Genomic DNA, 139,424 nt, shown 5'->3' with positions numbered 1-139,424 from the left:
AGTATAGACTACTTGCACATGAATTAGTACATTAGACTCTAAATAGTTGTTCCATACACTGCTACTAGCTGGCCAGCCAGTGTAAGCGCAAGACAGTATGGCTACCAGACAGACAACCATGCTGAGTACTTTGAGAATATCTTACATCAATTAATATCTAAGGATTCATATCATTGTTTAAAAAAAAAGTTAAAAGAAAAAAAAGTACAGCATTGATTTTACATTGGAAGGAAATTGTGATGAATTATCTGTCCACTGAAACAGGCATCATACATTGCTGGCTATAGATCAACTAAAATTCACACTGTTAGTCAGATTTTTATTATTCGTTGTATTTGTTGCTTTTGTTCTTGAAAATGCATCAACAGCAGTAGTTATTTCAGCATTAACTGATTAAGGTTATCAGACTGTCATTTTTTTGTTGAAAAAATATTTTGTGTAGATTAAATCTATCTATCCTTGTGTACATCAAACTTTCCACCACAAAAAGTGACAATTCATGGAAGTAGGGAGTCATAATAAGAATGATATTTTATTTTGATTAAAGACTGAAAAATACCCTGCAAGTCTTGTTTAAGTAAACCATATTCATCTTTTTTCTTTCTTTTAAAGATGATCAAATGTTAGCATGTCAAAATATGTTAAAAAAAAACTGATAGTCTCCTTGCGAAAAAACCATAACATTAATAAATGTTTTTTTTTTGTGCAGATGCCCCTGTCAATGTGAAGATTGAGTACAAGTCAGATATAAAGGAAGGAGAAACTGTAAATCTGACCTGCACTGGTGATGCTAACCCTCCTGTCAACAGCTATGAGTGGCATAATGAAAACAATGGGAAGCACTGTCAGGGAAATCTCTGCATACTGCCAAATGTCTCCCGACACACAGGACCCATGTATTGTATTGCCATCAATGAAGAGGGACAAGCCAAATCAAGCCCTGTGCAGCTTAATGTGTTATGTAAGTAAACAGACATAATGACAAAGACATTGGCATTAATAATAATTATAAATAAATAAATGGCTAGCTCAATGCAGCCTTCTGGAATAACTGTCCTTGTCCTTGCAGATGTCCCTGAGATTAAAACTGAGTCTTTGTGCTCCTTAGAGCACAAAGACTCTACACTCATAAAATGTGAGTGTATTGTGGACTCCAAGCCTTCAAGTGAGGTCCGTTTTTTACTTGCTGACAAAGTTCTGCTGGGTGCCAAAGAAGAGAAAAATGGTTATTTTACCATCAGTGTCCCGGTGGCAGAATTGCAGTCCTCTACGTTTGTGCAGTGTGTGGCCAACAACACTCAAGGCAGAGCCAATCTCACCCTACGTTTACCTACTGACGGTATGAACAAAAATTAAAGAACGCAAAACAGAGGCACCTCTAAAATCTACATAGAGACACAATGAAAGCATCGTGTGATTTCTGTTTGAACAGGAATGATGCTGATTATTTTCATCTCCACTGGAGCAGGCATGATTGTAGTGATACTTTTGGTAGCAGTGGGGATTGTTATAAAATGGTAAGTGAAAAATACATCTGTCAACTGGGGGTAAGGAAAAAGTAATTGTCTCTTTTTAGTGACATTAAAGAACAGTCAAACCTTAATACAAAAGAATGATTTAAAAAAAAAACAAATTGCTTGTAAATGCAAAATATCATAATAAGCATATATGTGCATTTAAGTCATGAATACAGAGAAGAACAGTATGGGGGTGTCGAGATGGGGACTCGAGTCTAGGACTTGAACTCGAGTTGTATTTATCACATTTCCAGTGACTTGAAACTCAACTTGGACTCGCACTCAAAAGACTTTAGTGTTAACTGGGATTCTTGATTTAAGACTCATGAACAATCTTATATTATTAATTTTCTTCCCTCATGATTTCCTCCCTGTATGATCTTCTGTCTGCTGTCACTTCCCCAGACTTAACACTGACGTAACGTTACACAGATGCATAATCAATCAATCAATCAATCAATCAATCAATCAATCAATCAATCAATCAATCAATCAATATTTGTATTGCACGTTCATGCAGGACTGCAGCAAAATGTTCTTCACATAATAAAAAAACTACTTTTCTTTGCATCTTAAAAACACCAGTGGTCACAACCGAAGTTTATCACAGAAACAAATCAAATCACAAACAAACCTAAACTTTTTCTCTTGCACACACACACACACACACACACACAGATTAAATGGACAGACTGGTTCCACAACAACGACCTTAAAACACACTTGGAGAGGTTAGTGTATGTAAAGTGCAAGCTTCATTTTAGTGTGAAGTGACACCTGCAATGGCAAGATATCACAGTTAGCATCTTTTTTAGCAACAAGCTTAGTGCCACAGCTGTGTAAATGTTATCTTGTTACTGCCTTTGTACTACAATAATCTTCAGAATAATGTGTTCAGAAGAAGAATGAGACATTTACTGAACGCATTTTTGAATTCATGAAGTCACATGAACTGACCTTTAACTTTGATATATTGTAGGTATATCATATATTTTGTACAACTGTACAAATGTTGTTGTATGACATAAAGCTGAAGGTATTCTTTTATGAATTTCTAAACTTTAAAGATAATGTTAGATCATCTACAGGGCCCACATCATACTAAGAGAATAGTGGAGCTCAATGCTAGCTTCTATGCTTAACCATGATGAACAGTTTGCATTACCAGGGTTTTTGTGAAAAGTTCAGTCTTGATCGGTATTCACATTTATCCTGCCAGCAGGAGGAAGTCAGCAGATACGCAAGAACTAAATAGCACCAAGATGACAGAAAGAGCTCTGGAGCTTCCTCGCTATGAAACAACAACTAGGTTTGAGAGAATCACCTCACTTTGGAATAAACAAAACTTTCTTCATGGCTGAAAATGATTGGAGATAAATTATGTTTTCTGTCTGCCTTTTGTTCTCAGGAAAGAGATGTCTGATGATGATCCTTGTTCTGGAATTTACGCCAATGTTGATCCCTATGACAACGTAAGGATAATTTTTTTTCCTCTGGCTTTGGATGCAAACATTAAAGAAGACAGTGAGTTCATCTTGTTTTCTCTGCAGGGTGATTGGGATGATGCTATATACGGCAATGTGTAGGACGTGGAAGACCATCTGCAGTCCCTCTGTGGGTTTTCTGTGTTTGTAAGGGCAGTTTTAATGAATCCTTGTATTTTCAAATATATCAGTAAAACATTTTTTCTTATCCTGTAAATGACATTTGCTTCATCTTATAAAATGTTGTTCATGCCCAATTCTATCTTTATTGTACACATTTGTTTGTAGCTGTTATTCTTTTGAACAGTATTCAATGGAAAAATGACCATTATACTATTACAATCTTTAATCTGGATATATGTTTGTCATTGTTTGTTATATAGTATCGCCAAGTTACAACAAATAATACAAAACTTGCACTGCCTTTTGAATTTTCTTTTTTTTAAGATTGTGTTATCATCAAGACAATTTTTTTAATACTTCAAAACTTTTAGAGTAAAACTTTAAAACTATATCTAAATATTAATATATATGTATTTATGAATAAAGTCTTAGATTTCCTGTAGGAGCCATATGTTGGGTTATTTATTTCCCACTTGAAGTATGTGTGCACTTAAGCAGTGACACCACCGGTGGTTGTGAGTGGCACTGTGGGTGTGTTGAGGTTATTAATGAGTGTGCTCACCTGTGTTAGTTTGGTGCCTGGAGCATGGAGACAGGGTGAGCTTGAGCTGAAACTTTCTATTAACCATCATTGTATAATATTAACATCACTTAAATGCATTATTTTCATACAACCTTATGCATCCTGAAGCTCATTAAACAAAGTAGTGTATGCTTCTTGAGATTGAGATATGGATGTAAAACAATAAAGCATTATGACATGTGCACTTTTAGCCTGACGCGTTTTTGATAAAACCTCAAGTATCAGCCTGTCGCAGCGTTTTAAGGTTAAGATTAAAGTTGGTGACCCGCAATATTTCCCATCGGTGGTCTTATTTTCTTAGCAGTTAGTGATAGAAGTGTAACTGAAACTGTGTGGGTGTTTAAGTCAGAAGTGAAAAACCCCACGGACATGTGTGCTTTAAAGTGTGTTCACCGAAAACTGACAGGAAGACAAAGAGAAGCAGAAAACCACATTTGGCTAAATTTAGCTAAACTTTGGGTAAATATCAGACCTCAACGATTCAGCATGTCACCGAACTATAAAGCCCCCTACTTGTATAAGTTTCATGTTTATTGTGCACTCCCTATTTATATAAATTATTTTAAAATCTACAAACTCCCATAACCATTCCACACAGAGTATCACAAACTGTATCCTCAAACAGAACTAAAGGATAGGAAATGTTTAGAAAAAGAATAGACAATGCCAACACTTTAGCAGCAATTTGTGTAAAGTTCTGTGACAACATCTTTCCACTTTCCTGTTAAGCAAATGTGAGGATACTGAACTTTGTGTGAACCATTTGTTTATAGTTAGACGTGGAAAAAGTACTGCATGCATCAGAAGTTACCAGAAGTCACTAGAATTGTGAAAAATGTTCAAAACAGGATGTTAAAGGTGGATCAATGTCCAACACAGGGTGCTTAGGGGAGTTTTGTGTAATTAAAAAATAGGGCGGGCGGGCGGACGGACGGGCGGGCGGACGGATAGATCCACCCTAATTTTTGGCAGAAAAAAAGAAAAACAAATTCCCCAAGTGTTTATGTTGTGACATGCAATTTGTAAGAAGAGAAGGGACTATGGTAGTAATTCGCCAGGTTAAATTTGCCTTGATATTCTATTTTTTAATAAAACAAGCTGTAAATAGCAAGGAGACAGTAGTCCTATACCCATGCACCCAGAAATAGAAGGGGGTGCACAGTCTGTCAGACAATAAATCAGACCCTGTTGGTCCCAGCATTATTTACTTTTAGGAGTACAGTCAGACCATGTAATACCATCTAAATATTACTGTTAGACAATTTTATTTTCATTTTTTAAAAATCTATATCAACAAGCTTGTAGATGCTGCTGATCAGTTTTCATGGTAAGAAACGGTGTGAATCTACAGTGAACCTACGCCATCTACAGGTGACTGGCTGTCACTACGCTCCTTGAGGGGAGGTGCGTTTCTTGGCAGGGGTGCACACCGAAAAAAGCAAGCCCCCCTCTACTAGGTTTTTGTTATACTTTTAGTTAGCGGTGCTGTTTCCGGTTGCTTTTTGTTTGTTTTGCAGTCAGTACAGTCAGCTAGGTTTTCATTTGTGTTGGTTTGAATGTTAATTAGACTAGCTGTTGTCCATTCTGTTTTATTAGTTTTTTTGTTAGTAGCACGCTGGCGGCCATCTTGCCTCAGTCAGCTCACTCATAACATTGTTTTAATGGTGCATGTACTTTATAAATAACCATAACTTGCTTTTAAAGTGATTTTTTGGGGGTTAAGTTTGTTATAAACACCAGAGATGTAGCTCTGATTTGCATACTTATTTATGAATAATGACGATGAATAATTATAGCCACAGATTCTAGAGCTTTAACCATGGACTTTCATTAAAAGAAAACAGATAGGTTTAATGAAAATACACACGCTCAAGGTACTTATGTTAAATCAATATTTAGACAACTAAAACTCAACATACAGAATGACTTGGTAATGTGTGTGTGTGTCATCTCTCGACCCAGAAATTCCCTTCTTTCTCCTCATCTTCCTGTGTAATTATACTGTCAAACACACACACCCATAAACAACACACGTCCCACTGATCAGCAGTATGCAGATGACAGCTACTCAGCACCTCCTCCGTTCCCCTCTCCTACTCAGACTCTCAGGTATTTTTTAACTCACTTTTATTGGAATTATCTTGGTTTGTTCCTGCAGCAGCAAAAGAAAGACTAAAACAATAAACATGATCTGCAAAGGTTTATGAAATTTGTCACAGTAGACACAAACAACAGTAGATTTAAGTGTACCACACCCAGCTACTTCTTTATATATTCTGTAACTTTTCCCAAAAATGGGTTTTCTAGTTTTCATTCCTAAAGTAAATGCAGAAATATTACTGTTTAGCCTTTGTTCTCCATCTTTCATGCAGCTTATAAGGCCACTTCATAATGATCTGCCGCATGTGAGATGAAACATTCAGCACCTCCAAGTACTGCAGCTCAGTCACTGCATTACAGCATCCACGTAAGAACAAGGCTAAGTCCTGCAGTGCTTGTCATCCTCTGATTTTATAACTGGCCAGGCAAAAACCTTGTCCATGTATGCAGTGGCAATGTTATGTTCATTTCCAAAATGCTCAAATAAAAGTCCTTTAGCTCTCTGGTAACCCTGCTGTGGTGGCATGTGCATACAGCTCCTCACCAGTTCCCTTGGCTGCCCTCTGGTGTATTGTTCCAAAAAATATAAACAATCCAGATAGCTGTTAGTTTTTTCCTCCACACAGTGCTGAAATGCTGTCGTTAAAGAAATGCACTGCAACGGATCACCAGCAAACACTGGGATATCACGCTGAGGCAAAGTGGATGCTAACTGCTTGTAACGGGAAGAGCGTGTTGTGGTACGGGAATTAGCTCAGTTAGCCGGATAAAGCTGCCACAAAGTTGACAAACTCACAGCGACACTGGTACTGAAGATTCCACAGTGCGTGCTCTTTAATAAAAGGACATTCGTCAACCATATAAAGCCCGGTTGGACGGCTACTGTCTCATTATACATAAATGAAACAGCGCCACACAACACGTCCGTCACAACAAATGGGAAAAAGAAAGGAAAAGAGCCGAGCTCCCTAAAATGTCCGTCTGCAGTCCAAGCGTTCGCAAGACGATCTCCTGTCTTCTCGAAGTATCTTGATGACGTCATCATTAGAAGACGACCAAGAGAAGTCTTAAAGGGCCATTCCACAATTACAACTGTTACATGCTGCTGCACAAGCATTGATGTCACTTCGTTCTGCTTTTGCATGATGGTGCAGAATATGGGGCGCCAAGTGTAAAAATTCAGTATAAAAGTTGTAGCTGACACATTTTCACTATTTATCTCACTTTTCTCACATTTAGCACATTTTTCTTACATTTTCCTACATTTAACATAACTTTTAACCACATGTATAATGGTCAAATAGAACATCTAAATCTAAATTTTAAATCTAAATCTAAATGCTATATGTTAAATCTAAATGTTATATGTTATATCTAAATGTTAAATCTAAATCTAAATGTTTAAATCTAAATCTAAATCTAAATGTTATATGTTAAATCTAAATGTTTAAATCTAAATCTAAATGTTATATGTTATATCTAAATGTTAAATCTAAATCTAAATGTTTAAATCTAAATCTAAATGTTATATGTTAAATCTAAATGTTTAAATCTAAATCTAAATGTTATATGTTATATCTAAATGTTAAATCTTATATCTAAATGTTAAATCTTATATCTAAATGTTAAATCTTATATCTAAATGTTAAATGTTAAATCTAAATGTTTCGAATATATCCTAATTAACCCCGCCCCTTTTAACCTCAACCAATACGCTAGTAGGGAAACACTCGCTTGCACGCACACACACACAAACACAGGTCTTTACTGTGAATGTCTTTCTGCATTTACGAGCTGCACTTCAAAATACACTTCCAACCAACCTCTCACACCATTAATGGTAAGATGCATATATTTATTTTTAACTTTCTAAACAACATTTTGCGGACTTTTACTGTTAGCTAGCTACTTAGCTGTAGCTAACGTCCAGGGCAAATTTATCGCTATCACTGCCATCACGTCACAAAGAAAAGTGAAGTGAACCAAGAATGCATTTCCTAATCCTTAACTGAGTAAATGTTGTAATGTCCAAAGTTTGTGTGTGTATTATTTAAAAGTACTCAGTCCATTAAGAGAAATCTTTTTTTTTTCTCTTTTTCAGTAGGCTCCTCTGCCATCTATCCCTTGACGAAATGGGGCTTCATCAGGCTACTTGAGCCAAAGTCAAAGTCAAAACATATAAAAACAAGATGCTTGCCTTTTTCTCCAGAAGCATCAGTCTTTGTCATACCCAGACCAGAGGGGTATTGCACGAAACCAAGATAAGGGATTACGCCGGGATATGTTGGTTATCCTGGCTGAATTTAGCCCTAAGTCGGTTGCATGAAAGCAGCTCAAACTAATCCCGGCCAAGTTACTGTGGTGATTTATCCGCTGCAGCTAGCCTGCTCCAGACCAGGCTAACTGCTCAGGCTAAGATTAACCCTAGCGAGTCACCTGCATGTCCAACGTCAATTCTATGAGGAATTAATGTGTTTTACAGCATGTCCATGGTCTTCCTAAGTATGGCGCGTCATTTTAATTATCCAGTATTAAAATATTACATATACAGTCACTGTACATTTAATCGAAATCTGTTCGTAATCGCAACAGCCTTTTTATATGGATTCGAGTTGTAGTATTATTATTCTATTCTATTCTACAGTCCTTTAGCAGACGCTTTTATCCAAAGCAACTTACATTTGAGAGTAAGAACAACACAAGCATGGATTCAAACAAGATGGGACGTCATAATTAAGTGTTAGTCAGACCGCTTTTGAGTCCAGTTAGACTCAGGTGCTGTCGTGTAGTGCTAGTGCAGTGCATATAATTTTTTTTTTTTTTTAGTCATTTTATTTAAATACAGGATCACGATTTCATCACACAATATCAACTTGGTCATAAGTGCATGATTTCATCAGGCCAAGTGTTATATTGCTATGCTAATGAAGACTGCTCGTCAAATTGCTGTCAGAGGTTTTATAAATATGTGTTTTATTGCATTAATTGAGATTACAAAACACAGCGGATGAGGTTACAAAGGTGTATTCAAAGAAATCCGTGACGAGGGCAATGTAGAATATTCAGGTCCAACTCCCCTTCACCTGTTCCCTGTTCATAATGGCTTGCCCTTTTTCGGAGGATGTGCTGGACGAGGAAGCCCGCATCCTCAGAAGAGCATTCAGACGTGAACGAGTCTTCAGGGACAGCTCACATCCCCTGGCCTTTGGAGATGACTATGTCATTGAGAGATACAGATTTTCGGTTACTGGATTTCCAGGTCCAGTTTTCTGAGTGTCCGGCGTTTAATCTCAAGATCCAGCTCCATTCCTTGGCGCTTGCTCTTTTTGAGTCAGCTTTTAACATCTGCCAGCTCCATCTCTCTCTCCAGGTGCCCTGAATAAAGCGTTCTGACAGTTTGTGAAGTCTGTAAAGGAAATGTCAATTAGCACAGCAGGATTTGTGCATAACGTAGATGTACTTTAGCCAATACTCACAATGTTACCAGGCCGCTTAGGAGACTGTGCAGCATCCGGGTCCTGCTACACATTTTCTATTAGCACCACATCACTGACTTCATATCCTTCATGGAATAAATGAGCAGGCCAATCCCATAAAATTGACATGCCTCAAGCCTTTTGGACTCCACTGACACAGTCTCCTCATCTGCAGACGTGCATTCTGCAGCTGCAGATGTGCCTTCCCCCTGCCGTATACATGCAGCGAGAGGACTCGGATTAAGATTTCACAGAACATACCAAGCCTGTGATTTCGAGACACTGTACTAACCGGATCATCTTCTGGTGGCTCCAAAAGTGTAATTGTGTTCCCAGACACTGCAAGGTTATCCAAAGTCAGACACTATATTATATTTGATTGTGTTCCATGTGCAGTAGAATTGCAGTACGTGATGTACCTTGTATGAAGAGTCAGTTATTGTCCCTCCCTGGATCCCCTCCATCACTGGCCTCCCTTTATTTAAATGGAGTGCCAGTTCCTCTGCTGGAGTCACATCCTGGCTTGGTGGGCCGCCCCCTGTGCCAGTTCTATAGGCCTTTTTTTTAACTGCTACAATCATACAGACATTGAACATGTCAGCAGACACCTCATCTATTCACCTCATTTGTTCACGGTTATCTACTTTGGAGTCACTTACCAGCCTGCAAAATGTTCTTATATTTAATTTTTTCTTGCTGCCAGGTCCTTTTATGGCCAGACAGCTTTGTCCTTTATGAAGGACAGAAAGATAAAATAGATAAAAACGTTACATGAGGAAAATAGATTAAATGACACATTGTGGATAATTGTTTGCACCTAATCATACTCTACATTTCCTGAGTAACATGCACCTGCTTGTCACTCTTAAAGTATACAACAGTTAGTGGATTTGAAAAGTAACTCCTTTAATTGTAGCCTAATTATGACAGTTCCAGTGGAGCACTGTTTATTAATTGTACAGTTTTTGACTACTTACGCATTGAGCCGGTCGGCTATTGTCTGCCAGGCTCTCTCGCGTTCTTTACTTATGGCATTGGTATTGCCTTTTTTCCTTATAATATCCTTAACTTCGTCAGAGAACTCCGTCAGGAGCTGTTGTTCAGCGGCCGTGACGTAGGACGCGCGACTTTTATCCATTTCCCCATCTGTGATTCTGTGAGCGATCGCGAGGTCTGCTTCAGTATGCCGTCCACACGCACTTATCCCAACTATCTTCACCTGGCTTAACATAGCCGCACCTTCTCATCCTGGCTCAGCAAACGTGCAACCAATTAAGCCAGGATAGGCCGGGCAAGCTAGGTCAAGCTGGGCTTGCTTAATTATCCTGGATTTCTTTATTCTGGTTTCGTGCAATACCCCTCTGGACCCAACAATAAAGAGAAATAATGGCTCCTACAGTCTTCATCATTATCGCCACCATCACCACGATCACTGTCAATGTTATGCAATAGCCTAATATTAAAAAAGATAAAGAGAAAACTTCCTATCATAATTAAAAGCTATGGCAAATAATATAAAAAAATTGGACTTAATTCCAAACAAATGAAAGTTTGGAGCAGACTTCAGGTTTTCTAGAAGTATTTTGAGATATTGGGAGCATAAAACCTAAACGCAGATTCAACTTGTTTATTTTGTATCTTTCATTTAGGAAAGACCTCTATTTCTCATATAAATACCTCCCTATCCTACTTTATGATCAGAAAATCTCCCAGCTAGTTATTAAAGAACAATCTATGTCACAAAGATTCCATTAAGTTTAATTAATAACAACAACAATGACAAAAACCCATTTACTGCTGACCATTAAACCTTGCTACATTAGAAAAAAGAAACCAAGTTTAAAGTCTAGTAGTATAAAAAATTATCTAAAAAATTCTATGCTGTGGACGAAATTGTGAATTTCCAAGTTTTTCAGTGAGTGTCCTCTAAAGTGTTAACTCTAGACGCAGATGATCTTAAACATATTGATTACTCAGATGGCGTCAGCAGATCTGATATATATTTTGGACAAAAGACATTTTGTGCCTTGTAAACAAGAACGCCTTTCAGTTGTTTCCAGTTTGTATCTTTACCACTAGATGTCCTTTGTCCAACATGCTGCTCCATCAAAACTTTAAAATATTAGTTTTCCTGGTTGAAGTGGAGTTTAGATAAAGTTCTAAGAGATCATTTGAAAGAAATGTATTATAAAATGCATTGTCACATTGGAATATGCACACACCACCAGGGAAAAAGGCAACTCAAGATAATTTGCATTTATAGTGACGTTGACATATTAATCACTTTTACTGTTTACAGATGTATCACATGACTTAGTCAAGTCATAAATATAAGTCGCTTTGGATAAAAGCATCTGCTAAATGACTATAGAATAGAATAGAATAAATTCACTTGACTCTTAGAAGGTAGTTTATTAGTCATACAACGCTGCAAATTTGCAAGACAACTGGAGCAGAGTTCCTAAACTGGTACATCATTGTTCTTGATGGTGCAGAAGGTTTTGTAAACAGTGAGAAACTCCCCAATTCAATATGTAAAATACTTGCATGACAAACAGGGCAGATGAACTGAACACTCAAAATTAGTGTGGATGTGCTGCTTGTTGCTTCTCACACCAGAAGATGGCAGTAGAGGTGAGGCTCTGGGCTCTGTCTCCTCCAGCAACGATGACAGTGATGGTGGACGTTCTCTGCCAGATCCCTTGTGACAGCAAAGTGTCTGCTGCCTCTGTCCTTAAAATGATCTATCACACACAGTGTTGTGTTTTGTCTGTGGACTGAATGTGTGTGTGTGTGTGTGTGTGTGTGTGTGTGTGTGTGTGTGTGTGTGTGTGTGTGTGTGTGTGTGTGTGTGTGGGAGAGAGAGAGAAACAGAGAGAGAGAAGCTTTAATAAGATGTCAGTAGTCAAATCTCAAATTCATTTATCATGAAAGAAAACTAAGTTTTAAGATCAATGAAAAATACAACTACTTTCATCTTAAGGTGGCTCTACCTCAACTGATTTCGCATACTCTGAAAAAAAGACATCAATGATGTCATTAATAAATCTCTTCACTTTTTTTCTCTTTTAGATATTTTGTGTTGTGAGTAACCAACCAACACCACATGGGAAGCTGGTCTATGCAGACAAGCACACATACTGACTAGATTTAAATCATGTTAAAAATGTAAGTTTCTCCCTCTAATGCAGTGTTTCTCCAGAATAAGGCCAGGAAGGAAGATTTCTGTCCAAGAAATCTGATGAACATGCACATGGTGGTGGATAAACTAATGGCCCATTCTCACCTCAAATACAAAGGTACAAAACCTACAAAAGTCTTCAAATTTCCGTGTTGTTAAGGGTAAATTATGTGTAATGTAAAACTGAGTTTAAGTAATGAGAGTTTTATGATTCAGAATCAGTTGTGCATAGATTTTATCTTAAAATGTGATCATATTTTAAAAAACACTGAAATTCTACTTAAATGCAATTTATTTTGATAAATAATAGAAAAATGACTCCTGTCTTCTGGTTGCGTTTGCAGCACAAGTCAGCAAACCCAGTCTCTTAATTGGGATTGAGTGGATAAAAGTGATCTTTGGCCTTTAACAAGTAACTTGCAAGTAACAAGTTTAATTTTTTTCCATTCACATAAAAATATGACGCTTGCTTCACCAAAAGAGAGAGCAGAGAAGTTCTGAAATGATTTATTTGCTGGAATTGAGTGTTGCAAGACCAAAGAGTTTGGTTGAGCAACTCTATTAACAATGTACTTAACCCAACACAATGACGAAGGCTACGGCAGTCAGGTCATGTGGTATAATCCCATAATGTATTGTTGACATGGCCATGAGGATGGCCTGAACAAAGCAGGTTGTTGAGAAACTGCTGATGAAACACAACCCTTTCTCTATTGTATAAGGTTGAAATTAATATTTTTGCAATGTTTAGGGTCAGGAACATACCCACTCTTCTCTCTGCTTCCGGGGTACAGGGGACACCCCTCCTTCTCCACTATGGTCTCAAAACTGCGCAGCCAGATACTTGCCATGCCCCACTGTCAGCTGTCACACACCATCCTCACTGAGAAAAACTGGTAAACTTCTCATTCTCATTTGATTTGTGCATTTTCCACTTAGGAGAAAAAAAAAAAAAAACAAATAAAAATTCTGCTGCAAGCTTAGTTTTCACAGAGTTTGTAAGTAATGATTGATCCATGTCTGTATGAATGATCATTGAATGATCATTTATTTAATATACAGTAGTGTTAGCCATTATAAATATGATATATATGTTCATTTAAAAAAAAAAAAAAGCCAGACTAATGGATTAACAGTTAATAAATAAAGGTTGTTCAGGGAAAATGTTTATTTTTAATATATAGCTTAACTTTAACTTTAAAAGTTACATTAAGTTCTTAATGTATTTAGTTTATATTTTCATGGAAAAATTCATTGTTGCTCCACACAAACAGATCTGCTTTAGTTACCAATGCTACTGTCGCGTTGTAGATGATACAGTATCTCTTTAACTAAGTTAAGTGTAATAACTAAGTTGTGTGCATATGGTATTTTGCTATATATTTTCCTCCTGTATGTTAAATAGGAATGCATGTTATTACAGCTTTATGGAGCCTAATTAACAGCAGTTTATATGCAATAATGTTGTACAATAATCAATGTGTTCATTGGTAATAAAGCATTTCAAGCTTTAATTATAACTAATTGCTTTTTTGATCACTCCTTTACTAAAAACACTGGCACAAAATAAAAAAAACACCACTGCTGTGGGTTCCCTGCCCCACGGGAGTCAGGCCGTGGTGGTTGTGGCCCTCAGGCGCTGTGGTTGGCGTCGCTTATTTTCACTTCTGAAAGTTATCAACCCTAGCCAGCAGAAACCTAGACTTATCCCAAACACACATGTGAACGTTACACTTCTTTACTGCAATAATTTATCAATCATTGTTACATACCAGTACAATATATCATGACTTAGGGTATCACATCTACGCAAAAACTTTGTTCATGGCATGAAGGGGTAAGACCCCCAAAACTTTTTTTGCTTAGGGCCCACTGAAGTCTAGAGCTGGCTCTGGAAAGAGGAGAGGAGGAGGAGGTGCTGCTAGGGAGGAGACAGACGTTACACCGAGTCCTTTGGTGCTGCAGGCAGGTACTATCAGGTACTATCAGGTACTATCAGAGGGATAAAATGTAGAGTTGGTGGATCCTCTGTGTAGCAGTATCACTGGTTTTTGGGGCAGTGATTCTGCCTGTTGCTACATTTAAGTTTGTGTTGATGTTTAAACTGTTTAAATATTATTTAAAACTGCCTTGTCCCCTTTTGCTTTCCATGTTCCATGCACCAGTAACTGACTAATAATCACCTAAATTTGATACCTAATTAACTTATATTTCGCTGATTCCCTGTGCATCTCTATTCACTATCACAGTTTTAGCTTCTCTCTTTACTCTTGCATTACTTTTTCACACATACTTGTTCACTTATTTGGTAACACTCATTGATATTTATTCATGTTACAGATGCTCTACATTTATGTTCTGTAGCTAATTTAGCCATTACTGTAATTTTTTTTATTATTGTTATTTGTTTAGGAGCAGCAGGCAGGAACACGGACATCCGTCAGTTTGTCATTTTTCCTTCCCCAAGGTTAGTTTCATTATGCACACTGAAACTGATTTATTTACTTTATTGCCTTGCCCTATTGTTTTATGTCATCAAAAAGTTTGTTTTTTTAAAGGTTTCACTTGTTTTCTTGTGCTGTCAGTGCCAGTCTCACCAATAGGTCAAGAGAGTTTTTAGTTAAACCAAGATGTTACTCAGTGAGACATTTCATTATACGTTCAAAGCAAAGCAAGTTTATTATGAATCTATTGAAATAGTCACTGAGTTTAAATATCTTGGTGTCACTTCTGATTCAAATCTTAACCGCACTGAACATTTCTTATTGGTCAAATACTCCCCTCATTTAATTTCAGCTTTTCTGTCAAAGTCTTCTTAGGATCATTCTTCTTCATGGGTTATTGTGCAGAACTTCATAGGTTGTTGGATTCATTTAATTTGAATCAGATGTGTTGGAGTAGGGACACATTGAAAACCTGCAGGACAGTGGGACTCGAGGACTGAATTTGGACACCCACTGGGGGAGCTTTCAGTGAGCTGTTTAGATCTGCTGAGGAACAGAACAGACAAACTCCCAGTTAAGCCACTAAAATGTTAAAGAGGAATTTATATTTAGTTATAATTAGCCTTTTACTCAAGCACCTGACACACACATACACACACGCAAAAGTCTTATTACTTTCAAATAAGTATTTAATTTTATGCAAATAACAGCAGACAGAATTTTTATATATATAAAAAAAATCAACACAAAATATGAATTTTGGGATTTAATAATGGCTTAACATAGGAGGTTACTTCTGTGAAAAGATATAACAAGGGATTGTCACATATTAATCATTTTAAGCATAACTGTAGGCTAACCCTTGGTAGTATAGCACAGGTATTATTTTTTGCCTTGTTATTATCTTTGAATGAAGGCAGCTGATCACAAGTGATTGCGAGCATGATAACAGTAGACTTGTTGTTTGTGTTGATCATAAACTTTGTCTGAAACTTTCTGATATGTTTTATAGACATTTAAATCTGCAGTATTCATAAAGTCGTCACCGTCATCAAGGTCCTGCAAGAAATAAAGATAATTATCAAAATGGTTATTGGACCGGTATGAGATTCCATAGAATAAATCACTGACAAATTATTATACCCCTCTGTAACTGCAGGACTTTGGCTGTCTAAGGTCCATTAACACCAACAGCAAAAAAGAAAAAAAACAGTGACATGAGTTACTATGTACCATTTTGGAGATGGAATACAGTTTGGAAACAGCTGTGATCTCTTTAAATTGTTGAAATTTAATAAACTTACCTGTTACCAAATTCCACTATGTCCCCTTTTGGTCTCCTGTAACAAAAAAAAATAAATAATAAAAAAAAAATAAAAAAAAAAATATATATATATATATATATATATATATATATATATATATATATATATTTGATACAAATCAATGGATCCAACAGCTTTTCAAGTTCTTCTCGGTGACTCGTTCATTTGAATCAGACGTGCTGAAGCAGGGAAACATCTAAATCTTTTAGGACTGTGGCCCTTGACGACCAGGGTTCCTCACCACTGATATAAACAAGGGATCCTACTTGCACACATAAATGCAAAATAAATTCAGCTCAATTAAATTCAATTAAAAAAAACTTGATTTGTCCCCGGTTTGCAATTCAAAAACAGCCGTAGCAGTAGTAATAATAATAATAATAATAAATTTTATTTCAAGGCGCCTTTCAAGACCCAAGGTCACCTCACAAAAGACAATTAAAATCAGTTAAAACATAAGACAAAACATCAAAACAAACATCATGCAGCAGACAGTTAAAAACATTAAGGTGAGAAGGCCAGTTTAAACAGATGAGTTTTAAGTTGTGATTTGAATGATGGAAGTGAGTCGATGTTACGGAGTTCAGGTGGGAGTGTGTTCCAGAGCTGGGGAGCAGAGTGACTGAAGGCTCTGCTCCCCATGGTGGTGAGACGGGCACGGGGCACAGAAAGGTGAATGGAGGAAGATGATCTGAGAGTGCGGGAGGGAGTAGCTATATGGAGTAGGTCAGACAGTTACCAGTCTGGAGGGGCCAGATTATGGAGACATTTGAAGGTGAAAAGCAGGATCTTGTAGTTGATTCTGAATTTTATTGGGAGCCAGTGAAGTTGTTTGAGAACCGGTGTGATGTAGTACACAACTACCGCTACAGAAACGGCAAGTGCCATTGCAGAAATGGTAACTGCCGTTGTAGCGAGAGTGGCTGGCCTGGATCTAAGCGTCTCTCCATTTCTCTCTCTCTTTCTCTCCCCGCCGCCACCCCTCTGCTTGTAGCCATTGAGAACAACTGCACAAAACTGACGTTACTCTATCTGCGATCGACTAGTTTCGCCTCACATCAGGTCCCGGTTGTGTGGCACGAAAGTTTGAATTTCAGATCTGAATTTGAATTTCAGATCTGAATTTGAATTTCAGATCTGAATTTTAATGGAGAGAACTGAAACTGAACTATGAAAATGAATTAGGGAAAGAATTTTTTCAAATACAAAAGTTTCAACTTTACCAATATACACATTCAAAAAACAAAGATTCAGTATCAAATATGGTCATTTGGATTCAGTTTTTTTTAAGCAATTATTCGAACAGGCATATTCAGATTCATATTGAATGATTCATATTCAAATATAAAGAATTCAGATTCGCTCCCCAGTGGCACAAAGTTTATCCTATACACACATATACACGTACATATACACACACATATATAAAAACATATATAGAAATTACATATGTTTAAAGCTGTCGGAGGAGTAGTGACAAAATGTGTTTATAAAAATTATCCTTAAAATGTCTCTTGCCTTTGATCAGACTGGGCCATTAGGACGAAAGCTGAACATTTATAGATTAATTTATGAATTAGATCAATGTTACTATGACAAGTTTTTTTTGTTCAGCCATCTAAGATTAATAATATAAAATACATTTTTCTTCACTGCGGGACAATCTGGACATCCGATTCCACATGCTGAATTTCACAGAACATTTGATTATGTTTCATTTTTTCAAAAAATAGACTCATATGATATTATACAAGATGAATTTAGTATGTTTCACACATTTTTTTTACCTGCCATCTCGACTCTGCAGCTCTGCAATGCGCCTCCTTTAGCAGGAAAAAATATATATATATACTGTTATAAATTGTATAACTGTTATAACTGTATTATTGCAGTCAGGATGTGAACAAAACATATTTTCTTTTAATAGTTGTTAAATATTTGATTTACTCAGTCAATTACTATTTACTCACTTGTATTTTTTCACCATAAAAATGCAGAGAAGTCCAAAGATCATAGCAGTACCAACTGCCACTGTTACAGGAATGATTATGTGATTATAGTTTTCTGTGCCTGCAAACAGAGCCAGTTTTCATTTATACAGCATTACACAATGAATCAAACTGGACTACAAAGAGAAAAACAGAGAAAAAAGTCTCACGTTTTACATAGAGAGTGATGGTTGTGGAGGATTTCAATCCTCCATTAAACACAGCTGTGCAGGTGAGATCAGTGTGGTCATCCTTCTCCTCAGGAATGAACGTCAGGATGGACTCTGACTTCCAGTTACCAAAATCCATGTTTGTTTGAATCTTACTGATCTCATCTGCTTTTCCCCGACTCCATGAGAGTTCAGGTTTGTGTGAGGGGCAGGTATGATGGACTGAACAGGTGATAGTAAAAGGTTTTCCTTGAACAGGTGTCTTCGGTTGATGCAGTTCAGGTTTTATCTCATCATCTTTAAATGAAAAAGATAAGTTAGGAGGCAAATTATGAAAACATGCTGTGATTTTTATGGTGAGTTGGCCACATACGGTGCATTTTTAAATCAACACAATCTTCAACAAAGGAGACCTTCTCTTTAGTGGGTGGGTCATCAGGTGTCAGCACTAGTTCAATCCGGAAACAAAAAGGGCCGTTTTCATGATCTTTAATTTGAATTATTTCTAGGGTGCAGTTGCCCTGACCCAGCTTTCCTAAGAGCTGGGTTCTGCCCTTAAAACTGTCCAAGATCTTTGTAGGATCCTCATGGTATATATTTTGCGTCTTTACGTCCGAACGATGCCAAATGGCTCTGAGTTTGGAAGCAGGCAGCTCTCCTCCAGTATGGGTGAACGAACAGGGAACCACAACACAGGAAGAAACCAGGGCCTTAAGCTGTTTTACAACAGTGGCCTTCCACTCTGCACTAAACACAGGGCAGCATGTAGCTGAAAAGGACAGAAGTGAGAATAGGTAAGTCATGAGTATGTGCAAGAAGACTGGAAGTAAAATGAAAAAACATATTTACCTGCCATAAGCAGACAGAATATCATTATATTTCTTTTTTTGTCCATTCCTCTGAAGTGGTGTTGGTGTAATACTCTGTGAAATGTTCATATAAAATTTTATAATATAAAGAAATTAAATCAGTTACATTGAAGTAACAGAACTGACAAAAGTGATTTTTTTTTCCACTCACAACATGAATAAGTAATACACAGTAATGTTTGGTATTCATTCATCCATACTTGCTTTTTCCAATCACAGGGTGGGGTTGGAGCTAATCCCAGTTGTTGCTAGGCAAGGGGCAGGGTACAACCTGGACAGGTGACCAGTAGTTTGGTGTACACATAAAGAATAAATAAATAAAAAGAAAAACAGTGGTTATTATAACTTTTAATCAAAAGTAAATTGCACTGCTTTCAACCATAAGATGTGAAATTATTCAGTTAAGTATTTAATCTGTGACCATTTTTATTGAAAAATATATGTATGTTCCATTATCCAATTAATTTTATTTATTTTTTGATGAATTAAACTTAATGTGAAAAACATTTTACTTTGGTTGCTTAAGTGTGTGTTTTGAATCATTATCAACTGAAAAATCTTCACCTTCCCACTATTTTTGTAAACTGTGTATCAAACCTATAATGAATCTATTGAAATAGTCACTGAGTTTAAATATCTTGGTGTCACTTCTGATTCAAATCTTAACCGCACCGAACATTTCTTATTGGTCAAATACTCCCCTCATTTAATTTCAGCTTTTCTGTCAAAGTCTTCTTAGGATCACTCTTCTTCGTGGGTTGTAAAATCAGTAACTTTAATTAAAACCACTACTCTTAGGATACTTCCTGACTTGGCTGTTTATGCCACATTCAATTTGGGAAGGGAGAGACAGCATGTAGTGCAAGCTGTGGTGGTTGGACAAGCTTGAGAGAGTCAGGAGAGAACGGCAAACGTGAGAACAAATCTGCAAATCTTTAACAGTAGTTACATCCTAAAGCACATCCATTTCTCAGCACAACAGTGAGATTATACAGCAGTGAAGGGCACTTACTTCTATCACAGCTCAGTATTTAGCACCACATATGAAGGCACTGTCTTTGTGGAAAATCAGTTTGAAAGAACTGTTTACTTCCTTAAATAAAAGTCCCTTGTTGTTAAATCAGTTAAAAAAAAAACAAGAAAATTGTGGCGTTCACAAGTTCTTTTAAAACGTAGTTCATGCAAATAGCAATAAACTATCATCACATGCAGAAATATTTTTGCTGCAGTAATCGTACATTTCATACTTTGGGGAATTATCGTGTTTATTGTCTATTTAACCTGGTTGTTATTTTTTCACATTTTACATTTTCTTATTATTTAACATTTTAACAATCTTACACAGGTGTGTACAGAGATTTCTTTTTAACTGTTCAGGAATGATTTATTTTAACTTTCTTTGCTATTTATTCTAAGAGACATTTTAAATTTCATCCACTGGAAAAAAAAATAAAAAATGGCGCCTCTATTGTCAGCTGCTGTCGTACCTGCTCCTACACTTCTTTTGTACACAGTATTCTTTTTCCTTATTTTTAACTTTCTAAGCTCTCCTGCACTCTGTCATATCACTTATGACAGGCAGATACTGCTTAACCTTGGAATACAGTACTCAAACTGTATTCTAAGAACCTTTTATGTTGACCCGGCTTTGCCTCAAGACATCTTGCGCCAGAGGGCCGACACTAACAAAGGAGGACGTGGGGGGCCCAGGTCACAGAGTAGGCCTCGGGGGAAAAGAGCCGGTGTAAGAGAAAGGTTGAGGCGTAGAGCACACCACACGCCACTGCCTAGCATCTTACTGGCAAATGTCCAGTCACTGGAGAACAAGCTGGACGAGCTCAGAGCCCGGCTAAAGTACCAGAGGGACATATGGGACTGCAACATTGTTTGTCTCACCAAGACATGGCTGACTCCTCTTATATCTGACCACGCCGTACAACCAGCGGAGTTCCTATCCGTTCATCGCATGGACAGAACGAGTGAGTCGGGGAAAAAGAGAGGCAGAGGTGTGTGCTTGATGATCAATAATAAATGGTGTGATAATAAGAACGTCGTCACACTGAAGCAGTCCTGTTCGCCTAACCTGGAGCTCCTGACGCTTAAGTGTCGTCCCCATTACCTGCCCCGTAAGTTTACTTTGGTTTACTTAAAGGATTGTACTCTGCACTTAGAAAAGTTCCCAGCACAGGATACAAACATGAAATTCGGAGAAGCACACGTTCCATAGGACACACTCGGGTTCTTACCGTATAAGGTTCTCTGTCCTAGAGACTGGACTCAAACAGGAACATCCTGTATTCATTACTAAGAAATGTCTTTGTCTAAAGAGTATAAGACCACACCCACATCTAGTCAGGGGGTTTTTCTACGATTGGCTTCAGAGACCTCACAGAGATGCATATCTGTTTACGATGTCACATTTTGTAATAAACCATCATTATTTTTACATAAAGCTGATGTCCGGAGCTCTTCTTTTACCTGAAAGTATTTTTGTCACATCATAAGCTTAAAGTAATTTACTACAAAATAGTATGATCCAGAGAAGAAGATCTTCATATGATGAAGTCACCATATCACAGAAACGGCTATGAAGACACCAAGGACACCAAAGCGAAAACAACAGCACAGCACCGAGAAGAGAGGAGAAGTTATCAACCAGACGATGGCTTCACAAAACTATGGAACGTTATCAAGGACAGTAAACTACAAAATGCCATCACAGACATCTGCTTCCACAAAATAAACCACACAATGGCATCAAGAGCCAGAAAGTACTCCACAACATAATGCGTCACCGAACAAGGCAGATCCAGAACTTGAAGTAGAGAAAACTTTAAGGTAGAAAAAGAAGGAAGCTTAACTGGTAACAGATAGTGGACTAAGTTAACTAAGCAGATTTTGGTAGAGGACGTTCTGCTGATGTTATTTAATGCCTGTAGCTGATCTTCTGCTTTTCATGTTCGTTTGACAATGTTTGTTCTTTATTATTTTATGCAAGTGTGTGCCTTATTGTTATTAATGTTATTATGGGAAGTATTGATAAGATAGTGTATTAGTTTTAGATTTAGAAATATTGAAGAGGGGTACAGGAGTGTTGCACCAGGCCCTGCCACGGACACACCTGACACACATCACTGCAGTCAATCCCCGGAATTCTAATGACCCACACCTGCAGCTAATCAGACTCTTGGGCCATATATACTCCAGCTCCACACTCACTCCCCGTAGGACCTCCTTACCACTCAGTTGGACTTTCCTGCCTTCCCCTTCCTGGGGATTTATGATTTTATTGTGATTCTTGCTATGTGTTGCTGTCTTTTATTATTTCTTAGTATCTGTAATGTTTTTGTTTTATGTAAAGCACTTTGAATTGTCCTGTATATGAAATGTGCTGTACAAATAAACTGCCTTTCCTTCTATGCTAAGCCTGGCTGAAGCTTCTCTTTCCGGGGAGGGGGGCTGAGAGGCTACCTGGTCCAGGTGCTCCTGGTTAACCTTCATGTGCAGCTTTTCAAATGGACTTTCAGATTTGTGGTTTTTCCTTCCACATATTGAACCACCTGCTTCTTCTACAAGGCACTTTATCTTTGACATGGTCATAACGAAAGAAATCCTAAACAGGACTCTCCTTGCTTTCTTCTAACTTTCTCCGTAGCATCACGTTAGCTGGCACAGGCGGGCACGCTGTTGACACGTGACGTCATGGCCGTACGACGCAGACACCTGGCGTAAATTCACCAGAGCGAAGTAAATAGATTTCATATCAACCCCGAGGGCTTATGTATGAAATGAACTTACAGAAAACGAAAACGAAGGACATTTTTGCTTTCATTTTAGTTCGTTTTGTAAACATACAATACAGTTTCAGTTAGTTTTCGTTTTTTTAAAAACTCTCGTTTTTATTTTTATTTCAGTTAACGAGAATGTTTTTTTAATTTTAGTTTTTTCGTTAGTTATAATAACCTTGGTTCCAGAGCGAGATACAAAGAATCAGGTACAATTACATTTCTTATATTAATATTTTTTATTTAGCAAAATTTTATAGCTGCAAACAACTATACACACATTTATTATTTAACTTATCTTCATAATTTGTCCAGGAATGCTGTTCATTCCTTGACTGTGAGCAGTGGCTCTCAACCAGGAGAGAGGAGAAGGAAGCTAAATCCAGATGAGCGTAGTAGGATTGCAGCAGAGGTGAGTCCTTGCAGGCTTTGATGAGTGTTATAATTTAATGCATTGTACATACATACATGATTACAAAGAATAATATTTAGAGTTTGAATGTAATAAAAAACAAAGTAGGCATACATATATTTAAAATAACTTTTTACATAGATCTATTAAGATTCATACATTCACTACAATTATCTTCACACTTTTTACCCGTAGTTGTCTAACTTGTCTTATTTGCTAATTGGAAACTGTACCAGACTTGTTAATCATTATGGCTTTTTATTACTTAAATGTGGGTTTAAGTGATTCAGGGCTTAATTAAAAACAAACAGGAGTACTTTGTAATATTACTCTTTTGTTTTTTGGTAGGTCAGCGACGCAGTTCTGGGCCACGCACGTGAGAGGTTCTCCTTCACAGGATATCTTATTTGTGCTACTTTGCTACAACCAGAACAGTTTAAAGACAACAACACTGCATTTCCAGATGAAGCACTGACTGCAACATTGAATGCATACCCAGTGCTCACAGCTAGAAGGCTTAAAACTGAGCTTGGTCTCCTGTGCAGCACTGATGACTTTAGAAACTGCCGTAGTGCTGTGGATTTGTTTCAGATGTTTATGGAAAATAATATCCAGGATGTGTTCTCTGAAACGTTCAAACTGTTAAAAATAATCATAACCACACCTATGACCACAGCAGAGGCAGAGAGATGCTTTTCTACTCTGAAAAGAATAAAAACCTTTTTGAGGAATACAATGTGCCAGGAGAGACTAAACGCATTGGCTATGCTTTCTATGGAAAAGGGACTCATTACAAACATGTTGAACTTTAAAAGAGTAATCGAGAAATTTGCAGCACAAAAAGAAAGAAGAGCCAAATTTATGTTTAAGTAGTAGTTTATTACATTACTCAGGGTTCAATGTTTACTGTTTAATCAGGGTTTTTTTGGTTTTTCAAATAAAAAAATATTAAACTGATTCTGTGCCCCCCCAAATATTTTTTTCACCAGCTGCCACTGTTTGCATCTCTGCTTTGTGAAACATTCACTTTAAGGTATGGTTGTTGTAACTTTCCTTTGAATGCATCTTTAAAAATACTTCACATTAAGTAAAAATATATAGGCTGAATGTTTTGTGATAACTTTGTATAACTTTTTAGTGACTTCACGGCAGCAGAAAAACTAAAAGCTGCGCAAGTAGACAAAACTGAAAACAGAAGTAGTTAGAGTACAGCTGTGCTTTTTTTATTGCGCTAAAGGAGAAGTTTTATTTATTTAAAGATTTTGCCTGAAGGAAGGGAGTGGAAAAGATTTGAGAAGATAGAAGTTGTATGCGTTATTATCATGCTTGAGCATGTCGTCAAGGGACTATGCAATTTACAACACCACATGCAAGCCAAGCACTCATTTCTCAGGGACAGTATCTCAGCCAACATTCGGTAGTCTAGTCCTTGTCAGCTGGAAATGTGACCAACATTGTGTATATGAGTAGCTGTCTTGGTTCTACAAAATATAATCTGTGTATGATTAAAAAATCAGTAAGATCCAGATGTTAAAGAATTAATTTGTCTTGGATTATTTATTATGTATTTTCCTTTTCCAAGGTTTTGTCAAATTTGTCTTTCTGGTTATTATGAGGATGACTCAATACATTACATTACATGGATACTGTATATTTTTCTGTTTTTTGCACTGTCACTGGGTGAAAAAAAATCCTTTTTGTTTCTTTTGTGTTTTTCTTTTGCGCCAGTAACTTCAAGCTATATAAAATATAAAGGGTTATTTTCATATAACCACAAAGACCATTGTGCTCTTCAGAAATTAGTAGAATTGACAGCACTGATTTCAAGTTTTCTATTGTTAAAATACTATTCTAATTGTGCTTTGTTGTATGAACTGTTGAAATGTTTAAGGTAGATTGATTTAGCATAATTAAGTGGAGCTTACCATTTTGTCATAAGCCTGCTTGTCTTAAAATTGGGCTCGTTATGTTTTCCAGTACATTGTTATATAACATAACACAACACAATATAAAAAAGGTATTGATAGTAAATGGTATTATTTTTGTGTTCTAGTAGTCCATCTATTTATATATATATTTGTGTGTGTGTGTGTGTGTGTGTGTGTGTGTGTGTGTGTCAAAAATAGCGCGTTAATGGCGGTAACTAATTTATGTAACTAAATGTGTTAATATTTTTAATGCAATTAACACATACATAGCCCCATACATCCATCATTCCTCTGTTATGGCTGTTATTTTTAGGTCTAGATTTAACTGAATATTACAACTAAAGTGATCATCTAATGTAAAAAAGTTAAGAAAGCCAATGATGTATTTTATCAGCAGGTGTTTACTTTGGGTGATGCTGATTTTTATCACTGCTGCACAAACACACACTTCAATGATAAAAGGAAAAATGTGTTTTTAGCCAGATCATCAGTTTTATCAGTTTCTTCAGCAATGTTGGCTGTTTAACTTCAGTCGTCACATTTGGTGGTGGTTTTCTGACAGAAATTCTCACCACGGAGACGGTTGGTGAGATGATGCTGCATGTATTCTGAATTATGCTCTAGAACATGGTAGAGATGAATTAGAACAACATATAGAAGTACATTACATGCTGTATTTACCGACCATTGTTGGTCATATTGGCAAAATCTTTCTTTGTCATTTTTTTGAGCAAATTAGTCTTATTAAAATTAATCTCCTCCTCAGTCTTCTATATCCTTTGCAGTATTTAAGAAAACAAACCGGGAACTGGGGAAGTCTCAAAATTAACAAACTAAGGCAGGGGTTAAGAATATTACAACTACCCACCAGCACGAGCTGTTATTACCAAATCTAATTTATTTTTATAACTGGATCTGCCATGTTCGTCACCTCTGGTCGCAGCTACTTTCTTTTATTAAGGACAGGACCTGTGTTGAATCTCAGGCTTGTTATCCACAATCTGCAATGAGTTAGCTTACCTGTGATAATACTGAAATCAAACATAACCTTCTTATCTACAATAGCATCAGGGTGTGGCGCAATATGTGTCAGGGAGCCGTGGACGTAAGGACCCAAATGGTGGCAGATGAGGCCGGAGGCAGGCCAGTGCAGGTAAAAAGGTTTTAATTACAAAAAAAAAAACTAACTTACACATCAAAACTCTGGAGGCAAAAACGCTGACATGGCACAGACTATGATCGAACAGAAACAAAGATGGCATGGACCACATGAACTAACAGCTTTTTACAAGTAAAACACTTTTATTATCTCTTAAAAATCTCCCTACTACCTCTCCATACCTTAATGAACTAGAAAGATTTCTTTTGAACTCTAAAGGTTTAAAAATAAAATGTATTTCTATTTTTTCTCATAAACATATGAGAGGAGAATTAAGTACTTTCTGGAGTAAGACCAAACCTCCTTCATAGTCATAGCCTCTGCTTAAAATATTTATCAGCTGCCCTTTATTTCTATGTACATGGTATTATGTGCTTGTTTATCTGCACCTTGCTTTGTATATTTGATGTGGATGTGTTTTTTATGCTTTCTTTTTGTTCTGTGTAGGTGTCATTGGAGGGAGGGTGGGGATATTATGCATTATGTTGATTCTTGCTTAAACTAATAAAAAAAACTAAATAAAAAAACATGTCTTCTAATATATTGCAGACAAAGCAAATTTTTTTAAAATATGGAAAATGCTTTGGGGAACATAAACACATCATATCACCTAATTTAGTATCTGACACACTTAAACTGGAATGGCTAATCAGAACGACTTTAACTGGGGAAATATTTGTCCATGTCGCACACTATATGGTCACATATGTGCACCAGTAGAAGACTCAGAAGTAGAAACATAGACTCACAGATTCACCACACACCAGCTGGTTTATTAAGATGGCACACTGCAGAAGTTGCATCAATTATTGAAGGCCTTGGAAAGGTCTGGGCTCGCACTTGTTGACAGGGCTTGGCACTTGTCATGCACTCTCTCACACCCTAGACCAGTGGTCACCAGACTACGGCCCCCGGGCCGACTCCGGCCCGCCACCCCTTTTTGACCGGCCCCCAGCTGATATTTATAAAAAAATAATCATAAAAATGAACTGTTTACATTTGACGAATTTCCCACGCCTGTCATGCCTGAGATAGCAGCATCAGTCGGCAGACAGCGCATGCAGGATTCGAAGGATGAGAGGCGGGTTGGCGGCTCAACAGAACGTATTACTTCGCCAAACCGAGATCAACCGGACTGCTGTCCGAGCAAGCTACAAGGTCACTTACTAGCTACCCATGGAAAGCCGTTTATTGGTGGGGAATTTGTTAAGGAGTGTATCCTTGCTGTGGCCGAGGAAATGTGTCCCGACAAAAAGGATGCGCTCAACGCGGTGAGTCTCTCAGCAACTACTATTTTACTGGTTAGTTATTCAATTGCTCACATTATTATTTTAATCTTATTTTAATTTATTTATATTAATAGGCCTATTTGTTTGACCTTTATTAAATGCTGCGCAAAATTATTGTTTGTTAATTTCAACAGGCCTACCTACAATATACTTTGTACTTTTTCACTTTTGCCATTGTCAATCACCTCGACTAGGCAGATGTTTCTTATTTTGACAGCTTTGATGTTATTCTTATTAGAAAGTAAATAAATGGAATATCTGTGGTATTTCAAATCAAAACAAAGTGTGAAGACCTCAATTACTACTTTTAGAAAACACCAGTAAAGATAAACCAATAAACATCAAACCACTGCAATCTACTCCAGAATGAGCCACAGACATCGCCACTAGTCATCAATACTTGATTCCTTCAGTGGTTCTGGAACTGCATCCATTGAGGATCTTTGGTAGAAATTATGGTCTAATTTCCAGCATTTTAAAATAATAATGATCCCATTGGCCTGCTGGTGGTCATTCTGGTCTGGGTCATACAATTTTACGTTACAGCTGAGGTGGGACTGGCCCCCCATCATCATCCGGAACCATAATGTGGCCCCCAGGAAAAAAAGTTTGATTACCCCTGCCCTAGACATTAGCCCTCTCTCTTTGTGCTACCTGTTTTTATTTACCCTACCCCCGTTCTTGCTGTCTAGACCCTGACTCTAAATTAAACACAAAAGAAAATTCCCCATGCCTGTCTCCTCCTTGGTGTAGCCCCTCCTTATTCCTCCTTGCTGTCTCTGTCCCAGTCTTCTCTGTTCTCTCCACTGCTACATCCCAGAGGCCCCCCTCCCCTAGTCAGACACCGCTGCTCCATCTGCCTCAGCAGCTCTCAGTGGCCAGTGACATCTTTTCGCTTTCCTTGTATGTATGTGATTGCTCTTAAATAATTCATGTAAACTCCCCCCCTGTTATTTTTCTGTGCCCCCCCCCCCCCCCCCCCCCCCCCCCCCACACACACACACACACACCCTGACAACAACATATTTTAGCCAGGTGTTTTTATGTGAGGTTTTATTTCAAATTCTTCCCATTCAGTGTTTCCCCACATTTCTCTGACAACTGTCGTTGGTCCTGCTTTTATAAGTCCAGAAGTTTGTCCTTCATGCCATCATGTCATCATAATTTTTTCCCAAATCATAGTCTGCAATTATGTGTTTACCAGCATCAGTGTGTGTAGGGTGGAATTTGTTACTGACAGCACATTCCCACCAAATGATTCTTAGAATGTTTCCAAAAAACTCCCGTTTGTGGAAACAGATGTGCATACGATAAAGCATTGGCCTCTTGGTGCATACTTCTGAGAAGAAGAAGAATCGGGTGTTGTGTTGGCTGCTGTTGATGACTAATAACAAGATCCCTCCAGTGATTTGGAGAAATAAGTAGCATTTAATTTGTTTCTCAGCATGGGATCTTCTTTTGTTGTTGTTGTGAGGAAGCGATGCCCCTTAACATCCAATATCCATATAAAAGCTTAGCTGATACATAAGATCATTTCATGGGGGTTATTTTAGCTTGGAAAAATAATGCATGGAAGGTTCAAAGCCCAAATGGTTACAGGCCCTGGTGACGGCTCATTTCTATAGATTGAAACAATGATTAAACCACTTTCTCTGTAACTGGGCAGTCTGTGATGACTTCAGTATATTTCCAGAGGAAATGAGATAACACAAATATTTAATCTCTTGCAGACTACATGGTCTGCACACACTGTCTCAACAGAGTAGCCGTGGTCTGAAATAACACAGTCAAAGCAATACAGGACATGGTGGCTTGACATGATCTCAGTTAGAATAAATATTATTTTGCTCATGGATTTGTGAAAACTTGCCTTAAAAATGATTCAGCATTTGTGTTGGAGTCATGCCTACAGAAACAGTAAAGTACAGCAGTACTGCAACATTGCTGGTTTATGCCAATGTTTCCCAACCTGGGGTCCGGGACCCCTAAGGAGGCCCCTAAAGGGTACATGTGGTCCCTTGGGCTTTAAACATTCAGAGCTATTGTGATTAATGATAAATAATAGATAGATAGATAGATAGATAGATAGATAGATAGATAGATAGATAGATAGATAGATAGATAGATAGATAGATCCATCCTAATTTTTGGCAGAAAAAAAGAAAAAACAAAACAGATTCCCCAAGTGTTTATGTTGTGACATGCAATTTGTAAGAAGAGAAGGGACTATGGTAGTAATTCACCAGGTTAAATTTGCCTTGATATTCTATTTTTTAATAAAACAAGCTGTAAATAGCAAGGAGACAGTAGTCCTATACCCATGCACTCAGAAATAGAAGGGGGTGCACAGTCTGTCAGACAATAAATCAGACCCTGTTGGTCCCAGCATTATTTACTTTTAGGAGTACAGTCAGACCATGTAAAACCATCCAAATATTACAGTGAACCAACGCCATCTACAGGTGACTGGCTGTCACTACGCTCCTTGAGGGGAGGTACGTTTCTTGGCAGGGGTGCGCACCGAAAGAAGCAAGCCCCTCTACTAGATTTTTGTTATACTTTTCGTTAGCGGTGCTGTTTCCGGTTGGTTTTTGTTTGTTTTATAGTCAATACAGTCAGCTAGGTTTTCATTTGTGTTGGTTTGAATGTTAATTAGACTAGCTGTTGTCTATTCTGTTTTATTAGTTCTTTTATTAGTAGCGCGCTGGCGGCCATCTTGCCTCAGTCAGCTCGCTCATAACATTGTTTTATTGGTGCATGTACTTTATAAATAACCATAACTTGCTTTTAAAGTGATTTTTGGGGGGTTTAAGTTTGTTATAAACACCAGAGATGTAGCTCTGACAATGCATACTTATGAATAATATTTATGAATAAGGACAATGAATAATTATAGCCACAGATTCTAGAGCTTTAACCATAGACTTTCATTAAAAAACAAAAAAAAAAAAACAAATAGGTTCAATGAAAATACACACGCACAAGGTATTTATGTTAAATCAATATTTAGACAACTGAAACTCAACATACAGAATGACATAATATGTGTGTGTGTGTGTGTGTGTGTGTGTGTGTGTGTGTGTGTGTGTGTGTGTGTGTGTGTGTGTGTGGGTGTGTGTGTGTGTGTGTGTGTGTGTGTGTGTGTTGGTCATCTCTCGACCCAGAAATTCCCTTCTTTCTCCTCATCTTCCTGTGTAATTATACTGTCAAACACACACACCCATAAACAACACACGTCCCACTGATCAGCAGTATGCAGATGAAAAGCTACTCAGCACCTCCTCCGTTCCCCTCTCCTACTCAGACCCTCAGATATTTTTAAACTCACTTTTATTGGAATTATCTTGGTTTGTTCCTGCAGCAGCAAAAGAAAGACTAAAACAATCAACATGATCTGAAAAGGTTTATAAATTTTGTCACAGTAGACACAAACAACAGTAGATTTAAGTGTACCACACCCAGCTACTTCTTTGTTTGTTTATTATTTAATAAAGGGACAATGCATATTGATTACAGAGGCCTGGGGGACAAATCCCATACCTGTAAATATGCAGGATTATAGCCAGTGCTAATTTCCATCCTTTGTCCCATTGCTGGAGAAAAAAATCCAGCAACACCACAGCTTATAAAAACAACGAACGCAAAGTACACAGTATAAAATACAAACGCTTTGTCACATCTTAAAAACTCATCCATACACCACCACCCTCAGATCATAGGTCTCTCACAAACTTATAGCACATACATTCACAACACAGTCCATTCATACACTTTATATATTCTGTAACTTTTCCCCAAAATGGGTTTTCTAGTTTTCATTCCTAAAGTAAATGCAGAAATATTACTGTTTCTGTTCTGCATTTCCAACACAAGTTTATAGCCAGAATGCAGATAGAATGAAGTTTAGTGGGAGTAAAGTAGTCTACACACACTGTCCACTTCGTCAGATCGTCAGATGTCTAATCAGCCAATCTTATGTCCTCTGTGATGCTGGGTGTTGTGTTTTTTGGTTATTGCCATGGTTCTTTTTTCCGGTTGTTGCTTTGTTTCTTCTTCCTCGTTTTTGATAGATCACACTTGATCACGCAAGTTTTTGGAAGACTAGATTCTGTGAGACAGAATCGTTATGTGTGTGTTGTTCTGTGATGAGATTATCGGAGCAAACCCCACACAGTACAATCAAAACTGTTAAATGCCTGATTTTTAATCTTCATGTGTGAGGTCTCGAACAAATATAAAAATCTCTTCGGATTTAGAAAATCTTTCTGTTTATCCACCTTCTATTTTTTATTTCAGTTTCAGGTTCAACTTATTTAAATGACATCTCTTATTTTTTTATCTGCCTCTGCCATTGTTTTATTTTTGGACACACAGTACATGCTGTTTTTGACTACATTGTGGGTTTTTATTATTACCAGGTTTACTTCACATAATCTAGGACTCCATAGTCTCAGACTAAACAATCTAAAAACACAATTAGGAACGTGACTTAAATGTGCCACCTTAACTAGTACAGATAAAGGCCTAGTCCTGGTTTACTTTAAGGCCTGTCTCAGAGACATGGTCTGCTATGTCTTCTAATTTTAAAATAAACCCCTCATGTCAGTTTACACACCTCTCTGAGCTGTTCACAGCTGTGTTTTACACATCTCAAAACAGCAGTTTCGGGTTTATTCATTCACCTAAGGTGGCACCTGGGGTGTACAATCAGATTTCAGGGGTCAGTGCCACTCTGGCCACTGCTGAAAGAGAAGAAGGCTGAGCATTTCTACATCAACCACGAGCGCTGTGCATTGGATTCTATGAACAGGTGCTGGAGAGCAAATGGGAGTAAACAGAAGGTGTTTGTTCTATCAACTGTGTAATTTGCTTTAAAATAATAGCTATTATTTAAAAACTGAAAGAAACTTTAGCCTTATGACTAAGGACATATATGTAGTTTAGATGGCTCATATTGTTATATTTACTTTTCGTTTCAGAGGGAAATACTTTCACGTACAGATGACTGTTAAAAGTGACACACTATTGTAATTCATTATCATACAGTATTGTAATGAAAGCTGACCTACAACAGATAAGAACAGTTTCTTTATGTCTTAAAAACTTTTGATAGAGAAAATCTAAAGCTGAATGTTTATATTACCTCATTTTAAGCTTTAACCTGTGTTTTTCAGTACTTTGCTAGTACTGCACAGGTGTTGTAGGAAACTGCAGTTATACATATTTAATACCAGATGAGGTCAGAGAGGCCTGTGGTACATTCATAGAAGAGCTCTGGTAGAGCGAACATCCAGTAACAGGAAAGAAAATGCTCTTTAATAAAGCTCATTCTTATGATTAATGATGTTGGGAATACTCATGTTCATTATTTTATCTTACAAAATTAGCAGAAGGCTTTATTTAACTAACTAGGCTCATGTTTTGAATAAAATACATTTAATTAACCAGTGCTTTCAGGAAATAGAACTGACTATTTCTGTTTTATTCAGGAAGACACTTGACTTTGAAAGAAAAAAGAATTAATTTTCAACCAGAGAAAGGCAAGAAAACATATATTTACTAAAACCATCACTTGTTAAATGAAGTTGCACAACCTGATGAGATGAGCATCACCTTTCTTTCCTGTCTTTTAGATTAGATATGAAACAGGAAACAGAACTTTAGTCATGAGATATTACACCATTAAAGTTGCAAAACAAAATAGCTAAATGCTTGTAGATTTCCTGTGTTTCACAGTGGTGCAACATAGAACTAAGACAGCCAGGCAAGCAGGTTTATATACAGTATCAGTTTGATAAACATAATAAAAACCAGGCAGATTATCAAATCAAACATGTGCTATCAGACATTAGTTTTTATTCCTTAATATGTACTTATATTCTTTGCAAAGCTATCTGAAGTGATATTTGGCATGACTAAGCGAAAATAATAACTTCTTTCATCTATTCTTCAGTGGCTTCTGTAAATGTATGCAACAAGAATGCCTGTTGCAATTTGTTTTGTAATACTGTAAAGTCTTTTTGGGATCCATGTTACCTTTGCTTTTTCTATTGACATTTATCCTTCACACCAAAACAAGGCATATGTGCCCGTCTAAAGACACACGGATTGGAGGGAAAAAAAAAAAAAAGGCAGAATATAGATGGATTTTCAGAAAAAAGTCTGAGTACACATTTTAGAGCCAGTTTATCTCCTATTTTAAATAATCCACATTTGCGTAAACATTGTCTGTGTGATCCATGCTTTGGCTCGTTGGAGTTGTCGACTCCTGTTAAGAGAAAAAAAACTTACATCAATGTTAGGTTTAGTGGTCTGTTAAAATAAATTAAAGGACCAGTCCTAAAGTCTTTAAAGAATATTTAAACAGAAATAAATGGAAATACAATATACCTGAGCATTAATATAGACAGGTTCATCAATGATTTTTGGTTCAGGATGTTGCACATCTAATGTATTACAAGTTTCACTGAAAAAAGACAACAAAGTCACTCATACACAATAGATACACTCATGGAAAAATATTTATGCATTAATGCCTTTTATAAAGTGAATCATATAACAGACCTTTTGGGTAGGTTTGATGATGCTCTGCTAAAGTTCATATAATATCCAGATTCCTCCCGGGTGAAAGTCTGTGACCTGATAAGATTGTGGTTATTTCTGACATATTTGTGGGTGATTACATTAGATGCAGTTTATCATTCAAAAAGTTTAGCCTTAAAATATACAGTAACCTGGCCAAAAAAAAAGTCACCACTAAAAACAAGTTGGACTTCCTTTATCTTTGATTACGGCAACATTCACTGTGGCATTGTTTTAATAAACTTCTGCAATGTGGCAAGACTGGTTTCCATCCAGTTTTCAACCTGACCTGACCAACTACAGCAACCCCAGATCAAAGCACAGCCCCCACAGCTTGTTCAGTAGGCACTAGGCATGATGACCGCATCACTTCATCTACCTCTCTTTTTACCTCCCATCACCCTGGAACAGGGTAAATCTGGATTCTTTAGACCACATGACCTTCTTTCAATTCTCTAGAGTACAATCTGTCATGTCCTCCAGGACTGTTAGATGCTTCCCAAACAACAAGCCGTGGATCACAAGCGACCTGAAGACCCTACTCAACAAGAAGAAGAGAGCCTTCAGGTCTGGAGACAGGGAGGAGCTGAGGAGGGTGCAGCACCAACTGAGGGACAAGTTGAGGGAGTGTAAGGACTCTTACAAGAGGAAGCTGGAGGCCAAACTCCAGAAGAACAACATGAGGGAGGTGTGGTCTGGAATGAAGGAGATCACAGGATGTGGGGGGAGAGGCAGACTGACCGATGGTAATAGGGAGAGAGCTAACGAGCTTAACACCTTTTTCAACAGGTTTAGCTCTCAGACTGCCCCTGTCTCCTCTGCCCCTACCTCAGCCATCCCACACCTCCCCCTCCTCTTCCAACGACTCCACTGCCCCCCCCCCCCCCCCCCCCCCCCCCCCCCCCCATCTCCATCTGGCCTCAGTGATTACGGTCCAGTTGCCCTTACATCACATGTGATGAAGGTGCTGGAGAGGCTGGTGTTGGCCCACCTGAGGCCGCTGGTGAAACCTTCTCTCGACCCTCTGCAGTTTGCCTACCGGCCACGTGTGGGGGTGGATGATGCTGTCATCTATCTGCTGCAGCGAGCTCACTCACACCTGGATGGTAGTGGAGGCATTGTGAGAGTCGCATTCTTTGACTTCTCCAGTGCCTTCAACACCATCCAGCCTTCATTACTGAGTAAATAATAAATACCTGGGAGTGACTATCGATAACAGACTGAGTTGGAAGACCAACAGCACAGCTGTGTACAAGAAGGCCTGCAGCAGACTCTACTTCTTGAGGAAGCTGCGGTCGTTCAACGTGTGCAGCAAGATGTTGGAAATCTTTTACCAGTCTGTTGTGGCCAGTGCCCTGTTTTCATCTGTGGTCTGCTGGGGGGGCAGCATTGCAGCCAGTGACACCAACAGAATGAATAAACTGATCAGGAAGGCTGGCTCTGTCATTGGCTGCAGACAGGACACTTTAGAAGCAGTGGTGGAGAGGAGGACACTGAACAAACTGTTATCTATCTTGGATAACCCGGACCACCCTCTCCACCCTGTGCTGGACAGACAGCGGAGCTCCTTTTTCAAAAGGCTCATACAGCTTCGCTGTCTCAAGGACCGCTTCAGGAAATCTTTCCTGCCACACGCAATAAGACTGTTTAACTCATCATCATTGTGTCAGAGATAACAATATGAGTGACTGTTGTAACTGGTGAATTTTTGCACTGACTGGATCAACCTTGCACAGTTAAACTCCTCATCTTGTGTCATTGAAAACAACTGTCAAGTATGTAACTGGGTAATTTTGTGTGTAACTGGTTAATTTTGCACAGACAAGCTCAATTTCGCACACCACACTACTAATTATTGCACTGGACTATATTATTTGCTGGCTATTCTCACTTCTTACTGTGTATAGCTAAATACCTCCTTGTATAAGTCTGTAGATATTGAAATTTTTTATACTGTTTTTATTTTGCTACCTTTAGAAGCACAACTGCTAAATGACTGTACCGCTGCAACACCTAAATTTCCCAAATTGGGATGAATAAAGTACTTCTATTCTATTCTATTTTATTCTGTCCCAATCCGTCAAGCTCCCTTCATATTGTCTGTATAGACATGCTCTTACTTTCACTGTTAAACATAGCTCTGAGTTCTACTGTTGTTTTTCATTGATTTGATTTCACCAAACATTAAAATGATCGCCGATCACGATTATTCAGGATTTTTTTTCCGACCACATTTTCCCCTCAAATACAACAATACCCCACTATCCTTCCAGTTTTTAATAATGCATTGGACAGTCCTTAACCCAATTTCAGTAGTTTCTGCAATCTCATGTTTTCACTGATTGATGTATGCCAATGAACTGACCCTTCTTAAACAGGAAGCTCATAATTATTTGCTTGTGGCGACTTTTTGTTTTGCCAGGCATTATCTTATTTTAATTTCTTCAATCTCACACATGCATGATCAATTTTTAGGTCTCGCCATCACCTTTACAACCCCCGTTTGTGAACTTTACCCCCCCAGCTGCTCCCTGGGCGCTGAAACATGACAGCTCATATTTCTACATATGGGTTAAATGCAGAGCTGACTTTCCCAATTAATAAAGATTGGGGATTAATAAAGTAAAATCATTATTATTATTATCATTATTATTATTATTATTATTAATACTGAGAAAACATGGGCTCTTTTTGAAACACCTGTAGGAAACTATGTCTTCTTCTTTTTCATTTAGTGCTGTACTGGTGTTTTCCTTGTCTTTAGTTAAGTATCCATCAAAGTTTAAAAAATAAAAGTGAGGTGATGAAAAAAAAAATTTGTTTAAATTTAAAGAAAGTATTTACATAATCTGCACATATAGACAGCAAGCATGTTTGGCTGTTAGGTACAGGTAGTTCCCAAAAAAGTGAAAAGGTTGCATAATTTCTGGGAGACTGTGCCGGTTTCAGCATCATCCACGATGAGTCATAAGATTAAAATACATTTGCCACTTACAAGTGCCACATTAAATTTATGAAAGATCTAAAAGTGATGTTACCTCTTATGTTTTGCATACACTGTGACTCCAGTAAGAGCAATGATGAGAAGAGCAGCAAGTGGAATAAAGATGACCAGATACAGACTGAAAGTTCCATTGGTGGTTGGTGCTGTGAACAGAAATCATTAACATAAAACCAACTGAATTACAAATTCTGACAATAAACATTGATCTGTATGGTTTCTAACTTAAAAACTAAGTAAATATAAACTTACATGACATGGGTTCTAATGTGGTCATGATGGCTTGTAAATCTGTAAAAAATAAAATAGTTTGAGACAGTTTTTATTGTATTAATATTTTATTTGGTGCTTCTTTTTTCTGTGTTAACAGTAAGTAGGGGGAAATACACGTTGTGATGGCAAAGGAGGAAGTAGGAAAATTTTTCAAATAAATGTGAATAAAAGAATTAGAGTTATTGGTCATACCTGGTTTATCTGTGACTGGATCAACACCTGAAAATGTAGGCGAGACTTACTAAGTATTTATCTTTTCTATCCAGAATCACATAAATCAATATTAACTGAAAATATGTAATATTAAAATTCTCACCATTCTCAGAAATGTATATTGGGTCCTCTCTGAAACTGAAGCAGTCATTGAATCCAACTACACGTAGGTATATTTTCAGAGAAGTATCCATTAATTTCTGGATCTGAAGGGAGCAGTTTCCTTTGGTTTTGTCTCCAATGAGCTTTGTTTTTCCTTTGTATTGTGAAATCACACAAGTCTCATCTGGGTGAAATATGAATGCATTGTTGTCATTGCTCGTCGTACTGCAGCTACTGGAACCTTCTGTTTTCCAGTAAATTGTAACATTGTTGGTTTTCTGCTCAGGTGGATACTCAAACTTGCAGTCTATGGTTACAGGTGATCCCCTTCTTGTTGAAATATTTTTTTCAACGTGTACTTCCCATGGTTTAGCTGAATTCAAAGCCAAGCACATTTCAAATTAGCATTATTAACGTCCATGCTCTGTATATTTAAAACAAGTTCTTGCCAATTTGTCACTCACCAATGGAATATGAGGGCAGAAGTAATATGACACTGAGACCAGTCAAGATCAGCGGCTGCATCTAATCCAACAAGATGTTCTTTGGTTAACAGAAAGAATCCTATAAACCTTAAAATGAGCTCAGTTTTAAAGCAACTAACAGAGTTAAAACAGCAGTATTCTCTAATTTACCACATAAAGTAGCCTACTTACTGTGAGATGGACCTGGAAGAGGTTGTACTGCTTTGTTATGCTTTGTTGCTTTGTATTAGCTCTTAGCAAAGATGTGAACATTGTTGGGTGTGTTTCCGGTTGCACTGCTGTGGTGAATAAGCTAAATAAAGAAGGAAGTTTGGGCAGAAAAGTGGCCACAATTAAACCATGCTTGTGTGTAAGCTAATCACATCTTGCTGTGTTTTATTACTCATTTATTTGGTCATAGGAGTCTAATGAAAGTTGCTTCTGAGGGTGGTTCTGAGGGGCTTTGACACAAATCCAAGTTTTATTACCCGCTTCACAAATGACACCTCTTAATGACATTGTTGGGATAATTAGGATAACAGATTACACCAGTTTTACTATTAACTATTAAATTTCTTGTATGCCCTGCACAGAAAAAAAGGAGACAGGGACAGGTTGCAGGAGGACAAAGATAAAAGGCAATGTCTTTGGTTCTGTAAGCCTCTGTAATTTAAAAAATAAACCTCAGGCCAGTTTTCACTTCTCTCTGAGCTACTCACAACTCACAACATCTCAAAACAGCACAGTTTAGAGTTTAAGCAAACATTTTCTGAAACAATTATTTCTAACATATTTATATCACCTAATGCAGTTTCATGAATGCCTATACCCTGTGTACAAATCCTAAACCATACTATGAAGATGGATCAACATCAAAACAAGAAATTTCATGTCACTGTCAGACTCATAAGATATGAGCATCTCTGACTTTACTGCTAATCTTCTAATTAAATGCTTCCCTTAAAAGGCTGATATGTCACTATGCTGTTATAGTCAGTTATATTTAGTACAGCAGAGTATGAGCAGTTTTATTTGGAACAAATGTCTTCCATGCATATGGTGAGGATGTAGTTTTGTGGGTTTGTGTTTTGCTTCAGTGAAAAGGCTCATTAATAATTACTGCTATATATATAAAACAATTAAGCGAATATTTTCAGTTAAATACGGTGGACTTGTGATGAGGAAGTGGTCAAACTTGAACTTGCAAGGTGCAACTTCCAGGGTAAGTGTGTTGCAACCTCAAAGTAGAAAAAAAGACCTTAGTGAACTTTTGTCAGCTTCACAACCTCACACTTTCATTTAGTAGTTTTACTTTCTGAGCCATTATTCAAATTATTAGTTGACCAAGTCCATATTTTGTCATATTTTCTATTTCAAACTAACATGAGGTTTCAGCAGTCTGACTTGTTCATGCTTTTTAAACAAAACACATTTCTGAGCTGCTTTTCTTCTGCAGCTCAGATGTGAAGTTCACTTGCCTGTTATGGATTGCTTAGACTTTATATTAGCGTCAGCTAGAGCTTGGACTGATTTTTTCATATTGGTTTGGTGAGTTTGGAGGCTGGATGAACAAGAACTTTGCACTGGTGTATGTTGTTAAAAGAAAACCTCATACAGACGTGCACAAAACATGCAAAGCTGTGAGGATACATATTACCAGCATATAACAAACAACTGCTCTTCATGTTTTTCAGTTAAAGAACTTCACGTGCAATCATTCAAAGTTAATTTCCTGTCGCTAAATCTGGTTGACAAACCTGACGTTGTTACACAAAGCCACTAGATGGGGAGAGTGCAACATTCTTGTAAATCCATTGTGAACTTTGGCGCTTGAGTCCGGACTCCACCTGGAATGTGGGTCAAACTGGGATCTTAAAGGTGCAGTCATATGACTCCCAGCTGGCTGAATATGCGTCAAGAGTTGGAGGTTTCCTGAAACTTCTTGGAGATGTTGTTTGTGGGCGATCCCGACGTCTCGACGTTGCTGAGAGAAGTCAGTATTGGCTGATTTCTGCTTTCTCGCGTGCACAGAGATGGATTATGGGGGAAAACATAATTAAGGGAGTAGCTAAAAAAAAGAAACTTTAGTAGCGACTTTACTTCAATGGAAACTTTACTGAAGCTGTGTGTGTGTGGAAGCTCCATGCACTGATGGGGGATCTAAATAACAACAGCGGGAAGTCGCGGCAGACGACGGGAGAAGAGACGGGCTCTGTCAGGAGGGTAGCAGCAGTGAGCTCTCCTGCTCTGTCCGCTGCACGGCTCACCGTACCCGGAGTCATGGACGCTGAGGGGAGGGTCGACGAGTCCAGGCTGAGGATGCACATCTTCAAAAACAGTCTGTCATCTGTTAAACAACAGCCATACGATTTAAAAGCTGCACGATTTAAGGGATTGTACTATATACCCAGATGTTTTTGCAGCTATTTAACATAATAAGGGCTACTCAATTCGGTCCAGCAGGTTTTCAATGTATTTCTGCTTTAACAATTTCATTTGAGTGATGTGTGTTGGAGCAGGGATAAATGGAAAACCTGGTGTAGATATATGCCACAGTAGGTCAGAGATCTTAAGTAATCTCTTAATACCGATTTAGCTATATAAAATCTGTACTTATCCAACGGATTTTATGTTTGAAAACATAACTCTGCTCCTCTGTGTTGATATGATGTGAATGGAAAATAGTTGGCATCTGCAATCATGATTTCTCATACCAGGGCTACAGGTAAATGTGGCCTTTGTGGAAGTATTTAGATGTCCAGTCAGTAATCAGATGTTGGTTAGTGCTTAAACTTGGGGGGCAAACATTACACTACATCCCATTCCTTTTCTGTAAAACTCAGCTACTTTTTCAGATTGCACTTTTCTAATGCTACATAAGTAATAAAGCAATTAAGTAAAAATTAAACGAAATACACCTACAAGATACACCTTAATTATTCAGTAATAATGTTTATCCACTTTTAGTTAAGTAAGGTTTTGAATACAGGACCCATTCAGATGCACCACTGAATTGTGACCATGTAACCCCTGCAGATGAAGACTAAGTCAAGTGATGCTTTGCCTCAGGTCTCAAGCTGAGTCACAATCACACTATTCTCTTATATGGTCTAACGTTTCATTGTACATCAGACTCCTGTGGGCAAAAACTCCAGCGTGACAATAAAATATCAGACACCATTTACAGAATCGGTGGGATTTCTAAGACTGAGGGGAATCACGAGATTCTAAAGTTTGGCAAAAACAATTTCAGCGAAGTGTGAGAAGCTAAGTCATGAGAATGCCTCTTGATATCAAATGCGGTTTCGCTGTTGTAGATGAGAAAAGGGTGTCAGTCAAACATTCAAAGGGTTATGTTCAGAACATTTTATCTGGACAAAGGCACAGGACATGGACAGTCAATGGAGAGGAGTTCACTGTGGGGTAAAACATCACATGTCTTAAAGCAGGAATGTGAAACTCACCCTCTTTTCTGTGCCTCACTGACCTTTATGCACATTCCACCCCTACATTAGGATTTGATTATAGACCATATCAAGCAAAGTTTCCTCAAATCACTGTCTGTATTTTGCTGGATCTTCACTAAAATATTGTTTCAGCTTTGCATCAGTCTGGCAGTGATTGCTTTGAACTTGAATAATACCTCACAATACCGCTTAGTCTGACTCCTTTAAATGACCAAAAGCTCTTCAATCCCCGTCTAGGTGGTGCGTCTCCATCTGAGCGAGGCCTGGTGTGGCGTTTCCTGTTCGGGATGTACCCATGTGGCTCGACTGCTTTGGAGCGCTCTCTTATGCAGGAGCAATTTTTTGTACGCTACCAGGTCATGAAGAGAAAGTGGCAGCAGTTTCTTCCCTCAGCAGTGCAGATACACCTCAATGGCACGGATGGTAAAGGCTCGAATAAACAGAGACTCTGCTGTTCTCTCCTTCATTTAATTTCCTTTCTTGTCTGACCCAACCTGACATATTTGGCAATTTTTTTTTTTCTTTTAAGCGGAGTTGGTTTCAGCTGTGAGGTACTTTGACCAGAGGGAAACAGAGGTGCACCAGCAGGTGCAGGACCACTCTGAAGAGGTCAGGGAAAGGCTGGCTTTCTTGGAGCTTCAAGCACAGGTTAGACAAGGCAAATACTGCAGGTTATAATGATAACATATATATTAAAATACCATTTTATATGCTAATGACTTTACAGTAAGTCCTGTGTTGTTTTTCCTATATAAATACCTTTTAACATTGTTTTTAGAAGAGTATCTGTTAAACACTGAAGCAGTGAAATGCAGCTGTTTAGGAAAATGATACAACAGGATATTTTTTCTATCGGATATCAGTCAGATATTTGGGCAGGTGACAAACTAAAGGAAACCCCTGAACTCTTGTGAACTACAGTTAGGGAAACACATGGTTCTAATATATCTCCAAAGGGAGGAATTTTTCACATAATTTCAGTCCAGTTGTCTTATGATTTTGAAAACTGTGACTCAAATGTTATTGCCTTTATAGTCACCAGACCTAACGACAACACTAAATGAGGGAATATCTGTTGAATTTAAAGTATTACGTCCCCCAGTAGAATATCACAGACTTGTAGTATCAGTAGCAGCATAAACTTAAACTGTTTGCCAGACTCAAATAGCTCATTAAACCCCTTTACGTTTCTCTCTGTACTTCCCTGTGTTTGCAGATATTATATGAGCGGGTCTCATTTGACCAGGAGGAGCTTCAAGAAGCCATACGAATCATTAACAAGGATGTGCCCCGAACCAACAGAGATCTTAGTTACTACCAGTGAGTTGTAAATTCATCTCGTGGCATAGTAACACTTATATAAATGAGATTTATGAGCATTTTATTTCTAATAAATTTTGAACCTTCTCCAAAGGTCAGTTTTTGCTTTGCCACTGTGTAGAATAGTGTGCAGATTAAAACAAGCATTTAGTCAATTTTCTCTTTGTATCAGCTTTTTTGCATGTTTTTATGACTTAAAACTGGCTTAATACCAGTGGTAGGCATGTATATATATTTGTTTGACTAATTCTGCTTATTAATATTCCACCAATCTTTCATGTGTGTTCACAGAAATGAAGGTTTAGGAAATCTGTTGGTGTTGAGAGACATCCTCATCACTTATGCTGCTTTCCATCCAGGTGAACTTCCAGATTTAATCCATCTGCCAGTCTATTAACTAGATCAGACAATTTTAGAGAATGTTAGTGCCAAAGTTTTCTGTTGTTCAGCGTTTGTTGTCATTCTTGCCCCAGAGGTTAGTTATGCCCAGGGCATGAATGACCTGTGCAGCCGGTTCCTGGAGGTTCTTGACTCTGAGGTCGACACTTTCTGGAGTTTTTCCTGCTATATGGAAAAATTTTCGAGGGATTTCAGAGCTGATGGCCTGCACAGAAAAATAGGTGAGAATAGCAAAGATAACTGGAGAACAATAAGTGTGTCCCACTATTTCCTGCAGAAACTTATCTTTACAGTAAAGCCCTGTTTATATTGATATCCTCAGCTTCATGCCTTAATATTTCTAATTTATTATATGTTTCAATGAAGAACATGATTCTTTTTTGTTGATTTATGAAGCAACATACAAGTACTTACAGTTGGAGCATTTGGAGGTATTAAATACATTAACTTCCTACCAACATACTGTACCACTGTAGATGATAAGAAACCTGGGAACGTGCCTAAAAGCCTTTGCTCAGTGATGTTTGTTTCCCAACTGCAACTTAAAAATATTTGGGACCTCTAGTGGTAGAAATGGTAGTAGGTCAGGCATTTAGATAAAAGCAGAAGAACTACACTGTGTGCACAATTATTAGGCAAGTTGTATTTTTGAGGATTAATTTTATTTTTGAACAACTGCAGTGCTCTCAATCAACCCAAAAATGTTAATAAACATCAAAACTGAATATTTACTAAAGTAAGTGAGGTCTTGGATTTCTTAAGAGAAAATCTATATGTGCACAATTATTGGGCAACTATTAGCGTGCAGAATTATTATGCAACTAAATGAAAAATGAAACTTCCCCATCTCACTTGTTTATTCCCCAACTCATCTGTTAATGTCAGAATAATAAAAATGTATATAAATAAACATTTTTGACATTTTTAAACACAATCTGTGACCAGACACTGTACAGACTGGTGTACTGTTTTCCTTCACTGTAAATTTCCCATTTAAGTAGGACCCACAAGTTCTTACTACTGTAGGTCTCATTAGGTTTCGGTCAGGCAAGAAATGGGGCCATGTCATTACTGAAAACCTTCTGGACACTCCAGGTAGGTTGCAGTTCTGGTATATGACAGGGTTGGAGGATGATGGGTTCCTCGTAGCTACATGTTTGATTTTTCTCATATCTTTTGCATTTAATAATTAATCTTTTTTTCTCAACACATTTCTGTCGACACTGTTGACGATTTGTAACAAAACGTTTGATGGTTCAGTGATCACGACCAAATATTTTGGCAATTTCAAGAGTGCTGCATCCGTCTAAAAGACTTTTTTTTTACGATTTTTGACCTTTCAGAGTCCATTAAATCTCTTTTTTGAACAATTTTGCCTGAGGAAAACAAGCTGCCTAAAAATATGCACACCTTAATATAGGGTGTTGTTCTCCTTAGGTCACACCATCCCTTGTTAGAAAAATACACATCACATCATGCTTATATCCAATAAGTATTTAGGTTTATACAACTTGGAGTTGGAAAAAATACATGAAAAAGATTATATGGTCAAAATACTCACTTGCCTAATAATTGTGCACAGTGTAAAATACATATTCTCTTCTAAACCAGATTCAAACACACTGAAAATTAACTTGAATTCGAGTTTTATTCAAATAATGTTTTTTCAACATCTTCCAGAGCTGGAGGCAGCCCTGTTGAAGGAACTAGACCCTCAACTTTATGCTCATTTGGTCAATGACAACATGGAAAGCTTCACATTCTGCCACAGGTTGATTTTTAGCGTTCATCATTTTTTTAAATAAGGTTGTATAGATGTTTATTCATTTTTTATGTATGTGAACATGTTGTTCTTTGTTTAAGGTGGCTACTGCTGGGTTTCCAAAGGGAGTTTGAACACAGCGATGCACTGCGTTTGTTTGAGATCCTGAGTTGCGATCACCTGGAGCTCATCACACAGCAAGTGGACCGCGCCCGATACCAGGAAAGACTGGCACAAAAATACTGCACAGGTAAACAAGCGAGATAGTAAAACTTTTCCTGAAAGTTACCTCTGTAAAATGTTTCACAGTGATACATCATGGCTGTGTGATGTTTCCAGAGGACAGTACGGAACTGCAAGCTTTCAACAACGACTTCACCTTTGAGCTTTTCATCTGTGCAGCCATCCTCCTGGAGAACAGAGAGTCTCTGCTGCAGTGCCGAGATGATGTCCAGCTCATCCACTTTACCAGCAGGTTCGTCTGTGCATGCTGTATGAAGGATATTTATGTCTTTGCTCATCTGTACAATGCACTGATTAAACCATCTCCTTTTTGCACAGCCTTCAGGGGAAACTGGATCTGAACAGCACGCTGAGGAAAGCAGAGCACCATTTCTACAACTACTGCAAGCGCTGCGCATGGGATTTTATGAATGGGTGCTGCAGAGCAAACAGAAACAAACAGGAGGACTTTTTTTATCAACTGCGTAGCTTATTTGTTTTAAGATAATAGCTGTTATTTAAATACTGCAAGGAACTTTAATTACATGACAAAAGACATTCCTTATGTGGAAGAAATATTGATAGTTGCTTACCTTAAAAATGACAAACTATTGTTGTTTATTATTATTGTACAGTATTTATTGTAATGAAAGCTGGCCAACAACAGATGAGTTACTTTATTTATGTAAAGCACTTTGAATTGACCTGTACATGAAATGTGCTATACAAATAAACTGCCTTGCCTTATGCTGTTGAGCAGTTTTGAAAGAGAAAATATTTTCTATTGCCTCATTTGGAGCTTTAACCCGTGTTTTTCATGATGTTATGCAATGTTCGCAGCACGCAGATGTGGTCTGTTGCAACAGGTGTTGTAGCAAAATGCAGTTATATTTATTGCACAGGGGTCAGAGAGGCCTGTGGTACAAGAATAGAAGAACTCTGGAAAGAGAACGTCCAGTAACAGGGAAGACAAGTACAGCACGAATGAATGAAACTCAGTATGCATCATTTAAAGAAAAGGTGCCTCAATAAAGCTCATTCTGATGATTTAATGATGTGGTATTGGGAATATTCCTGTTTATTATTTTAGCTCTTACAAAATTAGCAGAAGGCTTTACTTTAACGGCTTTGTTTTTGCTCATGTTTGGATTTTTTTATTTTTTTTATCAAGCAGTACTTGAGAGAAATAAAACTAAATTTAAAAAAATCCGGGAAGGCCAGTTTCTAACTACTTGATTTATTGTAATATAAACTACAGAAACCCCTTCCTGAGAAACCTTTTTTGCAACAGCCACAACATTTATTCTGTCCTGATGGAAATGTTAAATATTTTTAAACAAAGTGAGAGCGTAACACAAAGCAAACCCTCTGAAGGGAATTAATAACACAAGTTGCCTATTTTGTGCATCTAATAGCTGAGATTAATAGACAAAAGTTAGTTTTAGTTTTAGTTTGCAAACACTGTGTACCATTCAGTATCTTTACAGCATGAGTAATAACGCATGTGAGCAATATTATCCATATTAAGGGCTACTTTTTTTTTCTTCTTCTTCTTTTTTTTTTTTTTTTTTTTTTTTGGCTGAATGAAAGAGTTTCATCACATTTTCTTGCCCTAATTTATTCAGCTAATTGAAGGCTACAGAGATAAGAATAGCAAGCTTTCATTCAAGGGAGATTCATCCAGTTAGAAGAAACATGGGCCCAGAACTTTCCTTGGTAGCGTCACCTGACACCCCGATGGGCTCTCCCCACACAGAGGTCTATATACTCGGGTAAGAAGAGTCACTCACCCTCTTAGTCCCCCTGCCAGTCAAGGGAAGTAGTGCTGGAGAGGAGCTCAGACGGCTGAGTGCTGGCTGAAAACAAAGCATCATTTTAATTCTGTAAACTCAAGTTTTGAACGTCTAACTCCACAAGGTAACTGCTTATATGAAAAAGCACTGCACTCTGGCCTGGCTTCACAGTCTGTGTCTTGCTTACTGCTTTGAGATGTGTTTGAGATTTTAACTCTGAAGTAAAAAGTTCCCAAATGAGTGAAGCTTGCATGTTTTTTTTTTTTTTGTCAAACAACATGAAAAACTGAAACAGAAAACATGGGGGAAAACACAGATAGACAACTCTAGCAAACAAAAATCTGGCTTTACTCATTCATTTCCATGTAAAAACTAGCAGACAGAAGCACTGTGTCAGCATTTCCTGTTCGCTTACACAACCAGATAAGGGATTCAGTAACAACCGGCTGCTGAAGTTGTTGGAAAGCAAAAGAAGGTTTCATCCACCACTAGTAAAGAAAAAAAAAAAAACTATCAAAATTGAGTAAATCCAGGTTTAGATTTAGGTGTAGAGGAATAGTCCAGTTCACTGTGTTTGTGATATAATTACTATTACTAAAAAAAAAAAAAAAAGATTTATCTCCAGCCTCTGCCTGGGGCACACACCCAATGACTTGTGGAAACAAGAGGCTTTTGTGGATTTAGTTTTGAGTTAAGTATATTACGGAACATCAAAGCTGAAGATTGTGGGCATCTTTCTTTACAAAATTTGTTAAAAGAAACCAAGAAAGCTTGCTCATGAGTCTCTCATAGCTGGTCCTCAAATTTCTAGTCACCTACCATTCAATGGCATGTAGACATGCTGATGCTTATTATAGCAACTGCGTGCTATTTGGAGTCAGCTGTTGGAAAGTAGATGCACTGATCATTACTAAAGGATCAGTAAATCACATTTGAAAAGCCTGACTGAGACTCTTTTGTGTTTTGCTGCTAAGAGAGGAGATAATCAGTGTAGATACAGAATTAAATGCTGTGTGATACTGTCTAGTCATTTGGTCTTCATTATGAGATGGGCTGTAAACAATGTCCATGTATGTGGACACCCACAGGTACAGGTACACCCCTGTAGATACCTACAAAAGGTATACATAGGTGTGCATAAAAACAGGTACATACAGGTTTAAAATTATAATAACTCAATAATTTAGTCAAAGGACAAAAAAAGAGTAATTACCAACATCAAATAATAATAATTAGAGATGATACATGTACTAATCTGGGATTACACTCTGAAATTTAAAGTGCTATAACTAAACGTGTTTCTTTTATTTATTTAAGATGTCTAAAGGACCAGCTGTAGGTATTGATCTGGGGACCACGTATTCCTGTGTGGGAATCTTTCAGCATGGCAAAGTGGAGATTATTGCCAATGACCAAGGAAACAGAACCACTCCCAGTTATGTGGCCTTCACCGACACAGAGAGACTTATTGGAGATGCTGCCAAGAACCAGGTGGCAATGAACCCAGCCAACACTGTATTTGGTAATGACTACAAAACAGCACATTAATAAAAAAAGAAAAAAAATGCAAAAAAAAGTGTACAGAATTTTGGGATGTTTGAGACATCTTATATCTGTCTTACTTGTCAACTTTTGCATTGCACATAGCAATAATTTTACTTGTACTATGAACACATTATGCTGAACATTACCCAAGCCTAAACAGAGGTTAGGAGAGTTGCTTCAGTTGCACTTTATAACTCATTTGCAATGATAACTAAATTTCACAGAATCAATTCAGCTATTCAATATGCAGTTATGGTCTTAGAGGTCTAGCATTAGGTAACAAATTGTTTACATAAGAAACAACATTGAGCATCCCAGTTAAAAACACTTTTGCAAACACCAATAAATATTGATGCATCTAGCACATTGGGAAGGTCCCTGGCATGCCTACTGAGGATGCTGCAATGCAACCACTGCTGTCAGTACTGATCAGTATAATAAATTTAATTTTATTTATTCATAGACGTTTATAGAAAAGAAAATTGTACATTTTTTAAATCAATACTTAGGGTTTAAATTTATGAGATTTTAAATTTTGCAGATGATCTTAGAAAAAGTGCCTGGTGTTTCAATTTACTTTTTATTTTATATTTCACTTGCAATAGTATTTTTCTCATTTAAAACTAAATAGTTTGAATGGTTAGCATTTACCAACCTCTGACAGTGCAACATCTGGCCCTTGGAAAGACCATACATTACTACTAGTCAAACTATGCATACACTGTGAACCTTATATTTTGCTCACAGTATGTTGTGTTGTTTTTTCTGTTAAATTTTTTCAAGATGCTAAACGTCTAATTGGTCGCAAGTTTGATGATCCTGTGGTGCAATCTGATATGAAACACTGGCCCTTCAAGGTTGTGAATGACACCTCCAAACCGAAAGTGGAGGTAGAATACAAGGGTGAGATCAAGACTTTCTTTCCTGAGGAGATATCGTCAATGGTTCTCACCAAGATGAAGGAGATCTCAGAGGCTTATCTTGGCAAGGTAAATAATAATAAATGCAGACAATGTCTTGCAAAACCATCAAAGAATAATAATAATGGATAGTAATGGATCAGACTGATATAGGCAAGGACGGTGAAGTGCCTTGCCCATCACCACAATGACACTGCCACCAAAAAGAACTACTCCTTTATTTTGAGAAAGTCTCACTGGAGGTTTCGCACAGTTTTAATGTGTAAAATACAGAGAGAAATGCTATTCATTTATTTAAAGTCTTATCTTTCCAGCCTGTGAACAATGCCGTTGTCACAGTCCCTGCTTACTTCAACGACTCCCAGCGTCAAGCCACCAAAGATGCTGGAACCATCTCTGGGCTTAATGTGCTGCGTATCATCAATGAGCCCACTGCTGCAGCCATTGCTTATGGACTGGATAAAAAGGTAACTAACTACCCGACCACTCAAATTCACGCCTTATCCTGTTTTATCCACCTCTTAGTAATTCCTTCCATTTACTTTAGGTTGGCGGTGAGCGTAATGTTCTCATCTTTGACCTCGGCGGTGGTACTTTTGATGTGTCAATCCTGACAATTGAAGATGGCATCTTTGAGGTCAAGTCCACAGCAGGAGACACACACTTGGGCGGTGAAGACTTTGACAACCGTATGGTCAACCACTTTGTTGCAGAGTTCAAACGCAAATTTAAAAAGGAAATTGTCAACAACAAGAGAGCTGTGCGTCGCCTGCGTACAGCATGCGAGCGTGCCAAGCGCACCCTATCCAGCAGCACCCAGGCCAGTATTGAGATTGACTCCCTCTATGAAGGCACAGACTTCTACACTTCCATCACCAGGGCCCGTTTCGAGGAGCTCAATGCAGACCTTTTCCGTGGAACCCTTGAGCCTGTTGAGAAGGCCTTGAGGGATGCTAAGATGGACAAGAGCCAGATCCATGATATTGTCCTTGTGGGAGGCTCCACACGTATCCCTAAGATTCAAAAACTACTGCAGGACTTCTTCAATGGTCGTGACTTAAATAAGAGCATCAACCCTGATGAGGCTGTGGCCTATGGTGCAGGTAGGTCGCTACAGTATTCAGCATGAAATCTGTTTTGAAATGTGCTGAAAAATGAATTGTTCCACATAAATCTTTTAGTTATGCGAGTTCATCCTTTGGAAACTTAACAGCTGTGCAAGCGGCCATCTTGGCTGGTGATAAGTCTGAGAATGTACAGGACCTGCTCCTGCTGGATGTTACGCCCCTGTCTCTGGGAATTGAGACAGCTGGAGGAGTGATGACTGTCCTTATCAAAAGGAACACCACTATTCCTACCAAACAAACCCAGACCTTTACCACTTACTCAGACAATCAACCTGGTGTGCTCATTCAGGTAAATTACAAGAAACAGTTCACACAATCACTCTTGAACACTGAAAATGTTCACTGATGTATTACAATCTAATTTGAATAAATGTCTGAAGGTTTATGAAGGTGAGAGGGCCATGACCAAGGATAATAACATCCTGGGGAAGTTCGAACTGACTGGTATTCCACCTGCTCCCAGAGGAGTCCCTCAGATTGAGGTGACCTTTGATATTGATGCCAATGGCATCCTCAACGTGTCTGCAGTTGACAAAAGCACTGGGAAAGAGAATAAGATCACCATTACCAATGACAAAGGTGCAACCATAGTTAAAGCATTACAAAGCTAACATTGCATAAAACCAAGAGAATATTCCACACAACAAAATGAATGAATGAATAAAACTGTGTATTTCTTCTAAGGGCGTCTGAGTAAGGAAGACATTGAGCGCATGGTGCAAGAGGCAGAGCAGTTCAGGTCTGAGGATGAGGCCCAGAGAGACAAAATCACAGCCAAGAATTCCCTCGAGTCTCTGGCCTTCAATATGAAGAGTACAGTAGAGGATGAGAAGTTGCAAGAAAAGATCAGCCCTGAGGACAAAAAGACCATCACGGACAAGTGCAACGAAGTCATTGCCTGGCTGGACAAGAACCAGGTAAAAACTCTGCTGACCTGAACTGTGATTCTTCATAGCAGACCAGTTCCTGTTTGGCAGAAATTAAGAAAGTAGACGTCCCAGCTTGTGTACAGTAGGAATTTATTTTCGCTTCCTTCTAACATTGGTTTTATAAACAATTTCTAAAGCCTTTGTCATGATAAAATATGCGCTCCTTCTTTTGCCCAGATGGCAGAGAAAGATGAATATGAACACCAGCAGAAGGAACTAGAGAAGGTGTGCAACCCCATCATCTCCAAGCTGTACCAGGGGGGAATGCCAGGAGGAATGCCAGGAGGAATGCCCGGTGGCTTCCCAGGTGGGGCTGGACCTGGCTCCTCTTCTGGCCCAACTATTGAGGAGGTTGACTGAATACATCTTTATCTCCCATGTAGCATGTCACATATTCAATCCAAATAAATGGTAACATATTTACTGACTGTCTAATTTATTCTCTTGCCAAGCGGACAATCCATTCAAATACAGATTAATCTCTGCTTCAATTCTTGTGTTAAAGTTACCCAGTCTAAGCAGTCAAATTTCACCAAATGCTTCAACATCTAGTCCCATATGATGACTATTTGTGATCTGCATGACCTCTTTTAAAAAAAGTTTTGATTTGCCATTGCCTGTTATCAAACCAATAAAGATCACCTCTCTCTCAGTTCTGAAGTTTACTATGCCTCTTGTCATTTACAGTTTGTAAAATCATTGCATGACAGTAATTCAGAGGACTGTCATCAGTGACTAAAATTGTGAACAGTTTGTGATTGAACTTCTTGAAACCTGCAGCTTAACTTTGACCACAAAGGCGTAGATCTGTGTCTCTTTGTGGTGTATCTTCATTTTTACATCCTGAGAAATGTATGAGAAAAAGGGTTTATGTATTAGTTAAAGTGAAGCAAAGAGTTTCTACTCAGATTTTTCTTGTCTCTTCATTTTAAAGTTTAAAAACAAGATGTAAGCTTAACTTACTGAATGTGGTGCAAATGCAGTTTTTGTAGCAGTAACAAGGCAGCACACGTTGCTATTTCACAACAATGAAATGGTGATGCAGCAATTTCTTTCCTAAAAAATAGGTTAGTTAGAAATTGTCTGAGATACAATACTTGTCACCAGATGGTCATTTCCCAAGGTGGGCAGGTGGAACAGGTGAAATGGGTGGGGTGTGTGTTGAGCAACACACAGATCTCAGGGTCAAACATATGAACTAAAACCATAAAAGAGAAAGTTGCACACAGATGAGACACAGGGACGTGAATAGCGACAGTTATGTTCTTGCTCTTTTGTTGTTTGGCTCTTGTGGCCTCTACACTGGGTGAGTAATTGGTGCTTTACCTTCATTCAACACACTTATCTGTGCAAACCCCACAATCCAGAATTGTGTTTTTTTTTTTTTTTTTTTTTTTTGCTCTATGATAATGTATGACACATTTCCAAATGACTGCAAGCACTAATATGCATACTGCTTGCTGACTAATCCTTTCATATACTGCACATTTTGAAACAGATATATTATCTTGCATTGTGTTATTGGGCCTTAGGGTGTGGAGTGCCTGCTATTAAACCCCAGGTGAGTGGATACAACAAGATTGTAAATGGGGAGAATGCTGTGTCTGGGTCCTGGCCTTGGCAGGTTTCACTTCAGGTGAGTGATCCACTCTCTGCATCCACTGTAATGTTTTTTCAACCACAAGATACCTAATTGATTCACTACATGGTTTTAAAACACATTTATTTCTTTTATCTAAGGATCGCACTGGATTCCACTTCTGTGGGGGATCCTTGATCAGTCAGTACTGGGTGGTCACTGCCGCTCACTGCCGTGTGTCGTAAGTAACTTGATGTAACACACAACACAAAAAATAACAAATGAGCAGTAGGCCTAATTACCCAGACAATATTTATTTTCTCTAGTCCATCAAGCCACCTTGTTATCCTGGGAGAGCATGATCGTCAGTACAATAGCGAGCCAATTCAAGTCATATATATTGCAAAGGTAAGAAAAGACTTTACAAAACCTAAAGGTTTCTCTATGAAGATGCAAGCTCTTGTGTGTTTTGTTTCAAAATGACATTACATTTGTGTCTAATTTACCCTTATCTCTCCATCCAGGCCATCACACACTCTTACTACAATGCCAACACGTTTAACAATGACATCACACTTCTGAAGCTGTCCTCCCCCGCACAAATGACATCGCGTGTGTCTCCAGTTTGCCTGGCCTCCTCCAGCACCAGCTTCCCCTCTGGAACCAAATGTGTCACCACTGGTTGGGGTAGGACAGGACAAACCTGTAAGTCAGCAGCTCCATGTGCTACGCAAAATATATTTATAGTCATCAGTGTACATATGCATTAGCGCATCTACAGAAAAAAATTAAATAAACACACTGCTACATACATGACTCATCTCCACCTCTCTGTTCACAGCGAGCCCTCGGTATCTCCAGCAGACTGCCCTGCCTCTGCTCAGTCCTGATCAGTGCAAGAGTTACTGGGGTAGTAACAGAATCACTGATGCCATGATCTGTGCTGGTGCTTCTGGAGTGTCCTCCTGCCAGGTAACATTTAATTCAATGCCTAAAAATGATGCACAGAAATTAATAAGCATAAGAAGATGAAGAAGATATTCTGCACAAAGTTGCACAAATCAGCCTGATCACTGAATGAAGCACTGCCAAGTAAAATCAACTTATGGATAAAAAATGCATTTCACTGTCAGTGTCAATTTATTAAACACATTTTTCTCTTTTAAGGGTGACTCCGGCGGCCCTCTGGTTTGTGAGAGAAGTGGTGTGTGGTCCCTTGTGGGTATTGTGTCTTGGGGTACATCCAACTGTAACGTGCGCACCCCTGCTGTATACGCCCGTGTGTCCTACCTGCGCAGCTGGATCGACCAGACCGTCGCTTACAACTGATCTGTTGCACAAACATGCTAATGTTTCTCAAAAAATTCATCACTTAGTCATTCCATGCTGCATGAACACTATGAATACTATCATAGTACTCTTGACAATAAATGGTAGCATTCTCATATTGTACTAATGTTTGATACTTTTCTAAGAAATCAAGCATTAAAATCTGAAAAACAACTGGTGCTGGTTCAGTTTTCTGGTTAACGATGTGCATTGCGTGAGTGTGTTAGACATCACTCAAGCTGTGCAAAATGGGGTTTCAAGGTGTGATTTCCGTATGATAACAAAAGCAAGTTCCTGTAATTTAGATACAGGAATGTGACATTCAAAATGCTGGTAATGTCCATCTTAAGCTATTGTAACTTCCTCTAGGATTGTGTGTGTGTGTGTGTGTGTGTGTGTGTGTGTGTGTGTGTGTGTGTGTGTGTGTGTGTGTGTGTGTGTGTGTGTGTGTGTGTGTGTGTGTGGGCATTTTTACCAGATTCAGATTATAGAATATATCTGAGTTTGACCAATTTGAGGGGGTGAGTGTATTTATTTATTTATTTATTTATAAAATCAGACTTCTGTTTAAATCTTTTGGGGAAAATTCTCATTTTTTTTCATATCTATCTAGATTTGGAAAAAACTACAAACAAATTCCTTACTTGGTTCAGTTTTACTTGCAAAACTGCATGAGAGCCAAATATTGTAATGCTGCTAATATTTTTTTCAACTTCCTGTACATTTCTGCACTCTCATTGGCTACACGTAAAGGAGGCATTGCCAGAAACAGATCAAGTATAGGCAGGACCAGATAGACATCTGCTTAGAATAAAGATCCTACTCTTGCAGCAACAAGGAAGATGGGAAGTGGTAAGACTCTTTAAATATGCAAGATAAGCTTTTTTTTTTTTTTTTTTTTTAAATTAAATTAAATTAAAGCAAAGATAGTAGATCTAATAGAAAATGTACCAGACAAGCCACCTGTTTTCTTAGTGCATATTTCAGAATATGTATTTACCAACATTTATTTCTGTTATCAGATAACATCACCTCCACGGTGGTTCGATCATCTGAGCAGGATGCGACTCTCAAAAACATGATCACGGCCTCTGTGGTCATCTACTGTGTGATATTCATCGTTGGGACTCTGGGTAATGGTCTTGTCATCTACGTGACAGGCTTCAGAATGAAGAAAACAGTCAACTCAGTGTGGTTTCTCAACTTGGCCCTGGCTGACTTCCTCTTTATGGCATGCTTGATTTTCTCAATAATCTCTCTCTATCAAGAGCACCACTGGCCTTTTGGAAAAGAGATGTGCAAGATTCACAACTTAGTCAGTACAGTCAACATGTTTGCCAGTGTGTTTTTTCTGACAGCCATAAGTCTGGATCGATGCTTGTGCATCTGGGTGGTGGTGTGGGCACACAACAAGCGCACAGTGTGCAAAGCTCAGATCATAAGTGCTGTAATCTGGGTAACTGCTGCAATCTTCAGCATCCCTTCTGTCATTTTTCGTGACATCACAGAGATAAATGGGAAAAAGAGTTGTATTTATCTAAAAATGACAAAAGAACAACAAGTGAGTCTCTATACTTTACGCTTTGTGATGGGTTTCATCATCCCATTCCTGGTAATACTCATCTCTTACATAGCCATAGCCGTCCGAGCCAGGCGTCTGCAGAGGACAAGGCCACAGAAATCTTACCGAATCATTTTCTCAGTTGTTTCTGCATTTTTCATCTGCTGGTTGCCGTTTCATGTCGTCAGTTTTATAAGCTTGCAGCATTCTAGAAACCCAGATCTCAAGAACATTATTCAGATTGGATCTCCTCTGGCTGTGAGTCTGGCTTTCATGAACAGTTGCCTGAACCCCATTCTCTACGTTTTCATGTGTCATGAGTTCCAGAAGAAGCTTCGCAAGTCCATCTGTTTTGTCCTGGAGAGTGCTCTGGCAGAGGACCACTTGTCATTTGCATCATCTCGCTCCTTGTCATCATACTTCTCACGGAATCCCCGAAAATCAGATGCCTCCTGCCAATTGGAGGGAAGAGATGCAATTACTCCTTTAAGCTTCGCAGAGAGCAAAGTGGTCTTCATCAATGGGGACAAAGAGACAAGAGAAGAAATAACCATCTGACAGGCAATATTAATCAAACTGAGTTTATGCTGTTTTTCTTTTTCTTGCTTTTTTTTCTACATAAAACTTGTATTAATAGTAAGAAAAATAGCTTTCAAGATGACATCTAGATTTGATTTAGACAATACATCTGCAAAGATAAATACATTAATAGAATGTTTCATTTGTTTTAATGCTTTTTTTTCTATCATGTTGAATAAGTATTTACCAAGAAGTGTTTTCAGTTGTGGCTAACAAAACATCCGCTGACTTCCCCATGACTTCAGTCAAGCAGTATGAAGCCGTTATATAGTTCTCTATGTCTTCAAAATCTAATCAGCCAGAGTAAACAAATGAAGAAAAATGTGCATCATTAAATTGTAAATGTTAATTTCTCCAAAAATCTGAGAAACTACATGTTTTGTATATTCAAACTTTTCTCCAAATTCCCAATGTGAAAACATTTATTTGCATGTATTTTACTTTGTGAGCATGTTTAATTTTTGCATGTGCTGATTTCAGAACGTGTGATACATGTGCATACGTGATCTGCAAGATAACAAACTTGGATTTTTGTTCATTTTAAGCAGTAAATAAATCAACTGAAATCACTCCGTCTTCTATTTGCATTACAAACGTGACACGTTTCTCAGCATGCTTTATCTTGAAGAAAATCACAAGCATATGCAGTTGAGCTGTTATACACTTATAAACCACAAACCAACCAAAACGATCAGTTAAAAACAGGAAATTAGGGTTTGTTTGTTTTTTTTATTCAGCTTTTAAAGCTGTTTTGAGGTATCAATTGTACATATGTACCCGATACCTTTCCATCAGTTTTAGACTTGAATTTGGAATTTATTATTATTATATAATTATCTATTTCCATCTATAGTTATATCTAAAGATGTTTTTCCAGGGACAGCCAACATGAACAGATATATAAAAATTGTTAATCGTTATCATGATTTTAAGCATTGATAGAGCTAACAGTGCACAACCACAATCTTTTGACACACAAAGTGTTGAATTATTTTCTTTTAATAGTTTTCTAAACCCCTTCCATTATTTTAAATGGGACGATGTTTCCTATAAATCTGCCCTTTTATATTTTACCTGGGGTTGTACATATACAACATATACATATACATATAAAGAACATAATTTACCAAACACTGTTTTCCTCTTTACTCCTCTTCCTACAGAAAGGAGGAAGAGGAGTGTAAAGTTTCGCTTTTGCTAGATTTCCTTGGAAGTGAACTATTTGCATTCTTCAAAGTGCAAAACAGATGATATGACAGAAGGTGAAAATAAAATATGCTCAAATTCACGTCTTGCTTGACAAAATACTTGTTCTGACTAATCTTTTTCTGTCATACTGCTTCCTTTTGGGTGTGCTACTAAACTTTTCAGCGTTTAAGACTGTGTGTGTGTATAAATACACACACATGCAGGCATGTGTATTACCTTCCAGAGAAGCCCAAGAGCAAAAAATTGCTTAAATATCTGGTACTGAAATCAATCTAATGAAATTTTAGTCACCTAAATTATATCAGCATTACACATTTTTTACATCCTTATTTGAGGTATGCATGATTTCAAAGAGCCATCTTTAATATATGATTTCAACTTTGTTCTAAAACCAGAATTACTGGGTAAGAAAAGTTTTGAGCAATATTTCTCTCTTGTGTATTAGTTATATTGGTAGTACACTCACAGGAAATACAGCCACGTTGAAAATGTACTTTAAAATTAGAAGCTGTTGTAAATGTAGACTGTCAGTTCAAATAATTGGACCACATTTATAATACCAGCCATGTTGGTCACTCAAAAACTCAAGTGTTTTTATACCACAGGTCACATCTACCCACATAAATACATACTCAGATGACAAAAAAAAATTTCTATTCTTCATTTCAAGATTTAGTGTCTTGTCAAAAGACACTTTGACATATACTTTGAACTAAGCCTCTTATCTCCACCCTTTTGGCAACTGCTGTACCACCACAACCACAATCAAAATAAAGCTAAATAATTTATTTACAGAATGTGTTGTTTCTTGTTTATTCTGTGCATTTTGAATAAATGTGATGCAAATGCTCTTTTATAGCAATAACATACATACATACCCCCCCACATATACTATATATATGTATAAACTAAGAAATCTTTCAATATTACTTTCTTTTCACCAAATAACAAATTACATTAAATAAACAGAGGAGAAATCTACAGCATGAATTCTTCTAGGTACAGATTTTGAAGAAATTGGTAGATTGTTCCAAACATCTTGAAGAAATAACCACAGATCTTCTGTGGATGTAGGCTTTCTTAAATCCTTCTGTCTCATCATGTATTCCCAGACACGAGATGATGTAGAGATCAGGGCTCTGTCGGGGCTGTGCCCTCGCTTCCACGGCTTTTTGTCCTTATTTATGCTGAAGATTGTGAGCTGATAACACTGCTGGACATCTTACACAGATCATAAAAATCAGAGAAAACATTTCAGCTTCATTATTTTCAAATAGTTATCACTCATTCATTTGGTTTAGATGCTTTGATAAAACAGAATAATTTAACCACTTGGTATTCCATTGAATTACTGTAGATAAAACCATTAAGGAGGATTAGTTTGACAATACAGTTATTTAACAACGTGATCTGTCCAATTGAACTGATGAAACTTCAAATGAACCCAACACTGTTGTATACGCCTCTTCATTTATGTCAATACTTCAGATCTGACTTTTGCGACCTGAAAGTGATACTCATGTTTCTTAACCTGACTTCAGATTGCTCAACATGACTTCCCCGAGTTGTGCAACACGTAGTTGCAAAGGTTTACTTTACATATGGCCTGACAAACCTTGAATTAAAGCTGTCAGGAAATTGCAAGGACATATTGATATTGATTGATATTAGCAGGGACATAAAAGTGTCCCATAGAGATGCCTGGGAGACAAGTTTCTTTTTTTCCACTCATGATAAATGTATACTTTAAACATCCCATCATTTGGGGTAGATAATAAATCTAAACAAGCAAATGTTTATATAATAAATTTTCTGCTCAGAGATTGACATCAAGGTGTTTTTGTTTATAATAAATACAGGATTGTTTTAATGAATGATATACATAAGACAAATCAAAAAGAAACATTTACTCCCAAGCTAAGGCCTCACCTGTGAACATGCCTATCCACCTGCATCTGCTCCCACCTTTGTTGCCTGGCAGCTTCGCTTTTATAACCTCAGGTAATAGCAGCCTATGATGCTACACAATACTAAAAGCTGCAAACACAGCGATAAACCATTGTTAAGACGGTGCAGCGTCATCCTAGTAGTCTTTTTATTTTTAAATCTATGATCATTTTACATAGAAGTTGTCATATTAAAGGGAAGGTTGATTTTTACATAATTACTCTTAGTTGAAAAACATTACAAATGGTTGTGGCGTTTTTTTTTGCAAGGATCTGTTCAGTTCAATTTCAATTAAAAATGTAACTAAGTACTGAAGCTCACCTGCCTGTCTACCTGACAACATCTCCTCTCTGAACAGCCTGGCAGTTTTGATTGTCACATGTCAAAATAACACACTGAAATAAACTAAGGAAACAAAATTTTGCATAGCGACTACTATTATAAGAACTGTTGACGACTCAGGTACAGTTAAAAAAAATCTTTGCGTTAACTCACAAAAAATAACTCATATCCACCTTTGTTGTCTATGGGCCTGAAGGTCTGAATGGAGACAACCGACGTCAGCACTGGAGCAACACTGGCTGTCCCTGTTGTAAACTGTATTTGTATACTCTATAAAAAAATAAAAAAAGGAAACAACAAACTTTTAAATATGAAATGTAGTCTAATATATACATATAAAATACTCACAATGGAGTTTCATTATTTTCGACTAGTTGAGAAAGCACAAAGGTGTTGGGAAAAAAAAACACTGGATTGCTGAGTTTGCAGGACATTTATCTCCCATGCAGGAGACCAGAGTTCAAATCCCACAGTGTATGAATATTAACACCTTCCAGTTGGGTCCTCAGGCAAGACCCTTAACGCTACTGCCTAACCACCTTCAGATGTAACTTACTTTGGAGAAAAGCGTCTAATAAATGACTGTAGAGTAGAAAAACTACAGAATTCTTTATTTATTCAGATATTTACAACATACACTTTTCATAAACAGAGTCCCACATTGAACTATACAACATTACCTCAGAAGTAATGGCAAGAATATACTGTAGAAAACAGCTGGATTCAAACTACAAAACAACAGCTCCTTTCCAGCTGAAGAAAGCCCATTCTGTACTAGGGATCTTCAAGGCACCCAGTTAGTGATCATAGAGGTCCTTCATTTCCTTCAGGATCCTGATGCTCTCACTGTATCTTAACTGGTTCTTGTTGGAACACTCCTTCCATCTGCAAAATGCATCAGCATCACAGAGTGTAACCTACACTGTACCCATGACTTTAAACAAAAGATCTAAATAGTGTCATTAGTCAGCCACCACACAAACTAAATGCACAGAGTGAATGCAATTACACTTTAAATGCACAAAAAAAGTTTATCAATGTAATATTTCTAGAAATTCAGCAAACCTAGTATGAATGTGAATGGAGAAGATAAAATGGATTTCATTGTTAGGTGGTACAGCTGACATGTAAAAACTCTTTTAAATCTGGGTTTTGTTTCAAGGTCTGACTCTTTGCTACAGATTTTGATAATGCATTGTATACATCGCATATTAGTCTGGTGCATATTAAACTTTTGGTTCTTAGTGTCAAACAGGAATGTCTGAAGGACACTTTTTGATTGAGGAAACATACTACATGAAGTATGTTAAAATACTTTCAGAAAAAGAGCAAAACAGCTTCCAAGGACTCACTTTTGCCTGATCTTTTTCCAGCGTTCCATGTGGTCACCGATTAGAGGTCCTGGTACAGCAACATCATATAACTGTGGGGAAAGAGTCACCTTATTCACTCAATTAATTGATGTACAAGTTAATCAGTGCAATTTAATCTATAAACACACACACATACACACACATAACAGCAAACCACATATTACACAAGAACCTTGGAAACAGTGGGTTTTTCAGTCTGTGGGATCCTGAGATTGAGGAGTTCCCCAGATTGGCTAACTGGACTTGAAGTTGGAGGAGGTAGTCTGTAGACATTCTGACCTTTACCGTTCATCATGTCTGTAACCTGGTAAAAAGAATGTAAATAAATAAAAAAGAACATTAAAATTGATGCAGCACAAGAGTTATTTACACTTATTTATGATGAAACAATGGCACAATGAAATCTTTAAAACACTGTATGTAAGCTTTCCATCCATCCAAAGAGAAGCCTAGACATTTCTCTTCCTCTCTCATAAATTTAAGATATTTGGAAAAGCATGTAGCAAGACCAGCTCCTTAAGTCCAAGGTCCATTTCCAGATCCTTCCAGGCAACAGGAGCAGCATATTAAAAGGCCTTCATTTCCTGCTCAAGTTCTGGCCTTAGGAACAGCTAACAAAAGGAAGTCTTGTGCTTAGAGATTACCTGGTTGAGTTATTCCATGTTATTGGAATAACTTATATATTTGAAGATATGAGGGGTGCAGACCCAGGAGACGCTTATAAATTAAAACAAACCAATGCTTCTGACTTCTTATGAACAAATCAGACCCACCAACATGAGTATGCTAAAAGCAGTGAGGTAACAGTGGGTAAGAGCTTTGAAGTTTGTTATGAATCTCAGAGCACCACAGCATTTAGAGGCATTTATATAAATTACATGTAATCCTAAAATAAAAACCTAGTTTTAGCCAAAGTCGCTTTATGTGCTGCTGAATATATGATGTTTATTAAAATACCGGGGCACCTGTACTCCGATACAGCTTTACCGAGCTGGCCTTGTGAAGTGGCAATTCCAGGAAGGGTCTGTGGTTTTAACTTTGGGTTTGAGAACAACATGTATTTACTTTTAGTTGTATTTAAAAATAGTTTTAAATCCTAAAAAAATTACTGTACTATGTTAAAAGCATTTTAGTACTCAGAGAAAGCCAGCCTAGGTGAAAATGTAGAGGTACTGTATAATCTGCATAAAAATGGAAGCTTGATTTGGGTGATGCTATTATAAAGAATTAAGAGGCTCCAAGGACTGAACCCTGTGGTACACCCACAAACTTTTAGTGAGTCTGAAGTTTTACCCTTAGCTTGTACACACACAGTTCTGTAAGACAGGTAGTTGTGAACCAGCCAACGGATTGTTATGAAAGTCCAATTTTGGTAAGTTTCTGGCTGACAAAGTATGATAAAAGTGTAAGAAAAGCTTTTGACGGGATAATGAAAAGGACTACACAATGTTTCTTGTTGTCCAAGGAGTCAATGAGCTCATTTTTTACTTTAAAGCTGCAGTAGTTGTGCTTTATGATTTCTGAAAACCAGACTGAAAAGTGTTCAAAATTATTATTTTTTCTTTTCTTAAATTGGTGTCTCATACAGACAATAAACTTAAAAAACAGAGAATTTTAATCACTCTTTATATTAGAGCTTGTATATTTTGGATTAAATTAAATCAATTAAACATATCCATTTGTAGCCTTACCTCTTCCTCCGTCATGCTGTGTGGGGAGCTCGGGGAAGCAACTGGCTCTCTAACAGAAGGATTGTTTCTCATCCAGGCACGACAGATTGGATACAGCGGGGTGCTTGTGTTAAACTGAGCTAAATCAACACTGCGATCAAACAGCTTAATAATGTAAGCATCTGATAAATTGAGACAGGCAGAAAATGAAAAGATAAAAAAGAAAAATAAATTAATGACATGGTGCACTGAATTTAAAAGGGAGTTACGCAATGAAGATTATAGTCATGACCAATTCCATACCATCATTTCTTACTGTATCATTTCAAAATATCTACACTGTTTTTACTTTGTTTATGCTGGTTAGTCTCAGGTAAGCCCTCTTCCATCTCCTTTCGCTTCTTCCTCCGGTGCTGCGGGAATCGAGTTGAGGGTCTAACGAAAATGTAGATGAAGTAATGAATAAATAAACAGATTCAACAAAAGAGAAAAAGGTTAGTGCAAACCAGGTTATCATTGTATGCACATAAAAACAGCAGTCACTGACAAGACAGGACCACAGAAAACTATTTTTTGAGCTCTACATAAAGGATATAGATTCATTAGGGGTGGGACTCGATTAAATAAAATTAATCAAAATAATTTCACGCTTTGTAATTAATTAATCTCGATTAATCCCATTTTAACTGTATAACAATATTAGCCCCAATAAGCAACATCTTTTCATTTAAATGGATTTTAGTGGATGACTGAATCAAATAATAGACAAGGCAATATTGTAAGCTCAAGCTCAGCTAATGTCTGGAAAAATACTTTTAATTGCATTTCAATTCAAAACAGTAGAAAAAGAAATAGAAAATGAATAGCAGACTCTCTCACCCGCGATCCTTAATGGATGAAGTGGTATAGATAATGGATAAATATGAAAATACAAAATATCTCTTGTCAAAATGAACACACCTAAATTTAAAGTTCCATTTTAAGTACTTTACCTGGCAGCTCCAGCTGATCTCTAATTAAGAGTGTACAACATGTTTCAGAACTTTTAACTTTTTCCTACACATTCTTCATTAATAGGCATTAATGTCTGTAGCCAGGGCGGGATCAGCCAGGAGCAGCTTTGAGTCCGGTCATGGAACAGAGGTGAACATCCCTGCTCAGGAGGCTGGACCTGGGAGCTGGGACTGCGTGAGGACTGAAGTTGTTGAGTGCTTTTGGACGGGGGAGGGGCCTGAGTGAGCACTACTGCTCACTGAGAATTGAAAACATTGCGTGCCTTCACATCAGTCTGCAAAAGTCTCCGATATCACCAGAAAGTCTCTACATTTATTGCTACTCTTATTTTATAAACACAATCGGTAGAGGGGTCTGAAATATAAGCTTCCACGTGTCCAAGCTCTGACGTGCCCGTCACTGTTATTGGTGTACTAGAAACCATGTACTGACAAACATTCCACACACTGCGATAGAGCAACACACATCACAGCTCAGCTAAATGAGTGTTGCCAATTTAGCTACATTGGCACTATATTTTACGACTTTTTCTGGTGTTATTTGAGACTTTTGGAAACTGGCGTGAAAGAATGTTTACGTCTTCTCAATGAGCAGTGCTTCTGAAGGCCCCTCCACCGCCCAGCTGCAGTCAGAGCAGGAGACGTTCATCTCTGCTTCATGATCAGATTGAAAATGAAACATGCAAAACTGCTGTTGGCTGATCCCGTTTTGACTTACCATCATCTATTAATGTGTGTTAATGACAAGGGTACACAAAAACATTTAAAAAGTTAAAAGTATTGTAACATGTCGTAGCTAATTAGAGGTCAGTACTTGCCTTTTCCCAGCAGATGATGGAGACAAATCCCTATAAGGAACAAACAGAATAAGGAATTAATGAGGAATTAATGAAATTCACACATGTGTATTATTTAAATATATTCATAAATTCTAGCATAGTTCTACACAAATAAAAGAAAAGAAAAATATAAATGATGCCCCATACTTGTTTAAAGAATCTGCTAATATTTTTCTCGGGTCGTCCTCATTTGTCTCCCTGTACAAAACACAATGTTGTTGGTTCAGTTAATGAAAGGTGATCATTTCTTATGTCATGCAAATATATATATATGTAAATAAAAATATAACAATAAATGTATTAACCTTTCCGTTTCACTCTTCTCTACAAGCCCCTTTAGTACAGCATCCAACCGGCTGCGTGCTCCAGTCCCCTCTACATCTGAAAATGTTATCACACCTTAATAAATGGCTGTGTTATCACAATAATGTCTACACGGAAAATGGGCTTTTTGTCAAGTATTTGAGCTTACCACATCCATTGTTACTTCGTTTATGAAAATCGTACACAATCCAGCCCTTCATCGTTTTAGCTTTAATTTCATAAACATTGTGGGAGATGACAAGTGTCATTATGTGATATTATTTTGTGTATAATACATTTAAGCTCTTACCTGGCCTTTCAGTCTTGATCTTGACGTGGTGCATTATCTCTAACTTTTTATATATTCCCCAGTGAAATGTAGACGCTTAAACAACTAATTACCGGTCGCTAACCAAGATGCACGGCTTTTTTCTAAGACGAGATCGAGTAGTGCTCTTTTGCTTACGTTTGCAACGTTAGCTAGCTAGCTACGGTTACCTTATAAGTGAAGTTAGCCACCCTATGTGCTAGCTGTAACTGAATAACGTGAACATTACCCCACAAATCCAACGTTACCTACGTTAACCTACAATAACCATTCACCGGATAACAGATATCCCCAGTTCTATCGATACATATTTAAAACATGTTGCAAAGCGTTTGTTCTATTTTCGAAACAAACAGTGGCACCTACTAGCCTTTGTACTCCTGCTAACTTAGCTTATTTTGACAAGCGCTTGGCTTTTGGAGGGTTTCCTCTTCCGCGCGCTGCCGGTTTACTTCTACCTGATTGGTGCGCAAACAGTATGCTGTGTATCATTGGATAAATTTCACGTCTATCTCTATTAGCAGAGAGCCCATTGGCTGTATGTTGTGCAGTAAACAGACATAAACTGACACTCTTCTGGTTGCATCGACAATGTGAAGTCGTTTTAGTAAATGACACAGCTATACTTATATTATCTATTGAAAAGCTGGACTTTTAGCTTAAATACATTTTCGATTCCTACTGTAGTGGCTCTATTCGTGACTTAAAAGGTATTTTGTCTCTTACAAGCGTTCGATTCCACGGTCACGCTATGCAAGGGCCGAGGGCCACCTAGTGCAGCTGTAGTCTAACTGTTGATATTGTTAATATAAAATCAGGCTAAAGTTAGACCCTCATAGAAATAATCTCATATGTGTCTCACTGTTTTCACCCATAGTGTTCTTACGTTGCTATGAAATCCAGGTAAGATCTAATGGACATATTGTAAAAATATATATTTATATGTTTCTTAAAGTTACAGTTATTAATGTCTGCTGTTTTTATAATGCACCTGCTTTAACAAGGCAGAATCCCTTCCCACCAGCATCCACAGGGAGGAGGGCACACCCGTCCCGAAAGCAGTCCCTGACAAAGAAAGAGAAAGAAACAGTATGTTTTAAGTCAGCCTCTTATACAGTGCATGACCCAACTAAATTAAATTTGAATTTTTAAAAAGTACCTGCAAAATGTTTTATTTTTCTGCAGACTCTGAGTCCTGATCGTTTAAGCCATAGATCCAGAGTACACTTACACTCACGAAGCCAGGGGGAACAACAGCTGTACAACGATGATGGTCATTTTTCTGCCTCTGATGGACTACCAGTTTTTACTGACATCTGGCCCTCCACTCACTGTGAATTCTCTCCTGGCCGCAGTACTGCCTCTCCTGAAATGGAGGCAACCAAACAGTCTATGAGATCAGAGAGATTAAAAGTTTCTTCAGAAGCTCAAGAGGATTCGGTGCTGGCAAAGTATGTTTGACTGTTTCATTATGATAACAAAAAAAATAAATAAATGAAGTGAATTTTGCTTTCCATTGCAAAGCATTTACAGTTGCATTTGCAGATACATTGATCGGTTTCGCCACGGTCAACCTCAGAGTCGAGAGGAGCGCCAGCAGGTGGCCTTCACCAATGGAGAGGAGCAGGTGCCTTTTTGGTGGATAACACACTCAGCAATGGGCAAAGGTATAGTTTACTCACTACTTTCTTTATTGTGTGGACTATTTATTATCTGATAGATTTAATCTAATTTGTCATAATCTTTCTGTGCAATCATTTGCCATGAATGGACCTCATCCTGCCACTGAAAGACGCCCATAATTACAGCCCAGTTGGACGGCATCGGCATGACAGATCCCTCAGTGTGAGTGTGTTTTGGTGTTTACTGGAAAGGATTAGCAATATCTCCTACTGTTGTGTTGTTTATCGCCACTGAACGAAGGTGATAGGTGTACTGTTCTCAGGAAATGTTTAAATTAATAAGAAAGGTGTATTTTATTATATATTTAAAAGAAAAATCACTGTATCTTGATTTTAATTCTTTTTTAATACTATTGTAATGGCTTATTGGGTTTACACTGTGCTTTGGTTTATGCTAAGTTTGTCTGAATGCCTGGAGGCCTTATTGTTTGCAGGAGAAACACTTTATTCCAACTAAGTGTGCATATAAATATTTACATTTCAGCACCACAACACTCTATTTGGAAACCACTGTGTATGAGATGTCTGGAGAGACACGTTTGTTCAGGCCACTGATGTCAAATGTGTCATCCTTTAAATAAATATAGTGTATATTTGTTAGTATTATACAGTCCAGATAAAGAGATTTGATATTTCTTATTCAAATGCTGCTGGTTTAATTTCCTACAAGTACTCGTTTTACTAAATAAAAAGAAAAGAGTGATATGTTCTTTATCTCATTTTCTTAGGTTTTGTCTGACACTTCCCAGGGTGAGTTTGAGGACACAGAAATACTACAACTTCAGGATAGGGCTAACAGACTTCTGCTGAGAGGGTATGTAGACCCACAGGTAACATTAAAGATAAAGAAATGCATTCTTTGAGCTGAAATTAACTAGCTTTTTATTATATTTATTTGTTTGCTGTTTTTTTTAACAGTGAATGTAGTCCAAGTGATGGATCTGTCCCCGTCAGCTCAGATGGCCTGGGATGCTCCAATTTCTCCTCTCCAGTCAGTGTAGACGAGCCAGTGCGACAACATGTGACACCCAGTTTGATTCAATCTTTTGCTGGTGAGGCAAGAATGTGGAAAAAGTAACATAGCCTATATATATATTTTTTTTTTTCTTGTGATTTTATATATTCAAAACAAAACAATTGTGTTTATGGGCTTTCAGCAAAGGACAGCTCAGACTCAAATCGGGCCGTATCCTCCCAAAAATCTGTCATCCCTACTTTGGGGCCCAGCACACGTCCAGAAGAGGACATTTTATTCCAGTGGCGTTTACGGAGAAAGATGGAGCAAGCTAGGGAGTGGCCCCAAACCCTGCAACACTCCAGTATTCATGGTTCTGCATTTAGCTGGCAGACCCCCAGTTTAAACCATCCATCAACCAGTGGACAACCTTGCAAGGTTGGAATCAAAGTCTGAGATATCATCACATTGTTTGTTTATTATGTTAGATACAAAATTAAGTTTTTTCTTTCTTTTTTTTGCTTGATCTCAGTTCTCACAAAGCGATGCTGCTCCCCAAGCAGAAACCACTGAGGCCAAAATAATGTATCCCCCAGCTCCAAGCCCTCAACCCTTCCCTGCTTATGTTCTCTCTGGCTCTTCAGTCTCTCAACCCCAGGCTCTTGCCAACGTTCCTGCCCACATGCATCTGCTCTGTGATGTACTTCCCTGCCCCATCCAGCCATCTCGTTCTGAAGGCGAGAAAAACATTTCTCAAAGGTTAGATGAATCTAAATCCACAGTTATCCATAAAAAAGTCCAAGTCCCTGATGATGGGCCTTTTGGAGCTCATCAGTCGTCTTCACCATATGCATCATGTGAAACTACAGAGAGAGAGGAGCATAGTCACCAAAAAGTACCTGAAAAAACCAAGAAAAAGAGAGCAGAGAGCAAAGAGCCAGAGAAGAAGATGGCACTCTCCACCAGACAGCAGAGGAAATCAGCAAGGTGATGTTTTGAAGCATGAATAGTGCATGTTGCTCAGAGCTGAATTCAAATATACTATTGGTAGTGAACATCTTTGTGGGGTATTGCTTTCAATCAGGGGTTCTTCAGATCAGGGTCTTCCAAAAAAGGTCACGCCATGGAAAGAGCATCATCTACTGGAAGAAGTCCAAGAGTTTACCAGTAAAAGCTGCAGTGTTGATCATGAACCACCACCCTCTCCAGTACACACTGCTTTAGGACAGGTCGGTACTTGGGCAAATTGAACTTCTTTTGGCTCTTGCACACATTTTACATTTATTACGTGTTCTGTGTGTAATTAAATGGATGCTTGTATATTATGAAGCCGAATATGTTGGAATGCTGTTGGAATTATAACCTATAAATAGTAAAGGATGAATGGTAGAATCTGATGGTATGGCACACTTACAGCACAGCAGATCAATAACATCTGAATTAACCGACAGGCTGTTCTAAACCGACTTTGACAGGTAGTTTCAGACGTTTTGTTCCCTGCGGTGGGTTCATCTCCTGGGCAGAAGATCCCTGTTTCGTTGGTTACACCTCCTCTGACTGTCTCCTCACAATCTCCAGTTCCTCAATGTGATGTTCAGAACTCTCTGAAAGTCATTTCACAGCTTCTTCAAGAGACTGAAGGTGAGCTCATGGCAGCAAACAACTGTAGCCAGTGCCCCGTGGGCTTGATTGAAGAGAATGTATCCTTACTCCTTAATAAACACAGTTCCTCCCTTTATTAAACCTTTTTAATCCCTCAAACTTTCTCTGTTTTCTGCATGGTGTCTGTGTTAAAGATTGCCAGGTCCACAATTTTCCTGCAGAATTGGGATATTTTGAAGAGTTTCTGCATTGTTGTTTTTTTATTTACTTCAAAGCAAATGCAAATGCATAAAACATGGCTTCATAAAATCATAAAAAGTAAACTCCATGCACACAGGTTTCTAGCCGAGGCTAGTTTGCAGCCCCTGCTCAGATTTCCAGAATAAAAAACAGATAATTAAAATAGTATTGAATTCAAAAGACTATAAACATCAATGAGCTTACAATAAGATCACTGTTTACAATAAAATGTAAGATATCAATTTTAGGAAGCATCACAAGTATGAAGATGAAGAGGAATTTAAAAAAAGAATAGAAATAAAGTTTGAGGTGTGTGTGTGCTTGTGCTTGCATGTGTAAAGGTCTGTGTGTACATGCATGTTTGAGTGGGATCTAGGATTATTGCAATGTTCACAGACTTTATTTGGGTTTCAGATTCTGATGAAAAAGAGTTTGAAGATGACCCCCTGTTACAAGTCCTTCGCCAGAAGAGAAAATGGGTAAAGGATCAGATCAGGTAAATCTGAATATTTTATCCTAGAACTGTTTTTCTCTCACAGCAGCTGTACTGTTGTTTGACTTCGTACAAAAATGTCTCAAATAATGCTCTGTTAATTTCCCCCCCAGTGAAGTGGACACTATCCTGAGTGAATTCCACAAGGAGCAACAAGTTACTTGAACATTGGCAAGAAACACTCGAAGTACAGTTTTTAGTTTTCTTTTATTTTTATAAAGAAATAAAGTGTATTTGTACTTTTGGAATAAATATTTCCACATTAAAGAAGCTTGAGATTTGTCTAGGTACATTCATCTTCATCACAATACAGCACATTTACAAAAGAACAGCAGCTCAAACTGTGAACACAGAATATTTACAAAAAAAAGTGTCTGTGACATATTATGCAAGATATTTGAGTAACAGCAGATTAGTATATACAAACCACAGAGAGCAGGGAATATTAGAACTGTGCCAGAAGCAGGTCAGAACAAATGTGTGTTTTGGCACGTGCTGTGTGTTGATGTTAGATGCAGATGCTTGAAATTATTGTTTTAATCTGTGTTTGTTAAGGCTTTTTCATTTCTGTTCTTATTTGGTGAAGATAGCAAAGACTTGAGGGTATGATGTTCATGCCATTAAGTCAGGGCTTTGGTGTTTGCAGATTTAAGCATAGGCGCAGATATTATAAGAATGCCTTCTGGGGAGACGGCTGACTCCAAAGCCATGGTGTCTACTCCCTTTGGGATTCGGTAGCGGCGGTTAAACTGCCGTGTTGTAAAGCCAGGGCCATCCTTCTAACAGAAAACAGTAAAAGCAAGTTTAGAGGAAAATTCATATGGTTACATAAATAAAACTTAAGAAACGTTTTAGTTTTCATCCCAGCATACCAACCTTTTTTTCTTCATGTTTCCCTTGCACTTCTACAAACTCTCCTATTACTTTAACCAGTAGGTCCTTTGGGTTGAAATGCTTTACATCAACTTGAACTGTAAAGCCGTTCTCATCACAATGCACCTGCAAACACCAGTCAGTATGTTATATGGGGTGGGATGGAAACAAAACCCCTGCACCTGCTCAAATACCCTCTAAAAGAATCCATATTTGCCATGAAACAGTTTAAGCATTCAACTGAATCTCAGGGTCTTCATCTCCTAAAGTAGACCGGACTTCTTCATTTTTATTTAGAAATTAGCAGTTGATTATCAACCTATAAAATGATTTATCATCATAAGAACTGTTTAGTTACAGTTTTCATGCAGGTTGTAAAAGTCTGACATATTTACATTAATAAGTAGTCTATACTGAATAACCTACCTCTGTAGAGCTGGCATTATCAGTCTCTGGAATGAGTAATGGAGACCAGCTATAATGACCGTAAGTCCCGTTCAGACGTGGAATAAGAGGTGGTAAAACCTTTTCCCATGGAATACCACCAGTTGTCAGAGTATTTGGTAGGATGAAGTCCATTTCTAATTAGCAGAGAAGAACAACTGACAATAGATTGCAGGTGAAGCTTCAAGATAGACGGCACGGGGTAACTTACTTCCACTTAAATTCTCTGACCAAATTCGTGTACAGCAAGGAGAAAGAACCGCCCCTGGTGTCCGCTTGTCCTGATGAGAAGGCACAGAGAGTACCAGGAATGATCTGGCGAGCCGGTCTGTCTGACTTCTTCCCGCCCCTCTGGGTGCTGGACGTGACTGAACGTCCCTGTGCATGCTTTATACTGGAGTTGCATAATAAGTTGGGAATTCATACTGGAATTCCAGACTGCGTACCCTTGAGTGTCCAAGCACACGTAGGACAAGAATATGCGCTTTGTTTTAGGGCTGGCGCAGCTGTTGCGGGCTTATTAATTAGCGTGTTTTATTAACGGCCATTTTCAGTGCTAGTCTTCAGTTTTTATTAGTGACGACACTGTTAAAAACGGTGTAATTATCAGAGCTGTTATGGGCCTTATGACTAAAGCCAGTTGTCAAGGAAGATCTGTCCAAAAATAAAATCAAAAGGAGATGTTGTTGACCCGCGTGAGCTGACGCCAGACAGCAGGGACACCCTAAACACATGCAAGAGCACGTGTGTTATGAGCTGCTTCCCATTAATCACCATTACAGTGGTGGGAATTTTTTTCTATTATTTTCCGTCACGTAAAGGCAGTTATACCTCAATTTTAAATAAAAAACAATCAGTTTTATGGCACCATGTGCCTTGAAAAGTACTCTCTGTGCTGCTACTTGAAGAGCATGTTCTCCCTGTTAGCAATGTTGAACCTGTCACTTAAGATTTGACTGTGGACAGTGACTAAAATTGGCGCTGATTATATTATGACTCATAAAGGATAACGGGGAAGAGAGGACATTTAAAGGGATTAAGTTATTGGGTTTCATAACAGGCGCCAGTGGTTGTCCTAACTTAGGAGACACATGTCACAATGAGTATGAATGAAAGAAATAGCTCACTGATCAATGTCAAAACAAAATAAACCCATATATGCTCATCTGTCCGAGGGCCATGGATGTGAGGTACATGTGAGACTCTGACCTTAAGCTTCATGAATTTTGTATATGGATTAAAAGATCTTGCTGCTTGGAAACACTGTGGATGTGTTTATTCATCAATCATATCAACACAATCTCAGTCGTCTCAACATTTTTAAGAAAGAAAGAAAAAACACAAAAAGAAAAGTTTGATGAATTTATTGTTCCATGTCGAACAAACTTGAATGTACATCCAACTTTATCATTATAAAATTTTATACAGGATTAGCTTTATAACCAAAGAACTTTGCAAAAAAGCCTTGTCAACCATGAAATACTCTTCTGAGTTCTACAGCGTCTTTTAAATGGATGAGAGATTACTATTAACATATTATTCTGCCACTTAAGGATCATAAAAACAGTCCAAAAGTTTTTGTTCTAGTTAATGGAAACTTATTTGGTCCATTATATTGGAACAATAGTTATTTTCAGAAGACCTGACATTTAAATTTTTCATGGAGTGCCCAGTGGAATTGTAAAGGAGAGGTAATCTCCCACCTCCCCCCACTCTGCTCTGAAGTGCTGGAAAATTGTGATCCAGGTCGTGAGTACTGCTACCCACAACAGCAGCCCCAGAGCTGACCGCTGAACATCTAGGAAAACAAAAATAGAATGAGAAAGTATTTAATTATACATAAAGGTGAACTGTAAAATTAAACTGACTTGAGATATTTAATTTCACAAGTCATCACATAGCAAATACAATTATAATGCTTTATAAAGCCAAACAGTTTGTTTTTAATAGTGGCAAAAATTTACACCAGAAAACCGTGAGGACAGTCCCTGTCTTACTTCTCATCTGGACAAATAAATATATTTTTCTGTCAGCCATGTAATGCAAAATTTACTGTGTTACAAATCTTGGGAATATGGATGGATGGTACAGACAATTTTCTGGTAAATCTTTCATTTTAATTTAAAATTATATCTATGTTTTAAAGTACATTCATATTCTGTTGAGTCAAATTTGCTTTAGTGTTTTCCAGAAAGACCATAATATACTTTACAAAACAGATTTGCTCATCTTATACTAGATGTTTTCTTAAAGAAACTATTATCTTTTTAAAAGTGTCACAGAGTGTTTTTTAAATAACTTTACAACATTTACATACGCAGAGTACAAAACATATCTACATACATGTACTATGTACACAAAGGCAATGCAGGTGAAACAGTCAATGTTCAAGTTCAGCAAATTTGTTGATAATTTATAAATTTGTTTTACTTCATCAGTTTAAATGTAACATCTATAATTTGTATCTGCCCTCTAAATAATCCACATGGGCCACTGAAAACATGTAAAAGTCTACTGATTAAAAACTTCATGAAATGAGTGCAGCAAATGTTGAGTCCGCTCACTTAAATATAATTAAATGCTTATAATATAATTAAATTTATATATGTATGTATGTATGTATGTATGTATGTATGTATGTATGTATTTATGTATGTATGTATGTAAGTAATTAATTATGTGCAGCAATGGAATATGCAAATATTCCGTTGTGGAAAAAAAGATTCGACACTCACATGTTTTTATCTGGAGCTGTTCAGTGTAGGCTGGCTTCACAAAAGCCTCCCGGAAAAACCAAACAACATTAACAAGCCACAGGAAAGGAAGAAATGCAAAACCACCTGAAAACAAGGAAAAAATTATTAAAGGACAGAACCATCAAATAATGTTAAATGACTCCTCTTAACAGTGTCAATGGTATAGATCATAAAAGTCTCCCATGCACTCTACACCACGGGTGTTCAAAGTTGGTCCTCGAGGTCTGCTGTCCTGCAGCTTTTTAAATGTTTCCTGCTCCGACACACCGGACTTAAATTAAATCGACCCAAAAGCCTATGCAGTTGCCACACAATGACTCATTAGTTTGAGTCAAGTGCATTGGAGCAAGAAAACATTGAAAACCTGCAAGACGGTGGCTCTCGAGGACCGAAGCTGGACACCCCTGCTCTTCACCAGTGTTTCTCAATCCTGGTCCTCAGGACCCACTGCGCTGCATGTTTTATTGGTAACCCACTTTAACACATTTGAATGAAATAAATTGCTTGTTAACAGGCTTGCAAAGAACTTGATGAAGAAGTTAATTAATCTGAATCAGGTGCATTTGGGTAGGAACACATCTAAAACATGCAGTGTAGTGGGTCCTGAGCCCCTGGTATTGAGAAACATTGCTCTACTGATGGTTGTTGGGAATCCTGCCTGCCATCTACATTGTGCATCAGTTCCTTCATCATAAAAATAACATCAGTACAAAATAATGTCATCACAGCTGACATGTATATATTATTTACCAATGAAGTGGTGCAAATAAATGTTTATTTACTGGTTCGTTTTCTAAGCGACCATACCCAAGTAATATTTTCTGCACAGGCTGAGTTTCTCCTCATTTGGAAGTCGTTCCAGGTTCATCGTGAATAACTGCAGAAAAATAAATAAATAAAAAATAAAAAGGGGATACAGAGAAATTTAAAGCCCTGTTGCACAGCTCTTGATGGCTCACCACACACACACACACACACACACACACACACACACACACACAGACTTATTTTAGAATAGAACAGAAATACTTTATTAATCCCTTTGGAGAGTCCTCAGGGAAATTTGGGACAGTTTTGGTGCTGTTTATGTCAGATTTATAGCAATGCCTGTCTTCTAGCTTTGGAACGAACGGAAGCAAAACAATCTTTTAGAAACTGTATGAAACACAAAACAATCTCGCGAAGCTCGCTAACCTCCCTTTGTCAGGTGACTCGGAATTCACATAAGGCTAATGTTAGCATTTAGTTAGCTTAGCAAGACAACACAAATTGGTTTCAGTTGCTACTAACAGCCGTAGCAGTCACTTACACAGATGTTCAGATTCTGGAAACGTCGTTTAATCAAATATTTTGAATACTGAAGTGCTGTATATTTATGTAATAACACAACCGATTTTTTAGAGCAAAATGTCGCTCAAGAAAATTATCTAATTGGAGACAAAAACGCTTCCTATTTCTTCTTCTTCTGAATTCCTCATTCCCTTCAGCTTCTTCTTCGTTTACTTTGTTTTCATTTGTGGGCGGCCCGTAATAATAAAGTGGCAGAGCACTGCCACCAAGTGGCATGGAGTGTGATAAGGACAGTCGTTATAGATATCTATAGATATTTTTATAAACTATTTTATCGATATCCTTGTCAGTTGGTTGATTGATTGGTTCCCATAAAATTACCGCTTTAAGCCATATCATAGTAATTCTGTATAATCTTTTATATTCTATGTGTTTCCATCAGAAAATCTGGATTACTTTGAAAAATGACTGATGTAAACTGGTCAATAAAGAAATAAAGCCTACATAAATTATTGATTGTTTAGATTGTAGACTATAACAAACAAATTGTGTGCTTAAAATATTGCAGTCACTTCTCCTTTGTAAAAGAATATTTTCATTTTGCTCTTTTTTTTATATATATATACTTTTATTTGTATTGACTAAAGATTATGCTGGAGTGGTGTAAATGTGGACATAACTATTTGAATAATGAATATACATATGTGCAGTATGAGAGTCAAGAATGAACATTTAGTATTTGAGTATTTTTAATACAGACACAGGATTTTTTTTTTCTTTATTGTCTTTAAGCTTTGCTTACCCTTAACTGAATATTGCCACCTATTGCGGCCAGTTGAGTGGGAGGTTTATTCTTATTTAAGTGTGTTTAAGATACACAACTGAATAAATATGAATCCTTAACATTAAATAAACCAAGTAAGCCTCTTTCATATAGTACCTTTCCAATTCATAGCTTTCACAGAAGCATACTTCTTATCTTTAGCATACATCTTTATCTTTAAAAATCTTTCAATATTCAACTCTCAGAGAGTTAGGGTTGGTTTGTGGCTAAGCCAATCTCTATTTTTTTTTTTAACCAAACTGAATTTGCATTTTGTTTGTTGAAGAAATATTAAATAGATCTGTGATACAACAGTGATTTTAAAAAAGGCAAATTATATGTTATGTACCCAGGGTGTTTTTGTGAATTTCTTTAAGAAGCTATTTTGCTTTAGGGTTGTCCAGGCAGCACCAGACCTCCTTCCTTATAGCAGCTGCAGGCTTTGGCAACAAAGCTGCATACTGCCATCTCCTGTACTACAATTGTTAGAGCTAGTACACAAAATTGTACATATAATACTTTTACTCATCAGTACATATACTGTCAATGCTACAGAACGGTTTCTTCTTTATTGTGTCTTAAATATCATTTCTACTTCTTGTTGTTAATTGTAACTCTTCTGATAAATCATTGTCTTATCCCAGGTTATGTCGGTTGTGATATTTGATTTAAGAGCTACTTCCATTCACATTTTATTAGCATTACACAAGATTTTAAAAAAGCATAATAATAATAATAATAACAATAATAATAATAATAATATAAAACAAATGTCTTAAATTTAAGCTCACCACCATTACTCTGTCTTTTTATTTTTACTTTATCTTTTTTTTTATTTTAGTTAAGTATGTAGACCTTGTAATAATTAATCTACAACATAACATAGATGTAAGTGATATATAGGATACATGTAAACCATCAGTGAAACAGGTTCTTTAATCATTTATCCAAGTGATGGAGTTCAAGTCATATTTTTAAGGCTTATACCCTAAGAAGTGATGTATAATTTATGAATGACCATTTGACCCGGTAAACACATATTTCCCTTTTCTGAATCTTCACCTAAAAAAAAAAAAAAAAAAAAAAAACTCACTTTCCCTTGCACCACTGCGGCTCCCCCCTCCCATCTCGCGCCTTCCCTCTTGTCTCTCCTCGAACTGCTAGCCGACTGAGTGTGTGTTGTTGTTGAAGCAATGATGGCGGCAGCGGGATGCGGATCAGCAACCGCGGCTGCCGTAGGAGGCCAAGGTGGAACCGCAACGGCCAGAGGTCGTTTCCCCGGTCGGCCTTGGTCATCACGCAGTCGTTTGCGTTCTGAGAAGCGATGGCAACTCGGACGATCGGGCTTGGAAGCTGATGATGTGACTAACGGAGGGCCAAGGCCCGCAAACCTGGTCCTATCGTTAAACGAAGACCAGTCCCACTTGCGTTTACTTGGGATAGAGGCAAGCCACAAGATCCTTGGCCAGGCTGGATACAGCTCTAGTGGGAGTGAAGAGGTGAGGTCCCAAACCGACCCAGGAGTTAGTATCTTTATTTCATCTTTTCACATTTTGTGTGATCGTTAATTTGCATGAGTGAGTGCTATTCACAGCAGTGTGACTGGTTAGTGCCATGGAGAAATGTCAACATCCTACTGCCAGGCTAACGTTAACTTTAGCTTAAAACTTGCTAAGCTAACATTACATGCTAACCAGTGTTAGCACAGTTCAGTTTTCCGTTGCATTTAAAGAACAGTCGCAACACAATATGCCACTTCAGTTAACCAGAAAAATGTTACATTGGCAATGTGCTCTAAGTTACTCAAAAACAGGTTTAACATTAAAGGGTGAAGACGTGGATAACATTTGCAAGTATTTTATGAATGACATATAGCGACAATGCCAATTTGTAAACATGCACCGCAATTATCTACGGCCCACTCATTTCAGGGCCAGACTAGCAACTAGCTTGCTAATAGCGAACACAAAGAGGGGGACGGCTAGCACCTCCGTACTTTGCTCAATGGCTAGCTGCTAACTATTACCGTTCATACGCTGTCCAGATGCGAACAGAGCTGTCTGTGTTCTAATGTTATTTGACATAAGACAGCTCCATTAGTCTGTATCTGATAAAAGTCACTTAAGCTTGCTGTTAGTAAGTTTTAAATTGTTCCTGTGTAGCTTTTTAGCAGTCAAACGTGAGTTTAAATGTTTTCATGAGAATGCGACGGCTAACTGTTAGCTAGTGTTAGCAAACACGACAGGTTTAAATGGTGGTGCAGAAGCGTGCCAAAGCCATTTGCACCCATGTTAAAATTGAAAGGTCTCAAGGTCACAGGTTATCAGTAGTGCCTAATTCTCATTCAGAAAAGTTGAGTTGTTTGCGGAGTTTTAGATAGCACCTGCCAATATGAGGAATAAGTGCTTGGAGGGAGTTGGCTATTGACAACAGACCCACGTTTCCCTCTAATTTTTTTGCAATCTTACTGAAAGCAATAATGTAATATTAAACTCACCTAATGTGAGGTAGGCGTACATGCAACTTAGAGTTTCATGGGTTGTTAAATATTTTTGCCTGTTAGTCTATCATATATGTGTTGGTTTTAGGGTTGCAACACCATGATATTAAACGTGACTATCCTCATTTGGTGTACTGTATGTTTTTCCTCTCTGATCAGTTATTGTATAAGATAACTATAATTGTGTAATACCCATCTTAATACACTAAAGATTTCCTGATAGTTGCTGTAAAGTGAAAATCTGTCATTGTTGCAACCCTGATTGGCAGACAGTTCCAGTCAAATGAGGGACACTTTCCCATTAAATCCAATGAGGAAATGTTCCACACATTTAACTGATACTGTGAATGTCATTTGATTTTGTAATAGGGCATTTTATATTTACCGAATGTAAGAAAGAAAATGATTCTCTATGTAATTTAAAAATGGGGTCTTGACATTGCATTCATTGAAATGGCCCTAACACTGTTGTTTATAATGCTAACAAAACTATCTGTGTGCATGCAGTAGTAGTAAACTAATAAGTGCCTATGATGATATGAACTTATTCAGATACTATTTATATGTTGTCCTTCAAAACCCCATGGCAGACAAATTTGTTTAAATCGCATATCATCACCCACCAACTCACCCCAAAAAAATCAAACATTCACTTTTCCTCATATGTGTTTTAATATGAGATGAAATCATGTTACAATATGCTAAAGTGCACATGCACATTTTTTATGGTTGCATTTGATAAAATCGACATTATGCTTCACATTAATCTACATTGCATTATGAGCATGCAAAGAAAATGTGATTGTTCTCCAAGTTATGTTACTTGGCATGTGTAGTTGCTATAGCTTTTGTTAAACACTTCCCTTTAGAGTTCTTGTTTTGTCAGGCGGTTTGATTGTTTCCAGCTGTCCAGTCTTAATAGGATTCAAATTAATATTTTGTCTTTTTATTTTTGAAGGGTGATGACTTCAAAGGATTTGAAGCTGAGAGAAAAGGCTCCAAAGGGCCTCGAATGCCTCAACAAAATTCTTCCAAAGGTAAACAAAAAAACTATTTTTACATAACATACTTGGTAAAATGTGTGTTATTATTATAATTACTCATTTATTTATTCATTTGTATGTAATATAACTTATCTGTACTTTGTAGGCGATGCTGTCAACACAAAGTCTAAACGTCGAAGTGAGAAGCTACCACTTAAAATGCCAGCAGTGGAGGTTGCTATCCCACCTGATCCTGTGAAAGATGCAGAATCTTCAGCAGAAAAGCATGGCACATCTCTTGAAGCAAAGCCAGCCAAGGATTTCAAAAAAGGTTCAAAAGGAAAAAACACTATTGATAGACAGTCTGCTAAAAGCAGAGCATCAGCAGCAGCACCAAGGATTACTATAAAGTTGGTGGCCAAAAAGAAAATGAAAACTATAAAGGAGACTCAGAAAAAATCTGCGAGGAAACTGAAAATAAAAGAAATTCAGAATCAACCCAATGCCAAGGACATTCAGGGTGACCAGGTTGTAAGTGCTCATGTCAAATTAAAAACTGAACCACATGAGGATAAACCAGGTGCAGAGGATAAAGGAGCGGGGGCTATACCTGCAAGAAGACGGGGGAGATCTGCTGTAAAGGCAGCAAATCCTGTGGGCCAGACTACTGCCAAAGTTGTGGTTGATGACCAAAAATCAAAAGAAAAAGAACTAACTGACTCTGCTAAGGATAGCGCGTCTGTTGAGCCAAAACTAAATGCAAAGGTAATAAAGAAAAAGAAAGCAGTGGCAGGTCCGGATTCTGCAGTTAAACTAGTAACTCGAAGGAGCAGTAGAGTTACTAACCCAAGCTCTAAAAGAGTCTCGGACAGTGCAGCTGAACCCGAAAGTCAAAGTGCTACCGTTCTGGCAGACTCCAAGCCAGAAGTTTCCCAAACGGTGGAGACTAAACCATTGGTGGGAAGAGACAGACGTAGACAGAGCAAGAGACTAAATAAAGATGTTAAAGTGCCAGAAAGCCAGGGGTCATCTTCCACAGAGACGGATAATTTGTCCATACAACCCACTGACTGTTTGACTTTAAAAAATGAGGAAATGAGGATCCCTAGCTTAAAGTTGATAAAGATAAAAAACCCTAAATATGATTCACAGGCCAGTGGGAAGACTTCATCTCGAAAGAAAAAACGGAGAAAATATATCTGGAGTTTAACATTGGCGAAGGGAGGAACTCAGACACTGGGAGCTGAAAGTGCTATCAAGGTATCGGCAGAAGTTGCAGAGAGAGATGTTCAGTCCCCTCCTCCCGACGCCCTCGACAAAAATGTGAAGGGGCTGGATAAAAAGTCAGAGGTGGATAATGCATCCCCACAAGAGACGGAAAGGATGGATAGTAATGAAAAAGAGCTCCAAAATCAGGCTGACTTGGAACAGGCAGACACACATGTGGAAGCTGAAGGAGATCCTGCACCTGAAACACCTTCACAAGAGATCACTAAAACAGACTCTGGGAAAGTTGTGCCCCCTCTTCAGATTAAAAAGGTCTCTTCTCCTGGGAAACATAAAAGCTCAAAGCCATCCTTTTTGATTCAGCAGATTAGCCCCGTCTCTGAAAAGAAAGAGGATGTATTCAAAGATCCAAGTGAAGTTAATGAGGATAAGTCCTGTCTGGATGCTGAGGCCACACCTACTCGGAGACTAAGGCGGAGGACTTCAAGTCTTGATTCACCACAAACAAAGTCTGTCAGTCAGATGCCAATGACTGTTCAGAAACGGAGGCTAAGAAAGAGTCCGCAAGACGAAGATGCTCCACAAGTGCAAATCCAAGTTTCCTCTCAGGTTTCTACTGAAGACTCCAGCTCACAAGTTCTTCCTGACGACGCTTGTCATGTTTTGGTGAATGACCAATCACAGGTGACCAGTGTAAACTCTAAAGTTCTTGACAAGGATACCTCCGAAAGTGCTGATGTTCCCTCACAGGTGCCAGGGGAAGTTTCTCCACAGAAAGTGGAGACTGAGGTAAAACCACAGGTTAAAGAGGCCAAACCATTAGCTGTGCCTTCCAAACCTAGAAGATGTAGAAACAATAAACCAGGGAAAAAGAAGGTTGTTCAGAAAAAGGCTGTTCAGAAAAAAGCTACTGTTGTTTCTCCTGATACAGTTGATACAGTCCCTGCTGTAAATGACTCTACTAACATAGAGCCTGTACTAAAGAAAGATGCTCTGCCTTTAGTGGTTGAGATAAGTCCGCCAGAGACAAAAGAGTGCCCTGAGCCAGAGAGCAAACAGGACACTGTGTCAGTGGAAGAAGATCAGAAACAGCTACCAGTAAAAGAGGAAACAGATATACAGTTCATTGATAGTCAGCAATCTGTGGTATCGGAAAGTCAAGCAACTGATGTAACAGCATCAAAGAAAACCCTCAAAAGAGTAAAAAAGAGGCGTAAAAATGTAATTGGCCAACGTCAGAAACACAGGCACAGAGGCAGAGATGGGAAGTTTGCTCCTCTTAAGTCTTCAGGAAGTCAGGACATTGTCAAGGGAGATGGTGACATTTCCACCTCTTTGACAGCTGTAATACCATCCCCAAGCTCCAAACTTATTGGAATACACAAAAGGTACAAAAAGAGGAAAGCAGGTCTTCAGTTTATTGGTTCTAAAAGGCCAAAATCACAACCCAAAATAATTTCTACACTGATAGAAATGGGACTTGAAAAAGATAGTTTGAAGCAGGAAGAAGCAGACACCCCAGTTGATGGCAGACAAACAGATGTCACTAACGCTCAGCCCAGTAAATCAAAGTTTGTAAAAAACATCAAGCACTTCATTATGCCTGTTGTGAGTGCCAGATCCTCACGAGTGATCAAGACCCCACAGAGATTTATGGATGACATTGGCATGTCTGTATTGCCTAGAAGAAACTCGCCAAAGAAGGGTTTACAACTGGGTTTGCAGATGCGTCCAGGAAAGCGGAGAGATGAAGGGGCAGAGAGAGCAATATCCCCCATCCTTCCAATTGATGAGGAGGACATATTGAGTGAAGCTCAATTAGATGTTGATCTATTTTCAGCTCAGGACCTTGATGACAGCCTTGACATTGCCGATAGTCTGTTTTCTGAGAGAAAAAGTGACAAAGATGAAAAGAAGTCCCTTCTAAAAAACTCGAGCTTCAAGTGGCATCTGTCAGAAGAATCTAGCGAGGAAGTGTATACACTGGACAACACTCTAGAGAGCAAATACGAGGATCTGTTTTTATCTACTTCAGCAGATAAGCCTCCAGAATTATCATCTGACCTTGTGGAAGTTATTCAAAAGAAAAGTTTGCCCAAGTTTAACAAACCAGTAGGTCACCTCAAGATCTTTCAGCGGCTAAAGAAGCCACACGTGGGACATCCCAAAAACAAGAACACACCAGAGCTTGACAGTGTGAGCAAACCTGTTCAGCCCTCTGTTGATTTGGCAGAAGGACTCGATGATGAGGCCATGAGCATCAGTCTCAGGCAGCGGGATACAAGCACAGAAAAGTCCAAGCTTAAGATAGAAGACCTCGATTCTCCTGGGGTGGTGAGGAAAGTTTCTGTGTGTGTTCGGGCAATGAACTCCAAGTCTCTTGCATTTCGGCAAGGCGAAGAGGAAAATGTAACACAGAAAGATGCTGCTGAGCTTCATTCAGGTGATGAAATAACATTATTTAAACAAATGAAATTATTCATGTAAAATGCGTGCTATTTGATGTATTAGATAAAACTGAAAATCCCTCCATATATTTGACCAGCAAATGGCATTGTCTCTCACCCACAGGAGAGTTACAGTCCGAACAGAAGTCAGGCACAGCTGAAGATCTCGGGTCTGTGGAGAAGGGAGTGCCGCAAAGAGCACGCCTTACTGGTGCAAATAAAAGAATGTTCAATCTCCTCAGGAAAGCAAAGGTTCAACTCATTAAGATTGACCAACAGAAGCAACTAAAGTCTTCTGGGGTAAGTTTAAAAAAAACATGAGCATGTTCTTCTTTTTTGTTTTCTTCTGTAAAAGCAGTTTTTTGTCATTATAACTTAAGTTAATTCTGTTATAAAGAAAACATACTCAAAAGGTTTTTTGAATAAATAAACATGTTTTTTCTGGTTGGTTTTGCTGTTAATCTTGCAGCTGTTATCTGGCCCAACTGGAGTCAGGTCTTCGGATATCAACTCAAAAAGACAAAGGAGGAAACAGAGGCTGCATCTTCAGCCTGATGTTTCAGTCAAGACAGAGCCACTTCAAGTACAAGTAAGTCATCAAATCATTATGCCCAAATAAGGGGAATCTTGTTTTTCTTCTCTGTTTTTTGCCATATGCTAGCAAAAGAAGTCCAAATGAAAATGAAGAATATGGTCTGTAAAATCCCGTCTCTTACTATGATTTTTTTGTTGGTTTTGTTTAGCCACAGCTCATCTCCCCGCTGTGCCAGGAATTCCGTAGAGCTGGTGGTCCACGCATCAAGCATGTGTGTCGTGCTGCCTCTGTGGTGCTCGGGCAGCCTCGAGCCATGGTACCAGATGACATTCCCAGACTTAGCGCCTTGCCACTGCATGAAAGATCTGGCATTTCCCCATCAGCTGTCCCTAAAGGTAATTATAGCCGATTGGAAAACTTGTCTGAATTTGCTTTCTTGAGATGCTCTTATGAAATTTCTTTTGACTTCAATTGATTCTAATGACTTGGTGGCAACAGAAGTACAAGTTGTGTCAAAGCTGGTTTCAGTTTCTCAATCCTGGTAGACCAGTTTTTGAATGTTGAATGATGTGAGTTGTTTGTTTGGTTTTTTTTTTTGTTTTTTTCATCATGCATCGATTTATATTGACTGGTAATCAGTTCCATTTCTTTAACATATTAATCATTACATATTCTTTTTATCTAAACAACTGCTGTTTTGGATAGGATCAAACATGAATTTGGAAAAATAAATCATGTTCTGCTTTTTTTTTAGATAATTTGAAATCCAGCAAATAGTATTGGTTTTCCATTCCTGTTGTATTTTTCTGTTGCAGATATTGGGTCTCCGTCTGAGTCGGACAACCCTGAAGTGTCAGATCCAAAGGTAACCAAGGCCAAGAAGCAATCAAACTTTGCAAAACGGAAAGGACTTGGGCCATTTGGATACCGCTCTCGGAGGTGTGGAGTCTGCAAAGGCTGCAACCACGAGGAGGACTGTGGCAAGTGCATAAACTGCCTTGACAAGCCCAAGTTTGGTGGTCCCAATACAAAACGGCAATGTTGTGTGTAAGTTTACTTTCACTGGTTGTTTCAGTGCATAGCATAATGTTCAAAACTAAGATTTTTTTTTTTATTCTTGCCTTTTTTTTCCTTTTATCTGTAAGGTATAAGAGATGTGATCAAATTGAAGAGAGAAAAGCAAAAAGACTTAGTGGAAGAACAGCACCCAAAGGTGAATTTTCACTTTAGCATGCTCCTATTAAGCATCTTTTCAATAACATTCAGTGTCTGCAACATTTTTTTTTTTTTTTAATTTGTTTTTTATTCTTTTTATGGGATAAGGTTCCTCAAAGCGACGACGGTCATCTTTCAGTGGGGGCCATTCGAGTAATGATGAAGGGAATGAAGGTACCTTGGACTCACCATCGGGTCTCCATGGTGACGGCCACAGTCCATCTGTAAGGAAGCAGCCAAAGCGCATTGTGAAACCCCGTGTCTACTTTGACTTGGTGGATTATGATTCAGATCTGGATGATAAAGCTTTTTCTAGCTCTGCCTCACCAGCAAGGAGAAGGGGTGCAGGACCTCGCTTCAGTCAAGGTAATTTTTTCCCCAGACAACTTATGAGAGAGATCATCTGATTGGCTTTTTTTATTTACTTATTTTACTGAAATGAGATCACAGATTATGAATGTAACTTTTGATCTGTAGAGTATGAAAATACATTTCTTCAAATTTAAATGTTTTTTGGTGGGAAAATATTAAAAAAAAGCTGCGTGAATAATAGTTTTTCACTTGTCCTGAAGACTTTGTTTCACTGGATGGATTCTTGGAAGACATTTCAGATGATGAAGTTAGGCAACGAAAAACCAGCTCACATCGTGTACCACAGGCTCGACGTAAATCTGAGAAGGTGGGTAAATTGGAATAGAGCAACTCCTTAGTTTGTCTAACTTTAGCTTAACCAACTTCCATGATAGTTTTTTTGTTGTTGTCTCATGTCCTCTTTGAAAGCTGTTAGTCAGCAGTCTGTAGAATACTGACAAACACAAGCCCACATCACTTAGTAGATGCAGCATATATGTGTCAAAAAGATGTCCTCGTTAAACAGCCCCCTGTTCCAGTTTGGCTATTCTCCTTCGGGCCAAACAGAAGAAGCTGAACGCTGCAACACTGTGTGCTTATACACAGTAACTATAGTTGGTAAGATTGGAGAGTTCTGTCTTGGCTTTGAAGCCTAGTTTGGTTGCAGTCTCTCTTTGATTTCCATTACGCCTCTTTACTTACAGAGGAAATGGATGGTGATACTGCCTTGAGCATCCTGTGTGAAAAGGGCTGCAGTCAAGAAGGCCCCCTGTCCAACGTTTTTTGCAATGTGCCCTAATACTAAATATAGCAGTCTTTGAAGAGACCACTTTATTAAACAGAAGGTTTTGCAAATCCTGATGTACTCACCCCTATTCATGTTCTTTACTGCATTATTTGAAAAGGGTTAAAAACCAAACAAATGTACACTTGAGCAACAGTTGGTTGTGTCTTATTGCCAATCTGAAGGTGTTCTTGTCTCTCAGGGTCTTCCACCTCAGGGGCCTTTGGAGCAGACCCCTCCCAGTGTGCTGGCTGCTCTGGCCCATGGATTTGAGCAGCGTGAAGTGGAGTCTTCTAAACCTTCTCACAAAATCAGGGTTGACTTCAAGGTAGGCAATTTTTTTTAAAGCTCCATTATATTGTAATTCACACACTTGTCTTACCACATGCACAGAGCTATGGCGTTATTATTGTGCCTCGTTCCTGAGTGAGCAGAGGTTAATTTAGTGTATGTCCTGTTGCTGGTAGCCTAGATAAATGAAAGAAAGACATCAACTTGACATATTTACCTATATGCCAGTTTATCATAGTAAAAATAATTTAACAGTGCTCCCTATGCAGAAAATAAATTTACTTTTAGATATATGGAAATGAAAAAAAAAATCTAGTCTTCACTTAGAAACCAACTTTCCCAGTGTTATCATGATGCAGTGAAGCAGCCAATCATGGCTTTTTTTCTGAACCTGTGATTGGTTGGAATTATGGCCCATTTATAGTGTTGTGCCAAGTTCAGAGAGCATGTTGACAGAACTGAGCTCAGACTGTTCACTGAGAGCATGTGCACAAGTTTGCGGCAGTGCACAGAGAAGAGAGAAAGAATGAGGGAGCAGATGAATAAAACTGAGGGAAGGTTTTATCATCGTGCAGCTACACAGAAGTAAACATGGAAATTAATTTTGTTTGTTTATTTTCATTTCCTCAGATTTAGTTATTCTTTGCACAGAAATATTTTCTACTCAGCTTTTCAAAAAATGTGTCTGCACTCAGAATGAACCTCTGCTCGCTCAGGAATGAGGCACAATAATAAGGTCATAAAGAGCAGTCATGACATTATGACCATAATGGACCGGTTTGCTTCATGATGCCAAAGGAGTTGTCACAAGTAAGGGTATGTACAATAGATCTATTGAGTGGGGTGTGGATTGAGTTTGCTGCCCATGGATGCTATTAGATCCCATCTGTTTTGTAACTGGTGTGTATGAAGGCCAGATGAACACCTCAGACTCTTTGTTGAGTTCTTTGAGCCGTTAATAAGCATTTTTACAAGGCTCCCTGCTGTCCAGTTTGGGAAAACTGCTGCTAAATGACAGTGCTGTTATCGTATGGGGAATGTTGAATCATCTCCAAAAATGATGAAAAAATGTCTGGATGTTACAGAGCATTACATGATAACAAGATAAACTGTCTTTCTGCACCCTGCTGTAATGTTTAATGTAAAGCACTTTGAATTGTCTTGTACATGACATGTGCAATACAAATAAATTTAGCCTTGCATATGTCACTCAGTTGACCCGTGTGTAGTTCTAATGTTTTGGCTGTCGGGAAATCTAAGAAGCAGAGTTTTTGGTTGATGCAAATTATTTAAATAGTGAACTTTCTTTTCTCCACTTAATTTAATTTTTTTCATTAGTTCACATAATACTTTATTTTTATTTTTGTCTAGTAGAGGTCAGTGGTTAATTCCTAAACGACCCTACTGATCTGTTTGATTTACATAGAAATGCCTTTAATGATCCATTGAATTACACATTTTAAGTTACGCTACTTGACTTAGTTTTACAAACATAGTGTTGCAATGGATTTGAATGAACTCAAACATTTCAGTCCACCTCTCAGCAACTAAATTTTCCCACTGTGCAGCAACAACATGGCAAAAATGTCCACTCCCACCCACCACAGTTGTAAGTTCGTAGAGATTTCTCTGTTTATAGCAACTACTGGCAATCTTGTCATTTATTGTCTTTTTTGTTTGAAAACCAGGAGGACTGTACTTTGGAGAACGTCTGGAATATGGGTGGCCTAAGTATATTGACCTCTGCACCTCTCATGCCTCCCTACGTTTGCTTCCTTTGTGCCAGTAAAGGGCAACATGAGGTGAACAGTGCTTTTATCAATTTAGAGAGGTGTACAATGTTTAAGCACCACTGGAAAGTAACAGTTTTGCTTTTGTGTATTCCCTTTTACAGATGCTGTATTGCCAAGTGTGCTGTGAACCTTTCCACCAGTTTTGCCTTGAGCCAGCGGAGCGGCCCTCTGAGGAGAACAAGGAAAATTGGTGCTGCCGACGATGCAAGTTTTGTCACGTGTGTGGCAGTAAAAACATGTTCTCAAAGGTACAAATGGATAATCTGCTTTATTTACCTTTTTCACATTTAGCATGGCTCAGTCTGCAGGAATCACATCTTGTCCCTACATTGCCTCTCTCAGCCTTTATTAGAGTGTGAGCGATGCCAGAACTGTTATCATGCTTCCTGCTTGGGGCCTAATTATCCAAAACAAAACAAAAAGAGGAAAACCTGGGTAAGTTTCTCAGGATTTACAAAGACATACAGTAAATTCATCACATGTTCTCCCACTAATATTATTGTTTATCTCCAGGTTTGTATGACATGCATCAGGTGTAAAAGTTGTGGTGTCACGCCTGGAAAGAGTTGGGACACTGAGTGGAACCATGACAAAGGCCTCTGTCCAGACTGTTCAAAACTCTATGAACAAGGTGAGGGAAGATTTTAAACTCAAAGATTAATTTATCATTTGGTCAGCTTCTTTTTCTTTATGTATTCCCTCTTTTTGCAAACATTACTCATGTTGTAGCTAAATGTGACTGAATTCCTCTTTCTTTTAGGTAACTACTGCCCAATCTGCTTCAAGTGTTATGAGGACAATGACTATGATAGTCAGATGATGCAGTGCGGCACATGTAACCATTGGGTACATGCCAAGTGTGAAGATCTAACAGGTGATAACTTTCATTATTTCTGATGGTAACGCTTGTATTTTTCTTTTGGCTTTTCAATGAAAATGTCAGATGCCAAGGGGGAAAAAAAGTGCACATCACCCCTTCTCCATCCTAAATTTGTTTTGCCTGCAAAATATTTTCAGATGAACTGTATGAGATCCTGTCCAGCTTGCCAGAGAGTGTGGTGTATTCATGCCGCCCGTGCAGTGTGACCCAGCCCAGCGCCTGGAGAGAGTTGCTGTACATTGAGCTCAGGGCTGGAGTAGAGAAGGTTCTAGCTTGCTTACTTTCCTCCACCCTCACCCAGCACCTTGTTACGTGCTCACAGGTAGGAAACCTGGCCTCCTTGTATGCAAATGTGATGACAAATATGTGGCATTTTAATATCTTTAAGAAGCGGTGGTAGATCGTGTTTTACTTCCTGGAATATGTTTACTGTGTAGACGAACTGATATCGTGGTAAAAATGGTAAAATAAACTATGTTGAATGTGTATTGGTACTGCAGTGTGAGAAGTTGGTCGACCCTGACAGTGGAATAGAAGGCCGGCCGGCATGTGATCTCCGAGCTGTTGGCAAGAAGTTTGACAAAGGTCTTTATACTACGCTGGTGAGTACAGAATCTGTTTGTGTAAATAAACAAAAACAATTTAAATAGTTTAATATAGTAAAAATTGAGAAATATTGTAAAGTTGAAACATTACACATATTCAAGCTGTCAAACATTGTGAGCAGATACACCTTGTTGAATTTGATCTTAAATTCTTTTACGCACATAAAAAAAAGTAATTTTTTGAAGACTTCTACTTGCTTGACTCCATCATTGTTGGTGTTTACCTTAAAATAAGACTTACTGGTCTTTAGAAACTCAGACAAACCAGAGGTCCCACATCTTTAATGCTACGTTGCAGTGAATCAGAGTTGAAAGCTATAACTCGCTGAGCGGCTTCTACTGTAACATATTGTGTTTTTGGATCGTGACGCTGTGCTGACGGTATCTAGATGTTGTATGCATGACATGACATCAAGCTTGTAAGTATGTAACAATAATGTCAACAGTTCAGTAGATATTTAAAATCTGTTTTTCAAATAGAAAATGTTCCATGAAGATGTGGTTCAGGTGGTGCGAAAGAGGCTTGAGCAAGAGGAAGATCTTCCAGAGGAACGAAGACCCACTGCCCTGGCTCGCTCTTATTACTTAAAGGTGCTATGACTGAATTACCCCTGAAATTAAAATGATTTTTCCAGTTGAAAGTGTTAAACCTGCAAGGTGGCACTGTTGACTGAAATGATTAGTAAGCATTCATAACTAATTTGTTCATTTTTCTTTTTAGCTCCTTGAGGAGGTATTTAACTGGTTCAACAGCCAAGACCCAAAGGTGTGGCACACCTCTACCAAAGACTTGCCGATGTGAGTAAAAATGACTTAAAACTGATTTATAGAAATATGTGTATTTGTCCATCCTTCATGGAAAAAATCATTTCAAGATCCTTTTAGATGGTCTGTGATCGTTCTGCGTGTGTACATATAGCACATTAAATTGTTTTTATATAGCATTAAAAGAGCTTTTGAACTCTTGACTGTTTCTTTAGGGGGATGCTGTCCCATGCTGTTCATCCTCCTACAATGGAGCATGTTTACGCCCAGTGGCAGGAAAGGGAGGAGCTGTTGTCCAGGCCTCCGCTGGGTCTTCTGCAGGAGGACAATGGACAAAGCTTAGATATAAAGGAGGAAGGGGGAGTTTCTCCAACGTCTGGGGAGCCAATAAGCCGGAACCACTTCAAAACCAGCAGGGCTGTCAGAATCAAAGGTAACGCTGTCGTTTCCAGAAAGGTGGTGATGAAACTGGTGATTCATAATTAGTTTTGTTTGGTGTTTGTAACTCATATACTCATAAACCTCTCCTACAGGTAAAAGAGGTAGGCTTTCAAAAGCAGATCTTGACACTGGATGGTCTAAAGATGATGAGAGGCAGTGCTCTTTGTGCCAAAAATATGGAGATCTCAAACCCAATGTAAGTGATGCCGTACACATTAGCATTGCTTCTAAATACTGGACATAGAGCTTCAGTTTTTATTCAGTACACCTTTGTGTGTTGTTCCATAGGAAGCTGGCAGGTTGCTCTATCTAGGCCAGAATGAGTGGGCTCATGTCAACTGCTGTCTGTGGTCAGCTGAGGTGTTTGAAGAAGACAATGGCTCTCTGCTGCATGTGCACAGCGCCGTCACAAGGGGACGCTTAATGGTTTGTTCATGTTTATTCTCATTCAAGTCAGATTCAGTTCAAGTATTTGTTGAAGTCTGAGTTTAATTTATTGGAAACCAGAAAGAAGATCCTTATCTGGTAGTACTGGTTTTGATATTGCAAACAATTCTGGATATACTCTTTGATGGATCTGATTTATTGTGAATGTTTGCTTTTTCCTCTATTTGTCTAAACTTTTGCATTTTGTTTGTCGTCCCTATAATTCTTAAACTTAACAGCGATGTGAACGCTGCAATCAGACGGGTGCCACTGTGGGCTGCTGCTTAACATCTTGTCAGAGTAACTACCACTTCATGTGTGCCCGCTCCCGGCAGTGTGTGTTCCAGGATGATAAAAAGGTCTACTGCTACAAACACCGGCATCTCATCAGCGGCAGGGTAATTTCTGCACCTCCAGCTTATATCTCATTTAATGTTGCAACACTTAAAAGGCGTGATATTGAATTCTGAATTCATTTCTTACTGAGTTGCCTTTGTTTTAAAGATGATTATTGGTCAAGAATTTGAAGTAAACCGAAGAGTCTATGTGGAATTTGAGGGGATCAGCCTTCGCAGAAAGTTCTTGACTGGACTGGAACCAGAACTGATCAATGTGATGATTGGTAAATATTTTCTTGGCTCTCTCCTTTATGTTGCTTATCGTATGAGCTGGTGTTGAATCTAATAATTGATATCCACTTTATCTGAACGCAGGTTCCTTACAGATTGAAAAGCTGGGTGTTCTTTCTGAACTTTCAGCCAGGAAAGGCAAATTATTTCCTGTGGGGTTTGAGTAAGTTGCTGTCTCTCTTTTATTTTCAGAGCTAATTGCATAAATCCTGTGTGCATATGCCACGGAGAATGAAATGCACTTTACATGTAGTCCTTTCTTTATCAATGTTTTAAAAAAAAGAGGCATAAATAAATTTATTAATGGGAGGAATAAATATGGTTATAAATGCTAAAATAATGAAATGGAAATAAATAGATTAATTTACATTAATTGATAGGGATATTGTCATCCTCTTTTTTTAATCAAACAAAAACATATTTAATAAGAATTAAAATGGCAGACAACATATATTTGAACAATGCTTTTCCTTTTCCTTCCCCAGGTGTTCTCGATGGTACTGGAGTACAGTTAACCCACAACGCCGGTGCAAGTATACATGTAGAGTCCGGGAGGTCCGGCCTGTTGTTCTAGAGAAACCTGTTGAGGAGATGCCCAACCAAGGAGACAATCAGACCATTGCTCACAGCCCCTGTCAGCTATCAGGTGTGTGTTTTTCATCTGAAAAAAGAAGCAATAAAAATGACATACCAAACACTGACTGATTAAATACACTAATTGTTTTATAAACCTTCTGTATGAATCTTCAGAATCTGAATCCCAAGACGCTGACCTGACAGAAACACAACCTCCAGCAGAAGAAACTTTTGTCCCAGGTCCTCTCCCAAAATCAGATCACAGTGCAAGGCCGAAGGTACCCAGCTATCCCCTGCACAGGAGACCTGCTGGAGGAATGTCCCGACCTCTGCCATGCCCAGGTAAAACATGACTGCATAAGTTTCATATTGTGTGTGACCAGAATACTTTATATATTAACGGTTGTTAGTGCACAAGTTTTTCTGATATTAAGTTTTAAGCTTTGTTAATTCTGTTTTCCTCTTAGGTGTAACCCAGACAAAACCCCACCACATTCTGACAATAAGTGATCTGGAGGAAACTCGAAGAGTTCGTCGGCACAGCCCTCACTCACAGACACCAGGTCTAAGAGCTTGCATGTCCCCTCCTCCTCTAGGTCCTCTAACAGGACCAATAACCCTCCGTGCTGGCAAATCCTCCCTGCCAACTTCCCCCCTGTTCCCACTCGGTACTTCTGACAACATGATGAATTGTCCATCATCCCGCCCAGTTGGAGGTAGAAACACTTCCTCGGCCCGTTGTCCTGGGAATACAATAACACATTGCAGCTCATCATTCTTTCCTCAGTCTGCTTGGCCAGACAGTGCAGCCTCTGTAAGTCTGCCATACTCTTCTTCCATGCAGCATTTACCCAGAAATCGACTGTCGTTTGATCTGAGTCAGTCAGACTCAGTTGAAGTGCCACACAACTTCTTAGCATCACCAGAGCCTGAAGATGCTTCCCCAGCAAATGGTACATCCCCCCATGGTGACTTAAATAAACAGAGAGACGATGAAGAGTTTCCCTACAGTTCATTCCACAAGGATCCTAGTATGACTTTGGGTGAGGAGATGCGGACAGAGCTTGAGATTGAAGAAACACTCCTGAATGAAGGAGTGGCAATGAACTGTGGAGGGCAGATAGTGGTGGAAGGTGATGATCAGGAGGAATTTTGGGGAAGAACTCAAGAAGTACATAAGAGGAAGACACTTGTTGTCAATGTTCCACGATCTGCAGCCTCAGCCAGGGAAGACTTGGGCAACACATCCTCTGACGATGACATGGAGCACTATTTTGATTTTTCACGAACAATAGTAAGTTGCCCAGTGTCCAAGGATCGGTCCAAGTCCCCCGCCTCTCCTTCCTCCCGTCCCATGGCTCAGCTAGATGGGATAGATGATGGTACAGAGAGTGATGCAAGTGTAGCAACCACTGATGATGCTCAGAAGATTGATGGGTCTGTCAAAAATCGGATACAAAACAAGAACCCAAATAATAAAAATGCTCCTGACTCAGAAACTACAAACCATGCACAAGCCCCTGACACACCATCTGATGATAAGCAAACAGAGTCTTCATCAGCTACCATGTCAGTTGCTGTTAAAGGTACTTGTGACAGCTCAAACCTGCAGCCACCTAAATCCTGTGATGCTAGTCGAAGCTCTGACACTCCTTCAGTAAATCAGGAAGCCATCCTTTTTACTCCAGTTTGTGATGGTTTTTCCAATGTACTCACTAAGGTTGCTGACACATCATATTCAGATGAGTTATTAGTAGGTTCTAGTGTAGGCTTGACATCTGCAGCACCTCTTGTTCTTGAGCGATGTGACGGCAGCCCACGTTTCACAGAGCTGCTTCCTGTGCTACAGGAAGACACAACACTTGAAACCCAACAGTCTGACACTTGTAAAGGCCTGAATTCAGAGCCTGAAAGTTGTGACTTTGCATCATCAAATGAGGAGTCTATTGTGATGATGAACCACTTAAGATCTAACGTGATTGAGCCTTCATTAGCAGATTCTGCTGATAATACCCAAGACTCCCTGCTAGGTCTGCTGCAGCCCTCCCCTTTAATGTCTGCAGATGTACAAAACCCCTCACAATGCCTTGTGGAGTCCCTTCAGATGTATTCTTGTTTACCAGGTTTCAGTCAGCCTCCTCTAACAAGTATTACACTTCAGCCGGTAACAGCTGCACAAGAATCTTTGGATCCTTTGTCTACTAAACTGACAACTGTCACTCCTGTTGGAGATGTGTCTCAAACGCAGATAAATCTTGCCCCTCTAAATGATCCAGGCTTACCAGCTAGAGTAGGCACTTGCCCCCCAGCAGGATCCTGTAATGTTTCAGTACCTCTGTACTCCACACAAGCACAGCCATTCGGTTCTGCTGCTGTCTCCATTGTTTCTTCCTCTGCTTCAGTGTCATCTCTTTCTGGACTGTCCACTCACTGCTCAGCTGCTTCAACACCATTACCAACCACCTCAGCTCCTGTGATCTTAAATGGTTACAGCTCATCTGTGCAAAAGGAAGCCACATCCGGTCACACAATCTCCATCAACTTCTCCACACCCAGACCAACTATGGAGCCGCAACAGCCATCATTACCCCAGGCTTTACCTGGTCATGCCATCCTCACTGTTAAGGAGGTGGGAGGTCCAAATGTGGATCCTACACCACATGTGCTATTGGTGAATCGCCTTGGGCAGATTTTTGTGAAAAACCCAGAAAGCAACACCTTTCAGCTGCCCACTCCCAATTCCCCTTCCTATAATTGTGTCACTCAGATTGCTAGCCTTTTACAGAGCAATGCACTTTCAGCCACGCTGGCAGCAGCTGGTAATGTCACAGCTCCTCCAGCAGGGGCTAGCATTACCCCAGCAGCCCCTGTGTCAGTCACACCTGCAGCTCAGAATCCAGCTACAGTCACACAGCTGCTCACCCAAAATAACAATGGTGCTGTGGCATCAGTTAATGTGAAAAAGGTGAAAAAAAACACAAAAACACCAAAAGATGAAATAGTCCCAGAGTTGAAAAAGCCAAAGAAAAAGAAAGAGACTAATTCATCCAGAAAATCCAAGTCATCTAAGGCTGCAGGTCAGCCTATGTTGCCACCTGAAAACAATCCATTGACTCCTGCTGAAAGTGCCCAAGCAATTATCAATCAAGCAATGGCGAGTAATTACACCCCCAAGTGGAGTGGGCTTCGAACAATGAGCCCATCCTCACTGGTGTTGCCACCTGGCCTTTTAATTGAACCAGAGCCTCCAACATCGCCTCGCTCACCATCCCCAACGCCAGCTCCTGCAACCCGTCCTCGCACGCATGTTCGCATGAAGAGAGTGTCATCGCTTTCAGACCGCATTGTCACAAAGAAGTCTAAAGTTGACTTCCTACCGCCGGAGACCATCAGTGAAGATGAGGAGCATCGGAAAGCAATGTTTCCAAGTGTCCCCAGCAGGGTGTCAGGAGTTCGCATAAAAACCCCCACAGTGAAAGGAGTCCTGAACCTGGACGAGTTAAGAGAAGAGCACAGAAGTGATTCAGACAGCTCAGCGTAAGTTTTTATTTCAGTAAGATTACTCATTATCATGTTGTGCCATTATACTGGAGCTTAGTGCAGATTTTAAAATATTTATTTAAATGTGACACTTTTGACAAGTGGGCTAATTTGTGATTTACATTTAAGCCCCTCCCACATTCTTCATAAATGAGGCTTTTAATTTTCCCTGTAATTATAATGTTTATGTAATTTGTGTCTTATGTGTCTCATATTTCTGTATTTTTTATGCTTCCCAGATCTGAGCCTTGGAATTACTTGTCACTGGGTGAACAAGGCAAACAGCATGAATGGGAACCAGTGGGACACAGCAGCCTGACTGACTGGAAGAAATACTCTGGTACTATTGCCTGAAATATTTGACCAACGGAAAATGTGACTTTTACTTTAAAACTTCAGGTTTTCTTTAAAATGGCAAATGATCTTATGTATTGTGTTTCATTAGGAGCTGCTACTGTGTCGGATGATGAACCAGCGCCATCTGATGAAGATGAGGAATGTCCAGCTAACAGAGAGCATCCACATTTGCAATTTGAGATAACCAGTGATGATGGATTCAGTGTAGAGGCTGACAGCATTGAGGGTAAGTTAAATATCTGAATTATTGGAAAAGTTTAGCAATTTTATCTTGTTTGGTTTCACATAAGCATCTGATTCTTATCTCTCCCTGCAGTGGCTTGGAAAACAGTGATAGATGGTGTGCAGGAGGCACGAGCAATAGCAAGACTGAGACCTCTGACATTACAGAGGATCACTGCTGCCCATATGATGGGACTGATCCATGATGCAGTGGTGTTCCTGCTGGAACAGCTTGAAGGAGCGCACCGTTGTCAGCGTCACACTTTCCGTTTCTTTAAACAGTTTAGCCAGGAGGACGATCTTCCTGTTAATCCCAGCGGTTGTGCCCGCTCTGAGCTCTACGTCAGGTATCCTTTTTCATCACTTTTTAATGAGAACTATGACTTAAAGTGACCGTACTCACTTAAATCTGATTATATTTTCTCTGTCCTCACAGGAAGTCAACATTTGATATGTTCAACTTCCTGGCTTCTCAGCACAGACAGCTTCCTGACATTGGGCTTTATGATGATGAGGAAGATGAGGTTCTTTTGAAGTCCACAAGGTCCGGCTTTACCCCTGCTTGTTGCAACATTTTCTTGGGCCAAATTGTAGCTTTTGGCATATTTAAGTAAATTAATTCTTGTTTTTAAGACGTGCTACTAGTTTGGAGTTGCCCATGGCCATGCGCTTCAGACACCTGGAAAGGACATCGAAGGAGGCTGTAGGAGTGTACAGGTCAGCTTTGTTCCCAACAATAAGTTTCATTTAATGCTTGAAAATGTTTTTATTTTTTTTATTTTATTTTTTTTTTGTGTGTGTAATACAGTACAATTAGATTAAACTGACGTTTATTTTTAGGTTTTAAAACTAAGCTAAGGCAACACCTTTGGTCTTGTTTTTAATGTAACTAAAATGTTTGACATCCTGTTTAAAGTAATGAAACAAAACCTCTGTAGATTATGCACACCTGAACGGATGCAGCTGTGCAAAAACGCACCATACAAAACTCTTGTTTCTGGTCGCACTGATCTTATCATACTGCATTGTGACATTAAAATAGACCAAAAAACCCCCTTTTGACAGTGCTATGATCATCGGGTGAAGAAGTGCGTAAAGGGCCTGGTTAAAAACTGTTTTTATGGTGAAAAATTGAACATAATTGACAAAAGTAGTACCAATTTTAGTCTGAACATATAATTCGGTCAGCTCTTCGTTTAACATTACAGTGCAGTCTGGAGATGAGGCACTTACCATGATAGCTAAATGAGTTAAGTTAAATTACATCTTTTAGATGTAACACTTACCAAAGCTGAGGTGTGTGGGAATTGATTAACTGTTTTTGGAGTTCTATTTTCGTAGAAGAAATAGTTTTGCGTATTTAGATGTGGGTAAAAATATTTCTGTTCTGAGTTTTCAGTTGTGTGATTGTTGCTTGGAAATGGAAAGAAAAAGGAAGTCAGGGTTTTTTGTTCTGAGAAAGACATAATTTAAACGCTCCCACCTTTCCTCCTGTGCTTGTTAGCAAGACCAGAGCTGCACTTTAAGCTGGCAATAATGACACGTTTTAAAGCTTTATTTTTTAAGAAGAAACTACACTTATAGGCAGCAACATGTTGGAGACGATGTGACTAAATGTTGCCAGAACAGCCCTGCTACCATTCAGATACCTTAACCCTGGTGTCCTGCTGCCTAACAAAGCTGTAACTGTCTGTTAACTGAATATTCCTCAGACTTTTCCTGATTGACTTGCAGTCACAAAGGCAAACAATTCATATATTTGTAGATAAAAAGCTAAAACTGTAAAAAATATCCTACAACAGTGTTCTATATTCAGCCCTGTATCCCTATTTTTCATTTTTTTTTCTTCATTACACATTATGGTGATCACTCATGTCTTAATAGACACCTTTTGGATTTTAAAACAATCACAGGAGAAGTGCTTGTTGTAGGGCTGGGTTTAAAAAAATCGATTTATCAATTTATATTTATATATTCAAATTAAATAAATCCAATATCGATTAATAAACTATGGAGATTGATTGATTGTTTTTTAAATATTTATTTATTTATTTTTATTTATTTATTTATTTTTTATACAGCCTCTTTTCCGGTAACGTGACCCTACTCTTGCGTGACTTACCGAGGATTGGCGAGATCTTAGCATATTTACACACAACTGGTTCCCTGTGTCTCCTCTATCCAAAATCAGCTCCTCCTTGAGATAAAGTCAAATTCAGATGTTTTCATTCACCAGTGCGGATTACATTCACCTGCAAAGTATTTTGCAGCATATTACTGCTCACATTAGCAACTAATACTAAGACCGCAGGCACAACAGGAAGTGATGTCACCATGCATTTGTATTTGAAATTAATCCTACATGGTCATTGAAAGTCACATTTCTTCTAGAACCTTTACAATTGTTCTTTTATCAAACAGTAAATAGTCTGATGCTATTTATCTGCTTTATAGACGGTATGTCATAGCTGCTCTGTGTCCACAGCAGTGAGCACACACACAGACACGTGGGCGCACACACAGGTTTCCGTCGAAGGACAGAGTGCACATGTCGGAAAACACCTCAACCAGCTGAAAATCAGACACAAATATGAGCGGTTTCAAAATTTTCTCAGGCAGCTGAAGATGGAAGCGTCTTGCTCCAGGAGGAGCAGATGAAGCGTTTCTCCTGCTCCAGTGTTATGCCGATAGTGTCACGGTCATCATGGAAACGTGCACAGCTGAACAAACTGAAACTACGTCATTCTAGTATTGTTTGTTTATCTATCTATCTATCTGTCTGTCTGTCTGTCTTTCTTTCTAGTATTTCTGGCTCTGAATCTGGGGAAGTCAGGTCCAGCAAGATTCCATAAATTCTGTCATTTAAAATAAATAGATTATCAAGAAGAGCCTTATACCCATAAATTTCTGAATTTGTTCGGCACAACACAGTAGCCACACCATCATTCTGCCTGTTACGCTGCTGGACAGGACAAGTTTAAAAAAAAAAAAAAAAAAAAAAATTTATTCACACTTTTTGTTCACATTGCTCCTCATTAAAATCAACATGCATCAACACGCAGCTGACGGAGAAATTAACGGTCGTTTTGTACTCTCAAACATTTTGTACAATTATGGTATTTTAAGGGTCTTAGTATTTTATGGTATTTTTATGGCATTTTAAGATGTTAGCCAACCCTATGCTAGGTTAAAATAAATACAGCGATGATATTGCTAACACAAACGGACATAGAGTAACTTAAGCCCATTCTCTTATGTTGTATGGCTGTATTTTAAGCTGGATTTATACTCACACGGTGTCTGCATAAGGTTGGTTACGGCGTAGCTGATGCTGGTGAAGTCTGCCCACGCACTCAAGCAGAGCTCCATTTAGTGGACAAATGGCGCAACCACATTCCGCGCAACTCCGACACTTAACAGCATTTACTGATTTATGAAAAAATTAAGAATATATCTGCATTTAATTAGCAAAACTCCAGCCAATGTGGATTATTTTAAAAAATCTGCAGACTTAATCGGCCGCCTGATCAATCAGTCGGGCCCTAGTAAAGGGAGCATAGATGGTCCTTTAAATAATGAAAGCAATTTAATATGAGTTTAACTTAAAATGCTTGTGATGTCTGGTACTGAGTTAAATAAAATATATACAACCCTAACCACCATTCAACCTAGAAATACTGGGATATTCATTTTTGGTTCATATTACCTCGCTGTACTTTTTTGTACTTTTTCAGTAGCAAAGAATTTTGGGTAATTATCTACCACACTAAATGTTTTTACCATTGTTGTTGTTATTATTGTGATTATTTTAAGGAATCCCTGCAGCCCAGATTGTGCGACCCAGTCGTGTCTGAATTGTTAATGTGTTGTAGGTCTGCTATTCATGGGCGTGGTCTGTTCTGCAAGAGGAACATCGAAGCAGGGGAGATGGTCATCGAGTATGCCGGCATCGTCATTCGCTCAGTGCTCACTGACAAAAGAGAAAAGTACTATGATAGCAAGGTTTGTTTGGCTTATCGTTTTTGAGAAGTCACATTTTAATTTTAAATGACTTAAACACAGTAATTAAGGGTTCAAGTTGAGATGGGTTAGAAAATACACCACTAGCTTTAATTTTTGCTGTTACAGGGCATCGGCTGCTACATGTTCCGCATTGATGACTTTGATGTGGTGGATGCAACCATGCACGGCAACGCAGCAAGGTTCATCAACCACTCCTGTGAGCCCAATTGTTACTCACGAGTGATCAACGTGGAGGGTCGGAAGCACATCGTCATCTTTGCCCTGAGGAAAATCTACAGGGGGGAGGAGCTCACCTATGACTACAAGTTCCCCATCGAAGACGCCAGCAACAAACTCAACTGTAACTGTGGGGCTCGGCGATGTCGACGCTTCCTTAACTGAGAGCTCCTTCTGAAAAGGAGTGGATCCCGATTATTAGTAAGCCTTAAATTAAGGTGGCACTGGATCAGGCTTGGGGAAGGCTGTGGTCAGTAAGCACAGCAGGAGGGAGGGTAGTAGCCACTATGAAACTGGCCAAACACTGGCTGCTCAGAAGTGATATAATGACTTTTTTTTTCTTTTCTTTTTTTTTTTTTAAAGGTCTCAATAAGAGGAGAAAACTTTCATTTTACAACATTTCTGATACAACAAGCCTTATCTGTTTGAATCATTGCTGAGAACTTGCATCTAAACTTTGATTCCTTTTTTGTTTTTGGAAAGGAGGAAGGGGTGATGGGTGGGGGCATCTGTCTGTCCATAGTACACGTGTTGTTATGATCGCTCCATCCTCTAGTGACAGGAACCTTACAGCCCCCTCCGTGCAATGGTAATGTCTGTTCTTGAGCCATACATTCACCTGAACCTGTAATTGTGTGTTTTATCGTACATTGAACAATTTACACTTCGATGTTTTCGTTTTTAGATGTTTTGGTTTTTTGTGAATAAGAAAACAACCATGGTGCTAAACTTTGAAAGCTTTGTCTTTAGTTGGACTAAAAATGTCTTGCAAATCAGGAATGGTTTAGCTGTTTATTCACCCTGCTGTGGTCACCCAGCTTAAATTTATGCACTCAAGCAGTACACTTATCATTATGGGGTTATTTAGTGCGTGCTAAGTTTTACACTTGGTATCTTATGGTCCGCTTGTTTTTACTCAATCTCTTCATGTAAGTTCTAAATCAGATTATCGTTTCCAGTCAGTAACAAAGTGTCATAGTTCCGCGTGTCTTAAATACTTTGTTTTGGTGTTTTCTTCATGTACAGTGTATGTAGCAAACACTACCCAAGCCAAAAGTGAAGATTTGTGGTGAAAATCAGTTTTTAAGTATCTATTTTATCACTCATGGCAGATACTCATTACCTATTGCAATAAGACTTTGCTGCCCTACAGTTGCACAAGAATAAACATACAAATTATCTTCATCTGTGTGAGACCTGCTAGTTTCTGTAAATCAGGGAGAGCACTGGTAAAACGCATTGCTACTGAGTGTGTCCGTTCAGCGCCTGCACCACGTTTGTTAAGAACAGGGTGCACAGATGCTCTGAATGTTGCTGCCATGGAGCTGACAGAGCATTCAGCACCTTTAAAATAATTGTTATTGTAAGTTGATGTTCAGTGCTGTTGGTGACGAGGCTAATTGAATTCACACACTGTCCCAATTGGTAGTAATATTTATTCATGTTTTGATTTTTAATGGTAAAAGGTTGTGCTGTGTATAATTGGTGGTGGTCTAGTGTATTAGCAGATTTCCCCCTTTTGCATTCTTTGTTTTGTTTACAGATGTCCTTTGTTTCACTAATTTACTTGAATTTTTTTGTTTTTCTTATGACAGAACTTGTTCTGAAGCATTTTTTAACCCTTTTTATTTTCTTTTTAAATTTCTTTTCTCTCTTTTTTTAAAATTGTAGTCTACTGACAGTCTTAAAATCAGCCACAGGAGTGAGGTGAGCACTTTTACACATACCCAAGCCGATGATTTATTTTATTATTATTTTTTCCTTCATCCATTTTTCTCAAGGTTTGATACAGAACTAATTCGCTTCACATTTTCTCTTTATTATCAATCCCCATTTTCCCTTTTGCATGTCCAATCACTGGGATGGAGCCCAGATTAACTTGTGTCAATCATCTAGCTAACAACAAGAGCAGAGTCACTCCCAACTCCTTGCAAGGATTCTACCTCAGCTGTTTAGACAGATGTTTGGGAATACTGATGCAAAATAAGAGGTTGATGATGTAAAAATTACATGGTTTTAATATCCTGGTCTGTGTGTATGTGTGTGTGTGTGTGTGTGTGTGTGTATATGTTATTTGTGTGAATGTGTGTGTGCAATGAAGGATGCAGAAGCACTAGTCAAAAGCTGAAGTTACCCTGACCATCTCTCCCAGGATCTGTTAAGAAAGCTGTATGTTATATATACACATATATAAAGATATAAATATATATATATAAAATAGGGTTATTTTAAAGTAAGTGTAAAAGACATAATGAGAAAATATGTGCTCTTTAAATTTACGTCTTTGTTACCATGTACAAATAAACCTTGAGTTTGTAAATATTTGTATACATATTTCTAAACCTGTTTAATTTTTCTATGCACTTTTTTTTATTTATAATGTTATTTGCTTAATAAAGATGTTAAGATGTTTGAACAAATGTCATTGTTTATTATAATAGCTAAATAAATTTTAGAAGACGAAAGCACAAACACAATGTTGAAATGGGATGCCATCAGTCTTACTTTTTAGACAAGGAGAGTTTATTTGTGTAGCACATTTCATTTCATACAAAACCCATTCAACGTGCTTTACAAAATAAAAGATTAACATATGGTTAACAGGGTGTGTAAACATCTAAATCATAAAACAAAAAGATTAAAAACTAGCAAAAAGCTACATTAAAAAACTCTGTGCAGACATCTATTAAGTATATAGAGTACAAGTCACAAAAACAACTTCAAAACTTGGGGCTATAATAATATTAATACTGATCATATGGTTAAAACCATAGATGTAGCACAATGAAAATGCTACATCTACAGACAGCAGGGCACCCTTTGGCCAGGAAGTGACATCACTGGATGATTTGTGTGGGTGATTTCTTCACAAGAACTCATCAAACTCTACTTTTCCAGTTTCACCACCCACAGTCTTCTCTGCCTCTCATCTAGTCTGACAAAAAGCCACAGACAGGTAAAACGGCCTTGATGTCCTCCATTGCTGTGATGTGTTTGTGGTAAGAGCTTTTACCATAACATTGTGCAGTAAATTTTCAAATGTAAAAACATTTTAGCTACAATACAATAATGATACACAAATTGTTTTTTAAGCCTAATATTTCCAGTACTTGCTATTGAAACCCACTAAGTTATTAAATGTGATAATCAAATACATTTTAATGCAATAAGAAAATGAGACACTTATCATCTCGTACAAAAAATAACAGCTGATTTCTTATGACTAATATCAGTCAGTATATGTTTGTTTTCAGATATAGGAAATATAGCAATTGAAAGGTCAGACTATCAACAATAATATCTTCATATGAACATATATGTGTATACCTTTAGAGAATATTTAACTGTAAAAAAATAAAAGGATACCAGGATCAGCTCAGTATAAATGTACATAAATGTCAAACTAGTTTGGCTGATTTTCTAAGTAACAAATGTTGATGGTGAAGGCTAAAGAGATTTTCATTTTTGATTATTAAACAGGCTGGAAAATTCTTTTAGCTCAGCTTTGTTTTCAAAGTTGATTTTTTACATGTCAATCAGTGACACAACATTCTCCAATGAATAAGAAAAAATGTGGAAGCAAATGCCTTTGTATTATAAAGCCAAATGGTGTGGAAATTAACAAGGTATAAATATATATGAGAAGCAGTCTACACACACATGTGTGGACTGGGTGTGAGCTTGGCCAGAACAGCAATGGCGTCATTGCGTTCCATTTGCTGGAGCAGCTTAGCCAGGTGGCCCACTGTCCAGTCAGGATGCCTGCTGGTGACCCCTTCCAGCACAGCTTTCAGGGGGCTTTTACTTTCCTTCATAGAGTAGGCATAGGTGATCCAGGTGGCAGGGAAGGAGCAGAGGGATGCAAGATGTTTTGTGTTTTTTATTCCCAGAGTTTCTGGATCCAACAAAATCACCAACTCTTCCAAAACATCCAGATTGTCCAGAACGGTCTGTAAATGTGCTGAGTGGACGTTGGTATCTAAACAAACACAGAATAAAAATATTAGAAAATGACATAAGATCAAGAAATATGATAGGTCCTGGGTTTTTTTTTCTTTCTTTTTTTCGATTTTTCAAGCATAAACACAAGTTTATACAACTGCACTAAGTCTGAATCACAAATTTAACAAGATGTGACCCACTGCGCACAAACAAGCCCTTTATTTTTCTCTTCAGCCAAGACCAAATTCTTCAAAAGGACAAAGAAAAAAAACAAGTCTTGGATTATTTAACTTCCAGACTCATTCTCAGTCTGGAAGTAATTAGACTTTTGTTATGACACATGTTAGCTCTGATACTGACGTCAGTAGGGTTTATCTCTGTAGCTGGAATTCAGGTTTACATTTCAACATGGAACAAACACGCTGAAATGTAAACACAAAACACCCGGTTCTGTTACAGTATGAAGGGTTTGAATACTTATGTAAAGAAGAGATTTCACTTCTCCTTTGCCAATTTGGAGTTGTCTGCAAATGAATCAGCCCTACCATACATGAATTTTAAAAAACAGTGTTACGAGTTTTGTCTATTCAGTATTTTACACAGAAACAGTGATGAGTTTTGTTATTTCTTAATCATATTCTACTCTTTATTTATTTTTTAAATTCTCTAAAAATATTTATAAAATTATATGTTATCACATTTGTAATTTGTTATTGAGGCAAAGCTGGTAATAACAATGTAAACATTTCTATAATATATTTATTCATTCTACAGTGAGTGGCAGTTTACTGGATGACTCACTTCTGTCAACTGAAGTGGCCAATTCACAAATATACCATCCCCAGTCACAAATTTAATATAAAACAGCTTTTAAAAAGATGTTCACTGCAGTCGACACTATGGATGAAAGGGTTTTAAAAAAGTACAACAAAGTCAGACTAATCAGTTTGAGGAAGGTGTTTGAAAGATAAAAAGTGGAAAATTAGAAATGTTCTGAAAACTTTCCAACTGCACAGAATAGCTAAAATCACCGTATGACTCAAAAGTGTCTGAATATTTACAAATGAATGTCATTTCCACTCACTGAGAACGTCCTCCAGATCAATTAGTTTGTTAGATAAGGAGAAGTCTTTATTTTCATAGACCAGTCCTTTCTCCCAGCACATTTTCTGCTGACCTGCATGAAACAACAGCAGAAAGACACGGTTATTTCAAATGTTTGGCGTGTATTTACTGTGTCAACCTTGCACCATGTTGTATATTTACTTAAAAAAAATAAAATAAAATTTGCTCCATAAGAAAAGACACTAATCTGCTTCATGGAAGTTACAACAAGTCCTTCAACTGAAACAGTCATCCATCCATTTTCTACCACTTATCCATGGTTGGCTTCTGCAGGACAGCAGCCTAGGCAGACTTCCCTCTCCCCGGTTATTTCTTTCAGCTTATTTGTGAGGATCTCAGGACATTCCCAAGCCACTTGGGAGATATTGTCCCACCAGCATGTCCTGGCGCTTCCTCCTGGTGGGATGTGCACCAGGCAGGATGCATTTTAACTAGATGCCCGAGTCACCTCATCTGGCTCCTCGATGCAGAGGAGCAGCACCTACTTTTGCAGTGCCCAAGACACGTGACTGCAAGTCCGATGACACCACTACAATGTTAATTATCGACCTGTGACCTTGAGTGTCCTGGTACCAAGTGCACATATGGATAACCTTATGCTTGAACATGGTGTTCATTATGGACAACTTTGATGAGCACAGAGGTTCAATAACAAACCACCACTTGGTTCAGATCAGGAGGGGCATTCCTCCCAATTATGCCCCTCTGGGACTCACAGTCATCACCCACATAAGCATGGAGTCCCCGGCAGGAGTGCCCTCATCCTTTCTAGGAACTTCAAAAATGGTGGGTACCCTGGATGTTTGGCTTGTAGGCACAAGCAAAAATCAGGACCTGTACCCCCATGTAAAGGTAGAGGTCGGCTACCTCCTTGTCAACCAGGTAAACTCCAACATACATTGCCTGAGCCGGGGAACAATAAAAGTATGCCCAGACTATCCAGAGTGGAAGAGGGTTCAACCCCTCTCAAGGAGACTGGTTCCAGAGCCCAAGCTGTGCATCAAAGCGAGCCCAACGATATCTAGCCAGCACCTCTCAGCCTTGCACACCAAGTTCAGGCTCCTTCTCTGTCAGAGAGGTGACGTTCCACATCCCTAGAGCTAACTTCTGTAGCCGAGGATCGTCTGCCAAAGTCCCCGCCTTCGGCTATCAGCCAGTTCACACTGCACCCAACCTCAATTTTCCTCCCTGTAGGTGGTGAGCCCACATAGGTGTTATGTTCAATTAATAACACACCAAAACGTTGTTAAAACACCCGTGACACTTCTCAACTGGGTTTAAGCAATGATGGTTGCTTCGAGTGGGAAAACAATCATGATTAGAGCTAAAAGTATTCTTTTTACAACACAATCATCACATCATAGAAACCATTGTGATACATGCCTCGATTGTATAAAAACACATCGCGTTATGATGAAACTTGCTTAGGATTAGAAATCTAAAATACTTGATCAGATTAGGGAGTATGGAAGCGTAGAGCTGTTACCCAAAAAACAAAAATCGATACCATATCACGCTATAACGTAACAAGTTTTATTGGAAGAACATGAAACAAAGTACTGCATGCAGCTGCTGTGACCTAAAAATGATGGAGCAAAATACATTCTAACAAAATTATTTTCGTCAAGCAGAAAAATTTCAGTTCTTTCGGTCGAGAATTAATTGCTTTACTCTAACTTATTGTTGTACACAATGTAATGTGGGACAGTTATGAGCAACATGGTACCTCACCTGCTGTCGTGCAGGGAGACCACTTCCATGAGGAAAGAATAATTGTAAAGACTAAAATAAATTAATTTTCAACATGAAAATTACTGTTTCACTGGATTTCTTTTTATTTTATTACAATTCACATGCAGTTACTCTCCCAATCACTAGATCTCACATCATTTTTACACAAAGAAAGAAATTCCCCATAGAGGTATGTCTGGGCAGAAGTGCACACTCACAAGATTTTACATTTGCTCGGTTTTACTGTCAACACACAAACCTTTTTTCCGTTTCCTGGTGATCATGAAAGCAGACAAGGTTAGCAGGGTGGCTGTAACAAAGACGGCTAAAATAGCCACTGGGGGAGGGGGAGGGGGGGACAAATAAATTGAATTAGAACTTAGGTTAAATTTACACTACAAGGAAATGCACTGTTCCCACACATTGCAGTATTTACATATTGCAGCAGAGTGTAAGTTGCTCTCTTGCGGTGGCTGTGGGAACGGCTCTGTGTATGACTGGCTCTGAAAGAAAGAATTAAATTAACAAACTCCTGGATTTTTTTTTTTTTTTTTTTTGCATGTGGGTTATTTCCTTTTTAAAACATCTTTTCTGATTAACGTTCTTCTGTTGTGTTTTAATGACAGCTGGATCATTAACCTATGACGCTGTGCTAAAGAAAGATGAGCTTTTTTCCACAGAGAACAATGAGACATCGACTTAACGAAAACCTGTAAACGTTTTTTTTTCGCTGTTATGCAACATATTTACAAATACTCACTGTGGGAGAAGTTGACGTTTCGTTTCTGCAATGTGGAAATAAAAAAGACTTTAATGTTACGACACACAGCGGTTTATAGAAAGCAAAGCAAAGTAAAAAAAAAAAAAACGACTCCGGTTTGGGGGTCTGTTATTCTGATGGGTAAAACATTTAACTCTGTTTGTACGATACACAAAAATTCTCCAACTTTGTCAAGAGGTCGAATCATAAAAAGAAGAAAGAAAAATCAGTCTAGTAAAAAACAAACAAACAAAAAAAAAACATTTATTGTTTAGCAATGTTCTGCACTGGCTTTATTTATTTATTTATTTATTTATTTATTTATTTTACCTTTGAGGCTCACAGACGGTGTCGGTTGTTGAAGTGCAGCTTTTCAGAAGGGTGCTTCTAGGCGGACAGTCAGAACAGCGCGTGCAACTTGCGCTGTTGCCCTCGTTGAAAGTGTTTTCCCGGCAGGGTTTGAAAGCCTTTTCGTGGAACGAACCATCATCATCGCGGCCACAGTTAGGAGAAACCTCATGTCCTGTTTAATCAATAATAAAATGTAATGTAATGTAATGTATTGTAATATAATACGATATAATATAGACATACCTGGCTCAACGTTGCACGCGACACATTTTCTTCCGTCCCAGAAGGTACTTAGATCTGAACATCTTTCAGAGTGTCCCTTCATCATGTCAACTGTTTCAAGGACAGGACTGGGCTGCTATATAAGCGCCACCCCGACACCCACAAAGCAGCCTATCCAGCACAATATTATTATTATTATTATTATTATTATTATTATTATTATTATAGCGTCTAAACTATAATAATAATAATAATAATAATAATAATAATAATAATAATAATAATAATAATAATAAGACGTGATGACTGACGTTGTTCACCTGTGGGAGAGTGATCAGACTCAGGTGGATCTGTAGTCAGAGGAGATAAAGTAGGGATGAGAAAGAAAGGAGGGGTGGACAGGACACCGGTGTGGCAGTTGGACGGGAGAAGCTGTTTCCCTGAACTGGAGCTGAAGTGGTGGCATTGTGGTGGACTGGTGCTTGACGTCAGACCGGGCAGGATAAGTCAAACTATTTTAACTGTATTCATGTTTGTTGTATTGTTGGATATATCCAGATATAAATTATTTTAATAAGTTAAGCTTAATGAGGAAACGCTTTTTAAAGCTTTGTACTGGCTCTGATTTGTTGATGTCTGGTCAAATCAAGGATGAGTTTGTTTATCAGAGCAGTTTCAGAAGATTGCACATACATGAGAAGTGGTCTTGAAACTGTTTGAGATCTATGATCATTTTCCTCACTTCTGCAGTGAATTCAGTTCCATTCTAGAGACGTCAAATATTACTGCTGACTTTTTCACACTAAAATATTGTTGGTCCACTACCTCCGTACACAAGGTGCAAACACTTGCACAGTTATAACAGACATATTAACATGCACACATATTATTATCTCAAAAAAAGGCATTTCTAGCAAAATGCTCAAATGTATCTCAGTTACATAAAAAGTGTATAAATTGGTTGTGAAAAAGAGATTATCAGTTTACAGACAATATGTATTGACTGGTTGTAACAAACAGGTTATCAAATTGTATAGAAAATATGCATTGATCTGTCAGCATTGCATATTGTTAACAGAAAAAGGAATTGATGTGTTTGCATCAAACTGAAGTTTTTCTTGTTGATCATTTGTGATTAAGCAATCTGTTTGATTTTATTCATGGTCATTGATTACAACAGTAAGCCGTTAAATAAGACAGTGGATTTCTTGAGGACATTTTATTATGAATGTTTACTTGCTGGTGAAGTTATTAAAAGATATGTTTAACACAGTTGTGTTTGAGTCATTTAGATGCAAACAGGCATCTGCTGAACATTTCAAAAGTCCACTCTGGGGCGCCGAAAAGGGGGGGTAAAGGGGAAGGATTATCTAATACTCAATGATAAACCTACAGTCACACAAACATTTTAGTTACAATGCAATGGTATCACTAAGTTTCTTTGTTTTGGAAACATTTCTGAACACCCCCCCCCCCCCTCCCCCGAATGGATGGTAAGACGGCAGGATGCTCCAAAAATAGGGAAGTTTAAAAAGAAAAAAAGATGAGACTGGAGAGAGAACAGAGGGGTGGACAGTACGTCACCCAGTTCTTTCAGAGGCGAGGTGGTCAGTTAGCTCGTCTGATGGAAAGTTGTGGAACATCAGCTTGTTGTCTCTTAAATTTTGTCCATATAAGCTAGCTCACTTTACTCCATATTAGCTCATATTTCTGAAGAAAACTCTGGATTTCATTTAATTTCACTTTTGTTTTAATCAAATAATCAAGGCAGGCAAACGATTAGCAAGCTGCTCTACTAAAACATCCTCCATGTCCGAGCAGACACGAGAGCAGCCGAAGCAGATGCTGCCAGACCCCCCCCCCCCCCCCCCCCCCCCCCCCCCGAACATGTCCAGGTGACCCTGAGGAACGAGGTGAGCAGCTGAGTGTTGAATTGGTTGATTATTGTGGCGAAAAAACGTTATATAATAGAAAAAAAGTTCTGAATTATTAATATTAAATAAAAATAGTTTGCATTTATTTTCTCAGCTATCACTGTAATGTTAGGTCAGGTCAGTAGTTCAGGACTCATCCTCCTGCTTTGCAGTAGGAACAGAGACATTTCTAGTGCAGCAGACTGGGCCACTGCTTTCAATCCAATCAGAGAAATATTTATATTTTCTAGATATCAGAAGATTAACTAGCAACAACCATATAGCATCATATATGTTCCCCCACTAATCTAATGCTTCACCGGTGAGTCTACAGATCTGGAGATAAATTAGACTTCGTGTTGCTACATGAGAGAAACAATAACGTGGAGGATTGGTAGTCAAATCAATTTCCCTTGACATTGTTGGTGAAATCACTGAAAGCACCTTTAAGTAGAACAAAATAGTGTAAGACCACCAGAAATAATGATTGTGATGCTGTTACACATGACATTACATGATTGGAGATACTATATGATAGAACAGCTGGATAATAGAAAGCTGGACTTCAGGACTTGATAAGTGATTTTCCTCAGAGAAAGCTCTACGTTGGGTTCTTGCTGACAAAGGCTGAGCAAGGACAGTGATGGTGAATGAGATTGCAAGAGCTTGACTCAGCAATAGTGCACTTTTACCACGCCTTCATATCTTATTACACAAAGTTCTACCTTTTAAAATGTGATTATTTAACTTTAAAGACGCTCCCAGCCATTGTTTGGCTGTAAATCTCCACAGTGGTTTGCTTGTGACTGTATTACATTTAGTTCATATAATACAATAAACCATTAAATGGTCCTGCTATGTTTTGTTTCTGAGCCTACCTAATTTATTTTTTACCATTGGCTTCTGATTTAATGATGATAATGCTCGCAATACAATAAGTCATAAAAACTGAGTGGTCATTTTGTTTTTGATGATGTTTTAGCTGAGATTTGATTTATTTCTCCACAGATTATAAATGCATTTCATTTTCATGAACGAGGTTATTTTGTATTAAAGTTTTGTATTTGTTATTTGTTTTGTAATTATCATGAGATAATTAAGTATTTAAAAAAAAGATAGATGGGTTTTTAAATATAAAGTATCTGTCTTGCAGCAAATAGTTGAATCTAAATTAACTTCATTGTATTTTTAGTGCTTCCCCTGCCAACTAGCCTGACATGTTCCTCTTCTAATTCCTTTTAATTTAATTTCTTTTTAATGCCAGTTTAGGGTTTCAGTTCTCAACTGAAACCCTAAACTTAGCTGCTGCACTTATAATGCATTGTGGTACTTGCTGTTTACACAGGTATTTTTATTTCACTACTATTCAGGTTTTATTCTACAATTCAGATAAAAATATTGCATCACACATGCAAAGACTTTTTAAACTATTATGACTTACTGAAAAAAACCTCCAAAGCCATTTTGCTGATGACATTTTATTGTTAATGTGTCACTAAAATAGAACAAACCATTTATATCTACAGGGGGAGTGGGTCCCCTTTTATGGAGGTGGCCATGTTTGTACAGTAGCATGACGTGCATAAAAATGCTTTAAAATAGGAGCTGCACATCAGTACTTCTACTTGGACAGTTGCTCAGCAACAATCAATCAACTGTAGTTTGCAACATCATCACTAGATGCCCTGAAGGCTGGAATATTTGCTGTTAGCGACGCGTCTGCGTTCGTATCATGACTACCATGCAGTCCTAGGGTTCGTTTGGCACGTAGGCCGTTCGCGTTTATGCGAGGTAACGTGTCGCGTGTGCGAGTTGAAATATTGACTTGAACATTAGTGGCACTCGTGCAAACAAAAGGATAAACACAACAGGTCCGAGGTAAACACAATAGCGAACAGTTTTGAAGGTCATCTGTCTTTATCTGCAACTACCGGTGTCTGTATGGTTTTTTCCACCCGTTCCACAGTGATAAACACTCGTACCAATTGGAAGCGTTTTCTTGGTTGATGCCCTGGAAATACAATGTGACCAGTAAATTGACCTTTTCACTATTTCAAAGTCCAAGTGCTGTGTACTCCCCCTTGTGGCAACCTCCAGTATTGAACATTTTTGCCATGCTGTGCTTAAATCGTTTGCAAGTACACACAAACGTAGCAGAACGTTGCTGTGTACCTTTGCTTTCACAGCAAGTATCCCAGCCCTAAATCTAAACACTGCACCTTTACATAGTTTGCAGAAATTGACTATATGAGAGAGATAATGTACTTTTTGTGCACTGATATCAAAGATGTGTAAACAAAAGGGAGTAACCCAATCTGCAACCATTAAACTAAAGTTGAGCATACATTATGTTCCTTTTAAGTAGTTCACAGAAAAAAGTTGGATTTCCTGTAAAGTATTGACTTTGTAGTATCATAAAAAGTCACCCTTTATTTTACTGTTCCATTTAATCAGATTAAAATTAGTATTACCAGAGCATAATCTCAGCTAATTCCCTTTGACAAACTGCTTATTCATCTTTAATATGCCTGACATTTTAGATAAAAAGTGACAGGGTAGCGTGTTCAAAGAAAGTGTCCTCATGTGCACATAATTTGGACCTTATTTGGAAAGATACTGTATATCTGTAGCATCATGCTAAGGCAGCCTCTTTTTAAATCAAATGGTCCAAACATGGTAACACAAAAACAAAGTGAACATTGTGAAGCATGTATAGAATTTTGACTAATTCATTTCTTAATAGTAAATACAGTTCCATGGTATTGTATGCATCCCCAGGAGGACTCCGAATATATTCAGCCATTAGAAGAATGCAGAGCTCAAACAGTCTCAAAGGGTCACTGCCCTTTAGGGGTGCACTTCTCCATCCAAACAGCAACCTCCTCAGGTAGCACACTCTGGAGTTTGTCCTCAGCTGCACAGAACTGTGGCATATAGTACATGAGAATGGGCCACCCTCTCTGCACACTATGGGCATGTCTTGATCTTATTTGGTGTGTATTACATGTTCTGACAACCTTGTCAAGTTCATCCTGTAAATAACCATTTAATATTAATTATAGTCAATGCAACCACTGTGTGTCACAATGAAAATCCACAGTTAATTTAAGAACAGCTTTGTCCAACATTGTACCTGGATAAGGTTGAGGAAGAACTGAACCAGGGATTTGTTCAGACAGGGCCCTGAGAAGAACCCATTATCTTTGAGGGTCTGAAAGTATGTCCATCTAAAACTGAACACTCTGTTTACGCATAAACAAATACTGAGTCAACTAAGTCAATCCCCTCATTCCTTTTTCACGCTTGGGCACTTGGATTAAACCAATCCCTTTTTTGTTTGTTTTGAATTTTCCTTTTCAAAGCCATACAATAAACTATGAGATGTCCTGTTTTATGACAATAGAAGCATTCTCTGGTTTCTTTTGTAATTGGAGTTTAAACAGATGTGACAAACTTTCGTGAGAAGAGTGAGTCAACTCAGCAGGTTTTGACATTTAATGAGTCATGCAGTGCTCGTCAGTCATGAAGGCGGCAGAAGAAAGTATTGTTACTTTCTGGTTATTCAAATAAAGAACAATACTGTCAAGCAAATATTTCTTAAATTCTTCAGCCAAGATGAGCTCTCTGAGTGCTTTTTTCTCGAGCAAATTCAACATGTGTTTGATCAACAGTTTTCCTTTGCTGTCTAAATTTCTGTCTATATGTTTCAGGCACAAGTTCATAAGCTTGCAGAACTGTGGTTTTGACCGTGTCATAATTCAAACTGTGGATCATAGCGAGGAAGTGAAACTGGCGTTTCTGCCCGTTTCTTCACTGCTGATCCCACCTCCTCAGAAGAACCTGCGCTGGGAGAGGGAGAGGTTCCACCTTACCATTCGTTGGGTCGCCCCTAGCCAGAGCACCCTTACACACCTCTATGGTTTACGCAGACACCTTCAATACCTCAGAAGCTTCCAAATGTTCCACCAGAAGAATCTTAATCTGGCTCTTGGTGGCCTGTTCTGGGATCACCAGATCAAAATGATCTGCAAGCTGCACAAGATCAGCCTTGTGGCAACAGTTGAGAGCCAAGAAACTGGTCCAAATTGAAGGATGTAGCCTGATTGCCACTTGGAACAATAAATTCCTACTCCACACCAACAATACTCATAGAAAAATGGGAAATAGAAAAAAACTCCCGGACGAGCCCCTACTACGAGCCAGTAAAAAGCAAAACCGAGCATAACCAAAAGGGTGAATGGAAAACTGGCCTATTAATTTACAATATTTTAACAAAAGGTGAAGCAACTCCAATATCTAAAATTTCACCAAAAATACTTTATACACAACTATAAACCTAAACTATCCCAACACATTCTACTTTTAACAATAATCTAACAAAATATAACTAAAGGCGAAGCCAAAAGGTCTTTAAGCCATTTGGATGGCAAAAAACTTCCTGCAGCTCAACCAGGACAAAACAGAAGTTTTAATGATTGGACCTGAGGCTGAGAGAGAGAAACTGGAGGCCAAACTGAAAACAGTGGCACTCAACCATTTTAATCAAGTAAAAAACCTGGGAGTGATTTTAGATGCAGATCTCAGTTTTGAGCCGCATATTAAAAACGTAACTAAGACTGCTTTTTATCATCTGAAGAACATCTCCCGCATCAGGCCGTTTCTCTCTCGAGCCAGTGCAGAGACACGTATTCATGCTTTTATCACATCAAGATTAGACTACTGCAATGCTCTTCTTTCTGGTCTTCCAAAGAAGTACCTGAACCAGCTGCAGCTTGTACAGAACGCAGCTGCACGTCTGTTGACAAAGACCAGAAAGAGGGCCCACATTACACCTATTTTAAAGTCTCTGCACTGGCTCCCCTTCAGCTTCAGAATTGATTTTAAGATTCTTTTATTGGTTTTTAAGTCTCTTAATGGTCTTAGCCCACCTTATTTATCTGATTTGCTTTTATCTTATGAGCCCACTAGACCCCTCAGGTCCTCTGGTACTGGCCTTTTAACTGTTCCCAGAGTAAAAACAAAAACACACGGCGAGTCCTCCTTTTATTTCTACGGCCCTCGTATGTGGAACAGCCTGCCTGAGGACGTGAGGGGAGCACCTAGTGTGGATATTTTTAAAAACAGACTCAAGACCCACCTTTTTAGTTTAGCATTTTAATCATTACTTTTATTATTACTATTGTATTTATTCATTTATTTATTCTTAACACACAGGCTGTATTCAGCTTATATTTATTTATCATTTATGTATTTGTTTTATCATTTTGTATTCTCTTATTTCACAGGTTCTCTTATTTTATGGGTCTTAGCAATATTACTTTTATACCCAGGGTTGGTTTTTAGATTGTTTTAGATTTGGTTTTACAGTGATTTATCTCAGTTTCCCCACACCACTAGACCCCAGAATTTATGACAGCGTTTCCTTGGTCCTTTTAACTTTCTTTGGTCCTTTTAACTTACTTTTACCCTCTGTGTTGTGTGTGTGTTTGATGGGAAGGGGTGGGGGTGGGCTTTTGCTCTTGGGTTGGGGTTCTGGGGGATTTTACTCTCTGTAAAGCACCTTGAGTTGCTATTTTTCTGTATGAAAGGTGCTATATAAATAAAGTTTGATTTGATTACCAAACAAAAGAACCAAGATAAAGCAAACAAGACTACAAGTCAGCTATACACAAAATGAAGAACACAAAAGCCAAGCAGTTTTAAAACTGTTGGAAACTTAAAAACCCTAATCTTACTAGGTTACTAGGGGGCTCGATGTTGCCGATGCAAAGCGGACCCCTCAGAAAAAGTTTGGGAACCATTAAGCTAGCAGAAGTTATGGCTAGCAACAGTTTTAAGAAGAAACCAGAGCTTGAAGATTCTCTTCCATGGTTAAAATTTCCTGTTTGGGAGCAGTTTGGTTCCCAGTGAAGTGTGTAAATGGACAAAGTGGATAAGATAAAGCAATCTGCTCTACTTGTGTGTTTGAGATCCGTTCCTCCCTGCAGCTCTGCCCCTTCCACATATGGATGGAAGAGTGCTCTTGCTGATAACTTGTCCTTGGACCACGAAATCACTATGGAAAGCATGAAAGCTTTTTTTTTTTCCTATGGTGTTTAAATTGTTTCTGTTTTAAAAAGCTGTTAAAAAAGGACTTTCTTATGTTTATATTTTCTGACAACATTTGTCTTATTAATGATAAACAATGTAAAGTAAATTAAACTTGGGTGAAGAGCTTTTCATTTGAATACAAACTTTATCTGAAAATATTTGGTCATTCAAACAGTTATCTAAACAGGCATAGCTTTGCAATTAGTCATGTTAGTTTACATCTTTACAGCATACATGCAGTTGTACAAACAGTTTTCTTTCATGTTTTTGGTTTAATTTTTAATGTCGTTAAACATGTTTTATGTTTTGCATTTATTCCCTTAACTGTGGGAAAACCAAGGTACGTACCAAACTGTGCTTTTGGCTTATCATCAAACCCCTATTAATTACTAATGGACTGTCTAGTGTAAATAAATTTATTGGGACACTCATTAAGTGTGCTACTTATTTTAATTTATATTCTTACTCTGTTAATCATATTAAATATCTCTTATCTTTAACCTCATATACTTACTAACAGTGTGCTGAAGCAACAATAAGACTCTTCATATGGGGTGAGTGAGAAGAACATGTGAGGGATGATTAATTGTGTTCGCTTCTTCTTCCTGTTTTTTAGCACACAAGCAGATGGATGTCACAAGGAAGGCTGTAGATATCTGCATGTGGTCGACCTGTGACTGCAGCCAACCCAACTTCTGCAACTGCAGCATTAGTCAGCAAAACTGTGTATAATCAGACCCCTATATCAGAAATCAGAAATCAGAAAGCCTTTATTGTCATTGTAAACCAGAGCATACAATGAGATTAAGGGGTGCTACTCTTTATGGTGTTTGCATCATAATAAAATAAAATACTTAAAGTAAAATAAAAATATGGTAAGTACTAAAAAGCAGATATATACATATATTTACAATTGAATGTATTGCACTATTCTCCTTATTGTTTGGTTTTGTTCATGGGAGTTCAGGGCACTGATGGCTCTGGGGAAAAAGCTGTCCCTGAGTCTGTTTGTGCGGCTCTGTAGCGCCTACCAGAGGGCAGCAGGTTGAACAAGTGGTTGTTAGGGTGGAATGGGTCCTTGACGATTTTTGAGGCTCTGCTGTGGTACCGAGAGCTGGCTATTTGGTCCGGGGGGGGGGGGGGGTCTGCAGTGCTCTCCTGTCTGCTGCTGTGCACACAGCGTACCACGCTGTGATGCAGTACGCCAGGATGCTCTCTACGGTGGCTCGGTAGAAGGACACTAGCAGCTTCTCATCCAGGTTGTTTCTTCTGAGTACTCTCAGGAAGTGGAGTCGCTGCTGGGCCTTATTCACCACTGCTATAGTGTTTACAGTCCAGGAGAGATTATCTGAGATGTGGACGCCCAGAAGTTTGAATGAGTGGACTCTTTCCACACACTCCCCATTAATGAGGAGGGGGGTCAGGTCTGCTCTGTTCTTGCGGAAGTCCATAATGAGTTCTTTTGTTTTTGTGATGTTCAGTGTAAGGTTGTTTACCAAACACCATGCTTCCAGTTTCATCACCTCATCTCTGTAGGCTGACTCATCTCCTCCTGAGATGAGCCCGACCACGGTGGTATCATCAGCAAATTTGATGATGGAGTTGGAGAGATGAGCTGGTGTGCAGTTGTGTGTGTACATTGAGTACAAGAGAGGGCTCAGTACACAACCTTGTGGGGATCCAGTGCTGAGGGTTATGGTGGGGGAGAGATGGGGGCCAAGTTTGACAGATTGTGGGCGGTCTGTGAGGAAGTCTCTGATCCATCTGCAGATGTGTGAGGAGAGCCCGAGATGGGAGAGTTTTCCAGCCAAAATGTCCGGGATAATTGTATTGAAGGCTGAGCTATAATCTATGAAGAGCATCCTCACATAGTTCCCCCCGTGCTCTAGGTGGCTCAGAGCTGTGTGGAGAACTGTGGTGATGGCGTCCTATGAGGCCAGATCAGTCTCAATAGGAATGAACTCACGCCAGGTTTTTCACAAATGCACATGCTCTGGTTTGCATTTGTATTTCAGAATCGGAAATGCACACTTGCTGTTTCACAAATGCACATGCTCTGATTCACAAATATAATTTTGAGGCACACTTGTAAGATTATACGAATTGCTGAACGTGCATTTACGAACTGCTTCTGATTTGTGAACATCTCTGCATTCGTGAGAGAATTCTCTGCGGTGGATTTTGAGACTCCCCTGACGTCGCAGGGTAACGAATGTCACCATTGGTTGACTAATCTGTCAATCAAATTTCCGAGTGTGATTGACAGATTCATCAGTCAATCAGGTGTGTTTGCATTCAGCCAATCATACTGCTCCTTACATTGTTATCGAATTAACAATTACATGATTTACAACGAGGGAATGTAAGATAAATGTGTTACTTACAGGTTGTGATTGTTGCGTCTCCTCCATGTCTGCCCGCTAGTTGGACTTGAACTACCATGCTCAAATAGCTCTGCGACAGGTTTAAAAGTATGGAGAAAATGTAAGGAGCAGTATGATTGGCTGAATGCAAACACACCTGATTGACTGATGAATCTGTCAATCACGCGACGTCAGGGGAGTCTCAAAATCCACCGCAGAGAATTCTCTCACGAATGCAGAGATGTTCACAAATCAGAAGCAGTTCGTAAATGCACGTTCAGCAATTCGTATAATCTTACAAGTGTGCCTCAAAATTATATTTGTGAATCAGAGCATGTGCATTTGTGAAACAGCAAGTGTGCATTTCCGATTCTGAAATACAAATGCAAACCAGAGCATGTGCATTTGTGAAAAACCTGGCGTGAGTTCATTCCTATTGAGACTGATCTGGCCTCATAGTGTCCTCTTTTGATCTGTTTGCACGGTATGCAAACTGGTGAGGGTCAAGTGTGGGAGGTAGTTGGTCCTTGATATGTTTTGCAACCAGTCTCTCAAAGCATTTCATGATTACATGATGATTATAGGCCTGTAATCATTGAGGCTGTTGATTGTCTGCTTTTTTGGGACTGGGATGATGGTGGCTGATTTCAGGCAGGAGGGAATGATGGCTTGTGACAGAGAATGGTTGAAGATTTTGGTGAAGATGCCCGACAGCTGGTCGGCGCATGCTCTAAGTACCTTCCCAGGAATACCGTCTGGGCCGGCAGCTTTCCTGGGGTTTACAGTCTTCAGCACCCGTCTCACTTCATGTTCCTGGAGTGTTAGTGTGCTGCTGCTGGAGTTTGGTAGGTGTAGAGTGGTTGCTGTGGGGTTTACTGCTTCAAAACGGGCAAAGAAGTGGTTAAGTTCCTTTGCTAGGGAAGCATCAGCACCCACAGTGATGGAGCTATTGTTTCTGTAATTTGTGATGTGTTGGATTCCCTGCCACATCTTGCTGGGGTTATTTTCAGTGAAGTACTCCTCTATCTTATTTTTGTAGGCCACCTTGGCTGCTTTAATGCCCCTCTTCAGGTCAGCTTTGGCCTCGCTATACAGGGTCCTATCACCAGACCTGAAGGATGAGTTGCGGCGTTTGAGAAGCTCCTGAACTTCACTGGTCATCCAGGGTTTTTGATTAGGGTAGATCCGTATCCGTTTTTTGACTGTAACAGTGTCCAAGCAGGATCTGATGTAGAAAAGCACAGTCTCTGTGTATTCCTGTAGGTCCTGCTGATCGAATAAATCCCAAGTGGTGAGTTCGAAGCAGTTCTGTAGCTGAGAGAGAGCTCCCTCAGGCCAGGTTGGAATTATCTTTGTTTGTGGCTTTGTTTGTCTTTGCAGTGGGGTGTAAGTGGGGGTGAGTGACAGGCAGAGATGGTCGGATCCGGAGAGATGGGGGAGGGGGGAGGCTCTGTAAGCATGTTTAATATTGGAGTAAACATGGTCCAGTGTATTATCCCCCCTGGTAGCACAGTTCACGTACTGGATGAATTTAGGAAGCACAGTCTTTAAACACGCTTGATTGTAGCTTGTAGCCGCCGTCTTTAAATTTTATATGCTATATAAAGCATTCCAAAATCAGTTAGAGACAGTTCTGACTGTAACAGCAGCAGACTCCGTATTGTATTAGTCCAGGGGACAGATAATACGAATCCAGAATTCTGTATTTGCACATTTCTCATATCAATTGTAATTAATAAATTAGTTAACTGAGAGAAGTAGTCTGTCATATTTTGATCCATCAAAGAACACGCAGGAGAAGACCCTAAAGAGAAAGGTATAAAGAAAATGTGTGGAACCCTATCTGATTAATTAGGAAAGTGGGAAATTAGTACCTGCCTATTTTAATAATGTGGGAAGAAGTACCTGTTCTTTATTACTTGTGCATTTTTAAGGTTTTGTCCAACACTAGCTGTGGATAAACTAGTAGAATGGATGTGCAACATGAGAATGGAAACAAAGGAAATGTATAATGACAACAAGAGACTGAAGGATTATGTTTCTGACAAAAGAGCAGCGGTTCCGTTCTTCATCAGGTGGCTGATGTGGCTGCACTTGTGGAGAGAGAGTATGCCAAGTGTGAGTGTTCCGGGGTGGATATTGGGGCCGCTCTCAAGACCATGACACATGGCATCTTCAGGAAGATTACCAATATGGTGACTGACTGCAAGGCTCACCCACTCCAAAGTCATCTACAGGCAGGAGTTCAAGCCCAGGATGGTGTGCCCAACGGTAGGTGGAGCCTAGGAAGTGGGGTATGTGTTTCCTGTCACCACCACAAGCCACTGACAGCAATCTCCAGGGTAACTATCAGTAACTGGAGTTGACGCCCAGACTACAGCTGCACTGCCTCTTTATTATGACTGCAACACTTCTGAGCTCATCACTGAGAACAGTGCGAACCACCCTATGTCTTATTTTCGAGGAGTGGTTGAGGGCACAGAAGTTTCAGGTCTGGTGGACTCAGGAGCCCCTGTATCATTAATCAGTGAAGATTATCGAAAGTCAGTCCCTTCTCTGCAGGGCCGGCCCCTGAAAAAGAACTATGTGGATTCATTGTGCAGTTAATGGATAGATGCTGGACAGTTTGAGCACCAAAACAGTAACCTTTTGTGTGGGCCTCTTCTGTCAACACACGTTGTATGTACTGCAGTGATCCATACAGGCTGTTTTACTGCGTCTGGACTTTTTAACTAAACACAATGTGCTGCTGAACCTGGGGCGTGGGGTGCTGGAATTATGGGATATGACGGTGCCTCTGCTTCAAGGGGGAAAAATAGTTTCTGCATGCTGCAATTTATGCTTGGCTGAGGTTACTTCCTTTCCACCCTGCTTCCCTGGGATTGGGTTTAATGGGTGCTGGTCTGCTTATGTGTGACTTTGATGGTTACGTGAAATCTGACATTACAGAAACAACTGGACTGGTGATTGCCTGTAACCCTCCACAACATCACAGACACAGGTTGGGCATTTATTATATAGGCAAGTCTTCTGTGTGGTTTCCATTGCAATCATGCCTCCATGCTGTAAGAACAGTGAATGCACAGAATACAAAAAAGTTTAAACATACAGTATGACAATTAAACAAACACAAGTTTAGCTGGTGAAATAAAGTTTGTGAAAAAAACACCTTTTGTCTTGAAAGAGGGTTTTAGGTCTTGGAAAATGGATCATTATCATTTCTCTGTCATAGCAGAATTGTTCACATTCATCGTCACGTGAGGTAGCTTACCTTGAGATCAACAACAAATCACGCAATATTATGACTGTAATGCCTTATGACATCAAAGGCAGAAAATAAGTTGATATACATTTGAAAACTAAATAAAACACAGTTCAACTTCTTTTTATATAAAATGTGAGATCAATTTTAATCTTACAAAATATTAAATTACAGAACATGAACATTGATGACACTTACATTGCCCATATAGTGACAACAGTGAAGGACAAACCTACTCTAGCCCGTGTTCTTATTCCTACAGGGAATGCAGTACAGCTTAAACAGGGGCTGCATATGGTAAGTTGTATCCTCTGGAGGGGCTTGATGTTACATCCCCTCTCTCTCCCCCCCTCTCTCTCTTTCTCTGTCTCAGATGTGGACAAAGTCCAGGTCAGGCCTTCTACCCTTCTTGCCACCCTGGGTGTATCCATTATAACAGAACAGCAGAGAGCAGAATTATCTGCACTAATAGGGAGATTTTGTGCTGTTTTTGATACATCTGGGAGGAATACAGTTAAACATTGCATTCAGACTGGTAACCACCCATTCATCAAGCAGTGTGCATTCCGGCATCCCCATCGAAACTGGCAGAGACTGTCAAGTGGCTGATCTGCTAGCAGATGGGCTGGTGGATGTGAGCTGCAGTCCTTGGGCTACAGCCGGTGGTTCTCATCAGGAAAAAAGTAGGTCAGAAGAGGTTACCGCCTGCCTTAATTCAGTGGCAATAAGAGGTTCACACCCACTCCCATGGGTTGATGATAGCCTTGATGCACTGGTAGGGTCATCCTAGTTCACCACACTGGACTTTTCAAATGGATATTGGCAAGTGGGAGTGGCTGAAGAGGATACAGGGAAAACAGCCTTTACAACAGGCAGGGGCCTGTGTCAGTAGCTGGCCTTGCCCATGGATCTGACAAATTCTCTCGCCACTTTTCAATGCATTAAAATCACCAACCAAGTTCGTAACCTGGGAGTGTTGATAGACTCCGACCTGACTTTCAGCAGCCACATCAAAGCTGTCACTAAGACAGCTTTTTACCAGCTCAGAAACATCAACAGAATTAAATTTAGTTTCCCAGAAAGACCAAGAGAAACTCATCCATGCATTCATCTCCAGTAGACTGGATTACTGTAATGGTCTTTTAACAGGACTTCCTAAAAAGAGCATTAAACATCTGCAGCTCATCCAGAACGCTGCTGCTAGAGTTTTAACCAGGACTAAGAGATCTGAACACATCACACCAGTTTTGAAATCTTTACAATGGCTTCCAGTCAGTCACAGAATAGATTTTAAAACCCTTCTGCTTGTTTACAAATCCCAGAATGGTTTAGGCCCAGAATACATCTGTGATATGTTCAGAGAATATAAACCTAGCAGAGCTCTTAGGTCCAAAGACTCTGGTCAACTAGTCCAGGCCAGAGTCCAGAATAAACATGGAGAAGCAGCATTTAGCTGTTATGCTGCAAACAAATGGAACAAACTGCCAGTGGAGATTAAACTTTCCCCAAATGTAGACATTTTTAAATCCAGGTTAAAAACATTTCTTTTCTCATGTGCCTATGCATGAAATCTGCATGGTAACTTTTTTTTTTTTAAACTTATCTTGCTTTTAATCATTTTAATGTAATTTATTATTTTATTGTGATTATGTGTTGATGCCTTTTACTATTCTAAATATCTGTAATGTCTTTGTTTTATGTAAAGCACTTTGAATTGTCCTGTACATGAAATGTGCTATACAAATAAACTGCCTTGCCTTGCCTTGCCATTATGGAGCTGACTCTGCAGGGTTTGCCTTGGTACATTTGCATGGATTTTTGGATTTGGATATTTGTAGTAAGTGATCTACAGCTACACCTTTAAGAATCACCTGGTACATTGGAGTAGATCTTGTCCAGAATACAAGGTGCAGGGTTTTGAGTTGAATTTGGAAAATAGTTGTTGTCTTGTGTTTTTGGTTTAAGTAGCTTTGTTACACCCAATACGTGTGGTTTATCAACCTATTTTTGTATTGTTCCTCATTTCCACTTCCTGCAATAAAATGTCAACTTGTTTTTCCACAGTTCTCTTTTTTTTTTTATGTCATGCCTTTTATACCCCTGTACTGAGTCATAACAGTCATAATCGGACAATGACTGATCAGCAAGCTAAGATATTACTGTTTCATGGGAGTGAGTGGGATGACCATTTGAAGCCAGTTGCTTTTGCACATGATTTACCCCTTTTTATCCTATGCATGGTCAGGTAACATGTTTTCCAACTGAGGTTCTTGTTCCTGCCAGTCTGGATGGCTCCAGGTGTGCTGCATCATTGCTCTCATACAGTATGTGTCATCTGGTGGAACGGCTGGATGTTGCTTTTAGTGCGGCAAGGGTTAACGCTGCAGAAGCTCACAAGAAGGAGAAACTTTATCATGATGAGAACTCAAAGTTTTAATGGTGGTTGTTGGTGTGACTAAGCAATCCCGCGGAAAGCCACAAAAACGCTAGCTTCACAGTGGAAAGACCCTTATTTTCTTGTGGAAGTTCTGGCTTCAGACATTGGCATATCACCTTGTCAACGCCCTTCAACCACAGGAGCACTGTGACTCTTGGGTTCTTTGAGGGGAAAAAATCAACCTAAATTAAGAAAAGAAGAGAAGATATATGAGGCCAGATCAGTCTCAATAGGAATGAACTCACGCCAGGTTTTTCACAAATGCACATGCTCTGGTTTGCATTTGTATTTCAGAATCGGAAATGCACACTTGCTGTTTCACAAATGCACATGCTCTGGTTTGCATTTGTATTTCAGAATCGGAAATGCACACTTGCTGTTTCACAAATGCACATGCTCTGGTTTGCATTTGTATTTCAGAATCGGAAATGCACACTTGCTGTTTCACAAATGCACATGCTCTGGTTTGCATTTGTATTTCAGAATCGGAAATGCACACTTGCTGTTTCACAAATGCACATGCTCTGGTTTGCATTTGTATTTCAGAATCGGAAATGCACACTTGCTGTTTCACAAATGCACATGCTCTGATTCACAAATATAATTTTGAGGCACACTTGTAAGATTATACGAATTGCTGAACGTGCATTTACGAACTGCTTCTCATTTGTGAACATCTCTGCATTCGTGAGAGAATTCTCTGCGGTGGATTTTGAGACTCCCCTGACGTCGCAGGGTAACGAATGTCACCATTGGTTGACTAATCTGTCAATCAAATTTCCGAGTGTGATTGACAGATTCATCAGTCAATCAGGTGTGTTTGCATTCAGCCAATCATACTGCTCCTTACATTTTCTCCATACTTTTAAACCTGTCGCAGAGCTATTTGAGCATGGTAGTTCAAGTCCAACTAGCGGGCAGACATGGAGGAGACGCAACAATCACAACCTGTAAGTAACACATTTATCTTACATTCCCTCGTTGTAAATCATGTAATTGTTAATTCGATAACAATGTAAGGAGCAGTATGATTGGCTGAATGCAAACACACCTGATTGACTGATGAATCTGTCAATCACACTCGGAAATTTGATTGACAGATTAGTCAACCAATGGTGACATTCGTTACCCTGCGACGTCAGGGGAGTCTCAAAATCCACCGCAGAGAATTCTCTCACGAATGCAGAGATGTTCACAAATGAGAAGCAGTTCGTAAATGCACGTTCAGCAATTCGTATAATCTTACAAGTGTGCCTCAAAATTATATTTGTGAATCAGAGCATGTGCATTTGTGAAACAGCAAGTGTGCATTTCCGATTCTGAAATACAAATGCAAACCAGAGCATGTGCATTTGTGAAAAACCTGGCGTGAGTTCATTCCTATTGAGACTGATCTGGCCTCATAAGATATAGTTTAATGTATTATCTAACTTGTGCTGTTCTTACATTTGATGCTATTGGAGAAAAGGGGATGTATGTAACAAACCATCTTAGTCTTTCATATTTTGAGGTTGGGCAAGATGTATGTCCCCTCTGAGCAGGCTTCCAGACTGCGAGCAAATGGTTGCTTTTTGCGACTAAAATGTGAGACAGTGCGAGTGAATTTTTCATCTATTTGTGCGACCAATACATTTTCCGGTCTTTTTTTTGTAGTAGTTATAACTGAATTTATTTTGTCACTAATAAACTTTGGCTCCCCTCTTCAGCCCAGTAGTTCACAGCTATCCGCAAATTAGTTGCTGGTTGGCCAACTCAAACGAGCTTAAATACGAGAAAAGGAGATGAACACCAACGAAGAAGACGACAGCCAATGTGTGTGTGAGCGGGGACGAATGACCACTGTGATTAGCTTATGCGTGAATAGAGGTGGGTCTTGGGGGAATTTATTATTCCTCAGTGTTACCAACTTAGGGACTTTGTTGCTATATTTAACGAGTTAGTGACTTTGACTTTTTTTTTTTTTTTTTTTTTTTTTTTTAACAAAGAAAAGAAAAAAAAAAAGCAACGACAAATCTAGTGACTTTTCCTGGTATTATTGGAGACTTTTGGAGACTGACGTGAATGAACGTAGTTTACTCTTCCCAATGAGGAGCGGGTGCTGTGCAGACCCCTCTCATACGAGGCTTGTTCTTCTCAGAGCAGCAGCAGCTGCATTCAGAGCAGACGACGTTCACCTCTGTTTCATGACCAGACTGAAAATGAGACGTACAAAGCTACTCCTGGAGGATCCTGCGCTGGCTTACAGTCAGAGTAATGCCTATTAATGAGTGTGGACAAAAATATTTAAAAAGTTCCAAGTATTGTGACATGTTCCAGACTCCTAATTAAAAAACCAAACACACTTAAAAAATTAACTAAAAAATAAAGAAAATAATGACAGAATTATTTATTTATTATATATTTTATTTTATTTGTTTATTTGCTGTTCTAAAATTTTTAGGTGCCCTTTTGCCAATTAGTTATCAGGACAAGTTAAGAACACCTTTTTGTTTGTTGTATTTGAGATGGTTTACTTGGCGGGTTTCATGTATAATTTCTGATTTAACTTTTGTTAGTTCTTTTCAGCAGTTCCGCTAACCCCAACACTTGGATCTCGGTTAACTTCCTGTTTTTATCACCTTCACGCAGGTCACCCGCAGTCTACTTCTCCCTACGAATGTGAGGGGAGGTAACCCACACGTCCCAATTCAGGGGGTGTGTCCCAAACCGCGCACTTCTATACTTCGAACACTACATTTAAGTGCTTAGTGCGCTGACACAGAAATTTCAGTAAAAACTCAGTGCACTGAAAGTACCCGGATGCTGCCCTAAACTCGGCCAAAAATCTAGTGCGAAACGATGGACACTACACGCACTAAAGGGACGCCATCTTGCTGACGTAGCGGAAGGGGAGGGACTTTCAACCAGTTTTCAGAGCCGGCAGCCACCGACTCAGCGGTACCGAAGCATGCGGAGAGTATTTTCAACTGTTGTAAGTATGAAGATATTTGATCAAAATTCTAATATAAACTGCAGCATGTTTCTTATCTCTTCTATCCCTAATGACAGTTATGGATCTGATCATTTGTTGGAGGCTGCAGTAGAGTTAGCAACGTAAATGTTAGCAGTTTTATAGCCGATTTCGCGGATCTAGATGGGCTATAAGTGTTAAAAAAGATTAATGCTATAGGTTCCGTATGTTTATTCATTATTGTTGAACCTCCAGATTAAGCACTGCGGGGTCTCTGGCGTAAACGAAATGGTCCTTAATCTGAAAACTGATTAGGAAACACCGCTGGTTTAGAGAACCGGCCCGTTTCGTTGGTACCGCTGACGAAGCCGTAGCTGATTGTACATCACTTTAGATAAGCGTCTGCAAAGTAACCATAAAGTACATATATATAATAATGTTTGCTTTTATATAACCTTCCATTTTGTGTTCACCGTAGGTCACTGTGGCATCAAACTACCGAGCCAGCAGTGGCACTGAGGCATTTACCCCCTGAGGGCTAGGACGCTGCTGTGGAGAAGAGGAGGCAGCAAGAGAGAAATGATTTAATTAAAATTTTAAATAAAATGTTTTCTGCATCTCCGTTTTAGCGTCTTCATTACTGCATTTCATATTTTGAATGATGATTTCTAGTATAATCGGTTTCCTGTTGCCAGACGTGAACGGTATCAGTGTAAACAGCAATGAAAACAGATGTATAATGTAAAGTACTTTAATTCAGTTAAGATATCTTTGCTTATTTAAAAGCTGTTTTAGCATAAAAGTATGACATGCAAACACGTATGTTGATGTGATTTTGGATTTTGGAAGAAAAAAAAAGGTATATTAACGGAGCGGCGCCGCTAAGCTGGTACGTCACTACCGGTAAGTGCAAAACGTTAGTGCTCAATTTGGATCAGGACTTACCCACGATAGTGTGCACTACAGAAGGTAGTGCTTAGTGCGCACTACCTTCCAGTGCACTCATGTAAGTGCGCGGTTTGAGACACACTCAGGGTCTGCACACTTCGAAGTGCGCAGACTACGTAGGCTACAGAGTGTCCTCCGTAGTCTACACACTTCGAAGTCTGCTTAACGTTCGTGAAATGGGACAGCCTACCTAGTCTACAAGAATTTCCCATAGCAACACAGGACGTTTAATCACTTAAACCTCTGAAATTACTCGTAGGAAACGTCAGTAGACGCTGAACACGGAGCGGCAACACCGACAGTTTAAAAATAATAAAAAAAAAAAAAAAAAAAAAAAAAAAAAGACGGTTTGAGGCTCTGTTGTTTCCCAGCCGGTACACACTTCATTAACCCCTTAAAAGTAACTGAATATCAAATATTACCGAATTTTAATGTCACCATTTAACAAACATGCTTTAAATGTACTTGGTTTTGTAACGTTTATACTAAAGTGTAGTTAAAAAAAAAACGAACTTTTAAAATAAAACTTTATTTAAACTTAATACAACTCTTCTGAGGTTGCTGATTCGCCACCGTCCTGTGCGCAACGAATTGTGGGAGAAAAGAGGCCGCGAAGGATGCATCACCAGCATCCTTCGTTTGCAGTGTTGCCAACTTGGCGAGTTTCTCGCTAAATCTGGCGACTTTCCAAACCCTCTTGGCGACTTTTTTGTCAAAAGCGACTAGCGACAAATCTAGCGACTTTTACTGTAGCTATTGGAGACTTTCTGGTGTTTTGGAGACTCTTTGAAAGCACATATTGTTCTGCAGTTACTGTCGTGAACGAGCAGCGTGTGCTGCAGGAGCCCCTCCCCAAAGCACTCACACCGGCTCACAGTAGCTCGGGCAGAGGCTGCAGTCAAAGCAGCAGAGAGGAGACCTGCATCGCTCCGCTTACACGGTGAAAATGAATTGCGCGTGCGCAAAGGCACCGGTGATCCCGCCCTGGCTTACAGAGCGGGATGTAAATGTTTTGTCGCTGTCACACTAAAATAAATAATTGCATTTGACTCACAGCCTTAGTCACTTACTCACCTCGTTCACTGTGTAGTGTGTGCGCCTTTTTGTGACTAAGCTAAACATCTAGCTAGCTAGCTCATCATGTCTCAGTCTAAACTGTACACTCAAAAGTATAGAAAGGAGTGGGAATCAAACCCTGAATTCAAAGGCTGGTTGAAGCCGTTTATTGGAGACGATACAAGGGCATACTGCCTGTATTGTAAGGCTGATTTCTATGCCAAACTCTGTGATATAAAAAAACACATGACAACTCAAAAGGCAAAGCCTTACAACAGTTCCACCCAAAGCAAGCTACCATTAATAAATAAAAAATTTGACTCAGCAAAAAAAGCTGAAGCCACTATGGCATTAGCTATTGCTGAACACTGTTCCATGCTGGCATGTGACCACATTGGGGAAGCATGTAAAGCTGCTTTCTCAGACTCCACTGCTGCTACTCACTTCAGAATGCACAGGACAAAGTGCACGGAAATGATCAATGGTGTTCTAGCACCATACTTTCTGAAAAGGTTGGTCGCAGATGTGGGTGACCAGCGTTTCAGCCTCCTCCTCAATGAGTCCACAGATGTAAGCATTTCTAAGTACCTGGGGATTGTGATAAGGTACTTTAGTGACACCAAACACACAATTGTCTCAACATTTCTGGGGCTTGTTGAGTTGGAGGGAGGGGATGCTCGATTTATAGCCCGAGCTGTTGTGGCTTTCCTGGAGAAGTGTTCTCTTAAAAAAGAGAAACTCCTGGGAATAGGGACTGATAATGCCTCGGTCATGACGGGGATTAACAATGGGGTCCACACAGTGCTGAAGGAGGAATATGGCCTCAAAGATCTGGTTCTTATCCGATGTGTGTGTCCCAATTCAGGGTCTGCACACTTCGAAGTGCGGATTCGTCGGCCACATACGTCATCGCGGTGCGCGAAGTACTGTCCCATTTCACAGAATTTGAAGGACCCTCCGAATCCACCCTTCGAATCCGCACTTCGTTTGGCCTCAAACGAAGGATGCTGGTGATGCATCCTTCGCGGCCTCTTTTCTCCCACAATTCATTGCGCACAGGACGGTGGCGAATCAGCAACCTCAGAAGAGTCGTATTAAGTTTAAATAAAGTTTTATTTAAAAAAACGTTCGTTTTTTTAACTACACCTTAGTATATACGTTACAAAATCAAGTACATTTAAAGCATGTTTGTTAAATGGTGACATTAAAATTCGGTAATATTTGATATTCAATTACTTTTAAGGGGTTAATGAAGTGTGTACCGGCTGGAAAACAACAAAGCCTCAAACCGTGTTTTTTTTTTTTTTTTTTTTTTTTTTTTTTTTTTTTTTTTACTGTCGGTGTTGCCGCTCCGTGTTCAGCGTCTACTGACGTTTCCTACGAGTAATTTCAGAGGTTTAAGTGATTAAACGTCCTTTGTTGTTGCTATGGGAAATTCTTGTAGACTAGGTAGGCTGTCCCATTTCACGAACGTTAAGCAGACTTCGAAGTGTGTAGACTACGGAGGACACTCTGTAGCCTACGTAGTCTGCGCACTTCGAAGTGTGCAGACCCTGAATTGGGACACAGCTCCTGAATTGGGACACACCTCGACGAAATGATCCCTGCAACCATAGATATATATAGAACGCTAGATGCCTTATGGCGGAGTCTTAAACGGCACCACAGGTTCGCTTCCTGGCAGAATCTGTCGAACCTGAGGTAAACCAAGGTAAGGTCAGTGATATGCTGAAACATTATTATTCTTATCTCGATGAAATTTTGACGGATTTACAAATGGTTGGATTTATTAGAAACAGTATTAACGTGGTTATAATCCTGGATGCTTGGACATGTTGAAATCGCAGATTTTCTCCTTTCTGAAAACGGTTTAGTCAACGTTGTGTATGGCTAGGCTGCTAGCTAGCACCTAGTAATTTTACGTCGAAGTCAGAGGCAGAATTGGTGTTTCTTTTCAATATAACTAAAGTTGCACATGATTTTCAATTTGGGTTTGGTTTGTTTAAAACATCTTCCATTCTTATTTCTACAGGAAATTTGTTTTTCAAAGAGAACATGCCGGACTTTTGTGCAGCTTATGGCTGCGCTAATCATCGTAGTCTTGACACAAGAAAACGAGGGATCACCTTTCACCAGCAAGATAATACATTATTTTTAGGATAATCATTAGTTATTTAGTGGAAGTATGTTCAATACAATTTCTGTTATACAGGAACAGTGGGGCTATGACAAATGAACCAATGAATTTTTTTTTATGTATTTGAAATCTACTAGCCACTGTTCATTCTAGAGTAAGTGACAGTGTATTGCATGACTCACTGATGTCCCCTGAAGTGGCAAAATTACAAATATCCACCCAAGAATATACTAGAAAACAGCTGTGAAATAGGTGTCCACCGTAGTGGATGCTACGCATGAAAGGGGTAAATTTATATTGTGTATTCTGTGATTATGGTACATTATGAGCATGCATTATATTGAGAGGCGGATGAAGTATTGTCAGAGGTGGGTAAAATGTTCAGTTAAGTTTATCCCCTACATGTATGGTCTCAAGGCCTCAATTATTCAAGTATGCAGTGTCTACAGTATATACATCTGTGTACAGGGTGGGGATTTCAACATAGAGCCTTTCTTATAGCCTATTTGTAATAGGAAATATTAATCTACCTGTTTCAGAAAATTATTTTTAGGACAACATAATCATTAAAGGATTTCAACATAGAGCCTTTCTTATAGCCTATTTGTAATAGGAAATATCTACCTGTTTCATAACATTATTTTTAGGACAACATAATCATTAATAACAATTGAGTATAATTATTACATCCACCCATGTTTATAACAAACCAAACCGTTTGAAAATCTGTTGAAATTTGATCAAGTTATGGTCCTCTGAAAAGTACTTTTACACTACCAACAGCGTTATGGGTGAGAGAGCTACCTGTGGTAAGATGGCCGCCAGGCACGGACGTTCGACTTTGTTGGCTGGCAACGCGGACGAGGCATCTAGCGTTTATATATATCTATGCCTGCAACCGTCCTTTACTTCCTGGACTCTACTGCGCTGCAAGGTGATTGGCTGGTTGTAGAGCCAATCAGCGGGAAGGAGATTGATGGGCATCTGATCGTGACCAAGGACGGGACTGCAAAGGTCCTCTGGTAGACCAAACCAATTTCTAAAATAAGGTCTAGAGCTCCCCATTATAAAATGCACAAGTTTGTTCAGGCTACTGATTGACAGAAACGAACAGTCATACAAAAATAATTTCTTTATTCACATTAAATTCTTTAAAACATGCCTTTGAGCAGACGGGACTTACAAAGAAATCACTGCAACCAAAAGAAAATAAAGAAAACCAAACAATTAATGAATTAGTAATCAAACTCAAAATTAGTAAACTAAATGCAAACTTAAACTTATCAAAAGAAAATCCCTCCTCACTCAAACTCCTAAAACTCTTGCACAAACCCTCCAAGCCAAACCCATAAATGTGGAAGGAAAGCCGAAATAAAAACTAAATGCGCATATAAACCGTGGGGCAGGAAAGACCACGTCACCCCTACGGCTCAAGCTTAGCCAGCTTAGATCTGACAATGCGAGGTGTGGCGGGCAACAACTGAAATAGCAGCCTAGCGTCACGCTGAAGATACTAAAGATGCTGACGAACTAAAGAAATACAGCAGGGACTAAAGAACCTAGTAGGAGCTAAAGAACATAGCAGGACAGGGGCAATCTGTAACACCAAAGAACAGAATTAGCCATCCAACCTGTCCATTATACACGTTCGCATCTGCTGCGCATAACTCTTACCTGCACACAGCTTCCTTCACGCACCCACACGAACACCCCCTCAGCACGGCCTAGTGAGGAACAGTTAACGTCAGCTTGCTGTCAACAACCACACACACAGCCTTCAACTGCTAATGTCAATTACCTTCACCAGCCAGACTGGGGGACATCCACGACTCCGACGGCAAACTCCACAGTTCTGCTTCGAATCAACACTGCCAGAACCCCGCAGCGACGCACTCAGATGCTGCATACAGCCGAAAACCAGAGACTTACAATGCGGCTACCCGCACCTGTTTATAATCCCCTTGATCAGCCAGCGCGGGCAACACGGAGGTGGAAACACGCCCTGCCACGCCCCCACGGCTGCACATAGCGTCGGAAACATCAGCCTCCCTCACTATGCAGAACCACCTGGTTACATATATATATATATATATATATATATGTATGTATATATACATAATAAAAAAACTCAACTCAATTAAGGTAAAAAAAAAGCTGAAGGAAATAAGTGAGTTTCAAGAAGAGCTGCCACAGTAAAAGCCCCATCCCATAAGTTTCAGCCCTGCTTAGGAAGAACTAGGAGCTGCTGATCAGCAGACCTTAAAAGCCACAAGGGCATGTGTTGGGCTGAAACATGTCAGATAGATATGGTGGTGCTAGTTCATTTAAGTATTCATATATAAAAAGAAGAAGAAACCAGTGAAGGGAAGCTAGAACAAGCAAAATGTGCTCTGAGTCAAAGGGTGGCTGTCAGCAAGTAAGCAGCTGCATTTTGGACCATCTGCAGGTGGCCAGAGAAGCTTGGTTAAGGCAAGGCAAATTTATTTGTATAGCACATTTTATGTACAAGACAATTCAAAGTGCTTTACATAAACATTTCAGCCGGGTGCAGAAAGCAATACAAGTGCATTAATAAAAATAAATAAATAGATAAAATAAAAGATTAAAAGAAATGCAATTAATGAAATAAAAGCGGAACAAAGATGCTAAAATAAAATGGATAAAATGCAAGAAATAAAATTTCAGTGTGGGGAAAGACAATATTAAAACATGATTCCAGCTTAAAAGAACCAGATGTAGATTTTGATTTCTAAATAAAAACTAGTTCCATGCAGCAGAGAACAGGTGGGTCTTTAACCTGGATTTAAATAAACTGAGTGTTTCAGCTGATCTGAGGCTTTCTGGGAGTTTTCCAGACATGTGGAGCATAGAAGCTGAATGCAGCTTCTCCATGTCTGGTTCTGACTCTGGGAACTGATAAGAAACTGGAACCAGATGACCTGAGGGTTCTGGCAGGTTCATACTGGGTCAAGAGGTCACTGATGTATGTTGGTCCTAAACCATTCAGAGCTTTATAGACCAGCAGCAGAACTTTAAAATCTATTCTCTGACGAACAGGCAGCCAGTGTAAAGACCTCAGAGCTGGACTGATGTGGTCCACCCCAACATGCAGAGCACTGCAGTATTCCAACCTTGTAGTTATAGTTATAGCCTCTTGAAAAATATTATTTTTTAGGTGCCTCAGCTGGAAGAAACTGGATTTAACTATATTATTTATTTGTTTGTCCAGCTACAAACAGTGGTGACAACACTCAACTCAGGAAACCAGGGAGATGATAAAACTAGTATCAAACAAGAAGTTTGTGAGAAGTTTGTGTGGTGAACACCACATGCCTATAAATAAGAGAAGCCAAACCACAAAATAATTCATGAGCCAGATCTGTTTAAATAGTTTCACGATGCTTTCATGTCTCTGAAACATTGGCTGGAAACTGTTTACCCAGCTGGAAATTATCATTCACATCTGCATTTCCCATCATGACTCAGAGTTTCCTGAATTACTAGTTTCCTCATGAAACAAGCTCCTCTGTCCACAACCCTATTAGCCCACACTGCTTTCATAATGCAGAAGTTCTGCTAAATTTAAAGGCAGAAGCAAAGATTAGAGTGATATCATGAATGCTATTTGAGATCATGACACCAGAAAAGCTCTGCAAAGTGTCTCTGTGAAGGTCTTTTACCTTTTTTGGAAAACACATTACCTCAAGTTTACTTTGTATTCAATCTGCTCTTTGATTGCAGAGTTTAATAAACATTTATTTAAGTAATGGACTCTCACATATGTATAAATTAGCATTATTACAATATGTCCAAATTAAGTTTAGATAACTTTAGCAGTCTGTCCTGTGGAGAGTGGATGAGTACTCCACCCTAGTTTGCAGGATACTGTGGTGGTACTGCTGAGGCAGCAGGATGATGGAGCTTATCTTCAGCAGGAGAGGATCTATCTCTTAAAGCTTTTACTCTAAGTGCTGGGCTGCTCAGTGTCACTTTTTAATGTGCGCTGCAGACATTGCTGTAAAAGGAAATTTTCTGTACCCTGTGGCTGGAATGGAATGATAACACTACCTCCAGGTTAGTTAAGCTCTGGTGTAATATTACATTTCATGTCTGTTTTTTTTAAGACAAAAAAATTGAATTAGTTTAATAATGTTTAAGCTGCTTTTAATTAGCTTATCTATTTATTTTATAGAAGTATAATATGTTTCTCCTGGCTGGATGTAAAAAACTCTGGAGGGGGTTAAGGTCCAAATTCTGTGTGAAATTCCTCTTTTTATCCTTAGGTCTAAAACCACAGGAAGAACCGAATCAGTTCATGACCATGCTCTGCTGCTAGTATTTATTTCTTTTGCATCCTGTGATGGATCTTGGTGCAAGACAAGACTGTATGGAGAGCAAAGGGTCCATGGGGACAACAATAAGCACAGGAGCCACAGAGCATCTTGGGGCCACTCAGGATGGGATTATAGGACAACGTACATCTGCGACTTGTCAACCGAAATCTATCATGGTTGTCCATTCCACGCCTTCAGGAGAGAAAGTTCAGTGTGAGAGCTACTCAATAAATGTAAGGCAGTAAACTGTAATTTTTAATGACTTGGTCCATACTCAAAACCTCATATAACTGGGATTTTTTCCTTTACTATTATGGTAATGTGACTGTTCATTATGTCCAGCTCTTCATGAACAACTCATAAATGGGTTAGGTCTAGAACCACAGACCTAATCCTTGCAACATAATAGATTGTACTGTGCAAAGTATGAAAAGGCCAATGAAAATATAGTTACAAGGCTGTGGCACAATGAGTTATTTAACTTGAAATGAACTCAGTAGATCTACAGTAAAGAAGAAATGTGTAATGTTTTTATCTTTTCACAGACAGAGACAGACAGAGCTCAGTCATCAAACACCATGCAAGGGACTTTTCCAGAGCAAGGAACAGCCAAGAACTGCCACAAAAGCACAAAAGACACTCCTTATCCAAGCAACATTTGTCTGCTTCCACCATTAACTCCTGGACTCATAGATAAAGAACAAAACCTTTGGCGTCGCTGCTCATTGATAGAGCCCAACAATGTTTCATGTTACCGTCGCCATGCCCTCAGTGTCCCAAATATGGGCTCTTCTAGCCCCCTTTGTTTCATTAACAGCAGTCCTCTCCACAGCAGCCCTCTTTCACCAGCTCACAGCAACATATCCAGCCCTGCTAGAGAAATGGAGAGGCTCGCCAAGGCACGGAGTAAACTCTTGGAGAGTGAAAGTAACCAAACACCCACACTTCCCCTAGAAACCAGAGAGCAACTTCGCTATGTATCTAAGGATGGAAAGTGTCGTGTCAACCTGTGTCACATTTCTGAGAGGGGGCGTTTCCTGTCTGATATCTTTACATCTTTCGTGGACCTCCAGTATCGCTGGTTTCTGTTTGTTTTCATGATGTGCTACATCACCACTTGGTTCTTATTTGCTGGACTCTATTACATTAATGCATCCTTTAGAGGTGACCTAGAACATATGCAACCTCTTGGTGCTCATGAGAACCACCTTGTACACCAAAAGCCTTGCTATTTAGGTGTGGATGGCTTCATTTCAGCTCTGCTCTTCTCTGTGGAGACACAGCGTACCATTGGTTATGGATCCCGCACTGTGTCTCCCACCTGCCATGAGGCTGTGCTACTGGTCATGATGCAGTGTATTGTTGGCTCCATGATAGATGCACTCATGGTGGGTTGCATGTTTGTGAAAATATCTCGTCCAAAGAAGCGGGCTGAGACACTTCTCTTCAGTCGCACCTGTGTGATTGCAAACCGCGATGACCAGCTGTGTTTGATGTTCCGTATAGGAGACCTGAGAGAAAGTCACATGGTGGATGCAAAAGTCCGTGCAAAGTTAATCAAGTCCCGCCAAACAGCAGAGGGAGAGTTCCTGCCACTTGAGCAGACAGAGATTGACCTCGGTTATGAAACTGGGTCAGACCGACTTTTCCTTGTTGAGCCTCAAGTTATTCAGCATAATATTGACGCCAACAGTCCACTGTGGGAACTGGGCCCTGAGCAACTTAAACGACAGCAGTTTGAAATTATCGTCATTTTGGAAGGAATTGTTGAGGCTACAGGTGAGTCACTAATAATGATTAGAATATTAATCATGA

At 38.8% G+C, this 139,424-nt stretch overlaps 14 protein-coding genes and 1 long non-coding RNA gene across 24 annotated transcripts in view; 8 read left to right on the top strand and 7 right to left on the bottom strand.

The window, feature by feature from the left end:
- Positions 1-3,418, top strand: part of LOC121642481 (B-cell receptor CD22-like) — an 8,141-nt gene extending 4,723 nt beyond the window's left edge. For 2 of the 3 annotated variants that reach the window (XM_041989243.1, XM_041989245.1), the window contains 6 exons: positions 710-961; positions 1,070-1,339; positions 1,433-1,517; positions 2,737-2,826; positions 2,926-2,989; positions 3,068-3,418. In XM_041989243.1, the coding sequence (XP_041845177.1) occupies positions 710-961; positions 1,070-1,339; positions 1,433-1,517; positions 2,737-2,826; positions 2,926-2,989; positions 3,068-3,103 (797 nt within the window). In that variant the 3' untranslated portion in view covers positions 3,104-3,418. The remainder of the gene's footprint in view (positions 1-709; positions 962-1,069; positions 1,340-1,432; positions 1,518-2,736; positions 2,827-2,925; positions 2,990-3,067) is intronic. The other variant, XM_041989244.1, reaches the window with a different exon arrangement.
- A 12,241-nt stretch (positions 3,419-15,659) lies between these two features.
- Positions 15,660-19,605, bottom strand: LOC121642482 (myelin-associated glycoprotein-like). Of its 3 annotated transcripts, none has more exons than XM_041989248.1 (9): positions 19,465-19,605; positions 19,241-19,314; positions 18,765-19,160; positions 18,392-18,688; positions 18,204-18,303; positions 18,021-18,056; positions 16,213-16,248; positions 16,052-16,079; positions 15,660-15,967 (listed from the first exon to the last, which is right to left on the bottom strand). In XM_041989248.1, exons 2-9 carry the CDS (start codon positions 19,284-19,286, stop codon positions 15,833-15,835), a joined length of 1,074 nt encoding a protein of 357 aa, XP_041845182.1. In that variant the 5' UTR covers positions 19,287-19,314; positions 19,465-19,605; the 3' UTR covers positions 15,660-15,832. The 3 variants fall into 3 exon arrangements, with proteins under 3 accessions (XP_041845182.1, XP_041845181.1, XP_041845183.1); XM_041989247.1 differs by having other exon boundaries at positions 19,461-19,604; XM_041989249.1 differs by lacking the exons at positions 15,660-15,967; positions 16,052-16,079; positions 16,213-16,248 and adding an exon at positions 17,575-17,918 and having other exon boundaries at positions 19,461-19,569.
- A 5,788-nt stretch (positions 19,606-25,393) lies between these two features.
- LOC121642487 lies at positions 25,394-41,074 on the bottom strand. The gene is made up of 3 exons (XR_006010900.1): positions 41,003-41,074; positions 30,139-30,145; positions 25,394-25,405 (listed from the first exon to the last, which is right to left on the bottom strand). It is a non-coding gene; the product is annotated as an uncharacterized LOC121642487 (long non-coding RNA).
- Positions 33,315-40,306, bottom strand: LOC121642484. The gene is made up of 10 exons (XM_041989255.1): positions 40,226-40,306; positions 38,661-39,706; positions 38,469-38,529; positions 38,006-38,377; positions 37,882-37,908; positions 37,669-37,707; positions 37,454-37,562; positions 34,398-34,472; positions 34,224-34,299; positions 33,315-34,101 (listed from the first exon to the last, which is right to left on the bottom strand). The coding sequence occupies exons 2-10, from the start codon at positions 38,739-38,741 to the stop codon at positions 34,027-34,029; spliced, it is 915 nt and encodes a 304-aa protein (XP_041845189.1). The 5' UTR covers positions 38,742-39,706; positions 40,226-40,306; the 3' UTR covers positions 33,315-34,026.
- On the top strand, positions 40,339-46,383 carry si:dkey-238d18.4 (TBC1 domain family member 15). 2 transcript variants are annotated; one of them, XM_041989242.1, is made up of 10 exons: positions 40,339-40,461; positions 42,173-42,358; positions 42,465-42,583; positions 43,152-43,255; positions 43,547-43,614; positions 43,729-43,875; positions 45,335-45,425; positions 45,518-45,666; positions 45,756-45,891; positions 45,978-46,383. In XM_041989242.1, the coding sequence occupies exons 2-10, from the start codon at positions 42,223-42,225 to the stop codon at positions 46,144-46,146; spliced, it is 1,119 nt and encodes a 372-aa protein (XP_041845176.1). In that variant the 5' UTR covers positions 40,339-40,461; positions 42,173-42,222; the 3' UTR covers positions 46,147-46,383. The 2 variants fall into 2 exon arrangements, with proteins under 2 accessions (XP_041845176.1, XP_041845175.1); XM_041989241.1 differs by lacking the exon at positions 40,339-40,461 and adding an exon at positions 40,511-40,806.
- Positions 46,384-47,405: 1,022 nt separating this feature from the next.
- On the top strand, positions 47,406-52,605 carry hsc70 (heat shock cognate 70). Its single transcript, XM_041989239.1, has 9 exons — positions 47,406-47,555; positions 48,749-48,953; positions 49,760-49,965; positions 50,211-50,363; positions 50,444-50,999; positions 51,110-51,312; positions 51,404-51,602; positions 51,708-51,940; positions 52,130-52,605. The coding sequence occupies exons 2-9, from the start codon at positions 48,749-48,751 to the stop codon at positions 52,310-52,312; spliced, it is 1,938 nt and encodes a 645-aa protein (XP_041845173.1). The 5' UTR covers positions 47,406-47,555; the 3' UTR covers positions 52,313-52,605.
- Positions 52,606-53,147: 542 nt separating this feature from the next.
- Positions 53,148-55,034, top strand: LOC121642048 (chymotrypsin-like protease CTRL-1). Its single transcript, XM_041988517.1, has 7 exons — positions 53,148-53,258; positions 53,485-53,588; positions 53,693-53,772; positions 53,858-53,939; positions 54,056-54,236; positions 54,373-54,503; positions 54,699-55,034. The coding sequence occupies exons 1-7, from the start codon at positions 53,213-53,215 to the stop codon at positions 54,858-54,860; spliced, it is 786 nt and encodes a 261-aa protein (XP_041844451.1). The 5' UTR covers positions 53,148-53,212; the 3' UTR covers positions 54,861-55,034.
- A 63-nt stretch (positions 55,035-55,097) lies between these two features.
- On the top strand, positions 55,098-57,569 carry LOC121642047 (chemokine-like receptor 1). Its single transcript, XM_041988516.1, has 2 exons — positions 55,098-55,712; positions 55,883-57,569. Exons 1-2 carry the CDS (start codon positions 55,703-55,705, stop codon positions 56,977-56,979), a joined length of 1,107 nt encoding a protein of 368 aa, XP_041844450.1. The 5' UTR covers positions 55,098-55,702; the 3' UTR covers positions 56,980-57,569.
- Positions 57,570-61,097: 3,528 nt separating this feature from the next.
- On the bottom strand, positions 61,098-66,433 carry lin37 (lin-37 DREAM MuvB core complex component). The gene is made up of 9 exons (XM_041988282.1): positions 66,007-66,433; positions 65,699-65,774; positions 65,541-65,591; positions 65,373-65,402; positions 63,891-63,976; positions 63,563-63,723; positions 62,044-62,175; positions 61,851-61,921; positions 61,098-61,383 (listed from the first exon to the last, which is right to left on the bottom strand). The coding sequence occupies exons 1-9, from the start codon at positions 66,038-66,040 to the stop codon at positions 61,296-61,298; spliced, it is 729 nt and encodes a 242-aa protein (XP_041844216.1). The 5' UTR covers positions 66,041-66,433; the 3' UTR covers positions 61,098-61,295.
- Positions 66,434-66,585: 152 nt separating this feature from the next.
- proser3 (proline and serine rich 3) lies at positions 66,586-71,267 on the top strand. Of its 3 annotated transcripts, XM_041988280.1 has the most exons (14): positions 66,586-66,734; positions 66,902-66,927; positions 67,029-67,113; positions 67,210-67,475; positions 67,570-67,691; positions 67,817-67,869; positions 68,435-68,520; positions 68,625-68,758; positions 68,864-69,099; positions 69,194-69,648; positions 69,746-69,890; positions 70,137-70,302; positions 70,918-70,999; positions 71,110-71,267. In XM_041988280.1, the coding sequence occupies exons 2-14, from the start codon at positions 66,917-66,919 to the stop codon at positions 71,159-71,161; spliced, it is 1,893 nt and encodes a 630-aa protein (XP_041844214.1). In that variant the 5' UTR covers positions 66,586-66,734; positions 66,902-66,916; the 3' UTR covers positions 71,162-71,267. The 3 variants fall into 3 exon arrangements, 2 of the variants coding, with proteins under 2 accessions (XP_041844214.1, XP_041844213.1); XM_041988279.1 differs by having other exon boundaries at positions 66,586-66,927; XR_006010815.1 differs by lacking the exon at positions 71,110-71,267 and having other exon boundaries at positions 66,586-66,927; positions 69,746-69,894.
- Positions 71,187-72,662, bottom strand: hspb6 (heat shock protein, alpha-crystallin-related, b6). Of its 2 annotated transcripts, XM_041988283.1 has the most exons (4): positions 72,525-72,662; positions 72,296-72,450; positions 71,873-71,995; positions 71,187-71,775 (listed from the first exon to the last, which is right to left on the bottom strand). In XM_041988283.1, the coding sequence occupies exons 2-4, from the start codon at positions 72,446-72,448 to the stop codon at positions 71,617-71,619; spliced, it is 435 nt and encodes a 144-aa protein (XP_041844217.1). In that variant the 5' UTR covers positions 72,449-72,450; positions 72,525-72,662; the 3' UTR covers positions 71,187-71,616. The 2 variants fall into 2 exon arrangements, with proteins under 2 accessions (XP_041844217.1, XP_041844218.1); XM_041988284.1 differs by having other exon boundaries at positions 71,187-71,772; positions 72,296-72,662.
- A 1,000-nt stretch (positions 72,663-73,662) lies between these two features.
- On the bottom strand, positions 73,663-76,564 carry psenen (presenilin enhancer, gamma-secretase subunit). The gene is made up of 4 exons (XM_041986755.1): positions 76,379-76,564; positions 75,877-75,946; positions 75,049-75,153; positions 73,663-74,111 (listed from the first exon to the last, which is right to left on the bottom strand). Exons 2-4 carry the CDS (start codon positions 75,935-75,937, stop codon positions 73,972-73,974), a joined length of 306 nt encoding a protein of 101 aa, XP_041842689.1. The 5' UTR covers positions 75,938-75,946; positions 76,379-76,564; the 3' UTR covers positions 73,663-73,971.
- A 1,793-nt stretch (positions 76,565-78,357) lies between these two features.
- Positions 78,358-103,985, top strand: kmt2bb (lysine (K)-specific methyltransferase 2Bb). 2 transcript variants are annotated; one of them, XM_041986810.1, is made up of 36 exons: positions 78,358-78,681; positions 80,641-80,719; positions 80,832-84,335; positions 84,464-84,639; positions 84,809-84,928; positions 85,083-85,269; positions 85,690-85,921; positions 86,020-86,087; positions 86,198-86,455; positions 86,662-86,768; positions 87,427-87,552; positions 89,204-89,317; positions 89,410-89,556; positions 89,651-89,743; positions 89,822-89,939; positions 90,069-90,182; positions 90,326-90,510; positions 90,689-90,790; positions 91,274-91,384; positions 91,515-91,591; positions 91,774-91,991; positions 92,092-92,195; positions 92,288-92,425; positions 92,665-92,823; positions 92,930-93,047; positions 93,139-93,217; positions 93,540-93,700; positions 93,805-93,972; positions 94,098-97,167; positions 97,410-97,510; positions 97,616-97,753; positions 97,844-98,096; positions 98,186-98,293; positions 98,383-98,466; positions 101,622-101,751; positions 101,878-103,985. In XM_041986810.1, exons 1-36 carry the CDS (start codon positions 78,376-78,378, stop codon positions 102,151-102,153), a joined length of 11,529 nt encoding a protein of 3,842 aa, XP_041842744.1. In that variant the 5' UTR covers positions 78,358-78,375; the 3' UTR covers positions 102,154-103,985. The 2 variants fall into 2 exon arrangements, with proteins under 2 accessions (XP_041842744.1, XP_041842743.1); XM_041986809.1 differs by having other exon boundaries at positions 78,358-78,705.
- Positions 103,986-104,478: 493 nt separating this feature from the next.
- On the bottom strand, positions 104,479-110,307 carry igflr1 (IGF-like family receptor 1). Its single transcript, XM_041986811.1, has 7 exons — positions 110,141-110,307; positions 109,877-110,069; positions 109,547-109,571; positions 109,223-109,289; positions 109,046-109,123; positions 107,015-107,107; positions 104,479-105,967 (listed from the first exon to the last, which is right to left on the bottom strand). The coding sequence occupies exons 1-7, from the start codon at positions 110,223-110,225 to the stop codon at positions 105,639-105,641; spliced, it is 870 nt and encodes a 289-aa protein (XP_041842745.1). The 5' UTR covers positions 110,226-110,307; the 3' UTR covers positions 104,479-105,638.
- A 27,321-nt stretch (positions 110,308-137,628) lies between these two features.
- Positions 137,629-139,424, top strand: part of LOC121640948 (G protein-activated inward rectifier potassium channel 3-like) — a 17,791-nt gene continuing 15,995 nt past the window's right edge. The window contains exons 1-2 of the mRNA XM_041986765.1: positions 137,629-137,842; positions 138,155-139,388. Of these exons, the coding sequence (XP_041842699.1) occupies positions 137,636-137,842; positions 138,155-139,388 (1,441 nt within the window). The 5' untranslated portion in view covers positions 137,629-137,635. The remainder of the gene's footprint in view (positions 137,843-138,154; positions 139,389-139,424) is intronic.

This window comes from Melanotaenia boesemani, chromosome 6 (genome assembly GCF_017639745.1).
Source record: "Melanotaenia boesemani isolate fMelBoe1 chromosome 6, fMelBoe1.pri, whole genome shotgun sequence".
Classification (NCBI taxonomy): domain Eukaryota; kingdom Metazoa; phylum Chordata; class Actinopteri; order Atheriniformes; family Melanotaeniidae; genus Melanotaenia; species Melanotaenia boesemani.
Note: the sequence above shows the minus strand (reverse complement) of the source record. Positions and strands in the feature narration are given on the sequence as shown.

What these genes read in the sequence shown, in the direction of transcription:
- LOC121642482 (XM_041989248.1), bottom strand. Translation starts at nt 19,286, where the DNA reads ATGGACAAAAAAAGAAATATAATGATATTCTGTCTGCTTATGGCAG. An exon ending in TGTTGATTTAAAAATGCACC is followed by an intron (nt 18,689 to 18,764) that starts GTATGTGGCCAA and finishes TTTCATTTAAAG; the next exon opens with ATGATGAGATAAAACCTGAA. An exon ending in CTGCAGAGTCGAGATGGCAG is followed by an intron (nt 16,249 to 18,020) that starts GTAAAAAAAATG and finishes TTTTTGTTACAG; the next exon opens with GAGACCAAAAGGGGACATAG.
- LOC121642484 (XM_041989255.1), bottom strand. Translation starts at nt 38,741, where the DNA reads ATGTTCACATCTTTGCTAAGAGCTAATACAAAGCAACAAAGCATAACA. An exon ending in TCCAGTCACAGATAAACCAG is followed by an intron (nt 37,708 to 37,881) that starts GTATGACCAATA and finishes TATTTTTTACAG; the next exon opens with ATTTACAAGCCATCATGACC. An exon ending in CACATTAGAACCCATGTCAT is followed by an intron (nt 37,563 to 37,668) that starts GTAAGTTTATAT and finishes TTCTGTTCACAG; the next exon opens with CACCAACCACCAATGGAACT.
- si:dkey-238d18.4 (XM_041989241.1), top strand. Translation starts at nt 40,620, where the DNA reads ATGGGGGATCTAAATAACAACAGCGGGAAGTCGCGGCAGACGACGGGA. An exon ending in AGAGATCTTAGTTACTACCA is followed by an intron (nt 43,256 to 43,546) that starts GTGAGTTGTAAA and finishes GTGTGTTCACAG; the next exon opens with AAATGAAGGTTTAGGAAATC. An exon ending in AGCTTCACATTCTGCCACAG is followed by an intron (nt 45,426 to 45,517) that starts GTTGATTTTTAG and finishes TCTTTGTTTAAG; the next exon opens with GTGGCTACTGCTGGGTTTCC.
- hsc70 (XM_041989239.1), top strand. Translation starts at nt 48,749, where the DNA reads ATGTCTAAAGGACCAGCTGTAGGTATTGATCTGGGGACCACGTATTCC. An exon ending in CCCAGCCAACACTGTATTTG is followed by an intron (nt 48,954 to 49,759) that starts GTAATGACTACA and finishes AATTTTTTCAAG; the next exon opens with ATGCTAAACGTCTAATTGGT. An exon ending in CCTGGCTGGACAAGAACCAG is followed by an intron (nt 51,941 to 52,129) that starts GTAAAAACTCTG and finishes TCTTTTGCCCAG; the next exon opens with ATGGCAGAGAAAGATGAATA.
- LOC121642048 (XM_041988517.1), top strand. Translation starts at nt 53,213, where the DNA reads ATGTTCTTGCTCTTTTGTTGTTTGGCTCTTGTGGCCTCTACACTGG. An exon ending in TCTTGTGGCCTCTACACTGG is followed by an intron (nt 53,259 to 53,484) that starts GTGAGTAATTGG and finishes ATTGGGCCTTAG; the next exon opens with GGTGTGGAGTGCCTGCTATT. An exon ending in CTTGGCAGGTTTCACTTCAG is followed by an intron (nt 53,589 to 53,692) that starts GTGAGTGATCCA and finishes CTTTTATCTAAG; the next exon opens with GATCGCACTGGATTCCACTT.
- lin37 (XM_041988282.1), bottom strand. Translation starts at nt 66,040, where the DNA reads ATGCACCACGTCAAGATCAAGACTGAAAGGCCAG. An exon ending in AAAAACCCACTGTTTCCAAG is followed by an intron (nt 61,922 to 62,043) that starts GTTCTTGTGTAA and finishes CTTTCCCCACAG; the next exon opens with TTATATGATGTTGCTGTACC. An exon ending in TGGAAAAAGATCAGGCAAAA is followed by an intron (nt 61,384 to 61,850) that starts GTGAGTCCTTGG and finishes TGCATTTTGCAG; the next exon opens with ATGGAAGGAGTGTTCCAACA.
- proser3 (XM_041988280.1), top strand. An exon ending in TTTGATTCAATCTTTTGCTG is followed by an intron (nt 68,759 to 68,863) that starts GTGAGGCAAGAA and finishes ATGGGCTTTCAG; the next exon opens with CAAAGGACAGCTCAGACTCA. An exon ending in CCAGTGGACAACCTTGCAAG is followed by an intron (nt 69,100 to 69,193) that starts GTTGGAATCAAA and finishes GCTTGATCTCAG; the next exon opens with TTCTCACAAAGCGATGCTGC.
- hspb6 (XM_041988283.1), bottom strand. Translation starts at nt 72,448, where the DNA reads ATGGACTTCATCCTACCAAATACTCTGACAACTGGTGGTATTCCATGG. An exon ending in ATAATGCCAGCTCTACAGAG is followed by an intron (nt 71,996 to 72,295) that starts GTAGGTTATTCA and finishes TGGTGTTTGCAG; the next exon opens with GTGCATTGTGATGAGAACGG. An exon ending in GGAAACATGAAGAAAAAAAG is followed by an intron (nt 71,776 to 71,872) that starts GTTGGTATGCTG and finishes GTTTTCTGTTAG; the next exon opens with AAGGATGGCCCTGGCTTTAC.
- psenen (XM_041986755.1), bottom strand. Translation starts at nt 75,937, where the DNA reads ATGAACCTGGAACGACTTCCAAATGAGGAGAAACTCAGCCTGTGCAGA. An exon ending in GTGCAGAAAATATTACTTGG is followed by an intron (nt 75,154 to 75,876) that starts GTATGGTCGCTT and finishes CCTTGTTTTCAG; the next exon opens with GTGGTTTTGCATTTCTTCCT. An exon ending in ACAGCTCCAGATAAAAACAT is followed by an intron (nt 74,112 to 75,048) that starts GTGAGTGTCGAA and finishes TTGTTTTCCTAG; the next exon opens with ATGTTCAGCGGTCAGCTCTG.
- kmt2bb (XM_041986809.1), top strand. Translation starts at nt 78,376, where the DNA reads ATGATGGCGGCAGCGGGATGCGGATCAGCAACCGCGGCTGCCGTAGGA. An exon ending in ACAAAACGGCAATGTTGTGT is followed by an intron (nt 85,922 to 86,019) that starts GTAAGTTTACTT and finishes TTTATCTGTAAG; the next exon opens with GTATAAGAGATGTGATCAAA. An exon ending in ACTGATCAATGTGATGATTG is followed by an intron (nt 93,048 to 93,138) that starts GTAAATATTTTC and finishes ATCTGAACGCAG; the next exon opens with GTTCCTTACAGATTGAAAAG.
- igflr1 (XM_041986811.1), bottom strand. Translation starts at nt 110,225, where the DNA reads ATGATGAAGGGACACTCTGAAAGATGTTCAGATCTAAGTACCTTCTGG. An exon ending in AAACGTCAACTTCTCCCACA is followed by an intron (nt 109,290 to 109,546) that starts GTGAGTATTTGT and finishes TCTTTCTTTCAG; the next exon opens with AGCCAGTCATACACAGAGCC. An exon ending in TGATCTGGAGGACGTTCTCA is followed by an intron (nt 105,968 to 107,014) that starts GTGAGTGGAAAT and finishes GTGTTTGTTTAG; the next exon opens with ATACCAACGTCCACTCAGCA.